Genomic DNA, 107,805 nt, shown 5'->3' on the forward strand with positions numbered 1-107,805 from the left:
TGACTTTAAGAAATTGTAGACTTAGCTCTTCCTGAAATAACACACTCAACCTTCTCACCTCAAAGCAGCACAATATCCTTGTTCAGGAACAGAACTCCTCTTGGAGACAATGAATGGACAGCGTGAAGCCGACCTAATCATGTGAGGACCATAAGACAGAAAAGTCCTGTGGATTCAGCCTATAACAGGGACTGCAGCCTCAAGGCTCACACATTATTTCCCGGGATAGTTCTAGAGTGTCCTTGTGAGCATGTCTCTACCTCAGTCACCAATTTATACAATACCAGGTTCAGCCTATGTCTTCTGATGCCTTAGCCAAGGCTGCTTCCCTGGGAACCTGAACTTGGATGGAGCCTGACTGTAGCACCCTCCACTGCAGGGTGTCTTCATTAACCTCACGGCCCACACGGACTCCTGACAACCACATGACAAAGAATGCAAGAGGACATTTTAGGACAGAATAAAAATCCCTGCAAAGGGGAAAAAACAAACCTGAATGAATGTAGAAATAGAAGTGTTGATGTAGAAGACTGATTAATATCAAAAAAGTCTGAAAATTTTCTTATTTGTCAATATTAAAAATTTATTTTAACAAAAACCAGTCAGAATTTTTGGGAAATATGATATTTTTTAACATTTAAATTGAAAATCTGATGTCTAGGAATACTGGTTGCAAATATGTTTTGCATATAAACAAAAAGGAAGTAAAAATATATAACATATTGAGATATATTTTAAAACAAAAACAAATTAAAGGTGTTGAGACTGTTGCAGAAACCAAATAGAACAAACAACTGAAAAATTCAGTGTACAGTGAATGACAATCACAGTATCAAGGAGTCAGACCATAGGTGTGTGAATAGAGACAGCAGAAAACAGCTGGGCTTCCAGAGCTTAGGACCTGGGGAAGTGTGTGCCCTGTGACCCCTAGGGGGCACTGTAGGAATAGCCTTCAGTTCCTACACAGGTGCTCAGTGAGGATTTTTCATTCAAAGGAACCTGGGCCTGGGGGCTGGACCAGGTGCCCACAAATGAGGGCTCAGTAAATGTGTCTTCTCTAGCCTAGCAGAGTGCCTTGTGCAGGTTCTTCCTCTCACAACTCTCCCAAGGGGGAAAGCTGACCTCCATCCTCCTCGGTCTGGGTGTGAGCTGAGCTCCAGCACCAGGGCTCAGGGAGGGGCTGGGCAGTCCCTAGAGGGACACACTTTTGCATGGACAGCCCCTCCTCTGGCAGAGGCATTGGGCAGCCCAACCCAACTGTTGGAGCTTAGGGGCTATGCACCCCATGGTCTGGGCTCTGCTCCACCTTATGCTTCTCTCTCACTGTATAGGTAGGAACAGGCCTCAGGGACAAGGTCTTAATTCTCAATTTCATTCCTTACATGCTTAGTTTCCTAAGAAACTTTACCCTGCTGCCTGCTCCATCTCTGACAAGTGTCTTTGTTGGCAGTTTCCTCTTTCAGTCTGTGCTGACTCAATCCCCCTTCCCCTCTATCTACGGGAGCAATAGCCAGACTCACATGCACCATGAACACAGGTGTCAGTGTTGGTGACTTTGCTGTAAGGTGGTTTAAGCAGAAGCCTGGGACCCCTTCCCAGTATCTTCTGTTATTTAAATCATACTCAGATAAGCACTCAGTCTCCAGGGTCCATAGCCAGTTCTCTGGATCCAAACACACCTCAACTAACTCAGGTGTTCTGCACATCACTGGGTTGCAGGCTGAGGATGAGGCTGACTATCATTTTGATATATGGATTGGCAACTCTAAGACTCAAACAGTGTTCTAGATCCACAGAAAAGTGAGACAAACCTCCTCTCTGCTCTCCATTTCTTGTGCAGTCACGCTTGCTTGTGGCTCTGACCAAGTCAAGCTCAGCAGTGACTTGTGTTGTCAAGACCTTCATTCAGGATCTGCTTTTCCTTGGACCAGCAGTCTGACAATGTGACACCCTTTACTTTAGTCCAACTTTTAGGTTGATTTATTACTCATGTATTGTCACTTTGTTCATGTTTGCAAAGGCAAAATTTTGTTGCTCAGAGAAAACAAATTTCCATGGAGACATTGTATTTGAAGATGTCAGAGCAACTTGTTTCTGGACGTGCCCACTCTGATTTTTATTACCTCTTTCCTTCTACTCACTTTGGGCTGTTTGTTCTTTTTCTAGATCCATTAGGTGTAAGGTTAGATTGTTTATTTGAGATTTTTCTTGTTTCTGAGGTAGGCCTGTATTGCTATGAATTTCCCTCTTAGGACTGCTTTTGCTGTGTCCCATTCATTTTGGGGTTGTGTTTTCATTTTCATTTGTCTCAAGATATTTTTTAAATTTGTTCCTTGATCTCATTGTTAACCTATTGTTTAGTAACACGTTATTTAGCCTCCATGTGTTTGTGTGTTTCTCAGTGTTCTTATGACTGATTTCTAGTTTCATGTCTTTGTGGTCAGAGAAGATGCTTTATATGATTTCAGTCTTCTTAAATTTATTGTGACTTGTTTTATGGCCTAACATGTGGTCTATCCTGGAAAATGTTCCATATGCACTTAAAAAAATGTATATTGTGCTTTTTGAGGAACTGCTCTAAAAACATCAATTAAATCTATGTGTCATTTAACACCACTGTTTCCTTATTGATTTTGTGTCTGGAAGATGTATCCATTGATATCAATGGTGTAGTAAAGTCACCTGCTATGACTGCATTGCTGTTGATTTCTCTATTTCAACTAATATTTGCTTTATATATTTAGGTGCTCCTATGTTGGGTACATACATATTTACAAGGGTTATATCCTATTGTTGGATTGATCCCTTTATCATTATGTAATGCCCTTGTTTGTCTCTTATTATAATAGTCTTTGTCTTAAAGGCTATATTGTCAAGTATTGCTACCTCAGGTTTTTTTCTTATTTGTTTTCACTTGCATGAAATATCTTTTTTATTGAATTTATTGGGGTAACATTCATACCACCACACAGGTTTCAAGTGTAGAACTCAACAAAACATCATCTGCAGACAGCATTGTGCACCCATCGCCCAAGGCAAAGTCTCTTTCTGTACCCCTCTATGCCCCCTTCGCCCACCTTCCCTTCCCCCCACCCTGTTTCCCTCTGGCTACCACCACCCTGTTGTCTGTGTTTGTGTAGTACATATATGTGGAGGTTTTGTGTGTAATCTCTTCACCTTCTTTCATCCAGCCCCTTAACCTCCTCCCTTCTAACAGCTGTCAGTCTGTCCCATGAATCCATGCCTCTGTTCCTATTTTGTCAGTTTATTTTGTTCATTAGATTCTACATAAAAGTGAGATTATATGGTATTTGTCTAATTGGCTTCCTTTTGAACCAGCAATCCTACTTCTGAGAATATATCTGAAGAAAATCAAAACACTAATTCAGAATAGATGCATGAAATATATTTATCTTTTTGCATCCCTTTATTTTGTCCGTGTGTCTGTCTGAAGTGTCTCTTGTAGTCAGCATATGTATGGATTGTTTACTGATCTATTCAGCTACCCTGTGTCTTTTGATTGGAGCATAATGCATTTATATTTAAAGTGACTATTGATAGGTACATACTTATTGCCATATTATTATTCATATTTCATTTTCCTCCCTTTTAAATAATTCCCTTTAACCTTTGTTATAATACTGCTTTGGTGGTGGTGAACTCCCTATTTTTTCTTGTCTGTGAAACTGTTTATCCTTTGATTCTAAATGATAGATTTGATGGGTTATTTTGGCTGTAGGTCCTTGCTTTTCACCATTTTGAATATTTTGGGTCAATCCCTTCGGGCCTGCAAAAGCTTCTGTTGAGAAATCAGCTGACAGTCTTATGGGGGCTCCCTTGTTGGTAACTGTCTTTGTCTTGATGCTCTTAAGATTCTTTCTCTTTAAATCTTGCCATTTTAATCATGGTGTCTTGGCAAGGGCCTCTTTGGGTTCATCTTGTTTGGGACTCTCTGTGCTTCCTGGACTTTTATTGTATGTCTGTTTCCTTTGCCAGGTTGGGAAGTTTTCTTCAAATAGGTTCTCATCCTTTTACTCTTTCTTCTTCTGGTAACCCTATGATGTGAATGTTGTTATACTTGATATTGTCCCAGAGTTCCCTAAACTAACCTTATTAGTGATGTTGAGCATCTTTTCATCTATTGGCCATCTGTATGTACTCTTTGGAGAAGTGTGTATTCAGGTACTCTGCCCATTTTTAAATAGTATTATTTGTTCTTTTAGTGTTGAGTTGTATGAATTTTTAAAAATAAATTTGGATATTAGCCCCTTATCGAATGTATCATTGGCAAATATCTTCTCCCAATCAGTAGGTTGTCTTTGCATTTTGTTGATGGTTCAGGGAAAAGTATTGTTCATGACTAGACAGCTGAGAAGTTGAGCTGTGAGCAAACTTTAGGAAAATGTTGTATTTATAGAAGTTAAAGGAAAGATTAATTATACAAAAATATTTTTCTATACTTTATCAAAGTTGATTTTAACATAAGCCATGTGTCAAAGAAAAAACATTAATTCAGAGAGCATGGAAGCCTGTAAACTATTATAGAAGAAGGTTCTACAGTCTTAATCAAACCACAGAATTCAGTGTGTTGATGACAATGTAAAAGCCACTTTCTTAGTAGGCATAAAAGTTCTCAGTCATGACTATCAGAATCATCTGTGATGCTTCCTAACCCTGAAAGCACCAGGGTCCGAGCCCAAGCCTAACAAGGCCTTGGCAACCGTTTTTAAAAGGGAGATAGCTGATTCTGGATTGGTGGCCCAGGTTAAGAATCACTGAAGCGCTTTGAATTAAAACAGGTGGAGAAAATAAAAACCAAGAATAACAAACAGTTCTTTGAAAATGCCAGTTAAAACCATTCCTACAAAACACACAGACTTCCAGCCAAGATGGAGGCACAGGTAGAAACACTGTGCCTCCTTGCACAACCAAAAGAAGGACAACAATTTAAAAACAAAAAACAACCAGCACTGACAGAAAATCAAACTGTATGGAAGTCTGACAATCAAGGAGTTAAAGAAGAAACATTCATCCAGACCAGCAGGAGGGGCGGAGATGGGCAGATGAGTGGAGACGACTCCTGGCAAGGTGGTGGCTGGCAGACCCAGCAACAGACCCCGGAATCCAGGGCTCCAGCAAGGGGAAATAAAGCCTCAAACTTCTGACTGAAAACACCTGTGGAGGTTGAGGTGGCAGCAGAAGAAACTCCCAGCCTCACAGGAGATTTCATTGGAGAGATGCACAGGGGCCTAGAGCGTACACAAATCGATCCACCTGGGAATAAGCACCAGAGGGCCCAATTTGATTGTGGGTAGTGGGGGTAGTGACTGAAATCCAGCAGAGAACGGAGCAAGTGCCATTGTTCCCTTCCACACCCTTCCCCCACATACGGCATCACAACAAAGCAACATGCCCTGGTGAACACCTAAGGCTCACCCCTTTATGTAACAGGCGTGCCAAGACAAAAAAAAAAATGGCCCAAATGAAAGAACAGATCAAAGCTCAAGAAATAATACAACTAAGCGATGAAGAGATAGCTAACCTATCAGGTGCACAGTTCAAAACACTGGTAATCAGGATGCTCACAGAATTGGTTGAATTTGGTCACAAATTAGATGAAAAAATGAAGGCTATGCTAAGTGAAATAAAGGAAAACGTACAGGGAACCAATAGTGATGCGAAGGAAACTGGAACTCAAATCAACAGTGTAGACCACAAGGAAGAAAGAAACATCCAACCAGAAAAGAATGAAGAAACAAGAATTCGGAAAAATGAGGAGAGGCTTAGGAACCTCCAGGACACCTTGAAACATTCCAACATCCAAATTATAGGGGTGCCAGAGAAGAGAAGAGCAAGAAATTGAAAACTTATTTGAACAAATAATGTCACAGAACTTCCCCAATCTGGCAAAGGAAATAGACTTCCAGGAAGTTCAGGAAGCTCGGAGAGTCCCAAAGAAGCTGGACCCAAGGAGGAACACACTGAGGCACATCATCATTACATTAGCCAAGATTACACAGAAGGAGAGAATCTTAGAAGCAGCAAGAGAAAAGGAGACAGTTACCTACAAAGGGGTTCCCCATAAGACTGTCAGCTGATTTCTCAAAAGAGACCTTGCAGGCAAGAAGGGGCTGGCAAGAAGTATTCCAAGTCATGAAAGGCAAGGACCTACATCCAAGATTGCTGTATCCAGGAAAGCTTTCATTTAGAATGGAAGGGCAGAAAAAGTGCTTCTCAGATAAGGTCAAGTTAAAGGAGTTCATCATCACCAAGCCCTTATTCTATGAAATGTTAAAGGGATTTATCTAAGAAAAAGAAGATAAAAAATATGAGCAGTAAAAATGACAGCAAACTCACAGTTATTAACAACCACACCTAAAATGAAAACAAAAGCAAATTAAGCAAACGAGTAGAACAGAAACAGAACCACAGAAATGGAGATCACATGGAGGGTTATCAATAGGGGAGTGGGAGGGGGAGAGAGGGGGCAAAGGTACAGAGAATAAGTAGCATAAATGGTAGGTAGAAAATAGACAGGGGGAGGGTAAGAATAGTATAGGAAATGTAGAAGCCAAAGAACTTACATGTATGACCCATGGACATGCAGTAAAGAGGGGGAATGTGTGTGGGAGGGGGTGGGCAGGATGGAGTGGAGTGAGGGGAGGGGGGGAAATGGGACAACTGTAATAGCATAATCAATAAAAATATTTAAAAAAAACAAACACAATTCTAGGCTCAGATGGCTTCAATGCTGATTTTTTCCAGACATTAAGGAACAAATAGCTCCATCTTATCTAAACTCTTTCAGAGAATAGAAAATGGGAGAGCAGTTCCCAAGTCAATAAGGCCAGAATAGTCTTGATGCCAACCTTGACAAGGACAATATAAGAAAAAAAAATTAAAGGCCAATCTTTCATGAATATGCATGCAAAAATTATAAACATATGAAAAATAAATCCCACATACATATAAATTATATCACAATCATACTGTTTACTCTGGCAACACATGGTTTAACATCTAAAATTAATAAATGTAATTCACACATGAACAGAAGGAAAAGGCCCAGGTAATCATTTCAAGATAGAAAAAACATCTGATAAATTTCAACATCCATTCATAATTTTAAAACCCTTTGAAAACTAGGAATAGAATTAGTCTTACCTAATAAATAGAATTTATAAAAAGCCTATAGTATACTTATTAGTAAAACATTGAAAACTTTTAGCCTGATATTAGGAGACAAGGAAGCCACTATCACCACTTCTATTCAGCATTTTATAGTAAGTGTGATTAGGCAAGAAACATGAATGTTTTAAGAACTTGAAAGAAAGAAATAAAAGTAATTCACAAATAACATAATTGGGTACATAAAGAATCTAAAAAAAATTGGTAAACTATTAAAATTAGTAAGTGAACTCATCAGTCTTTGGATACAGAGTTGATATGAAAACATCACTCTGTTTTTAGATACCAGCAACAAAAACTAAAATGGAATTTAAAAAATGACATTTACAATAGTTTAAAAACATCCAGAAATAAATTTTGTGGAAGGTGTAGATGACTTTTAGCAGAAGTTAAAGAAAACCTTAATAAATAGAATATACCATGTTCATGGATCAGAGTATGTTGATTCTCTCCAAATTATCTATAGTCACTGTAAGTCTAGTAAGAATCTCTGGAGATTTCTGTGTGCGTGTATGAAATTGACAAACTGATTCTAAAATATACATGGCAATATAGAAGACAAAGAAGAGCTAAGATGATCTCGAAGATGTTCAAAACTGGATTAATTTATTGTACTGGAAATCAAGACTTACAAAGCTGCTCTAGTTAAGACACTGTGATATTGGTACATACAGACAAATGGGCCAGTGGAACAGACATGACAGCCCAGGAACAGACCCCTCCATGGACACTTGATTTGTGACAAAGGTATAGCACTGGAAACTGGACAATGTTTTCAATAAATGGTGTAGGTCAACTAGCTAATTGTGAAATGTAAAATAGTAAAACTTCTGAAAGATAACACAGTTATCTTCATGACCTTGGTAATAATTTCCTCAACGGGGCATAGTAGGCACTATGAAGGAAAATACTTCATAGTGCCTACTGTGATAAATTGGACTACATTAACAATAAAAACTTGTTTTCGTTAAAAGATATCAAAAGTAAAAAACCAGAGCAGGAGAAGATATATGCAATGCATATAACCAAAAGTTTACACAACTGGAATATATTTTTTACTCTTGTAAGTCAGTAAAACAGTAAATCCAACAAAAAAGTGGGCAAAAGACTTAGACAACAGCCAAAGGCTACTTAGAATAAAAAGAGATGCTCAACATCATTAGCACCTGGGAAGTACAAATTAAAACAATACCATCACACATCTACCAGAAAGATAAATTTAAAAATATTGATGAAAAGACGTCTGGCCAAGATGGAGGCATAGGTAAGCATGCTTCTTGCCTCCTCATACAACTACAGCAAAAATTACAACTAGACTATAAAACATGTATCATCCAAAATTGTCAGAAAAGTGAGCTGTATGGAAGTCTGATGACCAAGGATTTAAAGAAGCCACAATCATCCAAATAGGTAGGAGGGATGGAGAGGCACAGAGAGGCACAGAGATGGGGATTGGGCAACCCCACATCCATGTGTAGTAGATAAAAATAGGGAGGGATACGTCGAGAGCGAGGGATCCCAGCGCCAGACCAGACCACCCAGCTCAGGATTCCAGCAACAGGAAGATAAGTCCCCATAACTTCTGGCTGTAAAAACCAGTGGGGGTTAGGACAGCAGAAGAAACTGCAGTATTCTGAAGAGATCCCTCTTCAAGGGCCCACAGTGGACTTAGGACTCATGCAAACCCATCCCCTCTGGGATTCAGCACTAGGGCAACAGCTGGAAGGGCACCAGTAGCATGTGGGGAGAAATGCCACTTTAAGTGACTGGCAACAGGGTGAGTGTGGAGAGATAGCTTCCTCCCAGGCAAACCTCCAGAGGCCAGACAGCGGCACTGTCCTCTTTCTGAGTCCTCCCCCATACAAAGCCATAGAGTAGTGACACAAGGTGCCCCACCCTGGAAATTACCTAAGACTCGACCCCATACAACTTACAGGTGCACTTTTCTACAATAGGCCACGTTACTAATACAGGGAGTAAAAGCAGCTCTACCTAAACACAGAAACAAACACAGGGAGGCTGCCAAAATGAGGAGACAAAGAAACATGGCCTAAATGAAAGAACAGAACAAAACTCCCAGAAAAAGAACTAAACGAAATGGAGATAAACCACCTATATCAGATACAGAGTACAAAACACTGGTTACCAAGATACTCCAGGAACTCATTGAGTACTTAACAGCATAAAAAGGACCCAGGCAGAAATGAATTTACACTAAATGAAAAATCTACATGGAACCAACAGTGGAAGGGATGAAGCCAAGAATCAAATCAACGATTTGGAACACAAGGAAGAAAAAGCATTCAATCAGAATAGTCAGAAGAAAAAAAGAGTCCAAAAAAAAAAAAAAAAAAAGGATAGGCCAAGGAGCCTCTGGGACATTTCTAAATGTACCAATATCTGAATCATCGGGGTACCAGAAGGAGAATAGGTAGAGCAAGAAATCGAAAACTTAATTGAAAAAATAATGAAAGAAAACTTCCCTAATTTGGTGAAGGAAATAGATAAGCAAGTCCAGGAAGCACAGAGAGTCCCAAATAAGATGGATGCAAAGAGGCCCACTCCAAGACACATCATAATTAAAATGCCAAAGGTTAAAGATAGATAGAATCTTAAAAGTAGCAAGAGAAAAGCAGAGTTACCTACAAGGAGTTCCCATAAAAATGTCAGCTGACTCCTCAAAAGAAACTTTGCAGGCTAGAAGGGATTGGCAAGAAGTATTCAACGTGATGAAAAGCAAGGACCTACAATCTACACTACTCTATCCAGCAAAGCAATCATTTAGAATTGAAGGGCAGATAAATTGCTTCCCAGATAAGGTAAACGAAAGGAGTTCCTCATCACCAAGCCATTATTATATGAAATGCTAAAGGGAATTATATAAGAAAAAAAAATCAAAACGATGGACACTAAAATGGCAATAAATTCACAACTATCAATAATTCAATCTAAATAACTAAGCAAACAAGCAGAACAGGAACAGAATAATAGAATACGGAGATTATTTGGAGAGTTATCAGTTGGGGGAGAAGGGAGAGAATGGGGAAAAAGGTACAGGAATTAAGAGGTATAATTGGGCTTCCGGCCAAGATGGAGGCGTAGGTAGACACACTGCGCCTCCTCGCACAACCAAAAGAAGGACAACAACAATTTTTAAAAAAACAGCCAGAACTGACAGAAATTCGAACCTCATGGAAGTCCGACAACCAAGGAGATAAAGAAGAAACATTCCTCCAGACCGGTAGGAGGGGCGGAGACGGGCATCTGGGGCAGAGAGGACTTGTGGCAACCCGGCGGCTGGCAGACCCAGAGAGGTGGCAGATTGTGGAATGAAAGGGCAGGCAGTGTGACAGCTAGCAGACCCTGCGGCCCCACATTTGCGCATAGATAAACCGGGAGGAACGTTGGGGGAGCGAAACAGACCACACAACCCAGGGCTCCAGCTTGGGGAAATAAAGCCTCAAAACTCTGATTGAAAACACCCATGGGGGTTGAGGCAGCAGCAGGAGAAACTCCCAGCCTCACAGGAGAGGTCGTTGGAGAGAGCGTACACAAGCCCACCCACTTGGGAATCAGCACCAGTGGGTCCCAATTTGATTGTGGGTAGCGAAGGGAGTTACTACAATCCGGGCAGACAGTGGAGCAGGCACCATTGCTCCCTCTCGGCCCTTCCCCCACCTACAGCATCAGTGCAGCAACCAGCGTTACCCCCCCCAGTAAACACCTAAAGCTCCACCCCCTTTATGTAACAGCCGAGCCAAGACCAAAAAAAAAAAAAAAAAAAAAAAGACCCGAATGAAAGAACAGATCAAAGCTCCAGAAATAATACAACTAAGCGATGAAGAGATAGCTAACCTATCAGGTGCACAGTTCAAAACACTGGTTATTAAGACGGTCACAGAATTGGTTGAATTTGATTCAACCAATTAGATGAAAAAATGAAGGCTATGCTAAGAGAAACAAAGGAAAATGTACAGGGAACCAATAGTGATGCGAAGGAAACTGGAACTCAAATCAACAGTGTAGACCACAAGGAAGAAAGAAACATCCAACCAGAAAAGAATGAAGAAACAAGAATTCGGAAAAATGAGGAGAGGCTTAGGAACCTTCAGGACACCTTGAAACATTCCAACATCCAAATTATAGGGGTGCCAGAGAAGAGAAGAGCAAGAAATTGAAAACTTATTTGAACAAATAATGTCACAGAACTTCCCCAATCTGGCAAAGGAAATAGACTTCCAGGAAGTTCAGGAAGCTCAGAGAGTCCCAAAGAAGCTGGACCCAAGGAGGAACACACTGAGGCACATCATCATTACATTAGCCAAGATTACACAGAAGGAGAGAATCTTAGAAGCAGCAAGAGAAAAGGAGACAGTTACCTACAAAGGGGTTCCCCATAAGACTGTCAGCTGATTTCTCAAAAGAGACCTTGCAGGCAAGAAGGGGCTGGCAAGAAGTATTCCAAGTCATGAAAGGCAAGGGCCTACATCCAAGATTACTGTATCCAGCAAAGCTATCATTTAGAATGGAAGGGCAGATAAAGTGCTTCTCAGATAAGGTCAAGTTAAAGGAGTTCATCATCACCAAGCCCTTATTCTATGAAATGTTAAAGGGACTTACCTAAGAAAAAGATCAAAAATAGGAACAGTAAAAATGACAGCAAATTCACAGTTATTAACGACCACACCTAAAACAAAAACAAGAGCAAACTAGGCAAACAACTAGAACAGGAACAGAACCATAGAGATGGAGATCACATGGAGGGTTGTCAATAGGGGGGTGGGAGGGGTAGAGGGCGGGAAAGGTACAGAGAATAAGTAGCATAGATGATAGGTGGAAAATAGACAGGGGGAGGGTAAAAATAGTGTAGGAAATGTAGAAGCCAAAGAACTTCTAAGTATGACCCGTGGACATGAACTATAGGGGGGAATGTGGAAGGGAGGGGGTGTGCAGGATGGAGTGGAGTGAAGGGGGGCAAATGGGACAACTGTAATAGCATAATCAATAAATATATTTTTTAATAAAAGAATTATAATTGGTAGGTACAAAATAGACAGGGGGAGGTTAATAATAATACAGGAAATGGAGAAGCCAAAGAACTTACATGCACATCCCATGGACATGAACTAAGGGTGGGGGTGGGGGGCTACCAGAGGGAGTGGGGGTAGTGGGTGGAGGGGACAAAAGGGGGAAAATTGTGACAACTATAATAGCATAATCAATAAAATATTTTTAAAAATAAAAATATTGACAAAAATCTTGACAATATGGGCAACTGGGACTCTTATAAACCAGTGGTGCGAGTTTACATTGGTGTAAGTGCTTTGGAAAACTGTTTGGCAGTAGCCAATAAAGATACATTTATCTATTCCCATGACCCGGTAATTTCATTCATAACTTCACACCTCTTTCTTGAAGTGGGTAGAGTAAAAATGAGCTTATATGCCTCGTAGTTCTTTAAGAGCTAATAAACCCAAACAAAAGAGGACTGCAATTCCAGTGAAGCACAGAAAGTCTAAACCCAGTCTCAAGAGAATTTATTCTAAGGTCAAACAAGCCTGCCCAGACTCTTTTTAATTACTTTAGGTAATCCTCACATGGGTTTCTTCCCCCTCCTCCTCCTCTTCCAGTCTGCATTCTTTTTATACCCTTTAAACAGGTAAAAACCATTCTTAGCCTGAGGCAGTTTTACTAACTCTAGGAAACCAGACTGTACCTAAGGCAGCCAGCTGATGTGAGGAAAAAGAAATTACTTCTCAGCACTCCCCCTGGTGGTTTCACTGAATCTCAACCTTATAAACTACTCAGCGCTGAACACTAGATGCCCATCTGTTCCCTTCTTCGCCAAGTGTACATTCCCAGGAGGTGACCAGGAAATAACTAATGTGGAAAGGCACAAAGCAAAAGACTCTACAAGACTACCAAGTACAGGTGAGCAGCTGTTAAAAGCACAAGTGAAACCATCAAGGGTTAGTGTCCTGGCTCCACTACGTAGGACATCTATGACCTTGGACAAACCACAGTCATCATCATCCCAGCGGTGTTGCAATAAGTAAAATAATGTAACTGTGCACAGTACTCAATAATGACAGGGATTTAAAAGAGACAAATGGTCTATAATTTTAAACAGTAAGAGGTAAAATGGGTAAGAAACTTGATCAATTTCCCTGAAAGCAATCTCTGCAGTGAACTTTAAAACACAAAAGATACCTCTGAATATGTGGAAAAGATGACCAAAGCATTAATTTAACCAAAACATAAAAAACAGTTAAAATTTCTTTTTTGCCTCCTAAATTTGACAAATTACAAAGTGGTTACATGCAATACAACTAGCAAATGAGATAAAAAGGAATCGGTCCCCTCTAGGTACCACTCAAGGACTGCCTGGTGCTGCTCTCATTCCATCCCTCCCCATTAAGCTTCTCACCCTTTAATCTAACCCTTGTTTCTTTTAAACAAGAAAAACTGAAACATGGCAAATGCTTACCGAGTTCATTCATTTCCAAAATAGAACAGGTGTATTTAAATAAAGGCCATAATGCACATCAAAGGTAAAACAAATACTTTTATTGCACATTTATAAAATCTGCATAGTTGTATCAAGTGTTCTTCCCTCCCACACTTCCCTCATTCATTGTAAAATTTCGTTTAAACACCCGAGCTGGAGCCTTTTAAAAATGGTAATGGGATATTCCTCTCTCTACATACACGTATATAGAGATTTTTTTCCCCTCTTTTTACAAACCCATATCCCTTACTCTTTCAAACAACAAAGGAAAGGGCAACAAAATGTTCTTCCAGGCTAGCAGCAGCCTTAGACATGTTTCTGACAATTTTCAGACCCTAAAAAAATTTTACCTAAATGGTTAATTACAAAATGCTGTATCATTAACATAACTTTGATCTCTGTCTCTATGACTCTGTTTCTGTTTTGTTTGGTTGGGTGGTAGTGGGAGGGATGGGTGAAGAAGGAAAAGGGAAATATATTCAATAATATTGGGTTAAGTTTGTATGGTGACAGATGGGCACTAGACTTTTAGTATGGTGATCATCTGTAAGGTACATAAACGCCAAATCACTATATTGTACACCTGAAACTAATATAATATTATACAGCAACTAAACTTAAATTAAAAAAATAAAATAAAGGCTCCTCCACCAAAAACAAAAACCAAAAAACAAAAAAACACACTACCTTTAGTTAAGTTTTGCAATGTTATTCCATCTAAAGTCCTTAATGCTTTTCTTTCTTTCACTTAGGACTGAGCATGAGGTTTTCTGGTTTTTATTAAAATATAAAATGAGAGAGAAGAAAGAAAGGACAGGCAGCTTTCACTTGACTTTTCAGCATCTTACTGCCACATGACTTTCTAGTCTACCCAATGTAAAGGGCAGTGGTGTATCAGCACCCTGGTCTGTCATCTCCTGTCAAGGGCCAGGCAAGGTTTACATTTCTTATCTCTTGCAGTTAAGAATTTTCAAATGTCATCTGTATTAACTAGTAGCTGTTCATCTGGTTCAGGTTCTGATGAATCACCCTTCTACTCTGCTGTCAAAAATATTTGTGTCTGAAGGATAATTTAAAAAGTGGTAAAAGGCTTAGAAAAGCCCATGCGTACTCGTAGGTATGAGAGGAAATTTTAGGTCTTCTGCATAACTCAGCACTTTCATACACTGGCTCCTGCCTTTTTCAGTAAAATTATTTGTGATTCTGTTCCTAAAAAGTGCAATTTTATTTTCAGTCCTTTGTTACACACACAGCATGGCTGGGGTCTAGATCTGAATCTTACTTTTTCACCTAATTCCTTTCCCAAGGTAAACACCATGATAACAGACTTCTGTCCAACAGGGAGGCAATCAAAGGACCAGGATGGGCCTTGAACATGTGACGGCTTATTTCACTGTCACGGTTGAAATCCCTTGAATTGACTCCATGACAGCGGCAAATCGGCTGCAAAGGTCATAGGGAGAATTGGGTCGAATAGTTGGAGGCTCCTTCAAGACAATGATTTCTGCAGAAGGATCTAGAAGCCTGGGTAGAAACTCCCCTAAGCACAGCTGCAGATTTTCTGTGGAGAGAAAATGGATAGTTACATATATAGCTCAATAGATCTCTGAGTAAAAACTAAGTCTGCAACTGTATGGGAAAGCCTTCCATATAGCTTGTTACCCAACCTCAAAGCATTATTCTGGCCAGCTAACAAGTGATGATTCCTTCAGACCAAACCGGGAGCAAAGACCTACTTGCCAAATATGCCAAAGCTTTATTTTAGGTCACTGCTTTAAACCATCTGACATATAGCAGACTAACACTATATATTGACTTCATTATGGACAGGTCTTCCAATCAATCATCCTTTTAAACTTTGAAAAAGTAGATGTAACATTCTGTGTCATAAATATAATGGTGCTATGTTCTTTCAAATGATTAAAATATACAGTGTGTACACAGAGCATTAAGTAAAGCTATACATCACACATAGTCTAAACAAAAACTGAAGACATTAAAGATTCATACCTACTAATTATAATAGAATTTTTAAATAACTATAACCTTGAGCACTTGAACAAGTCAATGGAATATCTTTACATCAATGAAACTCTAATGAAAAGGTCGTATTAGAATATACACCAACTTTCTAAGTCTACCAAACTCACTTAAAAGTAACTCATTTTAGGCTCCCTCCTTAAAATATGTTGGACAAGCAAGAATATTGCATTTACTAATTTATTCACCTCAAAGGCATCATACTTGATATGACTATGTCTTGCTACTTCAGAAGAAAATTTAGTGATGGCACCATAGTCAAGCTGCATAAACAGATTTTGATTATCTTTTTTTATCCTCACCTGAGAACAAGCTTATTGATTTTTAGAGAAAAAGGATGGGAACGAGAGAGAGAAGGGAACAAGAGACAGAGGAATGGAGAGAAAGATCAATCGGCTGCCTCCTGTACGCACTCCAACCAGGGATGAACCTACAACCCAGGCATGTACCCTGACTGGGCATCAAACTCACGACCTTTCAGTTTACAGGACAATGCCACAGTGGCTGGGGCTAGATTTTGATTTTTAAACTGTAAAATTAGATTTCAGATTTTGGTAAATGAAATTCCTAGAGAGCAGTGGTGCTTTCAAACTGGGTTTCCTGGTCTTCCATGAAGATGCTTCAGCAGCCACAAAAGAGGTAAGGGGTTATGGTGGGGGCGAAGAGGAACAGAGGCCCAGGCTCCCATCCCTTGTTTTAATAGAGCAGATACACTTTTTTTTAAATTATTATTTTTTATTTAAATATATTTATTAATTATGCTATTTACAGTTGTCCCATTTCCCCCCCATTCCACTCCATCCTGCCCACCCCCCTCCCTCCCACATTCCCCCCCCATAGTTCATGTCCATGGGTCATACTTATAAGTTCTTTGGCTTCTACATTTCCTACACTATTTTTACCCTCCCCCTGTCTATTTTCCACCTATCATCTATGCTACTTATTCTCTGTACCTTTACCCCCCTCTCCCCCTCCCACTCCCTTGACAACCCTCATGTTCTAGTTGTTTGCCTAGTTTGCTCTCGTTTTTGTTTTAGGTGTGGTCGTTAATAACTGTGAGTTTGCTGTCATTTTTACTGTTCCTATTTTTGATCTTCTTTTTCTTAGGTAAGTCCCTTTAACATTTCATATAATAAGGGCTTGGTGATGATGAGCTTCTTTAACTTGACCTTATCTGAGAAGCACTTTATCTTCCCTTCCATTCTAAATGATAGCTTTGCTGGATACAGTAATCTTGGATGTAGGTCCTTGCGTTTAATCTTGGGTAATGTAATTATGATGTGCCTTGGTGTGTTCCTCCTTGGGTCCAGCTTCTTTGGGACTCTCTGAGCTTCCTGGACTTCCCGGAAGTCTATTTCCTCTCCCAGATCGGGGAAGTTCTCCATTATTTGTTCAAATAAGTTTTCAATTTTTTGTTCTTCCTCTTCTCCTTCTGGCACCCCTATAATTCGGATGTTGGAACGTTTCAAGGTGTCCTGGAGGTTCCTAAGCCTCTCCTCATTTTTCCAAGTTCTTGTTTCTTCATTCTTTTCTGGTTGGATGTTTGTTTCTTCCCTCTGGTCCATACCATTGATTTGAATCCCAGTTTCCTTCTCATCACTATTGGTTCCCTGTACATTTTCCTTTGTTTCTCTTAGCATAGGCTTCATTTTTTCATGTTTTTCGAACAGATTCAACCAAGTCTGTGAGCATCTTGATAACCAGTGCTTTGAACTGTGCATCCGATAGGTTGGCTATCTCTTCCTCGCTTAGTTGTATTTTTTCTGGAGCTTTGAAGTGTTCTGTCATTTGGGCCATTTTTTTTGTTTGTCTTGGCGCTTCTGTTACTTTAAGGGGCGGAGTCTTAGGTGTTCAGCAGGGCGGGGTAATGCTGGTGGCTGCGCTGTGCCGCTGTACGTGGGGGAGGGGCCGAGTGGGAGCAATGGCGGCCGCCTCACTCTCCTCCGGATTTCAATCTTTCACTCCAATACCCACAATCAAACTGGGCCCCTCTGGTGCTGGTTCCCGAGTAAGTGGGCCTGTGCACACTCTAGGCCCCTGTGGGTCTCTCCAACAACCTCTCCTGTGAGGCTGGGAGTCTCTCCTGCTGCCGCCCCAACCCCCAGGGGCGCTTTCAATCAGAGGTTTGAGGCTTTATTTCCCGGAGCTGGAGCCCTGGGTTGCACGGTCTGCTTTGCTGCCCGCCATTCGTCAGGTTTATCTGTGGGCAAATGTGGTGCCACAGGGTGCTACCTGCCGCTCTGCCTGCCCCACTCTCTGCCACTCTGAGTCCGGCCCTCTGGGTTTATCTGTGCAAATGTGGGGCCGCAGGCTCTGCTAGTGCTCGGACTGCCTGCGCCATTTGTCCCACACTCCGCCAGTCTCAGTCCCGCCACAGCCACACGAGTCCTCTCCACGCCGGTGCCAGTCTTCGCCCCTCCTACCAGTCTGGATGTGTTTATTTTCTATTTCCTTGGTGTCAGTCCCCCCTGCTGTTCGATTCTCTGTCAGTTCTGGTTGTGCGAGGAGGCGCAGAGTGTCCACCTACGCTGCCATCTTGGTTCGCTCAGCAGATACACTTTTAACTCACTTATATCCCAGGGGTTTCCAATAATCCCTTTAAAGATCTTGGCAACCAGTACTATAAAGTGCTATAATTCTCAGGAGCCTTAAACAATATACCTGCAATATCCTGCCCAAGGTAAGAGCACCAATGCTTTCGCATGATCTCAATGGCATCCAGGTCATCCTTGGAGATGTCATTATTGATGATAAGGTGAATACAGGGAATGATCAACTCATTCATAACATTAATACCCTCTGTTACAGAGTGGTCATCATTTGTTTCAAAGAGAGAAGCCGCTTTGGCATTCAGCTCCTACAAATAAAAGGAAAAGCAAAAAATTTAAAAAAAAAAGTCTGAGAAAGATAAGTGTCTATTTTAGAAGATCCTAACAAGTGTTGCCAAACTTTACTGCACATTAGAGTTGCCTAGGGAATGTCTCTAAAAATCACTTTGTCCCTGGGTCCCACTCCGTAAGCTGATTGATTTAACTGGTATGCAGGGGACCTGGGCACTGGGATTTTTTTCAAAGCTCCCAAGGTGATTCTCATGCAGCGAAGCCTCTGACCCACTGGCCTAAACTTAGAAGATCGTGCCTAACACCTGCTTCCACTGAAAGGCCTACTCAATGGTTCTCCATCTCCACTGAGCATCAGAATCACCTGCAGAAGACACGCAGCTGCCCGGGCACCAGTTTACCTGCCTGGGGAGGGTCTGTGCGTCACCATCGTGTGGACGTTCCCCAGGGGATTCTGACGCACATTCAGGACAGAGAGCCAGCAATGGAAATAACCTAAATCACTACTGCTGCCTACCTGTGGAAACTGAGCAGGACACTCCACAAGTAATCTGCATTTCAGGATTTAAAAAATGAAAGCATGACTAATAAAATTCAGATCCATCAAATCTACAAGCCCCTTTTATTCAGCTTCAAAATGCCCTGCCACACCTGTAACTAATACAGAAATCAGAGTATAAATGAGAAAATGAACCTCTTGAGGTCACTATACGTCATGACTTCATCTCCTCCATTTGGTATTCACAGTAAGGCAGGGTGGAAACGCTGGCCTGACTGCCCCCATGAGGGCAGTGCTGCTGGTGTCAGGGAAGATGAACACAAGCACACTCCAAGGACAAGCCCCCTCTTCACAGTTTTCAGGACAAGCACCTCTTTACACCTGTGAGTTGGCAGAGGGGATGTGGGTCTGCCTTCCCATGTGGCTGTCAAATGCACAACAGGCCACGAGACCTTCAGTGGTGCATGACAACAATAATAACAGAATGGCCAGACCAATTCTTGTGGTTGATACTTTAAAAAAAAACTGGAATCTCTTTAGAAGTCTCTAAAACTCTCATCCACTAGCAAGAACACAGAAAAGAATACTGCATTCCTTCTACACACATTTATCACGTGCTTACTATCTACCAGAAACAGAGGAAACAGCTAAGAAAACTTGTGCTCAAGGAACTCACAATCTAGTAGGAAAGCAATGTGACAAAATACAGGCATACATAAAGGGCACAGAAAAAGGGACAACATTCACATCCTAACTTCTATCAGGGACTGAAGAAGAAGGATATTCACTTAAGTAATTTAAAATCATCTGTTTCAATGTTAAAATCCTCTTGAGAGTGTGGAAAAATCTAAAACCTGTTGGAAATTATGTTGTTTTTTCAAGTTACGTTATATTTCTTCACGGCTTCAAGGAGCAGAAGTACATACAAAACAATAAAGACAGCAAGGCTTTACAAACAGTACAAACCAGAAGGCATTTTCTCCGGTACAAAGCAATCACAGATTCCTTCACCCCCCGGCGGGGCCCCTTCGTCAGCAGAGTGGTATTGCTCTGGTAGGCATACACCAGGTAGGAAAGGGCCTCTTGGTACCTTAGAAAATGGCAGACAAATGACAGCTGAGTGCTCCTTCTCCAGAATCCAAGCCCAGTCTCCACTGTTCCCCCAGACATGTGGCTGCAGTTCTGGAAGTCTTAAAGGTAGAGGCAGCACTGGGTGCTGGGAAAAGCCTGGGGGCTTAAAAAACTGCAACCAGTCTCCGCTCTTCTACAAATTGGCCCAAAACCCAAGACAAATCATGAAGTCTCCCTGGGCTTAAGTTTTTCGTAACTCTAAAACAAAGAAATGGACTAGATGCTCACTAACTCTAAAATTCATTTTCTGAGTTCATTGTCATTTATCACAAAGAAAATCTGGCCATTATCTCTACTAATAAATCTATCCTTCTGTAAAGGATGAAAAATCAAGTGTGACATTCAGAGCAAAACTAAGTGCAACACTGGGAAAAGTACAGGCACACTACGGTTCTTAGTATACCTGGGTGGGTATCAGTAAACAACAGGGTCCCGACCCATAACCTTACTGACATAAAAGGCCAACATACTTTCCTTTCTGATAGAGTTCCAGGCCTGTTAGGAGATACACAGACACCTTTCGAAACAAACTATAATCTTCATGCCACTTCTGAAAAGGAATAACTACTATTAGTGATTATGACCACAATAAACTGTTTCTCTACTTTCCACCACAGTACGTTTTAAACACTATACAAATATTTACTGAGTACATATGGCCAGGCACAAAAGCAATAAACACAAAAACTTTCAGATAAAAGCATATTCAACATTTAAAGTAAGTCTACTGTTGACCTCAACTTTTAATGTCCGGTTCCTTCCACTGATCAACAGAAATACGAGGGGAGACCCAAAAACCCCAGAATTTATTGATAAAAAATTGTGTATTTATTCTTACACATTTCAACTTCAGTCACCTTCAAATTACTCTCCATTTGATGCAGTACACCATTTGAGATGTTTTTTCCACTGCTCAAAACAGTTTTTGAATTTGTTGACTTTGATGCCTTTTAGTGCTTTTGCTGTTTCTTGTTTTACCTCTTCCACGTGCGCTCATAAATCACCCATCATGAAAAGGGCAAAGAGTCTACAAAAACTTCACTGAAGCCTGATACAGCCTCTCACAACAATGCCAGCTGGTACACTAACACAGATGGGTACCTAGAACACTTACCTAGTCAGAGGAAAGCTGTACTACAAGGGGCCCGCCCTCCAGAAGATAATTCCAGTTTGGGGGGGCTTTCCCCCTCATATATATTTCATATGAACTTTAGAATTTATCATCGGAATTGCCAACACCCATGTCAAAGTCACTCAGCTCCGGTGCAAATGGATGACCTCTCAAGTTCTGATGAAACCATCCAGATGTGAGGAGGATAGAAGGACAAGGCCGTCCCAATCACACAGGAGCACACTCAAACTTAGTCAGTTTGGTGGGCTCCTCTTAGGTGGTATGTAACACTGTTTTATATACAATACATGCTTTTAAAAAAATTTTGTAGTCATATATGCATTTTTAATGCAGAGAAATTTAATCTCCAATAGACATATTAGAAAACTATATTACTTGACACAAACCCAAACCATGAATTTAGGAGTTTTGTTGCCTAGAATCAGGCTAAAGTACATATTTAAGAAAATGAAGTTTTGAATCACTCTAACGGAAGAATGGAATGAAGAAACCTGCTGTTCTGAAGGCAAGAAAAGATCATTTATCCATTCTTACCCAGTTTTTTTTGGGGGGGGAACGAGTCACAGAATTGTTAGTTTTGCCTCAGAAATTAATGTTTGTGGCTTTGTAGATTTAAAGGAAAGACTTCACCTTGTACTCCTCCATATTCATGTCATCGGGACCGATCTCCTTCAGTTTAGCTTGGGCCACCTTCATAATGCTGATTGATCTGTGGGACGAAGTCCAGAAAGCAATGAAAGGACACAGCACACAGCTTCCCCACCAGGGAGTGAGTCAAGCCAGACCCAGGAGTGGGGATTCCTCCAGGGTTTCCTTTCTCACCTTTCATCATAGCTGAGGTTTTTATCCGCAAACTGTTCCAAAAGGGTCCGCTCTACTACCCTTTTGGGAGCTTCATTCTGGAAAAAGTAGACCAGCACATGCTGCAGTCGAGGGTCACTGTGCGAGGTGGGGCTCTCTCTGGCAAGCTGGTAGAGCCTGGAGTACTCCTCATGGAATGCCTATCAGAGACAACGGGTGGTTAGAAAAGGGTGCAGTCTGGGCTTTTGTGCACAGAAATTGGTGCCTGAGGGCTAGAGAGGTTTTCATAACTCTAAAAAGACTTCTAAGAAATTACTGCTGAGAGATTACAGAGGCAACTATGGCATCTGTAAGGTGTTTGCACATTATGAGGGATGAAATTCCTCTAGCATTCCGGCACCAAAGACATACTATATTCTTAAGAAACGTTTTTCTATAAAGTTCTCAGAAAAAAACCAAACACTGTATTTTCATTATTTCAGGCAATCCTTGAGTCCCAAGGACCCAAATTTTTAAAATCCACATAAATGCAATTTATTCACATACCTTGAATTTTATTCAAGTATCTTCAAAAGCAAGGCCTACTTTCTTATATTACGGCCCCAAATTATAAAGGCAACACGTCAATAATGACTTTATTAGCAGACATTTCCAAAGAAGAAGAACAGACCCTCCAGTCCTGGAGCGACACAGGATGGCACCACTCCTCAGGCCACATCAGCGCCAGTAGGGGAGGTACGGTCATGTGATGGGGCAGCTTATTCATCGGTTGGACAGGAAAGGGAGTTTTACACTTTACTTCAGTGAAAGACATTTTTAATCCTATTGTTTAGCAACTAAGAGAATTATTGCCCCACTATTATGACGCCTGTGGTATAAGAATGAGAAATTAAAAAACAGGCCTGGCTGGTGTAGCTCAGTGGATTGAGTGCCAGCCTGAGAACCAAAGGGTCACCAGTTCAATTCCCAGTCAGGGCACATGCCTGGGTTGCAGGCCAGATCCCCAGTAGGGGGTGTGAGAGACGCAACCATTTGTTGATGCTTCTCTCCCTCCCTTCTCCCTTCTCTAAAAATAAATAAATAAAATCTTTAAGAAACAAACAAAAAAAACCCAGAAATACCTTAATAAGCCCTGCTTCAGACCCATCTCGGTCAAAGGTCTGACGGGCTTTAGCTATGGCCAGGATGACCCCCTGCATGGCAGGGCTCAGCATCACCTACCACAAGAGGGCACAAAACACAGAGAAAAGGAGAGCAGAGGTTCAAAAGAAGAGTGTAGGACAGATTAGTGAGCAGACTGTTAAAGGGCAGCATGACTACACTGCAAGTCAGGTTTCACACACTCACTCCTACACACAGCACTCCCACATGCACCCTCTCCTACACACACTTGCAACCCTACCCTTGACACAATGCCCCAGACAAGCTATTTCTATATAGGCTCCATAATTTAGCAGATGGGTAACTATGTACGTCTAAAAATATCTCTTATGGCACTGCTAAAGAATCAAGTAAATTAGAGCTCTCAGTGGGGAAGTGTCTGAGGTGAGAATTCCAATTTAGTTCTATAATTTGGGAGTAGAGCCTCAACACACAATTATTTTAGACTTTTACTAGGACAAACAGCACATTTAAAAGAGCCTGGAACTAGGGAATACACAAATACATCTTCACAAAATGAAAACCTTTCAATGATTTAAAACACACCTCACAGCAAAAGTCAGAAATCTGAGGGACCGGATCTGTAACTGGTTGTGTGTGGTGACAAGTGTAAAGAGGATACACAACAGCCTGGGATCTATGGCTTCTTCTTAAGCTTTAGAATTAAAAACAACTCCAATTTACATTTAATTTTCTCACTAGACATCTGAAAATTTTACACTTGTTGGAAAAGCATTAACTAATATTACCAAGACAAAGACTCCTAACTTAAAAGGCAATTTTTTGTTCCTAACACCAGAAAAGGAACTAACTTCTATCTTTCTGAGCCATCTAAACTCTGCAGTGGCCCCCATAAATATGAGCCTGGGTCGATGTATACTGGGAGCAGTATACAGTGGGAACAAGGTTATCTCTTTAAAAATAGTTAACTAAGGTCAAACCAGATAGGCCCTCTTGTCCATTATTTGTTTCAATAAGAAAATATTAACCATTGCCAAACACCTTGAAGTACATCCAGTGACATGGGAAGGGAATGTAAGACTGACAACAAACAGCTAACCCCTGCACTCATCTCTGTACCTCCTCGTCATATCCATCTGCATCAGATCTAACCAGAATCCTTCCCACACTGGGAATCTCGACTTCAGAGACCTCAGAATTAGGCTGGGCTGCAGACTCTGCATCATTAGCCTGTTGGGGCTGTTCTGACTGCTCTGCAAGGTTTGCTTCCGGGGGCATGGGCTTCTTGGGTTCAGGTTCCTTAAGCTGTGGCAGTAGAATGGAGAGAAAGAGTAAGAAAAAAACAGGAGAAATAAAAGGGGATTGGTTTAATGCAGCAGAGACACAGAATAATAGAAATGTGAGAAAACTGTGAAAATTACTGCTGAAAGCCTGCCCCTCTGGGATCTGGGCTCCTCCAGTCACTCTCACCTCACTCAAGGCTGCTTCCACACCGCTCTTCTCGTAGGCTCGTGCGGTGTTTGCAATGGCCTGGGCAGTCTGCTCCTTGACGATCACAGCATGCTCAGATGACAAGCAGCGAACCCCATGAGAAGAGGCTACTGAAGGCTCTGACAAAAGAATTGTACACAGGAGTTAGCACCTGATGGTAATTAACTCTGTAAAAGGCAAGCAGGATGGACACAAAGTTTAATATACAACCCTTCTAACAAACCTTTAAAAAAAAATCTAAGGAAGTTTCCCCTAAAAACTGTGAGTGGAATAAATGGCTACTTCAGCAAAACCCCACTGATGACCCTATAAAATTTAACGTACTCCCAACTTTCTCATATTCCTTTATGCCAAGAAGGCTTCCTACATACAACCATCTGTTAGGAAGATAACCTTTTCTGTTAAAAAAAAAATTGATACACACACACATATTTTAAAGTTCTTGAGTTTTGACACATTGACATATAGCATTATAATTAATGCTGTTATAAATTCTTTTTAAATTAAATTTATCAGGGTAACATTGGTTAATAACATTATAAAATTTTCAGGTGTACAAGATTATAATTTGACATCTGTGTACTCTACTGTGTGCTCCCCACTCAAAGTCTAGTTTCCTTTCATTACCATGTATTTGACCTGGTGGAAGGTCACTTTTGGAGAATCATTTTCATAAATTCTACCTATTAATCCTATCATAATTTCTCTTACAACCTGGGAAATAAGCAAAAACTAAACAGAGTAAAAGTACAGGTAGGTAGTCTTTCTGCCAGTACTTCTACTCATCAGAAATCACATTCTGAAACCACAAGCTACTCCATCAGGTTGTGCAACAGCAGCTGCATGTGAACGACCCTGCAGCTGCACACTGTGGCGGCACCCCCAGCTGAGGTGCGCTGTGCCGGCTGGCGGAGTGCAGCATGACTACCACTGGATCACTGGCCCTTCTCAAATACCTTGGGATGTAGAGAAATCCTGTGACGTTGAGTTGGTAGAGGATTCCATTTGAGGAATTTTACAAGACTGCTCTTCTTCCCACTCCTCTACTTCCTGTTCAAATCTCCAGTTATCTTCCTGAATATAATGCTTAAGTTCAACAGATAAGGCTTCTAATTCTCCTAACATCTGGTCTGATTCACTTGGGGCTGCCTCTGAGAAAGAACAAAGACAGAAATCAAAAGGTCCTTCCTAATGAAAAATACATAATCGGTCAGAAGGATTGATAATATAAAACCAACAGAGCACATCAACAATAGTGCCTAGCGTATGTAGTAGGCACACACTGAATATCTGTTAAATGAATATAAGAATGTAGAAATGTAGAAGAGATGCCAATCACTGGCAAAACAGTAACAGACCAAACATTTCTTGGAAATTCAGGAAAACTATTACATCCAATGGAAATTTCAAGTGAAATAGTTTTGTTGATATAACCACTGCTTCTATTATTGATAAGAATATCTACCTCAAGATGGTTAGAGTTGACACTTACACTGTGTCAAGTTTACGCAATTAAGTGCTCTCAGAAAGCAATATGATACAACATTTAAATGGTCAATAATACCTGGCTCATTAAAAGCTATGATGAAAAACAGCAGGATATGAAGCACATATTAACTTTCCTTCCTGACTTTTTTTTTGTTTTGACCAGCACAAAACAAAACAAAACAAAAAAACACCCTACAGCAAAACAACACGTCCACTAATTGGTTGCCCTTAACTAGTCTTTTCATTAAGCAAATGGCAGTTTGCATTTTTGTGTTTCTACAATACAAAAATGATTCAAAGAATTAAAACCTCTCCTTCTCAAACTAGTCCAAAAAAATTCAAGAGCAGGGAAGACTCCCAAGCTCATTTTATGAGCCAGCATTATCATAATTCAAAAACTAGATAAAGACACTATAAAGAAAGAAAATTATAGGCCAATATCCCTGCTGAACTTGGTAAAATCCCCAACAAAATATTAGGAGACCAGATCCAGCAACACATTAAAAAGATCATATACCATATTCAAGTGAGGTCTATTCTGACGATGAAAAGTTGGTACAATATCCACAAATCAATTAACATGACATACCACATAAAACAAAGGATAAAAACTACATGATCGTATCAGTAAAGGCAGAAAAAGCACTTGATAAAATCCAGCAAAATGGCAGAGGGAATATATCTCAACAGAATAAAGGCCATATGTGACTCTCACAGCCAACATTATACTCAATGGTCAAAACTACAAGGAACAAGACAGGGATGTCTGCTTTCACTTCTCTTATTCAACACAGTACTATACATCCTAGCCACAGCAATCAGATAAGAAAAAAAATAGAAGGCATCCAAATAGGAAAAGAAGTAAAACTGTCATTATTTGCAGATGGCATCATACTGTGTACAGAGAACCCTAAAGCTTCCACCTAAAAATTAACAGACTGATAAATGAATTCAGTAAAGTAGCAAAATAAAAAGTAAATATTCAAAAATAACCAATAATGAACTATCAGAAAGGGAAAATAAGAAAACAATCCCATTCACAACTGCTTTAAAAAAACCCTAGCAATAAATTTAAACTAGGATGTAAAAGAACTGTACTCAGAAAATTATGATACTGAATAAAGAAATTGAAAAAGGCACAAATAAGTTGAAGCTTATACTGTATACATGAATAGGAAAAATTAACATCATTAAAACATCCATACTACCCAAAGCAATCCACAGATTTGACACAATTTCTATCAAGATACCAATGCCATATTTCACAGAACTAGAACATTCCAAAAACTTACATGGAACCACAAAAGACCCCAAATAGCCAATGCAATCTTGAGAAAGAAAAACAAAGGTGGAAGAATCACACTACCTGATATCAAACTATACTACAAGGCTATGGTAATCAAAACAGCATGCTACTGGCATACAAGCAGACATATAGATCGATGAACACAATAGGAAGCCCAGAAAAAAACACATACCTTTACAATCACTTAATATTTAGCAAAGGATGTGAAAACATAAAATGGGGTAAAGACAGTCTAGTCAATAAATGGTGTTGGGGAAATTGGACAGATATGTGAAAAAAAGTGAAACTAGACCACCTTCTTATATCATAAACAATAAATTCCACATGGATTAAAGATTTAAATGTTTAGACTCAAAACCATAGAAGTCCTAGAAGAAAACATATGCAACAAAATCTCAGACATTGCTAGTAAAAGTATTTTTTCTGATATATCTCTTCCAGCAAGGGAAACAAAAGAAAAAATAAACAAATGGGACTATATCAAACTAACAAGTTTTGCATAGCAAAGGAAATCATCAACAAAATGGAAAGAAATTCACCAGAGTCCCAGCCAAGATGGAAGCGTAGGTAGAAATGCTTCACTTCCTTGCACAACCAAAAGAAGGACAACAACCAATTTAAAAGCAATAAACCAGAACTGCCAGAAAATGAAACTGCACGGAACTCCGACAATCAAGGAGTTTAAGAAATATTCACCCAGACTGGTAAGAGGGGCAGAGACGTGAGAAGGCAACCTAGCAGAGAGGACACCCGGCAAGGCAGCAGACCCAGTAGGCGAGGCAGGGCTAGGTGAACAGAAACTAAAGACTCGAAGCTAACTGTAAAATACTGCAGGGGTTGTGATGATGGGAGAAACTCCCATTCTCACAGGAGAGTTAGTTGGAAAGTACAGCTAGCGTGGAGCAAGTCAGTTGCACTGTTCCCTCTCTGACCCCTAACCAACAGACAGTGCCAAAATGCAGCAAAGAGGGTTGCCCCACCCTGGAAAATATATAAGGCTCTGCCTCTAACAACATAACAGGTGCACCGAGACAGAGAAATATGGGCCAAATGAAAGAACAGATCAAAACTCCAGAAAAAGAGCTAAGTGACTAGGAGATAGATAACCTGTCTGATGCAGAGTTCAAACCACTGGTAATCAGGATGCTCACAGAACTGATTGAGGTCAGTTGCAAAGTGAAGGAAGAAATGAAGGCTACCCAAAGTGAAATAAAGCAAAATATACAGGGAACCAACAGTGAAGGGAAGGAAACCGGGACTCAAATCAACAAGTTGTAACAAAAGGAAGAAATGAAACATCAAACCAGAACAGAATGAAGAAACAAGAATTCAAATAAATAAGGAGAGGCTTAGGAACCTCTGGGACAGCTTTAAGTGCTCAAACATCCAAATCATGGGGGTGCCAGAAGAAGAACAAGAGCAAGAAATTAAAAACTTATTTGAACAAATAATGAAGGAAAACTTCACCATTCTGGTGAAGGAAGTAAGACTTCCAAGAAATCCAGGAAGTCCAGGAAGCTCAGAGAGTCCCAAAGAAATTGGATCCAAGGAAGCACGCACCAAGGCATATCATCATTTAGTTACCCAAGATTAAAGATAAGGAAAGAATCTTAAAAGCAGCAAGAGCAAAAGAGACAGTTACCTACAAAGAAGTTCCCATAAGCCTATCAGCTGATTTCTCAAAAGAAACCTTACAGGTAATATGGGGCTGGAAAGAAGTATTTGAAGTCATAAAAGGCAAGGACCTAACCAAGAGTAATCCAAGATTACTCTATCCAGCAAAACTATCATTTAGAATGGAGAGCAGATAAAGTGCTTTCCAGATAAGATCAAGTTAAAGGAGTTCATCATCACCAAGCCCTTATTAAATGAAATGTTAAAGGCACTTATCTAAGAAATAGAAGATCAAAAACTATGAGCAGTAAGCCGACAACAAACTCATAACTATCAGCAACAGAACCCAGAAAACAAAAACAAAAGCTAAGCAAACAATGAGAACAGGAACAGAACCAGAGAAATGGAGATCACATGGAGGGTTTTCAGTGGGAAAGGGGAGGCGAAGAACTGAGGGGGGGAAAGGTATAGGAAATAAGAAGCATAATTGGTAGTCATAAACTAGATGGGGAGAGGTTAAGAATAGTATAGGAAATGGAGAAGCCAAAGAACTTATACGTACAACCTACAGATATGAACTAAGGTGGGAGAGGGTAATACTGGAGGGTGAGCATGATGGAGGGAGGATAAAGGGGAGAAAACAATTGGGAAAACTGTAATAGCATAATCAGTAAAATATACTTAAAAAAAAGAAACCTACTAAATGGGAGAACATATTTGCCAATGACATATCTAAAATTTATAAAGAACTTACAAAACTACAACAAAAAACCAAAATAATCCACTTAAAGAAACTTAATAGACACTTCTCCAAAGAAGACATGCAGATAGTTGGCCAACAGACATATGAAAAGATGCTGGAAGTCACTAATTATCAGAAAATGCAAATTAAAACTTCACACCTATTAGAATGGCTATCATCAATAAATCAACAAACAAGTGCTGGTGAGGATGTGGAGAAAAGGGAACCCTTGTGCACTGTTGGTGGGAATGCAGACTGGTATAGCCACTGCAGAAAACAGTATGGAGTTACCTCAGGAAATTAAAAATGGAACTGCCTTATGATCCAGCGATTCCACTTCTTGGAATATATCTGAAAACACCTGAAACGCTAATTCAAAAGAAGGTATACACCCTTATGTTCACTGCAGCCTTATCTACAATAGCTAAAATTTGGAAGCCGTCCAAGTGCCCATCAGTAGATGAATGGATAAAAAACGGTATGCATTTATACAATAGAATACTACTCAGCCATAAAAGAGGAAATTCTACCCTTGAAACAACATGGATGGAGCTGGACAGCACTATGCTAAGGGAAATAAGCAAGTCAAAGAAAGACAAGTACCATATAATTTCACTTCTATGTGGAATCTAATGAACAAAATAAACTAACAAAATAGAAACAGACTCATAGATAGAGAACAGAATGACAGCTGTCAGAGGGGAGCCAGGTTGCAGAACTGGGTAGAAAAGGTGAAGGAATTAAGCAAAAAATCTCCCCAAACCCTCCAAACAAATAAACAAAACCCCCCAATAAAACAAAACAAAAACAAACAAAAAATGAACTCATAGATATAGACAACCATGTGGTGATTAAAAAATAAAAAAGAGCCCTGGCTGGTGTGGCTCAGTGGATTGCGTGTTGGCCTACGAACAGAAAGGTCACTGGTTCGATTCCCAGTCAGGGCACAAGCCTGGGTTGCGGGCCAGGTACCCCTTTGGGGCACGCGAGAGGCATCCAGTCAATATTTCTCCCACACATCAATGTTTCTCTCCCTTTCTTTCTCCCTCCCACCCCTCTCTAAAAATAAATAAAATTTTTATAAAATAAATAAAAATGAGCCCTACATGTAATATCAAGACTCCCATGCACTATCAACAGCCAGTACCATTATTTGTACAATAACTACCACAAGCAACTGTTCCTGCTTTCACACCACAAATATGCAATTATGAAGATCGATTACTGTTAGGTGACCATTCCTTCACCTCCCGGCCCTTCCACCTCTGACACTCTCATTACCGAATCAGAAAGACAACATGCTTCCTGGGCAAAAGGCCTCACATGTTTTCTTACCTATCAAACACAGTGAAGTTTGAATACTGAAAGAAAAGGCTTCTATGATCTTAGATGTGAAATGCTGGTCATAAGACCTCTCAGAGAAGATGTGAAAGGAACAGACAATAATGTAAATGGAAAACAGTACAGAATTTGGAGTCAGAACTGGATCTGAATCATTTGCCTGCCATTTACTTACTGGACAGCTAGAGAATCTCATCTGGAAAAGGTAGATAATAAGAATTTCTAGAACCAAGATGGCGGCGTAGGTAGACACACTGTGCCTCCTCGCACAACCAGAACTGACAGAAAATCGAACGACAAGGGGGTCCAACACCAAGGAAATACAAAATAAACATTCATCCAGACCTGTAGGAGGGGCGGAGACGGGCACCGGGGTGGAGAGGACTCACGTGGCTGTGGCGGTACTGAGACGGGCCGAGTGTGGGACGAACGGGGCAGGCAGTCCGAGCACTAGCAGACCCTGCAACCCTACATTTGTGCAGATAAACCGAGAGGGCCGGACTCGGAGTGGCGGAGAGCAGGGCAGGAAGAGCAGTGGGTAGCACCCCAGGACCCCACATTCGCACACAGATAAACCGGGTAAACAGCGGGGAGCAAAGCAGACTGCGCAACCCAGGGCTTCAGCTCCGGGAAATAAAGCCTCAAACCTCTGATTGAAAGCGCCCGTGGGGGTTGGGGCAGCAGCAGGAGAGACTCCCAGCCTCATGGGAGAGGTCGTTGGAGAGACCCACAGGGGCCTAGAGTGTGCACAAGCCCACCCACTGGGGAACCAGCACCAGAGGGGCCCAGTTTGATTGTGGGTATCAGAGTGAAAGACTGAAACCCGGAGGAGAGTGAGGCGGGCGCCATTGCTCCCTCTCGGCCCCTCCCCCACGTACAGCATCACAGCACAGCGACCAGCGTTGCCCCGGTGAACACCTAAGGCTCCACCCCTTAAAGTAACAGAAGAGCCAAGACAAAAAAAAAAAAAAAATTGCCCAAATGACAGAACACTTCAAAGCTCCAGAAAAAATACAACTAAGCGACGAAGAGTTAGCCAACCTATCGGATGCACAGTTCAAAGCACTGGTTATCAAGATGCTCACAGAATTGGTTGAATCTGTTCGAAAAGTAGATGAAAAAATGAAGCCTATGCTAAGAGAAACAAAGGAAAATGTACAGGGAACCAATAGTGATGTGAAGGAACCTGGGACTCAAATCAACAGTGTGGACCAGACGGAAGAAACAAACATCCAACCAGAAAAGAATGAAGAAACAAGAATTCGGAAAAATGAGGAGAGGCATAGGAACCTCCAGGACATCTCGAAACGTTCCAACATCCGAATTACAGGGGCGCCAGAAGGAGAAGAGGAAGAACAAAAAATTGAAAACTTATTTGAACAAATAATGAAGGAGAACTTCCCTAATCTGGCAAAGGAAATAGACTTCCAGGAAGTCCAGGAAGCTCAGAGAGTCCCAAAGAAGCTGGACCCAAGGAGGAACACACCAAGGCACATCATAATTACATTACCCAAGATTAAACGCAAGGACCTACATCCAAGATTACTGTATCCAGCAAAGCTATCATTTAGAATGGAAGGGAAGATAAAGTGCTTCTCAGATAAGGTCAAGTTAAAGAAGTTCATCATCACCAAGCCCTTATTATATGAAATGTTAAAGGGAGTTACCTAAGAAAAAGAAGATCAAAAATAGGAACAGTAAAAATGACAGCAAACTCACAGTTATTAACGACCACACCTAAAACAAAAACAAGAGCAAACTAGGCAAACATCTAGAACAGGAACAGAACCATAGAGATGGAGATCATATGGAGGGGTGTCAATAGGGGAGAGGGAGAGGGGGGTAAAGGTACAGAGAATAAGTAGCATAGATGATAGGTGGAAAATAGACAGGGGGAGGGTAAGAATAGTGTAGGAAATGTAGAAGCCAAAGAACTTATAAGTATGACCCATGGATATGAACTATAGGGGGGAATGGGGGAGGGAGGGGGTGGGCAGGATGGAGTGGAGTGGGGGGGGAATGGGACAACTGTAATAGCATAATCAATAAATATATTAAAAAAAAGAATCTCTACCCTGCGTACCTCCCTTTTAGAGTTATAAATTATTAGAAAAATAAAAATTGAAAGCATGCAGTAAAGACTACAGTACCAATATAAATATGACTGCTCTTAACATTAGTAATAGTATTATGAGAAGTATGATATTATTCAGGCAAATCCACTTGTAAAATTTAGCTATTTTCCAAAGGGTACAAAACTATGTATACAAAAATGTCACTGAAAGAGAAAAAAAACTAGAAACAATTTAAAATTTTATTAATGGAAAGTTGGTTTAATAAATTATATACAGTTTCCATTCAATGGAATTATTAAGGAGTTGTTAAAAAGAATGAGTCAATTTTATTTATGAAAATATAGGTCACTAAGACAATTAATGAAAAGGATGCAGAACAAAATGGAAAAACATCCCATGTGGGGAAGAACATGGGAAGGGGGACAGAGGTCAATAAATACATGTAGTATCTGCAGAGAGCATATTTGACCACCACATAAGGAACCTAACAATGGATACTTGTTGGGCTCAAGGATGGAAGCTGGAGAGCAAACTTACTTTTCTTCTTTATTCTCTTTTGTACTGTTCGTATTTTTTAAAATGCATTATTATTTTATAATAAATTCTAGGTTAAAAAAATTTTTAAGCTGTTTCCCCTTCCCTGATTAGTACATATTTCCCCTATCTTTGGTGTCTGCTAACATATTTTTACCTGCATTGAAGTGGGGGAGCTTGTCGTTAATGTACATCAGACAGTAAGCACTAACATTTCTTAGGCCTCCATAGGAATCTCTTTCAAGTTCTTCCCAGGAAGATTCGGTAACAGATATGTCATTGTACTTGAGCCAGACTTGTCGTGGTTGATTATAGACATAGGCCCAGTAGTGCCCGGCATTTGCTTGTCCTTCATGAACAAGAACTGCGTGCAAGTGATAAGGCACCTGGAAATCAGAAAGCATATTTCTGAGTTAGATTAAGCAAAGTAATCTGACAAAGTTAGTTTACTAAAATTAAAATTTATTCCCAACTATCAGACATAAGAAAACTAACTACACATGTATTGGTTACAGGGCTCACATCGAAACACCTAGCTCATTCACAGCCTTGGAATCTACCAACTATGTCTCAGTTCCCGAATCTTTAAAACCAGACAGCTGAACTAGGTAACCTCCTCTGAGACCTCGTTCAACTCTAAACTCTTATGGTTACAGATCTAAAACCAAAGATAACCCAGACTTACTTATCCCACAATCCCAAACTCAGTTTATGTAAAAGTAGAATCACCCTCACCACTTATATTGAGAAATGCTTATCACATTGGGACCTACAGCAAGTTTAGTGACTATCTTGTCCTGTGCCTATTTTATGTGGTACCAAAATTTAAGTTAGCATATTTCATTATGAATCAGTCACATAGTCCCTACATTTCTTCTTGGAATTGTACACCTATCTGAAGTGAAGACCCTTTTAACTACATATTTGTTTGTTTCAACATTTGAAAAGCATTTCTTGTCACAGTAAGCAGAAAATAAAGCAATACTTAAGTGTCAAGTAACTACGGATGGAAAAAAGCAAAGTCAGCCACAGAATCAAGTTAAACTTATATTTCATCAGTACTTTGACGTATTTTTACTAGTGGAGAGAGGTTTGATATACTCAAAAGAGAAAATGAGGAAAAGCTAAGATTGACATGATGCACTCCTGCCGTGCAACCCTGGAAACAGAGGTCTTCTCCTCCCACCAGGTACAGAGAGCCACTAAGAGGTCACCCCAGACTGGAACCTCTCTTCCCTCCACGCCCAGACTGTTGTTATTCTAAAACTCTATGGGGATAATTAGAATTTCTGCCCTGCCTACCTCCCTTTTAGAGTCACCAGATAATGAAAGATTTGAAAGCATGCTGGCAAACAAAGGGTTGTGGGCCTTTGGAAATGACAGGTAACTAGTCCCTAGTTCACATTTCCCCATTGTACTACTTAAATTACCATTGTATGAGAAATTTTTATTAATATTTGAGAGCAAACCCATCTAATATATCAAAAAACAACACATGGCAGAATCAAAACAAATATATTTTGGTTTCTACTGATTGCAGAAGATATGCCACTTTTTTTTTTCCAGCCTAAAATAAAAAAACAGAACACTATCAATTTTTTTCCTAAGTTTGTATCTTATACCTCAGGGAGGTTCCCATCCACTTTCGAAGAAAACCATCCAATTTTCTTTTTGTATCTACCATTAGCATCACTAGAACATGCCTTGGCTACTTTCCCTCAATTTCATTCTACCTGACAAAGGAGAGGATCACAGTACATCTGCTCAATAGTCTGGGTAGTACTTGCAATACAATTCTTTAAATCTGTTAAAAAAAAAAAACAGAATACTTAGTTAAAATGATTTGATTCCACATCATGGCTTCAACTAAACAGAGAGTATTGCTTATCTACACCTGGGGTTCCGATGATTTTAACTCCACTCTATGAACCAGTTAGTGCTTTAGGTTATGAAGGCTTTTAATTTAATTACATTAAGATTTGAAAAAATTATCTCTTATCATTGGTACCAACATTTCTTAAAGAAAAAACAATCTACTTAGAAAAAAATCTTAATGGGTCACTTGGGTATAAAATAAGTGTCCCAGAGACAAGACCTGAAAGAAGGTGGCAGAGCAGGGCAGGGCTAAATTTCTGTGAGTAAGAAGTTGGCGCAAATCTGACTTTATTTTTAGCTCCCCAGATAAAAAGATAAAGTAAGGGGAGGAAGAGAAAAGTCTGAGCACCATGACTATGACTATAGAGAAAAACCGTAGCCCAAGGTGATCACAAGTGTCTAGGTCACCTCAGAACCCCCAGAAATGTGGAGGAGGGAATCCAGGAAAGATCTTTCCATGGTTGTATAATGGGTGTGTGATCCAACAGGGCACCTGTAGGGGACTAAAGAAGGAAGTTAATCCCCCGTGTCCAAATTCCACAGTATATATGGCAATGCAGCAAGTGTGCCCAAGGTACGTAACTTCCAAACAGTCAAACAAAGAGAGGAGGCCAAGAGCAGCTGTTTGACAAGTTTTAAAAGAGCCAACCTTGTATATCTTGTTCAATCTCACTCCTCCACCTCTGAAGACAGGTCTTAACAAAGTTTATCTCCTCATCTGTGACTGTTCGAGGAGCTGGGTGTGCAGGCATTTCCATAGGAGACCGGGAAGATGTAAGGGGCTTAATCACTGTTGTAGACTTGTGTAGACAATCTTCAGAAAAGGTACTTTCAACATCCTGAGAAGCGCTTTCTTTACTTGTACTGAAGGAAGACAAATCATGCTCATATGATAATTTCCAAAATATACTTGGCCTAAATTAATATGCTTTGTAAAGTAAGCTGCTATGTGGAAAAGTACAACTGTAAGTTGGTATCTACTCTGTACACATACTGAGCCAAATCTTTCCTTTACATGCAACATCTCATTTAATACAACTTGCTTATATGACTTATATGACCTACTATTACTAGAGATACTATCTCTATTAACCAATTACAAACCTAAGTTTTAGAAAAATTAAGAAACTTGGACCCAAGTTCATCCAGCTAGTAAACGATGGAGAGGTATTAAACCCAGTTCTGCCTGAGTCTATGGCTCATGCTCTCTCACCAATTGTTGTAAGGCCTTCTTGTTAAGAAGGGAGAAGAGAGAACCTGAAAAAGGGAAGAACTGAGATATCAACTGCAGAGTTTCCAAGATGCAACCTACCAAAGTGGGATGGACAGATGAATACAGGAACAAAATATACAGAGCAAGAAAAATGAAGTATCAGCTGAACATCTGATTCACAGGAATACAAACTAGGTAGAACTGTGGGAGAGTAACAGGGGGCCGGACTTAAAGGCAGATAATCCCGTATATACCGCGCAAGCTACATACCCGAGGAAAACTTAGCAGTCTCAGGTAAGTTTCTAATACTCAGCTCTAAGTCTAAATGTTAACTTCTGTATTGCACCACTGCCCTAAACTAACTGAGAACAAAGCATGTAAAGTAAAAATTTACTACTATTGTCAAACAAACTATACAACATAAACCAGCAGGAATAGAAACAAAGTTTCTAATTGTACTTAGGCTTCTGTTTCCCATTAAAACTGAGTAACATAAACTTCCTTTAGCTTTGACTTACAAGAAACCCAAGAGATATGTTGGGTGTGTTCTATCCAGATGTGCACTTCTATGCATACATAATTATTAATATGGGGAAATGGTAAGTTTTTAAACATAAAAACCTAACCTTTTTTAGTCAGAACCAGAAGCCGCAGAGTGGGGCTGGAGCTTCTGGGGATGCCATGGCCTGGATTATTGCCTACCCAAATTCCCCCCCCCACCCCCCACCCCTGCAGCTGCTGCCGGTTCCCTTGCTCCCATAGCAGGTGTCATGTGACTCTCCTTGGGAGCCGCTGTATTAGTGGAAATGCTCTCAGTGGTGGAGAGTGGAATGGATCCCCAGGCCACCACCCTGGTCAGTCATCAAGAAGCAGCTAGCAGGATCCATGGAGGTGCTGCAGGAGCAGTACATGTCCTTGGACACAGTGATCGCTACTGAAGATGAACTTGCCACACTGTGTGTGCAGCACCCTGGAGGCTGTTTATCCAGGGCCTGATGCCAAGCATGTTCAAATGGAGGCTGGGGGAAGGGGTTAAGAGAAGTGCCCACCAGAAACCTCTGCCTCAGCCTGTCTTTTGGCCCCTCTTGAAAGCTGTCACCCAACAAACTCAGGACTGGAGCGCCTGGTCTTTGCCAGCAGGAACAATGGCCCAATAAAGTGATACCTGAAGCTGTTCTTCCAGGAGCAGGCCCACCTGTGTGAGTACTACCAGCCCACCTTCCTTCTCCAGACGCTGAGGAGGGCGAGCTCTTCAGCTTCCTACAGGAACTAGCATCCGTATCCCATGACCTCTCCTCTAAGTCTGCCCTCTTCAACATGCAGATGCTCACCCCACTGGCCCTCTCAGGGCTGTGCCCAGTCTCTGAGCTCAGCCCTGTCACTACCTCTGGTACAGAACTACAGTGGACGGAGTATCTGGATTGTTTCCCGTTCCTCAGGCTCAGAGAACATCAAAGTTCAGCACTTGGGCCATAAGACCTGACGGAATAGGAAGCTCACTGCCTCCTCCCTCAGCCTGGACACGGCTAGTTCATCCCAACTGTCCTGCAGCCTAATCTCTGAGAGCTCCCTACTTCAGAGAATGGGTCCAAGAGTCCAGATCATTCTGAGGAGCCCACATTGTACAACTCAGACCTGGGGACAGCAAATGCTCATGACTCAGACCCATCTCTGCAGGTGGCATTGTCAGAGTTCAGCGATGCCCAGGTAAACTCTGTGCCAACCAACAGATTGAGCCGAGAACCAAGATTCCCACACTGCAGGCCTCACTCTCCCTCCACAGCCTCTGCCTCCACATCAGCACGCACCTGCAATTTGATGTGCCTGCAAAGCCCCTCCCTGCCCCACAGTCTCTGGGACTCGAGATGGGTGCCCACAAGCAGGAGCCACCTTCCAAGGCACCTGACACTGTGGGCTTGCCAGCATCGGGGCACTGCCAAAGCTGTCACTTTGGGGAGCACTTCAGACCAGCATTCTAATCCCATGAGAGCAGTCAGCCAAGGGAGTGGCCAGCAGAAGCCTTTGGTGGATGATGGAGCTGGACTGAGCCTCGTGGTTTCCTCACCCACTAGTTCAAAAATCAAGAACTGGATCTCAGAAGATGACCTCTACTGGCCTCTGCAGGAACAGCCAAGCCCCAGAGAGTCCTTCAGATCTCTGTAGCTTCTTCTAGAGGGACTCCAGAGTCCAGGCCTGGTCTATTAGGCATTTTTCTCAGGACCGTAAAAGCTCCTCCATGGAGGCCTTAGACAAAGTTGTGTGTCTTCTGCAGGAAGCAGGAAAAGCAAGGCAACTGCAGCGCACGAACGTCAGAACTTCAGAGTGGTGCACCGTAGGGAGATGGGCAGGTGCCTGCAGACTTGCAGGTGGCCTCACTGCTGGGGCGCTGCCTTTCAGAGAGCAGTTCTGAAGTCATCTTTTCTATTACCAATTGGGTGATGTCTTCTCACAAGAAAAACCCTCATACCAGAATGTAATAAGGAGTACCCTTGCTAAGTAATTCAAGAAAGCATTGCAGGAAAAGTACTATATATTTTCTCATATAATATTAATAAAAAGCAATGCCCCAAATTGCCTACAGAGTACAAAAACACTGATTCCCCAAAACTACCCTATATATCTTGTTGTACAGAACTCTTGGTTCTGTCTGTAGCCAGTGCAAGCCCTGCCTCTTGAAGGCCTGGGAGTTTCCAGTGCTCCTTCCCAAGGCCTCGGTCTCAAATGGGTTATTTACCAGCTGCTTGTTTAGTGTCCTCCGTATGCCGTTTCCAATGAAGCCCGCTTGACCCCTCCCCACCACCCTGAAATTCAAAAGGGGTTAAATAACCATAACTGAATTTTTCTGTAATTCTCATACATGAGTTTCCACTTTCAAACAAACAAAAAAGTGTGCCCTAGAGTCGGTCTCTTTCCCTCATTTTCTGTTTGCAGTGACCCAGCAGAGAATTCTGGCCAGGTTCCTGGGTCCTGGTTAGGTTTGGGTTTTTCTGTCAGCCTACGTGATGGTTGTAACCATGGTGGAGAAGGTGTCCTTTGTTGGGTCCAGGCTGGGAGAGAGAGAATTGTATGTCCTTTGGATCTCCTAGTTGGTGGCAGACCCCTGGGGAGCAGGGAGCGTTGGGCAGTATGTGGCACATCACGTACTCACTCATTGACTCACTCTGCAAATATTTACTGAGCGCCTGTGATGTCCCAGGCACTGCTCTCGGTTCTAGGGACACAGCAGAAAACAAAGCCAAATCCCTCTTCATGGGATTTATATTGTAGTGGAGAGATGGGAAGGAAGAATATTGACAAGTAAACACTCGGTTATAGGCAGGTGACCGTAATTGCTATGGATAACAATAACTTAGGGAGTGCTAAGGTAAGGGTATACTGTTTCATACAGGATGGCCAAGGGAGCCCCACAAATCAGGAGACATTTGAGGAAATGTAAAGGGAGGGAGGGAGGGAGGCATAAGGCAAGGTCTGTGGTTCAAGCAGGAACACCAAAGGCAAAGACCCTGCTATAGGAACATCCTTGAAGCATCCAAGAAATAGCAGAGACCAGAATAGCTGGAAGACAGGAGTGGAGAGGAGGCAGTAAGAGACGAGGTCACAGTGATGGAGAGCCTGTGGGCTACATAAGGGACACTGAATTTTGGTTTGAGGGAAATAGCAGCCATTGCAGGGTTTCAGGTAGAGGGACATGATCTGACATATCTTAAATGAGGGAGTCATTCTGGCTCTTACGCTGAAGGACTAGAGGGGGGCAACTGCCATAACCCAGGCCAGGGATGTCTGTGGGCTGAACCCATGAGGTGGTGAAGGTGGTGAGAGGTGGAAGATTCTGGATATGCCAACAGCATATGCTGACAGATTTGATGTGTAGTATGAAAGAAAATCCAGGATAGCTCCTTATCCCCATCCTACCCCCCCCCCAACAGTGGCATTAACGCTCCACCACGAACACAGCCCAAATTACCCCAGATCCCCGAGTAGGCAGGAGCCCAGCCTGGGGTGGGCAGTGCAGCCTGAGCCTGAGCCTGACCCTGCTTTCCTCAGGCCTGTGAGTATATTCTATATTCCAGAAGGTGCTCTAGGAGGCAGTAGGAGTGAGGCCCTGGAGGCACTTACTTCAGTCCACCCACCCTGGCCCTCTCAGAGATTAGTAGCATTAGAGCTGGCCCTCTTCCCACCACCAAAAGCTGCTGATGCTTTCAGATGAGCTAACTTTTACTCCTCATCTCCAAGGGAAAGCTGATGTGAACCTCAGTACTGGCCACAATGTTTTTTAAATGTCATATTATGCAAGAAACTATTTGCAATGTGGGGCCCTGGCTCTGAGAAGTGCTTTGCAATGTAATGAAGGAAGTGTTGCTGTTGATTTAATGATTTTGCAATTAAGACTTGATCTTTCTTTTTTTTTAATCCCTACCTGAGCATATGTTTGTTGATTTCAGAGAGAGATGAAGGGAGAGCGAGAAAAACATTAATGTGAAAGAGAAACATCACTCAACTGCCTCCTGTACGCACCCCAACTGGGGATCAAACTCGCACCTAGGTATATGCCCCGACCTGGAATCAAATCTGTGACCTTCTGGTGTATGGGATGACCCTCCAACCAAATGAGCCTCCTGGCCAGGGCAAGATGCTCTTCCTTAAAAAAATCTAACCTTTTAAATAGGTTCTAGTGTTTTTTATTTGTTTTATTTTTTTCATTTCCAGCAATAACTTTTTGATTTAGATATTTTGAGTATGTTGGCTATTCTACAGGGTATAACATTGATTGTTCTCAATTAATGTCTTATTTATTTATTTATTTTTTAATTATTTTATTGTTGTTCAGTTACATTTGTCTGCATTTTCTCCCCACCTCTCTACCCCACCCCAGCCAAACCCACCTCCCTCCCCTGCTTCCACCCTCCCCCTTGGTTTTGTCTATCTGTCCTTCATAGTAGTTCCTGAAAACCCTTCTCCCCACTGTCCCTTCCCCCGTCCCCTCTGGTATTGTTAGATTGTTCTTAACTTCAATGTCTCCGGTTATATTTTGTTTGCTTTTTTCTTCTGTTGATTATGTTCCAGTTAAAGGTGAGATCCAGAGACACACGAAAAGATGCTCAGCATCACTAGCCATCAGAGAGATACAAATTAAAGCCACAATGAGGTACTATCTCACACCACTCAGAGTGGCCAACATAAACAAATCAACAAACAAATGTTGGAGAGGATGCGGAGAAAAGGGAACCCTAGTGCACTGTTGGTGGGAATGCAGACTGGTACAGCCACTGTAGAAAACAGTATGGAATTTCCTCAGAAAACTTAAAATGGAACTGCCCTTTGACCCAGCAATTCCACTGCTGGGATTATACACTAAGAGCCCTGAAACACCAATCCAAAAGAACCTATACACCTCAATGTTCATAGCAGCACAATTTACAATAGCCAAGTACTGGAAGCAACCTAAGTGCCCATCAGCAAATGAGTGGATCAAAAAACTATGGTACATTCTCACAATGGCATTCTACGCAGCAGAGAGAAAGAAGGAGCTTATACCCTTTGCAACAGCATGGATGGAACTGGAGAGCATTATGCTAAGTGAAATAAGCCAGGCGGTGAGGGACAAATACCATATGATGTTTGTTTGATTTTTAAATAAGGACACACACATCAAATCTAGTAGTGGTTGCTCCAGGCTATGGGGGTTGCCGCCTGTGCCTCAGCCAGAGCAGAATCAGAGGGCTCACACAACTTGGCTTCCCTGCTTTTCCCCTGGATAAGCCCCTCTAGGCTGTCGTCTTCAATTGCTAGCCAGTTCTTTTCATGTTCTAATTTTCTATTTGTGAATAGGCATCCCTTTCCTTGAGGTTTATTTAGTCATGCAGACTTTCAGTAGGGTAAGACGTTTAGAAGAGCAAGAGCTGAGGTCTCCTCTCATTCCAGCAGGAACGCCATTCCAGACAGTTGAGGGAGCATCTGAACCCCAACCATCCTGTGGGCAAGGTGAGCGCCCTGGTGGGAATTTGAACATTCTCCCAAGTGACAGTTGGCAAAACCGTTCCTTTGAAGACAAAACTCTCACAGACCTTGAGCTCATACGGGGTGAGTGTTAATCAGCTGGAAAGATGGCGCACAGTTCAAATTAAACACAAAAAACGTGTATATATTATTAAGGAAATTCATTACCTTTCCTTGGATGCCAGGTCAGAGGCTGGGCAGTGCACGGGAGAAAGTGGTGATGTCATGCTTGTGTCACTTTGAGACGTAGAGCCCTTTGAGCACGGTTTTGTACCAGCAAATTCAATCACATATTTCAGCATGTCTGGGAGCGGGAACCGAGCTGGGCCTGAGCCATACTTTACGTACCTAAGAGGCAAAGACAATGGTCTCTACTGGACGTGTCTGTCTTATATTTTGAGGCTTGCTGAGAAAAGATCTGTTATGGTGTCAAGAGTCAATGGAAAGGCTATTGCTAAAGCCTACACAATATTTAGTATGTTACTCAAAAAATCTATAGGGCAAAAAAAGTTAACTACAAAAGTAAAAATTCTTAACCTAAATTTTTATACCTGGCAGAAAACATTTCAAAAGGGCTCCTAATCAAAGTCATGCCAGTTATTCTTTCTCTTGCTATCATATCACATTTAGGCTCTGATCCTAAAAGTAAATGCTGTTTCTTAAAGGAAAATAGAAATATTACCAGTACTCAAATCTGAAAGTAACCCTGGTGAACTAGTACCCAAGGGTTTTTCTTTGCTGTCGTTTACATCAACCACTTTGCAATTATTAGGAACAAAAAGGAAAGAAAGCTAGAAAGGGAGGTGGGCATTGATAAAGGTCAAAGTTTGAGAAAACTGGCAATTCTGTCTTTTGCAGAGCCCTCAGTTCCCTGTTATTCACACACTCGACAGCACAGACCAGGCATGAGCTATTCAAGATTTCTTTGGGATTAGTAAATCATAAATATCTGAAGTGTGTAACCAAAATAGCTAACAAATTTTAACAATACCCAATATCCTGCCATTATTAGCACATGTTAAACTCAGTAAAGAAATTTACTTTAATGAATTCTACAGTTCACTGGAGTAGACAGAGTTTAAATGATACAATAATTAAGTTGTACCACTTGTAACTGGTACAAGTAAACTCTGTAATTCTGAGATTCTACTTACATAGAGTCACTTCACATTTTTCTTCTCTGAATAAAGTGAAAAAAAGAAATACCTATAGAACTAGGAAGAAGGAAAATTGCCTGTTTCTGTATCAAAAAGGACACTACAAAATGAAAACACCAGTGGAAAATAAGTACAGTGCGACTCAAAGTAACCACATGTTAGAGGGTATGTAGCAAACACAAGTCTTCACTAATAAAGGAGAAACAGAATGATTACTGCTATGGATCTGGTACTGCAGAGTTACAAGTTTCATTAAAAAAGGATGTTGAAAATGTAAAGCTAAAGGAACCTTAAAGAACTGTTCTATTCCTTAGATATATTTCCTTGCCTTAATTTCTGCTATTATCAGCTTATCTAAATTCTTTCTTTCAAGATCTACTTTCTCCATGAAATCTTTCCCAATATGTCATCCTTCCAATGCTGGAAAGAATATCTTTTGTCTCTGAACTCCTACAGTATACAAACTAAACTTCTCATCTATCCAATAATGTGTTTGCTGAATCAATTAATACACTACTGGCCTGGACCAAAGGAAACATTTTCTTACTAGCAATGCAACATTAATAATCTGCCACAGGATTTTAAGCCATCATTTTATATCTGTAATTCTTTGCCAGTTTGCTGTATTTTAATATGATACTCATAAAATTTCAGGAAAAATTTTTCTCTAAGAAACTTCTCTTCAGCCCTGGTTGGTGTGGCTCAGTGGTTGAGTGCTGACCTGTGAACCAAAGGGTCATTGGTTTGATTCCTAGTCAGGGCACACACCTAGGTTGCAGGCTACATCCCCAGTAGGCAGCACACAAGAGGTAACCGCACATTGATGGTTTTTCTCCCTCTCTTTCTCCCTCCCTTCCCCGCTCTTAAAAAATAAATAAAATTTTTAAAAAACTTATCTTCAATTTTATGACATTATTTTCCTGTTCTTTTATTGAATTCCATCAGACCAACTACTTCATACAATGCAGCACCTGCATTAATTTAGTAAAATTGGAGCAAAAGTGGTTTTGAAAAAGATTATCTATACTGTATGTTAAAAAAATCTTATTTTTTATTTAATTTAATTTTTTAAAAAGACTTTATTTATTTATTTTTAGAGAGGGGAAGGGAGGGAGAAAAAGAAAGAGAAACATTAATATGTGGCTGCCTCTTGCACACCCCCCTACTGGGGACCTGGCCCACAATCCAGGCTTGTGCCCTGACTGGGAATCGAACCAGCAACCCTTTAGTTTGCAGACCAAAATTCGATTCACTGAACCACACCAGCCAGGGCTTATTTTTAATATTATATCAAGGTATCTTAAAGAAGAAATGGTGAACTTGTTTTTTAATGATAAAAGTAATACAACCACCTAGGAAGAAAATTCAAATACAAAATAGTGTAAAAGAAACCATAAAAGTCACCCACCTCCATCTCAGTCCCACTACCTAATGGTATTCATGAACAGTGTCTTGCATATTTTCCCAGGAGTATGTCACATGTAAACAAGCACTTTTTAAAAAAAATTACCCAAGTTAAATTATCTGAAATTTAAAAAGTCACTTTATTTATAAAAGAGCAGTATCATACTACAGAAAATGCTCTGACACACTTTTTAAAAATCTAAATAAACCTTAATGTCTTGTTGGTTACTGGTAAACTGAGTATTTTGAGCTATAATACATTAGGTTTATTTGGTTCTATAAAAACAATGAAAACTTTCCAGTCTTACAAAGTATCATTAAAACATTAAAAGTGAAATATTATTGCAAGGGGAGTCCTGTAAATCATATCCAGGACAGAATTTGAGGAATCAATCCTCAGCTTAAACACTAAGACAAATAGATGGTCCATCACAGTATGTTTTGGGTAACTTCTCCCTAAGTGAGAGAGCGAGCGAGCTAGGAGCAGAGGGGACTACAGGTGCTAGGTCTATCATGGACTGGTATGCAAAGCGCTGCCTTTCAGAGAAATTAATGACCGAGCAATGAAGTGGGTAGAAGTGGGGCGGTGGTGGTAGCAGCAAAATTGTTAAGCAGATAAAGGGGAAAAAAAACACTGACAGTGTATGGGATTCCTTCCTAAATGCTAAATCAGCAGGCTCTGTCTTGACGAGAAGATTACACTGACTTCTCCCTTAGGAAATCATAGGGGTGATTCCCATAAACAGTGTAAAATAAACAAACAAAGGGACTGACTGCTCTGTAAGACAAATGCTTGGTATGTATCAGAAATATTAGCCCTTTTAATCAGTTAGCACTGCTCTAGGTAGAACAGCACTGGGTTTTTTTGTTGTTGTTTTTTTACCTTTCCCAGACACTTCAGAAACTGCTTTCCCAAGACAAAGGGAGAGAAGTACTGTGACAATTACCTCCCTCATGCTTGTGAAAAAGATGGCAATGTGGGCAGCAAAGGTGAAGGGCTGTGAAATCAGAAGTTATTGGCAGTACACTGGCTCAGCGTCACCTAAGTCCCTGGGACTACTTGAAGACTGCTACACACTTAGAAAAAAACTTTCTTACTTTATAAAATACACTAGCTAAGACTTAAACTCTGAATTAATTTTATCAGCAAGCTATCGGAATTTCATGTTCCGCTCCTATACCTCTACGCACAGTTGTCCTTTTGACTCACCTCTCCAGTTTTTGCTGTAGGACTTTTACTTCCTCCTTCAACTTCCGAATACACTCTCTCTTACTTCGAACAAGCTCTTTGTTTCTGTACATGTACCTAAAAAAATAAGCCCCAAAACACAATTTATATTTAAAAACATTAATAACACTAAGTCTCAGCAAACTAGGATACAAGGAAACTCCCTCAATTAGACAAAGGGCATCTATGAAAACACAGTTAACATCATACTTAAAGGTGAAAACTGAAAGCTTTTCCCTGGAGGCACAGCCTGGAGCCAATGAGGTTAAAAAAAAATCGATTACAATAAAATTAAACATGAATTTAGGGATAAACAATTAGATATGTGCAATAACTGTACAATAAAAATTACGAAACAAGTGGTGAGAGAAATTCACAAAGAATTAAATAAATGGAGCTATCCTACTACACACATGGATTAAAGGACTAAAACTTATTAAATCAATTTCTCCAAACTAATCTACAGATTCAATGCAATCCAATCAAAATCCCAACTGCTATTAGGTAGAAATTGACAAGCTGATTCTAACTTTTATACAGAAATGCAAAGGACCAGGGTAACCGAAGCAATTTTGAAAAAAGGAAAACAAACTTGGCGAACTTACACTGAGGTCAAGATTTTTAATAAAACCACAGTAATCAAGACAATGTGGCACTAACATAAGATTAGATCACAGACAAAATAGAGACTCCAGAAACAGACCCACAAATATAAGTTGAATTAATTTTGACAAAAAGTCCTGAAGTAATTCAACAGGGGGACAGGACAGTCTTCTCCACAAATGGTGCAAGAATAACTGGACAGCCACGTGCCATCTTTCCCTCTCCTGGAAAAGAAAGAAAACCCTCCACCTCCCACTAGATATGAATATAAACTCTGAAAGGGTCACAGACACGAATCTAAGATTTAAAATTACTCAATATCTAGAAAAAAATAGAAGAAAATCTTTGTGACCTTGGTTTGGCAAAGATTTCTTAGTGAGAAGATAAAAAGCACAAACTATAAAAGAAAAGCTGGTATATTAGATGTCATCAAAATTCAAATTCCTGCTCTTCTAATAACACTGGAAAAAAATAGAAGAGACAAGCATACAGGGTACATTTGAATTTGTATCTAAAATATGTATTTTTTAAAACTCTTAAAACTCAATAGGAATACAAGAAATCCAGATAAAGAAGTGGACAAACTATTTGAACAGACACTTCCCCAAATAAAATATACAAATGACCATTAATTATATACATAAAAAGATGCTTAACATCATTAGTTATCAGGGAAATATAAATAAAAAATAAGACAGTCCTACAAACCCACTATAATGGCTAACACTAAAAAGACTGATAATTCCACATATTGGTGAGAATTTAGAACAAATGGAGCTCTCATACACTCCTGGCAGAAATGTAAAATTATATGGCCACTTTAGAAAACAGTTTGGGAGTTTCTTATAAACATATACTTTTCATACAACCCAGCAATCTCACTCCTGGGTATTGTACCCAGAAACACTAAAACCCATGCCAAGACTTCTATGTGAATATTTACAGCAACTTTACTCATTATAGCCTAAAAGTGGATACATCTGAAATGTACCAACTGGTGAATGGAAAAAAACCTGTGGAACCTCCATGGAATGGAACGCTACTCAGTAATGCTAAGGAACAAATTACTGATACAGGCAACAACATGGATGAATCTCAAAATCATAATCATAAATGAAAGAAGACAGCCACACCGAGGGATATATTAAATATTAATGTTCTTAATTATAACATCCCAGAAATGCATAACTAAAGGGCCAGAAAACGAGTGGTGGAGCAAAGTGATTGACTGCAAAGGGGCACACATCACCTTTGGGGTGATGGAAACGTTCTATATCTAGACAGCGATGGTAGTTACTTGGCTACATACATTTGTCAAAACTCATAGGCTGTATACCTAAAAATGGTAACTTTTTTCATATGGGAACTATACATCAATAAACCAGACTAGAAAGAAATACACTGTAGGTACTCCACATACTGTTTGTTCTTCACCCTCAAATTTGCAGGGCTTCACCTAAAACTTAGCTCCTCAAATTGTGGTACAGAGATCAGAAGCATCATTAGCACCATCCTGAGAGCTTCTCAGATACGCAAACACTTGTCCTAGCCTGGTGGCTCAGTTGGTTGGAACATCATTCCATACACCAAAAAGGTCTCAGGTTCGATTCCCAGTCAGGGCATACACCTAACTTGCAGGTTCCATCCCCTATCAGGACACATATGGGAAGTAACCAACCAATATTTCTCTCTCTCATCGATGTTTCTTTTTCTCTCTCCCTTCCTCTCTCTCTAAAATCAATTAAAAAAAACGTATCCTTGTTTAAGGATTTTAAAAAATGATTCATATGCACAATATACTTACTATGGGCTCACTTCTGCTGCAATATATCAAAAAGACAGACTTCTGGCCAATATGGAGGCACAGGTAAGACACACTATGCCTCCTCACACAAGCAAAAGAAGGACAACAAATTTCAAAACAAAAAACAACCAGAACTGACAGAATATCAAACTGTATGGAAGTCCAACAACCAAGGAGTTAAAGAAGAAACATTCATCCAGACTGGTAGGAGAGGTGGAGATGGGCAGCTGGGTAGAGAGGACTAGCAGCAAGGTGGTGGGTGGAGGACTGGGGCAAGCAAGGCTGCAGCTGACAGACCCAGGGAGGCAGTGGATTGCAGACTGGTCAGTCCTACATTCACGTGCAGATAAACCGGGAGGAACAATTGGGGAGCTAGACAGACCCGTAACCCAGGGTTCCAGCTCCAGGACACAAAGCCTCAAACCTCTGATTGAAAACACCTGTGGGGGTTGAGGCAGCAGCAGGAAAAACTCCCAGCCTCACAGGAGAGTTCCTTGGAGAGACCCACAGGGTCCTAGAACCTCCACGAACCCACCCACCCACGAATCAGCACCAGAAGGGCCCAATTTGAGTGTGGGTAGCAGAGGCAATGACTGAAAACTGGCAGAGAGTGGAGCAGGTGCCATTGCTCCCTATCAGACCTCTCCCCTACATACAGCCTCACAACACAGCAGCCAGAGTCACCCTGCCCTGGTGAATACTCAAGGCTCCTCCCCTTTATGTAATAGGCATACCAAGACAAAAAAAAAAAAAAAAAGGCCCAAATGAAAGAACTGATCAAAGCTTCAGAAAAAATACAACTAAGCGACAAGGAGATAGCCAACCTATCAGCTGCAGAGTCCAAAACACTGTTAATCAGGATGCTCATAGAATTGGTTGAATGTGGTTGCAAATTAGATGAAAAAATGAAGGCTATGCTAAGTGAAATAAAGGAAAATGTACAGGGAACCAATTGGGATGGGAAGGAAACTGGAACTCAAATCAACAGTGTAGACCACAAGGAAGAAAGAAACATCCAACCAGAACAGAATGAAGAAACAAGAATTCAAAAAAAATGAGGAGAGGCTTAGGAACCTCCAGGACATCTTTAAACGTTCCAACATCCAAATCATAGGGGTGCCAGAAGAGGAAGAACAAGAAATTGAAAACTTATTTGAACAAATAATGTCGCAGAACTTCTCCAATCTGGCAAAGGAAATAGACTTCCAGAAAGTCCAGGACGCTCAGAGTCCCAAAGAAGCTGGACCCAAGGAGGAACACACTGAGGCACATCATCATTACATTAGCCAAGATTACACAGAAGGAGAGAATCTTAGAAGCAGCAAGAGAAAAGGAGAGAGTTACCTACAAAGGAGTTCCCATAAGCCTATCAGCTGATTTCTCAAAAGAGACCTTACAGGCAAGAAGGGGCTGGCAAGAAGTATTCCAAGTCATGAAAGGCAAGGACATACATCCTAGATGACTCCATGCAGCAAAGCTATCATTTAGAATGGAAGGGCAGATAAAGGGCTTCCCAGACAAGGTCAAGTTAAAGGAGTTCATCATCACCAAGCCCTTATTCTATGAAATGTCAAAGGGATTTATCCAAGAAAAAGAACATAAAAAATATGAACAGTAAAAATGACAGCAAACTCACAGTTATTAACAACCACACCTCAAACAAAAACAAAAGCAAACTAAGCCAACAGCTAGAGCAGGAACAGAACCACAGAAATGGAGATCACATGGAGGGTTATCAACAGGGGAGTGGGAGAGGGAGAGAGGGGGAAAGGTATAGAGAATAAGTAGCATAAATGGTAGGTAGAAAATAGACAGGGGGAGGTTGAGAACACTATAGGAAATGCAGAAGCCAAAGAACATATATATGACCTATGGACATGAACTAAAGGGGGGAATGCAGGTGGGTGGGTATGTACAAGGCAGAGGGGCATAAAGGGGGGAAAATGGGACAACTATAATAGCATAATCAATAAAATATATTTTTTAAAAAACTAAATAAATAAATAAATAAAATCCTTTAAAAAATCACTTTGTCAATTTCTAAATAAAAGCCTGCTGAAATTTGGGGGAATAAAAAAAGACGACGACGACAATCTACCAGTAGCACTCACCTGTCCATGTAAATGATCCGAGGAAATTCCAGTTTATTGTGAATTTTCTCTGGCTGACCAAGGGACTGATTGAACTCAAATCTTGAGAGTTCAAAGGTCAACACTGGAGGTAGTTTTGTAAACCAACACTATGTCAGGAGTGGAAATGTGGGAGAAAGAAGTTATTTTTAGGAAATGGCAACAGCCAGATTTAAAATACCCCTAATCAAATTTGTTCTTTTGGTATAGAATTTATATTCAAAGCAAACTCATACTAGAGCTTTTGTTCAATCTCATATCCTAAAGGAAATGACCACTCAGAATCATACCCTCAGTGGGAATATGGTTGAACATTCCTCTACAGTCCATCTCCACTATCATCCTCAGAAATACCCACCCTTAAATATGTGAACTGCACCAAGCACCTATAACTCATTCATTAAGCCATCGGTACTCAAAAGAAATTGAAAACCTGAAGAAAATGGCTGGTCTAACCAAAGAATTAGAAATTATGATCTAAGTAGCATTTAAGTAAGGAGACAACTGTCTCTATGAATCGGCTAAAAAGACTAATATGTGTACATATATTATGAACTATTTATTTATAGTTATTTATTAGCCATAATTTGAATCCTCTTTATGTCTAAAAAGGAAACCTGAAATAGCCTCAGGATTATGAGTTCTCAAGTTTCTGAGAAAACTTCTCAATTCCAACAATTTGCAGCCTTCTTCTAAGGGACCCCAACCAATGAACCTACAATGTTACTCTAAATTTCAAGAAAAGAAAGCCCTGACTTATAAAAAGATCTCAACTGTCACTTTTCATGGAGGAGGAGCAGCTAAACCAGGAAAGGCATTTCTGTTCAATTCACCTGTATGCCAGAGGTCTTTATGAACAGCTTTAAAATGTCCCCTCAGCCAAAGGTACAGATAGCTACGTTCCCTTCACATACCCTTGTCGGCGAGAGGTGAACTCAGATGGCCTGTGTGACTACCTCAGGGGTAAACCTAAACAAGCATAATGATTTCATATATATTTATCTATTTAAAGAGTTCCCACCCTTGAATAAAGGTCTGCAGAGGGCTGAGTAGCTAGTAAACATTCCCTGTTTTGTAAGCACATTCATCAGCTCCACTCAGCTCTGCTGATCAGGAATTAGTACATGTTAGGCTCCCTACTTTAATTCAAGAAATCTTTTCTTTCTCCTAATAGTAATTATTGAGTTGGACTCATCATATAAGCTGCAATTTTGTCTCAAAATGTATGATGAACAGAGAATAATCCAAGCAGTGTGGTGTTGACAGTAATGCTGCAAGTGCAACTCACTCATTCTTGATCCAGCGGGAATTTTGAGATATTAATTACTCCTGTTCTCCCTTTAATGTCCCTCTTTTTTTCCAACCCACAAAAATAAATGAGTACAAAATTTAAAAAAGAAATTTTAAAGCAAAGGCAGAAGTTACAATTGAAAACAGTAAATACTATAATAGGGAAAATATTCTAAATGGCATACCATAGGAGTTAATCACTGTACTTTTACCCTCCGAAAATATGGAGGCAGTGGGTTCTCCCTACTCAGGTACAGGTAGGCTTCAACAGAAAGAGAGAAACTTGATCATACTTGAAACATCAGAAGCAGCATACAACCTTTATATGATTAACTCAAATTCCAAATTCATACTTTTGGTAAAGAATTTATTTGTCAAATAGTAAGACTCACTAACTCATATCAACTCATGACAGACTTCAGACTAGTTCAAGTTCTGTTAAGTGTAAAGTTATTTGACAAGTGATGGGAAAACGATTGGCCAAAACACTCACTCCTAGTTAACTGGCTTTGTCATTGGCAAACCAAACAAAAATAAGCAACTCACCTCTTGTCCATACTTCACTGAATGATCGGAAGGAAGCAGCTCAATGTCACCCTCCACCATGGCCCCTTCCAAACATTCGTCTAAGTTGCGATAACCATTTACCTGAAGGGGATACTGGCCGAAGGTCTCATTGTTACAGAAGGGCTTTCCTAGACAAAGAAACAGATTACTTTTTAAAAGACATCCCTACCATAACACTATCTAAAGCCTTTTTTCTGGTACCACAGGGACATTATCTTCTTAATTCAGCAACATCCTGAGAACTGATGTGAAGTGCAACCTGTATGAACCAGTGAATCCAGGCACTGATCATTAACAACAGCTAACGTTGCAAAAAGAAAGGCAACCAGATATTAAATGCCTCCAGATCAAGACTACCCCACCACCTGTAAATTTGGCTTGCCTAAAAAAGCCTTACCTGAATCCAGTCCCTAGATCCAACTACTAATTTATGAAAAGAGGAGTAGAGAACATGTTAAACTATATCACAGGTGTGCAAGCATCAGAATTTCAGAACGTGGGAGATACAAATACTAGAGAACAAACAACCTAATTTCTTTTAAAAAAAAATTCAAGGAAAAAAGACTGACAGAGGAGGGAGAGTCTACAGACTTTGAAAAGATACTTAAAAAACATATCAACCAATCATAAATGAACCACATTTGGATCCTAATTAAATAAAACTGTACCCTGGCCAGTGTGGCTCAGTTGGTTGGAGCGTCGTTCCATACACCAAAAGGTTGAGGGTTCGATACCTAGTCAAGGCACATACCTAGGTTGAGGGTTTGATCCCTGGTCTGAGCGCATATGGCAAGCAACTGATCAATGTTTCTCTCTTTCTCTCTCTCTAAAAGCAATGAAAAAATGTCCTCGGGTGAGGATTAAAAAAAAGAAAAAAGAAACTGTAAAAATAAACACTCATACTCTCCCTCCATATATAATTACACAACCAATTAACAATTTGAACAATGACTAGATATTTGATGTAAGAAGCGCTATTTTCTTTGGAATGACAGTGATTGTTTTAAAAAGAATATCAGAAGGGTAAGAGTAGAAAGGGGTTACATGGGGAATGACTGGCCATGGGCTGACAGCTGCTGAATTAATGGAGGCTTTTATACTAGTCTATCCATATGTGTGTGTTCAAAATTCTCTACAGTTGGAAAACAAAAAAACATCATGTGTCCAACATGTGGCTTCTTTAGTAGAGAAACATTTTGGCAGTCTAACACAATAAAACCTTTTCAGATTAGATATTACATTGGAAAAACCAACAGAGAAAATTGAGTTACATCACTGTGTGTCTAAAATTAATACTAGATGTGAGCAATGTAAATGTTACACAATGTAATATAACAACTCTGAGATAATGATCGGGCCCATCTTATAGGTGAAGAGATCAAGGATCCAGGAGCTCGCATACTCTGTCCACAATTAACACAGATACTAAGAGGCAGAGCCAACATTCAGACCTGCATTTGTCAGATTCTCAAGCCTTTTCATTACACTGCCTTCCCAAATGGACACAGTAATACAGATTTGGTCACAGGACTAGCATTAACGTTTAGAGCAGAGAATTTACCTTCACGAACCCCTTCAGTGAGGAAAGTACCGTAGAATAGCTGTACCATTGGATTTTCAGATTTGTTCCTGGGGTTGCTGCTTTTAAAAAAAGGAGACAACTTGGTATCATCTGAATTAGATAAGCACTACACTAAACCTAACCATCATTCAAAGGCAAAAACAGGACATGTTCATCAAACTCCAAAGAGCCATGTATGGTCTAAAATAAGTAATGAATTGTTTCAGTCCAAATATTCACTAAACAAGTATATGCTAAAATCTGAAAACACAAAGACAATAAGGCATGATCCCTGACCTTAAGGAGCTGAAAGTCTAATACATGTATTTGTATACATTCCATATATATCTCTCTCTCCAAGGTAGAGAAGGTATAGAAGTAGTACATAGATAAGAAGGAGCAGTCTTGTGTAGATAGGCAAATACACAGAAAAAGTTTTCCCAGTGGCATAATAGTAATGGAATGAAAATACAGCTGACCCTTGAACAATAAGGAAGTTAGGGGCAAAGGTGAAAATCCATGTATATTGCCCTGACTGGTGTGGCTCAGTGGACTGGGCATCATCCTACAAACCACAAGGCTGCTAGTTTGATGCCCAGTCAGGGCACATGCCTGGGTTGTGGTCCAGGTCCCCAGCTGGGGGCATGTGCGAGGCAAGTGATCAGTGCTTCTCTCGCACATTAATGTTTCTCTCCCTTCTTTCTCTCTCCCTCTTACTCTCTCTAAAAATAAACAAACAAAATCTTTTTAAAAATCCATGTATAACTCTGACGCCCCCCAAACTTAACTACTAATAACCTACTGCTGAGCTGAAGCCTTACCAATAACATACACAGCTGATTAGCACGTATTTTGGATGTTATGTATTATATACTTTATTCTTACACAAAAGGTAGAGAAAATATATTAAAAGTCATAAAATACATATATATTTTCCGCATTTATGACATACCTAAGTTTTTCTTAAATTTTAAAAATATATCTAGGCTATAGGTTTGTCTGTAAGTTTTGTAACTGTCACAAATCTCCAAAAACTTTTTCTAATATATTCACTGAAAAAAAATTAATGTGTATATGGACCTACATAGTTCAAACCCGTGTTGTTCTAGGGTCAACTGTAGTTTATATCTATCTACAAGCCCATCTTAAATTATTATTAACTATGTATGTTTCTATATGCACAGATGTTTTATGATACACATTTCTTCTACATAGAGTTATAACAATTCAGAAAACAAATTTCCCAGCACCTGTACTGAGTAAGGGATATTTGTATCTTTGTCCTGAATTTCACTTCTTTCAGTGACTGATATGACTAAACTCCATTCTCTAACAGTCTACATAGATTTCAAAAGTTGTCTTAGATTAATTTTTATTTATATATATTAGACCACCATGTTCATCCCCGCACATTTTATACACAGGCTATGACTGTAACAAAGTTAACAGTTAATGGCTATTTTAGCAAAAAAAAAAAAAAAAAAAAAAAGTGAGTTAACACGATTAGCTATATCCTCAAAGAGAAAAACCAAAGGCAACGGGATACACAATGACAGATATATGAGTGGCTACCCCATGAAGTTTTGTAAAAACCAGCAGTTTCTACTTAAGATGAGTAATCTTCCCCCTTATCATAATTCTCACTGGACCACTGTGAGTAGGTAGGAGGTACAAACAAATCCTTGACACTCACTTAGCATTAACAGCTAGCTGGAATGCATCCTCTAGCCAATCCAGGAGCTTGTGTGTGAATTCACTGACATCTTGCTATAAGAGAGGTAATAAATTGCATATGAGTTAGACTCAACACTACACTTAGAGAAACAAACATTTGCTCTTACCTCACCAATGACTAAGATTCTATTACCATGAAAGGATTTCTATTTTAGGGCCAGATATCATAACGATACAAGCAATACCGGAACCCAGCTACTACAGATAAAACAGAAGGCATGTTAGGCAGCCTATAAAAGTTGTGGCTAGAAGGAAACTGGAATTTTGCTACTTCCAGCCACATCTTGTAACAAACTAACAAAATCTTCCAGTTAGGCCTTTAAAAAACAAAAGGTCCAAAGAACACACCCCTACTCCTCTAGAACTTATGTGAGATCTGAATAGAGACAGGAAACTTGTGAAATATTTTGAGATCTTATAGAGCAGTAGGACCTTTAGAGAAAAAAACTAATTTTATAAGGAAGAAGCTGCTCTAATAGTGAGAGCTTTGTTTTTTAATAGGAGGCAGGGCAAAGAAAGTACTAACATTTAGAAGAGTGCTTTAGAAAAGCTGCTGAACTCAGGTTTAGATAGTTTGATAGATAAGATTTTTATTTGCACCATCCCCAGACAAAGGTGCAGACAAAGGACTACATTTCGCAGTGACCCTTTGCTAGGATTCACTGAGATGTTTTCCAGTCTCCTACTTCAAAAGCCTCTGTATAATTCTCTTCTGTCTACTACTACTTCTCCCCTTTAGATTCCTTTGCAGAACTACCAGCCTACCCCCCACACACACACACGCACGTGCACTCTCTCTCTCTCCCCTTACCACCACCTGTTCCTGAGACATTATAAAGGGCAAAGGCAGGCACCCATAGGCCTGTTCAGTCAAGTTCACAGTCTATTATACTGTTCAAATAAAGCAATATTATAGTATTATTAGTTATGATTTTGAATGCCACAAATTTTAAGGGAAAACATGCAAAAACAGCCTTCTGTACCTGCTGTTCCTCAGGTGATCGGAATGCTCCCTTTAAGAGATCCAGGGCTGCTGAAGGGTCTACAAATTTGCGATTTGATCCCATCATCAGAGCAAACAAATACTGAAGCTCTTGCATAAACATGATATTTCTCTTTTCCTATAAAAAATACAGCAACGTGCACTCTTACAACCTCTTACTTGGAAAATTAACACATATGAAGAGAAAAGTTGTCAGTGATCACTCCCTAATTTATATTTACCTAGATCGAGACCAGGGGCAGGTCTCAAACTATGTTGTAAGTGCACTGATACAGTCTCTGTTGGAGATTACCCTAAACTGAAAGAATATTGACGTAGAAGCAACAGAGAAAACAGTGTGAGAAAAGCAAACATGTTTGATTTCTGAAGCTGTTGTCCTCCCTCCTGTTAGGAAAATCTGTCACCCAAGTGAAATAATGGGAAGGGTTAGCTCGCTGGCAAGAGGCTTCATCCTTTGGCAAGAAACTATGAAAGCCTCTTCTAGGAAGGTCCTGACCTGCAGCATCTGGTCATCTCTTCCGCATCACTGGGTTTGAGTGGCTATGTGAACAGGAGGCAGTGCAAAGAAAGTACTAACATTTAGAAGAGTGCTAAGAAAAGCTGCTAAACTCAGGTGAAGGGGTGCCTCAGTGAAGGGGGCCACAGAAAGAACAGGGATTTCTGCATCTCCCAAATGCTGAGACCAGCAGGATGACACATTACTTTCTTGGAGCTGTTTTTCTAATTTTATTCCTACTTAACTTTACCTTTGTGCAAATCCTTATTTTCTTGTCAAAAAGAAGGAAAAAGAACCATTTGAAGTAAATACAACATTAGCACAAGCCAAAGAGCATCACAGTTATTAGCTTTAGCCAAAAAATTAAAAGCTTTTGGGACAAAAGGGACTAAACAACAGTGAAGATTCCTCAATAGCAACTTACTATGTGACTTGGACAATTTTCAAGTACATTCTGTGGCAGACTGTAGCTGAGAACAAGTCTTCGAAATTCAGGCAACTGAAAGAGAGACTGAAATGAAGAAAGAAATGAATTCAAAGCCTTTCTTCAAAATAACTTGCAGCAAAAAATACTTCTTTTACTTTAAAAGTATGTATAACTGTCAACATAGTAATTCCACTTCTATTATGTCAAAGGAAATAATAGTGGCTATGCATTAAAATTGAACTGAAGGAATGTTAATCCCTTTAGTAAAAACCTAAAAAGAACCTAATGACTAACAAGAAGAATAGATTAAATAAACTATAGCACATTTATACAATAGACTACTATACAGTCGTTAAAATAATTTTGTACAAAACATGTTTTCATAAAATGGACTACTACACAACAGTGAAGATGAATGATCGAGAGCTACAAGAATCAACATGGATAAATCTCAGACATATGAATTGTGTGAAAAAAGTTCCAGAAAAAGAGCATATTTTTATATTAATAGAGTATATTGTTTATATTAAGTATCATTATATATAAAACCATATTACATACTGTTTAGGATTCAAACATATGTGATTATATCTGAGGGAATGGAGGACAGGACTGGGGATGGGAACACAGGGATTCAACAGAACAGAGATCTGTGTAACATTCAGATTTGGTAGTGAGTAGAGAGAGAGAAGCATTCTTTTAATCGTTTTGTAAATCATACATTTTTCCACTATGAATATCTTTTGAAAGGTAAATATTCTTTAAATTCCTTATACGACTATAATTACTTATTGCAAAATACCCTTAAATGAAAGCCCCTGCAGCCTGCATACTGAAACTTTTTTTTTTTGTCAAATGTTTCATTTCTTAAATATAGACACAGATCATATATTGAGTTTTACCAAAAAAAAAAAAAAAAAAAAGTATGGCTTCCAAAGAGCATTCAGTGTAATGTGGTGTAAGAGCGACAATTAATATAATTCAACTGCTTTGACCTAAACACTTACTACTTAAGTACATCCTACAATAGAACTTGAGAAAAACTAAAAACTGTTTAACAGTTACAGTTTACTCAACTTAGTTACATCCTAGATGAATATTTGTGTTCAAAAATACTGAACCTTAAGTCTTTAAAACAATCCTGATTTCCTCTAAAGCATAAGTCACAAGCTTGTATTGCAAAACTGTTAAACTTGTTTGTTTGTTTTTTTTTAAATAATGTTGACCAAGAGTCAGTGATAAAGATCAATTACATTCCCCATCCACCACTCATACTGGACATGCTGGACATCCCTCCCATTCCGTTCACTCCCACAGATGCATGGCTTCCACTAATGTAGTAGCTGCTGTTCACTGCTCCTTGGCTGCCTAAGCAGAATCCTGGGTAGACAACAGGTCTCCAACTTCCCTCACTCGATCACAAGGCCTAGTGGGATTCAACCACTAGGGTGAGTGTATAACTGGACTGGGAATATCAGCTCACTGCCTTCTCCTTCCACCTCAACTGTCTACCTAACCCTTCTCCATTTCTCCCAGTTACACTCTGCTTACCACCGTATAATTTTCCAGGACTTCAGTTCTACCATGAGAAAAATGGCTTCACATTTTCAGTCATGTCACTCCACCTCCTCACATTCACCAAAGTCAAGCTCTCCCAAAAAATACCACTGTTCTTAAAAACCACCAAAGGGTACTCCCATTTCCCAATCCAATATCTATACGATCCTCCAACATCTGCTTCTCCTGTATTCTCTGTATCACTTAATTATATCCTCTTTTTCTCCAGTTATCAAAGTTTAGAAATTCAGAGTTATCTTTGAATCCTTTCCCTTTCTTAACCACCCACATCTAATAAGGAAGAAAGCCCTTGGACTCATCCTCTGGGGTGCTACATATAACCACCTCCTCCCTATCAATTGCTCTAATCAAACACTCATCACTGCTCACCTGGATCACTGCACATGGTCACGCTGCCTCCAGAAACTCCTCTGTGCCATTTACTTGCCACGCAGGTTCTTCTATCTTTCTAAAATGTCCAAGTAATGCTCCTGACTCACTGAAGACCATTACCTAGTAATAGTTCTTACAACCCCCAGTCCTGCCATCCTTCTAGGAGGCTTCAGTCAACATTCAATCCATGGGAAATTCTGTCAGCTCTACCTCCACAATAAATCAAGAATCCAGCCTCTTCTCTACTTCCATGACTACTCACCTGGTTCAGGCCATCATCACATCTCATGGGGATGACTGCAGTAGCCTCCTGAACAGGTCTCTCCACTTGCACCATTGCTCACAGTAGCCACAGTGAGCTTTTAAAACTTGAGTCACAGTTCATCACTCCTCTGTTCAAAGCCCTCAGTGGCTTCCCATCTCTCACAGAATAAAAGATGTTACCTTTCCAATTTCATCTCCAATGACTCTCCCTCTCCTCTTAGCATTGCTGCCACTTGGGACTCTCAGACGTCCTGGGCACATTCACGTGCACTGGGACTTCTGGACACACCACGCCCATGAGCGCACTCCCATTCTGAGGTATTGCTCCGTGGCTTCCCCTGCTTGGAATGTTCTTCCTTCACAGCCACCTGGCTCACTCCTTGTCCTCCTGCATTTGTTCCTGTCTCATCTCCTCAACCTAACATCATGGTTTACGTTGCAACCTGCTTCCATCTCTCCTGCAGCAAGTGCAATCTCCCTTATCCTGATCTTTTTCCTATCACACTGATCACAGTCTAACATATTATATAAATATATTTAAATTTTAATTCCATAAGGGTAAGGCTGTCATGGTTTTGTTCTCTCCTGGATCTCAAGGGCCTAGAACAGTTCTAGACATACAGTAGGTGTTGAACTAGTATTTGCACGTGTTCATCCCTTCAGCCTAGGGACCCTCTGTCTTCCTGAGCATCCTCTCTGTAGTGACATATTCCTCCATTCCTTCTCTAAACCCACACCCAAGGACACACCCAGGATATGTCTATGCCTGAAAAACTGCCAATTCTCAGATCACAAATTCAGAAAATTCCACTCTGGAACCATAACCTGTTTTCTGGCTCATTTGTTCAACTACCCACAGGACACTTGTCCTTTGATTTCATCAGGAACCCAAGCAAACTGAACTCTTTCCTTCTCCCCATTAGTTCCTTCCTGTCTTCATTTCTCCCTTTCCAGTTTTGATTCCATGGTCTGTAACCACCCCTCATTAAATTCTCTAACTGCCCTCTTGTTTTTCATCATACCCAGCAAGTCCTCCGACCTAAATGAATTTAATTTTCCACTCAAGAATCTCAGAGCACTGCTAAAAAGAAGTCCCAATAAAAACAGGACATACTGCTATCACCATATGTGCAAGGTTAACAACCTTAACTAGACTTTCAAATTTTTAGAAATCTGGTGCCAACCGGTTTCCCACTGTCTGCAATACCTCTTTTAAACTTTCACTCCACTTAAAATCTGACTCTATCACTTCTCTACCCTATCTCCAAAAAAAATGGCTGCTTATTTCAGAGGAACAAATGATTATTAGAACTGTATGGACTTTAATTTGCAGTCATCATTTCTTCCTTCTTCTTTCCCCTACCACTCTCTTTCCCTTTTCCTATTTCCTCCCTATGTGACCTCTCATGCTTTCACAGAAAGCTCACTCCCTCATCCCTCTTTCTGCTAGCTCTTTTCAGCATCTCTCACAGGAGTGAAGGCTGAAGGTGATGTCGATACAGGGAGAGTTCTCAATCCCTCTTTCTAAGAACTGACTACTGTCCTTAATTCTCCATTATCTTCCAAATTCTATTCTCAGCCAGATTCCAGTGATCCTCTTAAAATTGAAGTAGGACCATATTGCTTCTCTGCTCCAAAGTTGCCAATACTTTCCCATGTCATATATAATCCTAAGTCCTCATCATGAACCTAAGCTCCCCACCACACCTCCACCTTTCTGACTTCATTGCTATCTGTCCCCCTCTCCCCCGTCACTCAGTTCTAGCCTTTTTCCCTATTTCTCAACTCATTAAGCAAGCTACTGAACCTGGGTCTTTGACTAGCTTTTCCCTCTGTCTACAAAGTGTTTATGTAATTACATGAAATATTCTTCATGTAATTATATGGCTCATTCTCTTGCCTAATGCAGGCCTCTGCTCACATGTCCACCTCATCAAAAAGGTCATACCTAACCATCCTATATAAATAGCAGCCCTCCCTCTGTAGCTGAACCCTTTCTGGGCCCCTCTTCCCCTTACTCATTTGTCTTTACAGCACTTAGTACCACCTGATACGTATTTTGTTTACTGTGCTTCCCACTCTTTTCAAAGTAAACTCCATGAGAGTAAGGGTTGTTTAATTCACTGCTGTTTCCCCAGTGCTAAAACAGTGCCTGGCACACTAATGGATGGATTTTGTGTGGAAAGGGAGGGTTCCATTTCTGGCTGAGTCAAGCACAATGATGAAGAAGACTGAAGGGGTAGGATCAAGTGCTGCCTCGTGGCCACATTGCGTGTAAGATGTCTCAAGACAATTCTAGAGAGGCGACTCTCTCTCTAGGGGACTTCATCTCCAGGGGTGTCCAATCTGCCGCCTCTGGGCTGCATTTGGCTCAGAATGGCTGTGAATGCAGCCCAACACAACATCATAAATTTCCTTAAAACATTGAGATTTTTTTTGTGATTATGTGTCGCAATGTATTTAACGTGTGACCCTAGACAACTCCTCTACTTCCAGTGTGGCCCAGAGACACCAAAAGGTTGGACACCCCTAAGGGCCCCATGGCTTTACTACCACCCATGCTACTGATTCCCAGAACTGTATCTGCAGCCCAGATCTTTTTACTGAACTACAGATTTATATATATAAATATGTATATTTATATATACATATTTAACTCACTACAAGATACCTTCATGCGGCACCTCAAACTCAGCATGTATACAACTGAACTGATCCCTGAGGCCTGCCTCACAAGAATCAGTGTTTTGAGGTGCAGAATTGCCAGGACATCCCAATATCAGAGTGCCCTTGTCACAGCAGCACTTGGGCCATGTGACTGGGTTTGGGACTGGAGGCCATGAAAACCCTCCTGGCTCCACTCTGTCAGGAGGCAGGTGGTTCTAGGAGTATGATGGCAGCAGACACTAGGGTGACAGGCACATTTGAGCACAAATCGGCAGCCCTTTGAGGAATGTGTTGTTGGCTAGCTTTTCAAATGGAGCTGAAGGGCCAAGGGGGCTGCTCTGTGCCTTCTTGCTGGGCTTAGTTAAAGCTTAAAGCCCGCTGATAAATTAATCCTAAAAGTCACTTTGCAAAGTACTTCCAGATTGTCACACAGGAACATGAAGGTGGCAGAGGAGTCCGGGCCCTCTGTGTAGACTCCTAGGGGGAAAATCTGCATGTGTGTATCAGGGAAGATGGGAAACCCAGTCACATCATCAAGAGAAAAGCTCAGCTGTTCACCTGGGAAGCTCAGCGAAAACGGGGCGGGCAAGGCCATCCACCTGCAGGGACAGCAGCCCAGGTATGAGTGTTCATGTCAGTGCAGTAAGAGGAGGATGGGGCCAAGTCCACCCACTTCTCACATGAGGGACTCCAAGGCCATGATGGGGCCACAAATAAAACCAGCCCTGGAGGGTCATCTGGCTTCTCAAGTCTTCCTCAACAACCAGGCTTTGTTCTCTTAATCCCACTGTATCACACAGTATGTGACACATTTTCTTTCACCCACTCAAGTCACTCATTCATTCATCTGTTCAAGAACCCCTGAGAGGTGAATTACACACTGGTTCTGACATCAGGGAGCCCACTGTCTAGAATGTGATTTTTTTTTTTAAGTATTTACAAGTATTTCTAATGAAAAGAGCATTATACATGGATTCAGAAAATATAAAAAGTTAAAATGAGGACTCTGGACTAGAGTACCTTAAAGGTTCCTCTCTCATCCATAGTCCATGATTCTTTAAGTGACAACCTATCTTATTGTTATGTATCTTGGCTCTGCGCCTAATAAATATTAGAAAAAAACTGAACTGAAATCTCATTCCTAACACACACCCAAATTAGCCCTCCTGAAGTGTCAAATGGCATTATCATCCACCTGGTTATTCAAGCTAGAAAACTTGGGAGTCTCTCCCAGAAATCTCCTGCATAGATCCTGAATCTATCACTTCACGAATCCTGTAGATCTGATCTCCTAAAGGCCTCTGGAATGCTTTTACTTCTCCTCCTCCACGGCTTACACCACTTCTCTATTCCAGACTAGCTGCCCCACAATCAATTTCTCCTCATTAACTCTTGCTCTGCTATAACACAATTTTCACTACATGCTGATCCAAAACACCTATTCAACATATTTACAACCACAGAAGATTTTGGTTTTAGTACTATCCAATTTAGACACCAGAGCATATGAATCCCAAACACAAGAAAGAAACCAAACACAATAACAATGCCATGGAGAAAACTCCTCATTTTTTATACGTGTTTCCATGTTTTTAAAGCTAGGTTTCTCACATTTCAGTTTAATAAATTACAATTTGTTTGTAGAAGACACCATTGTCTCTTTAAAAAATCATACCTGAATAACAGCACTAAACCAACATGTATTGCCAACATTTTTCAGCCCAACTGGCCAACCATCAACTCGCCTCCAGTCATTGGGATTGGGATTTTCTCCCCAGACTTCACAGCGTTTTCTCTTTGAGCGTTTAGTTTCTGCAGAGGTTGCCTCGTGCATCCTATATTGTGCCAACATACCACACATCAAAAAAGGAAAAAGTTAAAGAACAGTATACTATATGAAGGATGTTGACAACCTTTCATAAGTAGTTCAAAATGCCAGATAAACTTTTATTGGGTAATCATTGGCAATAGAGTAATTGTGAGATTATAACCTTAGTGAAAAGTAAGGTTTAAACACAGAGATGTTAATCCTTCCATAACAGAGATTATTATTAATAAGGTCCCTGAGGGAACTGAGTTAAGACTCAAAACTATTTATGGCTATCATATGAAAACTTTTAGATTTCAACAACAGTGCCTTATCTCAGACCACTGTCATTGAAAGAGGCAAGAGAGACACCCTGCTAAAGAGAAGAGCCCCAAACTGTCTAGTACACAAACCATGATCCTGTGTTTCCCTAAAAGAAACAACTCAACACTATGAGGGAATAAACACATCTGGAAACTGACAGTCCACCCCACTGGAACTGGAGATTTGTGGACAATTCCAAGCAATCACCAAATTAGTACCAATTAGTACCAAAAAATATATTCCCTCTTCATTTCTGAGACAAGGTAATTGAGTCACAATTTCATTTTCAAATAGTCAACATAACCCTCAAAGTTTACAAAGGCTCGAAGTTTATAAAGGACATACATATTTATTGGATACTTGTACTAGGATGGGTTTTTGTCCCCCATCAATCAGCAATTATGAACTATAAAATTTGGAGGCTTCTACTCAGACCACAGGCTGCAATAAGACACTTTTCATATTTGACTTTCAAAAGCGAACCAGAGTATGTAAGCTAATGTGAAATTTAAATTTTCTCCTGAAAATTTTTAATTCAGGTGCAATTAAAGGAACATGGCAGAATTGTTCTTGAATGACACAGAGCCATTGCCTTTGACCTATACACTAACGTGGGGAGCAAAGATTATAAATTAAATCAATTACCTGTTAAGATCTCGTCCATCAGCTTTAACTTTGGGGGACTCCAGTAGACTCAAAGCAATGGCAGCCTGAAGATCATCTTTGTTCTCGTGAGTAAGGTCTATTACTTCTGTAAGATACATTGAAATTTAATTAGTCTACATGCAGAAAACACTCTTCTGTATTTGCAGAAAAAATGTAAAAGCATTCATAAAACTAGATATACTCAAACTCACGCATGATTACAAATGCAAAAAACCTAAACAAAAAATTAGCAAACAGAACCCTGCTAATGCATAAAAAAAGATTACATATTAAGACCAAGTTGAATTCACTGTAGGGAACATTGAGTTAACATTAGAAAATAGACCAGTAAAATTTACTCTCTTAACAGTTAAAGGAAAAAAGGATAAGCTCAATAGATGAAAGCAGTTGATAACATCCAATCTCTATTCAAGAATAAAAACTACAAGCTAACTAGAAAGAGAATATTCTTAGGCTGAGAAAGAGTATACATGAAAAGCCCACAGCAAACTTTATACTTAATGGGGAAATGTTAAACATGCTTTCTTTAAAACCAAGACTAAGACAAAGAAGTCTACTATCAAGGCTTTTATTCACTATGGTTCTGAAAGTTCTGATCAGGTAATAGGAAAATAAAATGAAAAATAAAATTTTTAAAAATGTAAGAATTGGAAAATAAGAAACAAAGCTGTCATAATTCACAAATAATGATCACCTATAAGGGAAATCCAAAATGATTTACAGAAAATAATTATAATTAATAAAATGTGGTTAGATAAAAGATCAATGTACAAAAGTTAAGTGAATTTCTATACACCAGCAATGAAGAACATTTAATTTAAAAAGAAAAAACCCACAAAACTGTAGTAGTCAAGACTGTGGTCTGTCTACTGGCATAAGGAAAAACATACAGATCAATGGAAGAGAAATAAACCTCATATTTATGGTCAGTTGGTTTTCATCACAGGTTCCAAGACAATTCAAAAGAGAAAATATCTTTTCAACAAATGGTGCTGAGACAACTGGATATGCACATGCAAAGGAATGACTTTTATACCCCTACCTCACACCATTTACAAAATGAACTTACAGAGGATTGTGCCCTCGTGATAACAGCTAAAATTATAGAACACTGTAAATCTTTGTGACCTCGGATTAAGCAAGGGCATCTTGGAGATAACATCCAAAGCACAAACCACCAAAGAAAAAAATAGATAAATTTGACACCAAATTAAAAACAACAACAACAAAAACCTTTGGGCTTCACCATCAAGAAAGTGAAAAGATAACCCACAGAATGCGAAAGAAATTTTGTAAATCATGTATCCAGTAAAGGGCCTATATACAGACTCTCTAAAGAATTCCTCCAACTAAATAATGAAAAAGACAAATGGCCCAATTTTTAAAATGGGCAAATATTTTGGACAGATATTTTTCCAAAGAAGATATGCAAGTGGCCAGTAAGTACATGAAAAGATGTTCAACATCATTAGCTATGCAAAGTAATATAAATCAAAATAGCTCACAGCAGCCTTGTTTATAATAGTAAAAAATGTGAAACAACCCCGAAGTCAATAAATACATAAACTATGGTAGATTCAGAGAAATACTACATACCAAAGAAAATAAATGAACTACAGTTATAACCTTCAACATGGATGAGTTTCCCAAAATATTGATGGAAAAAGTCACTGTGTGTGCCATAGACAGATAAAAGAATATTTACATTAGCATTACTCAGAATAGCTCAAAACTGCAAACAGACCAAATGTCCCTTAACACCATCTAACACAGCTGATGGCTCCTTTCTCCTGGAAGCCTCCTTGGCTTCCAAAGTACCCTTGTCTCAGTTCTCTTGGTCTTCCTCCAACCTCCCTGGACGTTCCTTATCTCCCAGGCCTCCCTACACTGGGAGTACCCAATGCTTAGTCACTAAGCCTTTTCTGTTTTCTACACATACTCCCTTGGAGAGTTCACCAATTTCATAACTTTACAAAACCACTTACAGGTTACAGGTTTATGATCCCAAGTTTTATACATCTCCGGCTCCTATCTCTCCCCTCCACCTGAATGGAGTGTTTTTAACACTCCACCTGAATGTCTGACATCCCAAATTTAATATTGCCAAAACCAATCACTTCATCTTCCATCCCAAATTTGCTACATCTGCAGTCATTCCCATGTCAGTTAAGTGCAACTCTATCCTTTCAGCTGCTTAGGGGGACAAAAAACCTCAGAGTCACCTTTAACTACTCCTTCACAACCCTTATCTTCTCTGTCAACAAATCCTATAAAGCAAGCACTTCTCACCCCTCCAACACTACATCCTGGCCCACCCAACGTCATCTGCAATAACCTCCTGACTGGTCCTTGGCTCCCTGCTCTGACCCAAGCTCGCTAGCCACTCCTCCACATTCTGTTTCCAACATAGCAGTCAGAATGATGTTAGAAAACGGAAACAGTTTAGATCATCCCCCTGCTCCAAATTCTCCACTGGCTAACCTTCTAACTCAGAATAAAAGTCAAGTACTTACGAAGCTCTGCATGACCTGACCTCTGTTCCCTCTATGGCCTCATCTCTCACTGCTCCCCTCACTCACTAAGTCTCAGCTCTGGCTTTCTTGCTGCTCCTTGAGCAAACCAATGTATATTCCCATCTTAAGGCATCACACGACTCACTCACTCACCCCTTCTCAAAAGGCCCATCCTGTTTCAAATCTAATCCTCAGAACTCCTTTTTTCATTCCATCCTTTACTTTTTCTCTATAGTACTTATCATGTTCTAATATGCTATATAAATTGTTCATCTCCCCTCAAAAAAATAAGTGATGTGAAGGCAGGGATTCCTGTTTATTTTGTTCATCTCCAGTGCCTAAGAGTGCCTGGCATATAGTAGGTACTCATGAAATAAGTGTTGAACGATGAATCTATGTAAGTGCTTAGAATTGTGTCTGGCACATAGTAATAGTTTAACAATTAGCTATCATTACCATCATTTTCAAAGGGTTGATGTGATTAATAGGAAACACACACACTCATCTCTTATTTTTGACTACTTCGGAGCAGGACTAAGACAGGGTATACTTACTTGCTAATACTTCTTTGTTAGCAGCACTCCCCTCTTCTTTAGGTGATTCTGTAGCAACAGTGTCTTGACTGGGCTCCTTAACTCTTTCATCAGTGAGAAGACTAACTGCCAGAGTGATGTCACCATTACTGGCCTAAAGAGAGGAAAAATAAAAATTAAAAAACTTAAAAGTAAAGCATCAGCCCTGACCTATGTAGCTCCGTTGGTTAGGCACTGTCCCACAAAGCAAAAGGTCACTGGTTCAATTCCCAGTCAGGGCACATGCCAGGGTTGCCTGCTGGCCAGTCCTTGGTCTGGGACATGCGAGAGGCAACCAATTGATGTTTTTCTCCCTCTCTTTCTCCCTCCCTCCCCCTCTCTCTAAGAATGAATAAATAAAATCTTTTAAAAAAAGAAACAGTAAAGCATCACAGAATTTAAAATAAGTAGTGAGTTAGTTTTTTGTTTATAACTTCTTACTACCCTGGGGACACCCTGAGTAAGTCTAGGCATTCATCTAGGGTAGAAAGTAGACAAAAAAGAGTATAGTGTGGAAAACAGTAAGATACTGTGCTTAAAACATGTATCAAATTCCTATTTATAGGAAAGGAGTTGCTATACTATTATTGATCACAACATGCAAAAAAGAAAGAAATATTGCTGCGTATTTGTTCTCCCCACTTTCAATATTACAATACTACTCCTGATTTCACAGATACAGCAGGATGTATCAAAAAGGGGGTTGGCAATTAACACAGAGATTCTAAATGAAGTCAGCCCCTACAATAAAAACGACAAGCAGTTACCATACTCTGTAGTGGTGACCATACTTGTATTTGTTTTTAAATTTTTATTAGGAAAACTTTCTAACATTTACAATAGTGGAGGGAATGTATAACTGAACTCCATGGGCCCATCACTCAGTGCCACCAATTATCAAGGTGGTCAGTCTTGTTTTACCTATTCTGCCCCCTCCCAGATATTTATCTACCCTCTCCCCAGATATTCTGAAACAAACCCTAAGCATCTTGTCAGTTCATGAGTCAACATTTCAGAACACATCTTTTTAAAAATATAACCCACAATACTATCATCACACCTTAAGAGTAAATGGCAAGTTTTTAAATAACAACCGTTTCAAACTTCCCTGGCGCAAATATGTTTTAGTGTGTTTGTTTGAGTCAGGATCCACACAGTCTATACCATGCAATTGGTTGATATGTTCCATAAATTTCTTTTACCCAGTAGGGTGCTCCCCGCGCCCGCAGGGCCAGTCTCCCCCTTCCAAAACTCCCCTATCCTTCTAATTTACATGTTGAAGATACTGGGTTATTTGACCTGCAGAGCTTCTGTCCCTACATACATTTTCATTCCAGCATTAAAATAGCTTCTGGCATTGCACTGACATAACTATGATACGGACAACTGTTTTAAAGCCCACGGACTAAGAGAAGCCTGGAAACTAACCTTCAGAGCTTCATGAAGGAAGGAAGGGTCCTGAATGCCCGTGATTTCTCTCAGCTGATTTAACAGCATTTGGCAGCTCTATATTTGAGAAACAAACAAGAACCACAGACATATGTCAGTCAGAACATAAATTTGAACACATTTAAAGAATACAAGCATCTTGAAGAAACAGGCCTCTGAGACTTGCATTTTTTTACTGTTGTGGGAGTAGGACCTCCTGGAATGTGCCACCTGCCATGCAGAATATTTTGAGCTGAAAAAGAAGTGTTAACAAAATAGGAAACGTTACCTCCCCCTTTTCCGCTGAAAGAGATTCAGACAGAAAAACATGCTTCAGGAAGGGGGCCTTAGCATAAGCACCTTAGCACATTCACTTCAGCACACGTGAATGAAGTGTGTCCCACTGTTTCTGAGTCACCTGGCAAGAATTTACTTGACTCTTTGTCCTCTACCTGTAAATTGCCTATTTCCCCTTGGGAATCCCAGACTCTTCTTTCTTGTCCAAACTGACATATCTGCCTCATACTGCCTCAGTCTTTGGAGTTTTTATGCTTATGTGAATTCTGTGTGACACAGATATTAAAATCTGATTTGCTCTTGTTAACATGCTGTTTGTCATTGAATTATTCAATCAGCCAAAAGAACTAAAGGAATGAGGGAAAAGTGTCCCCAGCCCCAACACTGTCCAGACACATCATGAAATGACAACCTATTACTTGCAAATGCTTTGGCACTTGTGGAAGAAATAGGAGTAAACAGTAAAACTATGAGTATGTAAAACACTTAAATGTAATGTTCTAGCCTTAAGGGATGCTTCAGGCGCCTCAGGTTTTTCCTTCTGTGAGTAGTACACAAGTAAGTGGGTTCTATACAAAGTCCAGGGACTTTGCATGGATGTGAAGATGTGCTATTTTAAGCTTCACTGCACATGCCATTTCTATGTGTCATTTTTCACTGACAGTAAGTTTCCGATCATGTAATTAACAACTGATTACCACCAACATTATATTTAAAACTTTAGGTTTAATTGCTTAAAATGAAGTATAGATAAAGCTAGAATTTTCTGAAGTATAAATAAAATTCCAGGGGGAATACACAATGGAATGCTTTCTCTTCATTGATCTGAATCATGGAAAAACCTATCTTGTGGTAACTTCTGGTTACCACAAGATCAGTTTATAACCCTTTCCAGCCATAACATCTTCACTGGAACATTTTACCCTATTTTGCATGAAGACAAAAGTTAACACAAAACAACTATTTACAAGTAAGCTCATTTTAAACAATTGGCTGTCCAAATGAAGACAATAACTATTTAGATGAACACTGAAAATGAAATAGTTCAAGTTTAATTCAGTGAGAAGAAATCTAATTTATACTATTCCTAATGCTATCCAAGAATTAAGCCTGGATTCAATATTTGATGGTTCACCATTAACTAACTATCTTTCCGTTAGTAGTACGTCCTCCAGAGGCAGTGCGCATTCACTGCCAGCTATGCGAGAAACAGTATCCTATGTTCTTCAACAGCTGACAGTCTGGTGCAACATTTAAGTATCACACAACTAGAAATAACTAAATGAAACATCCCTGTAGTCAGTCTTTCTGTTCTAATCACAGGCCACAGTCACAGGCTAGAAATGGAACCCGACCCTGCTGAGGCCAGCAGTCTTTGAGACTATGCGTCTTGTCAAAGGAAGTCATTGCCTGTGTCTTGAGAAAGTGACAGACAAGCAGGTGTCCCAATTTAGGCTTGGCAAATGCTGAAATTACAAAGCATGTGACTTTTAGAAAAATAAAATATTAAGAAGTTTTCTCCAAACTAATTTTAATTCCATTTGATTTTGTTTGGTATGTGAACCTATACATCTCAATCATACACAATTTTCTAAGAAATCGAAATCAATATACCCCCAAAAGAGGTAGAATAATTGGAAGACGAAATGAGTAGAATATGAAATCTAAACAGGAGCCAAAAAGGTAACAATAGGATAGATAATTACATCTTCACCTCAAATTACTCTGTATGTGAACTGATACCTAAGACCCACAGAAAATATTCCCAGTAAAAAAACAGTAAGTAGCACAAGCTGCTTACCTTTAGCCAGGTGTTCTTCTAAACACTTCACACGTATTAACTAATTTAACCCTCATCACAAACCTGAGATAGACATGATGACCACTTGATAAAAAAACCTCACACAGAGAGGTGAAATAACTTACACAAGGTTACTGTTAGTAAAGGGTGGGGCTGAGATTTGACCCCCAAGCTGCCTAACCAAGTCTGTATGCCATGCAGTATCTGAGCAAACAAAACAGGCAACAGATCCTCTATCAGGCAAAAACAACGCAAATATTTTACTCCTGTATTATGACTTTGACCTTTGCATCTTAACAAGTTTCCTATTTCTTTTGCCTACCTTTAAATAATCACAACTTTGATTACTTAAAAGTACAGTCTTCAAACAAGCTATCATCAGGAAAATACTGTATTTGAAGTAAATACTATCTTTGACTGAATCTAAGCTGCCATCAGTTATAAAAAGTATTTTATGCACCACTAAGGAGAAAAATTGTTGCCACTTAATCTATGACACGATGCCTTCACGACAGTCCTAGGAGACACATGGATTCGTCACACCAGCTTCTTGTAGCTCTAAATTTTTATTTATGTTGAAAAATACAGCAATTTCCCCTGCTTTCAGGTGCATAGCCTGGCCTGTGTTAGGCAATTCTTTTGCATGTTTTTCAGTAACAAAACTTAATATACCTATGGCATGGTCCTTCCTTAAATCCCATAAAGCACCTGATTGTAGCTTTGCAAGAAAATATGAAACTGCAGTCATTTTGTTTCACATAAAATCAAATTTATATCCTGTGGTTCTGTTTCTATGCCTTTCTTTTTTTATTGATTGATTTTCTTTTAGAGAAAGACAGAGAAACATGGATTGTTGTTCCACTTGTTTATGCATTCAGTGGCTGAGCCCGGCGTGTGCCCTGAGCAGGATGGAACCTGCGACCTTGGTGCATTGGATGACACTCTGACCGACAGAGCTACTGGACCAGGGCTCTACGCCATTCTTCACACACTTTTTTCCCCTCTTAACTGTAGAATCACAGTGTGATCTTTTTAAGGACACTTTAAATGGCAAGTCAATCAACTGTGTAGTACCCACAGTTCTGTAACTCAGCTTCTGTGACAGTGACAGCAGGAACAGCTGCGACCAAGCCCATGCACATGCAGACAATGGCGACTATATCCCATCTGGGTAACAGGAAATGTAAGGAGCACCTCAGCTTCAGAGATCTCAAAATGCCAAGTAAATGCGAATCAATGAAATATGGTATGCAAATATGAAATAATCTGGCCATGGATTAAAGCCCCATTCATTCCCCTTTCTCTACTTCATAATAGGTAGCAGTGAACATTAATCCTAGAATAATACACTCAGGAAAGGAAAATACTCTTAGTTTCCCTTTTTGAAAGTATTTGGCAGAGATGACTTTGTAAAATCATTTGTACATCTCTAAGAACAGTGTTCTGCATGTTCATTCAAATCCAAATTCCTCATCTTGCTATTATATAAAAACCATTACCTGATTCTACCCTTACCTTGCTCAACCTTTTTTCCAACATAATTCCTTACCTCACAAACTCACCTACCCCACCCTCTCATGCCTTGAAGTGTTACTTCTATTACTTCTAGTAGATTAACCATGGAATGGCAGCCTACAGTCAAGGGTTATATTCATCTTACTTCTCCCTTAAAGTCATTCCCAAGAACTCTGGTCCTTACTACTCTCTCCCCTTTCTAACTTCTCCTGTTGAGGGAACAGATGAGCCTATGAATGAATGAGACTGTGTTTACTGGGTATTTCTTATCATTTGGTTGTCTAATTGTTTTAAATATGAAATGGGAATTATAAAACCTACTACCCACAACAATGGTAACTAACATTACAGAACACCTCTGTGTCAGCAACCTTAGGTGTTTCACATACATAACCCTCATAATAACCCTTAAAGGTAAGAACCATTATCTTCATTGTGGGCGTTAGAAACTAAAGTTTACAAAACCTACTCTGTCATCAAATGTCTTGAATTAAAAGGTAAATCAAAGATAGCTATTAAGAGTCTGAGTAAGATCAAAAACTGTAAATGGTAAAATGACTACAAATTCACAACTATCAACAACTGAACCTAAAAAACAAAAACAAAAACAACTAGACAAAAAAGCAAACAACTAGAACAGGAACAGAGTCACAGAAATGGAGATCACATGGAGGGTTTTCACTGGGAAGGGAAAGAATAAGAATGGCGGGGGAAGGCACAGGGAATAAGAAGCATAATTGGTAGGCATAAAATAGATGGGGAGAGGTTAAGAAGAGTGTAGGAAACAGAGAAGCCAAAGAACTTATATGTATGACCCATGGACACGAACTAAGGGGTGGGGGTAATGCTGGAGGGTGGGGGGAAGGTGCAAGGTGGAGGGGAGATAAAGGGGAGAAAAAAATGGGGACAACTGTAATAGCATAGTCAATAAAATATACTTAAAAAAGAGTTTGAATAACAAAGGATTAAGCTATGCTGTTGACACAAACAACTGCTATTACATGATTCAATCTTAATAAATATTCAGCTAAACTAAGTTCTCAAATAGTACCCACAACTAAAATCCTAATAAGTACTATAGTAAATTATCATTATCATTTATCATTTATAGTAAATTATCATTTACTATAGTACTGAATGATAATTTTACAGTAACAGACAAACTAAGATAACTAGGATCCTACTGTATTACTAATTCATAGTTTCTTCTGGAACTTCAGAGGAAGCAATTTAAATATTACCTTCACCACTACCATGCTGCCATATGCATATTATACACCCAACACGAGACAAGACAAAACCTGTGCTCCAGTCATAATCACATCCAATAACTGGCAAGAGCCAACAGGCTTGCTTTCCCTTAGCTGAATTCACACTGTTTTCATTAAACAAAAAGTATTCTCTTTCCTTGCCTAGAGGCAGTGAAGAAAGACGGGCAGGCACTAGAAAGAAGGAACTCAAGCTTTCTGGCCTCAGTTACTAGCTGGTATTGGCGTAATCCAGTTCACTTCTCAGGACAGAGGTTCACTTATAGCAAAGACTCATAATAAGCAGTAAACAGGATTATTCAGACAATAAAAGCATTAAGCTGTCAAGTGTTTATAATAAACAGTAACTGGCCTAATCCTACTGCAATTAATTAAAACTCTCTTTGATCAGAGGAGGCAAATTTGTGAGATTACTAATTAAAAGCTTTACCTTTAAAATCCCCAGTTTAGTATTCGGACAAGGAGCTATCTAGGTTGTTTCATTCTTTCAAACAGGGATGCTATTCCCATCACTCTGATGCACATATTTCCTTATCTCAATGGTCTATTCTTACAAAGACATTCCTCTACTTAAAACTAAGTAAATATTGATAAATGTTCCTTTACTCCAAAGAACTTCCAAGGTGTAACTAACAAAATTCCCTCAAAAATTAAAGACCTGGTTTTCTAATTTTAAAATAAAACAAGTACCCAAGAAAGGCAAAATAATAACTTTAGAAGCCAAAGAAAATATATAGCAGCAACTCCAGAAAGCCAGTCTGGACAACAGGGTTTTAATGCCTTCTGAGACTGCCACTACCCTGTCCAACTTCCACAAGACAAGAACAGTCCACAACAGACCTGGTGCCTTTTCAGTTTTTCTTCCAGCAACAACTCTGTGTTGGGCCAATTTACTCATACAGCAAAAACCTAACATATTGACAAGAAAAAAAATTCTACGATAATCTAAATGAAAATCACAGCGGATGAAGAGTGAAAAAGACAGAACACTTAGTCTGATAAAATAGCTGTGGACCAGCTCTGACAAAAAACTGCTCACATTCCAGTATACCTGTTGGGATTTAGGATTAATTTCCAGGTGGCTGTTTCCAAAAGAGAGAATAGCCAGGTACCACAGAATCCCAGGAAACTTGGCTTCTTATTTATCCATGAAATTCCAACCTGCTGCCCACAGCTAATCCACAGGAGTGGACACTTCTTCCTTACAGACTCCGTTGCACCTATCCCAGAATTAGTCCCATTTCACCATCTCCCATCCCCTTTGTCTATAGCAACAAAAATCCTTTCAGAACAGCTTTCGTCTTTCTCTCCCCTCCCCCTGGATGTATAAACAGGCTTGCAAACATCCAGGATGACTCACATGTTGTCTTTCTTATCTAGCCATGCTGCTGTGGTTGGTTTAGACTTCATGCCCTAAGACCTGTCTTCCTTCCTTCTCTCTTCTTTTTTTTTTAATTTTTAAAAATTTTTATTGTTATTCAATTACAGTTGTATGCCTTTTCTCCCCATCCCTCCACCCCACCCCAGATGAACCCACCTCCCTCCCCCACCTCCACCCTCCCCCTTGATTTGTCTTCTTTTCTTTTCTTTCTTTTTGGTGCTAGCAATGGCCTGATAAACTCTTTCATTTACAAAGACTTTCAGCAGTGGAAGTTACAATTTTTTGTTTGGCAGTGCCGATATGTTGTTCCACTTACTTACGCATGCATTGCCCGCTTCTGGTATGTGCCCTGACTGGAGATCAAGCTCACAATCCTGACCCACCAGGAGGATACCCCAGCTAATTGAGCTACCATGCCAGGGCCAAGAAAATGCCATTTTTAGCAATATACATATTACTAAGGTTAATTGAGAAACTAGGAAAGTATGGGGAAAGATTTCAGAAATCAGGTTTACATGCTTACATAGTTTTAGAAATCTAGCAGTAAAATTTTAAGTTCTTATTAGGTGAGCCTCAGTGTGCAGCTTCTATTTTTGATGTGGGATTAGATTAGAAAGGGTTCTAAATGTCAGAATGAGTTTAGACGTGACCTGATGAACAATGGAAAACCAATTCGAGTTCCTCAGCAGGGAAGAAATATGAAGTGGGAAAAGCACTTTAAGGGAATTAATTGAGCACATGTGAACAACCAGTTCAAAGTGGGATGAGTCTAGGGAAAGAAAGCTTAACTAGTTACAGGGGAATATGCCAGGTGTGAGGCGGCTGGTAGGATGCAGGTTGGAGAAATGGAAAGGTAGGGTGTACTCTGAACATTTCAAATATTAATCAAATATTTAAAAATGGATGCCTAAGATAATGTGATTGCCAATGACATAAAATAAAAGCAGTAAGAAAACCAACCAATGAAGGGGAAGGGTCAAGTCAAGGAACATGTATAAAGGACCCATGGACAAGGACAAGGAGTGGGGGAGGATTGAATGGGGGGATGGGCAGGGCAGGGGAGAGTAATGGGGGAAAATGGGGACAACTGTAATTGAACAATAAAACAAACAATATTTTTTAAGAAGAAGTTTAAATTTCCAGTCCAATTCAACTGTATCCATTTTTTTGTTCAATCAGAAATGCACAAAGAAAAAAAATATCATTGCAACAGACAAATGTCAATAAAAATGGTGGCATTGAGGAAAAAAAAAGAAAATCAACCAATGGAATACCACACTAATAGAATGAAGGGGGGGGAAAACACATGATCATCTTTTTTTAAAAAATAATTATTTTATTGTTCAATTTGATCATCTTGATTGACATACAAAAAGCGTTTGATAAAACCAATCAGAAAAAACAATCAGAAAACTATTTCATCAATATGATAAAAGGCATTTAGTTAAAAAAAAAATCCTCACAGCTGACACATACTTACTGGTGAAAGACTAAAAGCTTTCCCACTAAACTCAGGACCAAGACAAGGATGCCCACTTTCACCCACCCTATTGAACACTGTACTGGAAGCACTAGCCTCAGAGCAATTAGGCAAGGGAAAAAAAGGCATAAAATTGGAAACCATAAAACTATCTCTATTCACAGATGATATCATATATAAAACCCCAAAGAATCCACAAAAAAAGTATTAGAGCTAATAAACAAATTCAGCAATTTTGCAGGAAGTAAAATCAACACATGACAATCAGTTGTGTTTCTATAAAGCAGTAATGAACAATCTAAAAAGAAAATTAAAAAAATAATTCCATTTACAATGGTATCCAAAAGAATAAAATATCTAGGAATAAATTTAATCAAGGAGGTAAAAGACTTGTATACTGAAAAGCACAAAACATTGAGAAAGAAGTTAAAGGAAACCTAAATAAATGAAAAGATATCCAGGTTCACAGACTTCAAGACTGGATTAGTCAAGTTTCTCCAGAGTCAGAACCAACAGGGGATGTAGTGTGTGTATAAAGGAACCCTGTATTGCCAGTTTCCTGTGGGGGGTGGGGGATAAATCAATTTATTATAGGGAATTGGCTTTTGCTATTATGGAGACTGAGAAGTTCCAAGATCTGCAGTTAGCAAGCTGGAGACCTAGGAGAGCCAGTGGTGTAGTTCCAGGCTGAGTTAAAAGCCTGAGAACCAGGAAAGCTGATGGGGTAAGTTCCAGTCTGAGGGCAGAAGAAAACTGATGTTCTAGCTCAGCAGTCAAGTGAGGTTTCCTCTTAATCGGCCTGTTTGTTATTTAGGTCCTCAGTTGATTGGGTGAGGCCCACAGACATTAGGGACGGACGACAACCTGCTTTATTCAGTCTCCAGACACCAATATTAATCTCATCCAGAAGGACCCTCACACACAGAATGTTTGACCAACTGCCTGGGCACCACATGGCCTGGTCAAGCTAACACATAAAATTAAACATCACAGAGACTTAACATTGTTAAGACAGCAATACTCCCCAAGTGATGTATAAATCCAATGCAATCCTTATCAAAATTCCAACAGCCTTTTTTTGCAGAAATTGGCAAAGCTGATCCTCAAATGCATATGGAATTTCCATGGACCCTGAATGGTCAAACAGTACAGAAAAAAGAACAATGTTGAAGAACTCACACTTCTTGATTTCAAATATTACTACAAAGCTACAATAATCACAACAGTGTGATACTGGCATAAGGAAACACATATAGACCACTGAATTAGGATTAAGAGTTCAGAGAAACCCATACATCTATGGTTAACTGATTTTTGATAAGGGTACCAAGACCACTTGATGGGGCAAAATAGTCCCTTCAAAAAATGATGCTAGGACAAGAAGATATCACATGCAAAAGAACGAAGTTGGATCCCCCACCTCACACAAAAACTAACTCAAAATGGATCAACAACCTAAATATAAGAGCTAATACTATAAAGCTCTTAGAAGAAAACATAGATGTAAATCTTCATGATCTTGGATCCGGCAATACATTCTTAGATATGATACCAAAAGTATTAGCTACAAAAGAAAAAAATAAATAAGGATTTCATCAAAATTAAAAAATTGTGCATCAAAGGGCATTACTCATAAGGCTGGGCGAAAATATTTTCAAATCACAAATCTGATAAGGGTCTCGTATCTAGATTATACTAAAACTCTTATAATTCAAACAACCAAAGACAAACAAAGCCAATTCAAAAATGGGCAAAGGACTGCCCTTCTACTTACTGCAGCAGCCACTGAGGAGCAGCAGCCAGGGCTCTGCACTATCCCGATGCTGTTGACCTCAACAAGCGCCACAAGGTGACCGAGAACATGAGCAAGCCAAGCCACAGCCACTATGCCAGGTGCCTCTCCAAGCACACCAAGTTCATATGGAACATGATCCGAGAGGTGTGTGGCTTTGCCCTCTAGAAACAATGTGCGGTGGAGGAACAAGTGGACACTGAAGTTCCATATGAAGTTCCATATTAGGGAAAGGGTGCAGCCCAGGTGGCTCAGTTGGTTGTAGCGTCATCATGTCCACCAAAAGGTTGCGGGCTCAAGTCCCTGCCAGGGCACATACCTAGGTTGTGGGTTCAAGCCCCGGTGGGGGAGCATATGGGAGGCAACCAATCGAGGTCACTCTCTCCTCCTTCCTCTCTCTCTAAAATCAATAAAAACATATCCTTGAGTGAGAATTTTTAAAAAGAAGAAAAGGGTGCAGTCACATATTCACATCAAGAGGAAGGGAGAGGATCTGAACAATGTCCTTACAGCTATGAGGAATGCAGCAGCCAAGAAGGTCTAAGTCCCAGCCCCTCTGTGTGTAATAAAACCTGTTCAGAAACTTGGACTTCCTGTGGTAGCACTGGCAGGTGAGGTCACATCAGGTCCATTACCTGCTTGAGAGCCCCTCCTGAAGCACAGTGATGTGGGGCAGTGGGGCATGGTGGTGGGCACAGAAAGAAGCAACAGACAGGTAGTACAGGAAATGGTTTTTAATCATAATTAATTAATTCATATGTGCCAGAAAAAGAAAAGGGCAAAGGACTTGAATAGACATTTTTCAAAAAAAGATATACAAATGGCCAATAAGCATATGAAAAGATATTTAACAACATTGTTAGCCATTAGTAAAATGCAAATCAAAACCACAATGAGATACCACTTGTCTGTTTGTCTGTCTCTCTCTCTCTTTCTCACACACACACACACACACACACACAAGGATGGTTATTATAAAACAAAACAAAACAAAAAAACAAAAATGAAAAATAACAAGTGTTGGGTAAGGATGTGCAGAAATTAGAACCCTTGTGCATGACTGGCAAGATTATAAAATGATGCAGCTCCTGTGGAAAGTAGCTTGGCAGTTCCTGGTACAAAAAGTTAAACAGAGTTACTATATGACCCAGCAATTCTACATCTAGGTATATACCCAAAAGAATCACAAATAGGTACTCAAACATTGTACATGAGCCCTGACAGGTGTGGCTCAGTTAGTTGGGAGCTGTCCAGCAAAGCAAAAGGTCCCCAGTTCGATTCCTGGTCGGGGCACATGCCTGGGTTGCTTGTTTGGTCTAAGGTCAGGGTGCATGAGAGAGGCAACCAACTGAGGTTTCTCCCCCTTCTTTCTCCCTCTCTTCCCCTCTCTCTAAAAATAAATTAATAAAATCTAGTTGTACATGAGTGTTCATAGCAGCACTATTCATAACAGTCAAAAGGTTAAAAATTCAAATGTCTGCCAATGGAAAACTGGGTAAACTATAGTAGATACATAGAGTGGAATATTAGTCATTAAAAGTAATAAAGTACTGATACATGCTACAACTTGGATGAATCTCAAAAACATTATACATTAAGTAAAAACAACCAGACACAAAAGGTTACATAGTGTATGACTGCATTTATATGAAATACCCAGAACAGGTAAATGTAGAAACAGAAAACAGACCAGCGTGGCCAAGGGCTGGGGGAACGGGGAATGACTGCTTAGTGATTATGGGTTCTTTTGGGGGTGATGAAAATATGCTGGAACTAAACAGAAGTGGTGGTTGTACAACATTGTAAATACAGTAAATGGCACTGAATCATACACTTCAGTTAATTTTATACGACTTTCTCCTCAAATAAATATCAAGAGAAATTTGTTTGCTAATGGGTGTGTGCGCACATGTGCACATACACGCACATACACCAAAAAAGAAAAAGAACACCAGGAAAGTACTAACTTGACCAGTAATACTGACAACAGGAAATATTTGTTTAGGACATCTCAAGTTTAAACTGACTACCAGACATCATATAGCATGCTGCTAGCACCTACTCAGGCGGATCTTTAATATGGCTTTGTGTGTCTAGTATTTTGACCTCCCCTTTTATTTAGAATGCCTAAATATCGGAAACAGCACACACTAACCTCTAAGCAACTCTCAATTTTTCTAAGCATCAATTTCCACATCTGTAAGATAAAGTATAGCATCAGCTTTGACCGCACTGGTATTATAAATGAAATAATGCATAAAAAATGTTAATAAAATAAAAATGCTATATAAATAGAAAATATTGTGACCTGCCCGTCCAAAGAAATTCATCTAGAGATTATAGGAAAACTACTGATGTCCTAGGAGATAATTAACTGTGCTATGGGTTTGGTTTTATCACTTACTAGTGTCCCACTTTGCAAATTCCATTCCCAGTCCCACTAAATTTTACTTTATGGGGTTGCCATATCAGTTCAATGACAGCATATGTTAAAGCGCTTCATAAATTTCAAGTCAAAAATCTTGCTTTTAGAAGGATGTATATGGCACAGGGGGGAAGCTGGATGGCTTTAAGTCCCAGCTCTGCTACTTAAAATTTAATCTTGAGTAAGAGTAAGCCACACTTCCCATCTGCAATACAGAGGCAAAGAGACTCTGGTTTAAAAATCTTGTATTAGGCCCTTATAAGCTATATTAAATCTGAGCCTGATTTTCCTCATCAGTAATAAAACACAATTATTCATACCTTGCAGAGGTTTTGTAAATATTAGATATGTACAGAAAAATGTGTATGGCAGTAACTGCATACGGCCAAGGCTATTACTACAAGTATATATCTCCATGCCTATTATAATAAGTGTGGAAAAAGTAGCTGTGCAGCAAATACTTACAGCCAAGGAGGTTGATATGCAAGTAGAAATGTTCAACAAGCACCTACAAATAGAGCGGTTAGCAATGCAGAGCCCAATGCAGACAGGGAAGTGATTAATAAAAGGACAGTAAGAGCCAAGAAAGCAAACAGTTTAACCCACAGCAGAGAAGACAGAAGAACCAGAATATAGGACCCAAAGTCCAAAGGAGGAGGGCTCAGGAGATAGGAAGCTGAAGCACTGAGGGTACTAATCAGACACTAAACAAACCTGAGGCCAGGGTTCTGCCTTAACCTGTATGACCAGAGTAAATCAACTGCCTAAACCCACTGCTGCATCATCGTGATGAAGGAGGCTAAAAATTCAAACATCCTTTGCAGGGCTAATTTTTATAAGAAAACAGTAAATTAGGTAGCCAATTCAGAAATGAGAGCTAACACGGTACTTCTGTCTGTGATGAAACTCTGGCAAATGATAAAAATATACACGGAAAATTTTAAGAAAAAAGCAGAACGGTTGATAATAAGTAGCAATAAAATCAAATGCCAAAATAAATATCAACAAAAAAAATGGTCAATAAGGAATTATAACAAATAAAAGCATGAGAATGGGACTTGCGGGGTACCTGAATTACTGAGGGAAAATAGTAAAAAGAATCACTACTACTCCCGGCCAAGATGGAGGTGTAGGTAGACACACTGTGCCTCCTCACACAACCAAAGGGACAACAACAAATTTAAAAACAAAAAACTACCAGAACTGACAGAAAGTCAAACTGCATAGAAGTCCAACAACCAAGGAATTAAAGAAGAAACATTCATCCAGACCCGTAGGAGGGGCGGAGATGGGCAGCCGGGTGGAGAGGGCTTGAGGCAAGGCAGCGGCTGGTAGACTGGGCGGTCCCACATTTGTGTGCAGATAAACCGGGAGGAACAACTGGGGAGTGAGACAGACCCATAACCCAGGGCTCCAGCTCCAGGAAACAAAGCCTCAAACCTCTGATTGAAAACACCTGTGGGGGTTGAGGCAGCAGCGGGAGAACCTACCCACCTCACAGGAGAGTTCATTGGAGAGACCCACAGGGTCCTAGAATGTACACAAGCCCACCCACCTGGGAATCAGCACTGGAATGGCCCAATCTGATTGTGGGTAGCAGGGGGAGGGCCTGAAACCAGCAGAGAGCACAGCAAGCAGCACTGTTCCCTCTCCAGATCCTCCCCCACATACAGCATCACAACATAGCCAGGTGGGTTGCCCCGCCCTGGTGAACACCTAAGGCTCCACCCCTTACAATGTAACAGTACATAGAGACAAAAAAAAAAAAAAAAAAAAAAAAGGCCCAAATGAAAGAACTGATCAAAGCTTCAGAAAAAATACAACTAAGCGACAAGGAGATAGCCAACCTATCAGCTGCAGAGTCCAAAACACTGGTAATCAGGACGCTCACAGAATTGGTTGAATGTGGTTGCAAATTAGATGAAAAAATGAAGGCTATGCTAAGTGAAATAAAGGAAAATGTACAGGGAACCAATAGGGATGGGAAGGAAACTGGAACTCAAATCAACAGTGTAGACACAAAGAAGAAAGAAATATCCAACCAGAACAGAATGAAGAAAAAAGAATTCAAAAAAAAATGAGGAGAGGCTTAGGAACCTCCAGGACATCTTTAAACATTCCAACATCCAAATCATAGGGGTGCCAGAAGAAGAAGAGCAAGAAATTGAAAACTTATTTGAACAAATAATGTCGCAGAACTTCCCCAATCTGGCAAAGGAAATAGACTTCCAGGAAGTCCAGGAAGCCCAGAGAGTCCCAAAGAAGTTGGACCCAAGGACGAACACACAGGAAGGCACATCATAATTACATTACCTAAGATTAAACAGAAGGAAAGAATCTTAAAAGCAGCAAGAGATAAGGAATCAGTTACCTACAAAGTAGTGCCCATAAGCCTATCAGCTGATTTCTCAAAAGAGACCTTACAGGCAAGAAGGGGCTGGCAAGAAGTATTCCAAGTCATGAAAGGCAACGGCCTACATCCAAGAATACTGTATTCAGCAAAGTTATCATTTAGAATGGAAGGGAAGATAAAGTGCTTCTCAGATAAGGTCAGGTTAAAGGAGTTCATCATCACCAAGCCATTATTATATGAAATGTTAAAGGGACTTATCTAAGAAAAAGTACATAAAAATATGAACAGTAAAATGACAACAAACTCACAGTTATTAACAAATGAATCTAAAACAAAAACAAAAGCAAACTAAGCAAACAACTAGAGCAGGAACAGAACCACAGAAATGGAGATCACATGGAGGGTTATCAGCAGGGGAGTGAGAGGGGGAGAGAGGGGGAGAGAGGGGAAAAATGTACAGAGAATAAGTAGCATAAATAATAAGTAGAAGATAGACAGGGGGATGTTAAGAATATTATAGGAAATGTAGAAGCCAAAGAACATATACATATACATGACCTATGGACATGAACTAAAGGGGGGAATGTGGGTTGGTGGGCATGTGCAGGGCAGAGCAGAATAAAGGGGGGAAAATGGGACAACTGTAATAGCATAATCAATAAAATATATTAAAAGATAGAAATAATTAATTACTTACCAGAGAAAGGCCACTGATTTGATCAGAGGTATTCGCTGGTCACTTCCAACAGACATGGTTTCTTTTGCTAGTGACAAATACTAGAAGCCCACTATTGGCAAGGCTCTCCCTGGGCAACCCCAGGGATGCTGATCACATAAAACTACTCACTGCCCTACAATCTAACCTTCTGCTACCTGGTCAGCCTCTCTGAGCAATCAGCTCTCTTCTTGCTGGAACATTTGCAGAACCTGTTGCTGCCACCTCAAACTGTGGTGGAATCTGGGAACCTCAGCCTGGGGGCTGTGCCTCCTGTCAGCCAAGATCTAATCTTGTTGCATCTTTGTTTTCCAGCTTTCTACAGTGAACTGGAATTACACTGTAATTGGAAAAACACTCTAAAAAAGAAACAAGGAGATTTAGAAGCTGTTCAAAAAGTAAACACAATAAAAGAAAGGAGGTGGACAAGGTCACAGCGGAACAGGGCAAAAGAGGATTTTGTGTTCATAGCTTAATGGAAAGTGGGAATTCTGTGGGGTAGGACAGAGCTTCTCCAAGTTTATCACCAGGGACCTTATCAAAAGGCAGATGGTGATTCTATAGGTCTAGGGCAGAAGCCCAAACAGCGGTATGATGATTTGTAGAGCTTGCTTATTTCCTATGGCAAGTTCAAACTACCAACATGAGTTCACTAAACAGAGTTGGGAAGACATGTATACTATCAGCTGAAGAGGCTGTAAAAACTGGCTCCAGCACATCTAAGTTTCTACATTTCTAACAAACTCCCAGGTGATGCTGATGCTACTGGTCCATGAACCATATTCTGAGTCTCAAGGGAGAAGACAACAGTAAATGTGTCTAGGTGTTAGGCTAGGACAAAGGAGATATGTGCTATTTTAGGAGAACAAGGAAAGACACCTAGGGCAGGGTTTCTCAGACTCAGCATTACTGATACATTGGCCAGAAAACTCTGTTTTAGGGGCTGTTCTGTACATTACAAGATGTTTATTGGCACCCCTGGCGTTTACCCATAGATGCCAGGAGTATCCCCCTGCAAGAGTCAGAGTCAAAAAGGTCTCCAAACACCAGTGATCTAGATTCATCTCTAAGAAATGAAAGAAGACATAATGGGTACCTCTTCCACTGAGAAAAGAGATGCTGAAGAGGGGATCAAACAAACAAACATGAGACAAAGATCTCTCTTTAGATGTCAACAAGCTGAGTTAGGTGGAGAAAAAGATTATCTACTTAGAAAGAGAGCAAGGAGGACTGCAAGTTTAAAATATCAGGAGAGTTCTAGAGAGTAATGGAAAGGTTCTAACCCATGACAGTGGGTGGGTCTACTGATTAAGAAATCGGATCAGGGACATCTTCGGCTCTTAGAGTCAGAATTGCCCGGATTCAATTCTGGCTGTACCACTTACTAGCTGGGTGACCTTAAGCAAATTATTTAACAAGTATAAGCCTTCTCATAAGAAAACTTTATAGAGTAGTTGTTAAGTGCTGAGATAATACTCATATATGTTAAGTTCTGAACACAGAGTCTGGTATACAGTACATGCTCAATGTTAGCTACTTCCATTATCAACATCAGTATTTTCCTTTAAGTATATCTGCTTCACTTGGCTATTGCTTTTAAATTTCTTTGATGAGACAAAACACATGGAAAGATCTTGCCTGATAAGGTATTATTTGTCAACATATCTTATAAATATTGTACTGTGTAGCTGAGGAGGAGGGAGAGTTGTGGAAGGCAACCAAGCACTCACTTGCTGATACTCCAAAAATCACAATTCATGAGACAAGGTAAATGAGAATGAAAAGCCAATAAATCGAGGGAAAACAAAAAGGACATTAAATTTTCATTGAAGCTGGCAGATTTTCATAGGGTTTCAGTGAGCAGAAAGAATGTGTGATGAACCCTGGTACCACTGCCAAGAACAACAGGTTTCTAAGAACCAACCTGACTTCAAGTTGTTTATCCCACAGTAACAGTAATGTTGCCACTGGTTTTTTATCAAAGTGAAGAATTGATTAAAATACAGGACCTCTCTGTAATTTCTTTAGATACTCAATTATCGTTCTGCAGTCTGGGGGATTTAGTATTACCACAATTATCCTCCTTTAATTTTGAATAGGTACTGGCACCTATTTCAAAAGCAGTACATTTCTCGCTCAGTAAAACCTTGGGAGGCTAGAGGGTTCTGTCTGTCCCATGTACAAATGACCAATAAGGGAAGGGAAGCATTCTAGGTTTTAAATAGCTTCTTGGTGTCTAGGGAGGAGAGCTCTCCTGAACTAGACCAATTGAAGATCCTCTAAGAGAAATGTAGAATGCTACAGAGAATTCAAAACATAGTCCATTCTAACATGAAAGTTATCAAATGAGGGAGAAGTTAATAAAGTCTTTCCTCTGAGATGTGAGTTACTTTCTGCATACAAGATTCCTTCACCCTGGCCTGCCAACTTCAAGCATTTTACATTAGCAGAAACTAAAGGGCAAACATTATCAAACATACCAAGCTTATCATCTGTCTGTGTGGAGTGAATCACTGGAAAGAACAGTTAATGTCATCACTCTGCAGGAAGCCAGGAATCGGCTACTCCAGCCAACCACTGCCACTGGACTTCCAAGCTTTCCAAAAATAGCTATGACTTATATACAGTGCTCATCAAACACCTCACATACAAAAGTCTCAAACAGATAGTGCTAAGATAAGGGTCACTACCCAAACTGTTGCTAAGGGAAATGAAGATGCAGCTGATTAACGGGCACATGGTCTCAACTGACAGTCCTGACAAATTTAAATGACTTGCTCTCCCTTAAAATAGTCTCTTCTCTAAATCAACGTAACTGTCTCAGAACTAAGATTTTTCCCACCTGTTTTTAGTTACTGTCCTAAAAACTAATAGAATTGATCTCTGAAACCAGAGAAAATCGTAAGATTCTAGTAGGCATTGGTGAACACCTAACAATGCAATTTCCCTTAGGAATTAGCACATACTTTCATTTCCAGGCCCCTGACCTGGAGGTTTATTTTACTACAGGAGTTTTAAAAGGAAGTGTGCTCACTTTATACACTATTGGTCTCCTGAGTGCATGAAAACAGTAAGAAAGTATAAAGGGTTTCTCACGTGAAGCTATGTGACAGCTTTGTATTGTAAATATTTTCTGACATTCCTCACTTCCCAACTCGAATTTGAATACCTGGCACAAGTTTCCCATTTTGTATTGAGAAAGTGCAGTGTTTAAGGGGTGATGAGGTAGTGTGAGGTTATAACATTCCAAAGTAACATTAGAAGACATGCTCCAATTGCCCACTTCCCAAGGTTCTCCATACAAACGTTAGCCTTTGGACTTCCTCCCAAACCAGTGTTCTTTTACACTCACCATCTTAGCTCTGAAATCCTCATACTGATTTCAACGAGTTAACATAATAGGAAAACATTATCCGCATACCTTCTATTCATCACGCTGTTCCTTCTCCCTTCTTAAAAAACCTAGAGTGATGAATGCTACTATTACAATCACTATTGGGGAGGCTGCTCCCTGTTTACAAATAAAAAAGCGGCGGTGGGAGGTAGGGGAAGATAGGAAGTCGTAGCTAGGGCCTCTGGTCTTTCATAAGGTGTTGATAAATCTTCACTTTAAGTTAGATAACTTCTCTCTGCGTGAGGCTCTTTAAAGCAACACTGCCATAAAACGGACTTAAAAACAAAAACCACCTAAGTTAACCCTTTGGAAGTTTCTCAATCCTAATCGCGGCCGAGAAGCGCTCTCTTTAGGGATCTCTGATGCAGACAACCCCACGACCAGCCCTCATATTTCTTTTTTCCAAAATAGCTAATCACCTCTAACTTCAGTGACCCGTAATCAATCCCCGCAACCCAAGACTTGCAAAGACTTCGACCTCCGGAACCCCCTTCCTCAACCTCGCTGACGCACCGCCCGGACTCCCTCTGCAGCCCCACCCCCCAAAGCCCAGCTTTTCAGGGCCCGCCCGCCCGCGACCCGCGCCGCTCCCGCGATAGCCCCGCACCCCTCCTCTCTCCGGAGACGGAGCCCGCCCACCCCCCGCCCCGTCGCCTCCACAGGACCCACCGAGCCGTGGCGATCTGCTGCTCCGGCCCCGTCGTCCTGCTGGAGCTCCGCAGTCATGGCAGAAACAACCCTCCACAGTTCACTAACCTCCCGCCACCAGCTCAGCCTAGCAGGAGGAGGAGGCCCCACCCTCGTCCCCCATCCCACTCCGGCCCCGCCCCCAAGCTCGCCGGAGGTTCAGCCCACACGCCCCGCCTCCGGCCTGCGCGCGCACACAATGCGCGCAGCCGACTGCTGAGCAGCTCTGCTCACTCTCCTGCAAGCCTGGTTCTGACCCGACGTCGGCCACGTGACCCCAGCCCCGCCCTCAGCTAGTCGTTTGCTTCACCCCCCGAGGCTGCTACGTTCTTGTTGCCCCGGAAATGGCTCGCCTGGACTGTGATCTCTGTGTCTCCGAGGCTCGTTCTCCGTGTTCTGCTTTCCAAATCTACTTATTTCTAGGACTCACACTGGCTCAGTCTTCCCCGTCGGACGAGTTAAAGCTGTCCCCCATTTTGGGACCCTGTCTAGGAACGGCGTAAATAGAGGGTTTCCCACGTGGTCATGTTGATATTTCGAAGTACAGTGACAAGTAAAATTATTAATCATCTTTTAATAAGGAGAGGTAGAAGTTGAATGGAGTGTGGTCTTTCTAAACTTAACAAACCTCTGTGCACTGATGCCAAACGTGGTGCCCTAACACCGACCTGGGCATAGGGAAGGTAGACTGATCCACTAGGTGTTTTGTCACCAAAAAGGGTTAGGGGGTGGGCGGAGAAAAAAAGGGTTGGAACTCAGTGCACACAGACTCGGGAAGCCACATGCACACACTGCACTGCTGCCAAGATGGAGGGGTATTTTAATGAAGGGGGAAAAGGAATTTAAGGAGAGGAACATTTACAACCATAGAGCTTTGTTGTAAGCATAGCGTTCTGCCAGTAGGGTTCTCTTGATGACAGAGTTCGAGAACTTCTCCCGTAAACGCTAGTTTCTCCCACTGACCCTCCCACTGTTCTTGTCAAAATCTTTATCAGGAGCAAGAAGGCATTTGGGGTCAAGTCCACAAAAACCCTACTGAGACCAAGATCCATAAGTTTACTGCCTGTGTGTGTGTGTGTGGCTGTCCCTGCATTGTTTCAGCTCTTATATTTAAGTCTTTAATGCATTTTGAATTAATTTTTGTATATGGTGTCAGCAGTCTAGTTGCATTCTTTTGCATGTGGCCTTCCAGTTTTCCCAAAACCATTTATTAATGGCACTTTCCTTTCTCCATTGTATGCTTTTGGCTCCTTTGTCAAAAATTAGTTGCCCACATATATACAGGTTTATTTCTGGGCTCTCAATTCTATCCTATTGGTCTGTGTGTCTCTTTCTGCCAATGCCATACAGTTTTGCTTATTGTAGTTTTGTAGTATAGTTTCAAGTCAGGGAGTGTAATACCTCCCGCTTTGTACTTCTTTCTCAGGGTTGCGTTGGCTACTTGGAGTCTTCTGTGGTTCCACATAAATTTTAGTATTATTTGTTCTAGTTAGGTGAAAAATTGAGATTTTGATGGGGATTGCATTAAATGTGTATATTGCTTTAAGTAATATGGCCATTTTAACAATGTTAATTCTTTCAATCCATGAACACAGAATACCTTGTGGGTATTATGTTAAGGGAAATAAACCAGACAAAAAAGTACAAGAACTATATGGTTACACTTATATGTGGGATATAAAAAAAGCCACAAATGAGCAAACATTTTTTAAAAAACCTAGATACAATAGAATGGTGGTTACCAGAAGAGAAGGGTCATAGGGGAAGGACAGAAGGGTAAACAGGGTCAAATATATGGTATCAGAAGGAAATTGGGCTTCGAGTGGTGTGTACATGAGAGTGTACAGATGTCGCATTATGAGATTGTATACCTGAAATTTATATGTCACTAACCAATGTTACCCCAATAAATTTAAAAATAATAAAATAAAAAATTGTTAAGTTGCCCCATCTTAGATTTTCTGAAGTTCAAACTAAATTTTGTAGTATTTTGTTAAGTCTGAGCCGGATGCGTATAGCATATTAAGGCTAAGATGCCCCCAATTGAGTTGTATTTTCAACAATTTGGTGAAAATTGTAACTATTCACGTTCATATGAATCACACAGGCAACCACTTGGCACACTTTTGGCTGTCCCAAATCTATCTGGACTCTAGGTATGGAAGGGCCTTTTTCAGGGTTACTACTTTTACCATTGCCCTGGCCTAGCCCTCAACAGCACCATTGTTGTGAATTTTATATGGATGGTGGCCTTCCCTGTGCTGCAGGCATTGTTGTCCATGCCATTGTGAGGTTTCACCTGCAGGTCTTTCTAGTCTGCACATGACCACAGCTTGTAGCAGCTCCCATGGGAGACCCGATTACTCTCAGGAGCATGAACGATGACTAGGGATAGATATTTCCTTCACCTGGAAATACAGAAGTCTCCTTTCCCTGGCGGGTAACTTTTGAAGAATCTTCCACATTCAACAAGCTGACTGTGTTTGTGTCTAATGGTTGTAGGACTACTTTTTGTGCCTTTGCCTTTTTTTTCATGAGTAACCATGTGTTCATGGCCTCAAACTGGAGTGTCATTGGAAAAGAAGTTGATTTCTTAGCTTAGTTTATTTGCAGCATTGCATACTTTTATGTTATTAGAAAGCTCTATTTCTTTGTGTCTTTACTGTGTCTCTGGAGCAACTCTTGTTCCATCTTTGCAAATTCACTTAAGGAAATTGGTTATTTAATGTGTGTTATTTGAGTGGGAGGAAGCCTATTACCCTCATTTATGAAAATTTCCTTAAAAGACCACCAGAGACTGTCCATAGCCATGTTCCTGAAAGAGGTATGTACAGTCCATTTGGTAAATACAGGTAGGTCCCTGAGTTTTGATTAAGTGGCTTTCTGCTACTTGGTTCTAAAGAGGGCTCCAGATTAATAAATTCAGCCTAATAAATTTGACAGCTATAGCCACGTTGGGCTTAACTGCCACCTGTTTTTGGACATGGTAATCAGCTAGAGATACCCTGTTCAACCTGCATTATCTAACGAACACTCTACATCAGTGCTTGGCCACCAGTTGGCAAGCCTCATGGTGATCAAATAATAAAAGTGGGTACCATGGAATATATTCTGTCATCACAGAAAATCACCTCTCATTCCTCCTTAAAACCCATACATGAAGGCTCCAGAATAGTTACATTATCAAATGATAATCATTTCAAGAGTATTAAAGAAAAATAATAATATGGAGCAGTAAGTAGTTAACATGCTAAAAAAGAGGAATCGTTTCCAGAGTATTTTCTCAAAGAAGAAATTGAATTATTTTCCTTTCCTAGAAAACTTTTTGTCCCAATGCTAGGGTATTTTTCTGAGTCAATGGATTTATATTTCTACTTCTGATTTACCTCAAACCTTGAATATGGTTTATCCCATTTCAATATTATTATATATATGTATAGAGCATGTGTGGGATAAGTGTGAAGGAATGGAAGGTGTTAGGAAAGACAACAGAAAATATATACTTGTATTTTATCTGGGCTTTACTCTATAAATAGTTTTTTCCACTGGCTTCAGAGCAACTGGATTTGAAAGCTGATGGCTGTGGCTGATTGACAGGTGTGGCTGTTTTTTGAGCCTAGGATCCTTTCCAGAAATGATCTAGTCAGAAATATCCTTAAGGGCCAGCTTCTCAACAGTTAGGAAAATGACCTGTCTTAATATAGAGTACAGAGTATGGGTATTTCTGTTTTAACGACTAAATTAGAGATTTGGATCATATATAAGGTTAAACTATAGGTGTTGATAAAATGTTTTAGAAAAGGCTTTCTCTTTTGCTAGTTGAAAATTAAATGGGGCCTTGGGCAGGCATGTCAGTTGGTAGAGTGTCATCCTGATATGTAAAGGTTATAGGTTTGATCTCTGGCCGGGTCACATACAAGAAACAACAAGTGAATGCATAAATAAGTGGAACAGCAAGTCAGTGTTTCTCTCTCTCTCTCTGTCTCTGTCTCTCTCCCCCTTTCCCTCTCTCTTGTTCTCTAAAATCAATAAACACAAAAAAATACAAATGGATTTCCAACCTTCCTGAAATTTGTACAGTATACAATGTGGTTTGTGGAAAACTGCAGCAACTTTCAGTAAATTTAATGAGTTCACTTTTATTTTAGAAGTATTTGGCCTTGGTATTCAAAATAACAAACTCATGTCCTCTTCCTTTTGTTTCTCTAGAAAATATAGAAACAGTAAAAGAAAAAACTCTTAAAATAATGAGTTCTGAAGAATTCATGAAAAACTTAAACATTGAGATTCAATTTTCCTTTTACAGAAAAGTGAAATAGCCTTATCCTCCAGATAAAAAGGTAATAATAACAATTGGCCTGGGGGGTTAATCCTTCCCATTGACATGCCAAAAGTAATCAAGGTTCAGCTACAACAGAAGGGTGCACTCAGCCTACATGTGTGTGTAGGGGGTACACCCAGAGTGCCCAGCTTGGGTGACCAGGGAGGTTGTACCACTGGGCCCTATAGGATGACAGCTACTCTACCAAGACTGGGAGAAATAGCATACCTACCTAATACATAGAAACAAACACAGGGAGGCAGTCAGAATGAGGAAACAAAGAAACATGTGCAAAATGAAAGAACAGGAGACATCTCCAGAACAAGAACTAAATAAATGGAGTCAAAGAAATTACCAAATACCGAGTTCAAAATAATGGTTATAAGATTGCTCAACGAACCTAGTGAGAACTTCCACAGCATGAAAAAGGACATAGAACAATTTATAAAGAACCACTCATAAATGAAGAATACCATAACTGAAATGAAGAATTCAGTGGAAGGAATCAACTGCAGATTAGAAGAAACAGAGGATCAAATCAGCAGTTTAGAAGGCAAGATAGCAGAAAACAACCATTTAGAGCAGCAAAAAGAAAAAAAGAATCCAAAACCATGAGGATAGTTTAAGGGACCTCTGGGACAACATGAAGTGTAACATCTGTAGAAGGAGAAAAGAGAGAGCAAAGAATTGAGAAACTATTTGAAGAAATAATGACTGAAAAAACATTGTAACGAAAACACTGTAAAGAACATCGTAAAGAAAAAAGACACACAAGTCCGAGATGTGTAGAGTCCCAAACAAGATAAACCCAAAGAGGTCCACACCAAGACACATAATTAAAATGCTATCAACTGATGGTCATTGGTGTCAAATCAATACCAACAGGAATTCCCAACGTCAGATGCAGTGAAGAAGCAAACTTTATTCAGTGTAAAATAGCTCTATTGTGATACAAAATAGCATTGTGATACAACAGCTCTATTGTGATCCTGGGGCTGGGCCACTCTGTTGCCAGACTGCTGTGCTCTACCTTGCCTGTCTGGTCTACCTTGCACTGTGCTGGTCTGCTCCCTTCTGCTCTGGTGAGACATCTTCAGTGTTTCAATTCAGCCAGGGAGATACAATCTTTAGTCTTCAGTGGAAAGTGCACTCTCTGAGCCAGAGAAGAGCTGGATTATATAGACAGAAGTCCCTACCCCTGGTCCCTGGTTGGTCTGTCCACATGCAAATGAAGTCTCCAAATCCTCACAGTTTGATTGGTCCAAACTGCACTGTTCTGATTGGTTAGAATAAACCACTCTGATTGGTCAGAGTTGTGCAGCTCTGATTGAATGTGGAAAGCCTCAGTCCTGTTGGTTGAAATAGATTTCAGGAACTCCTTATTAAGGACTGGCTCAGATGGCAGAAACACAGTACAGGCAGTCAGCTGACTGCAGAAGCAGTCAGTCCAGCGCCAGCTTTTCCGTGAAATGCAGTTTGTGTGGGAGGTCCCTGGGCAGAAATAGATGGTAGGCTCTGCTTTTTAAAAATTTGCACCTAGTTAGCCACTGGGGGCCCTTCTTAGTAGGTGTATTTTTTTTTCCTCAGGGTTCACAAAGGTTAAAGACAAAGAATCTTAAAAGTAGCAAGAGAAAGATAGTTAGCTACCTACAAGGGAGCTCCCATAAGAGTGTCAGCTGATTTCTCAACAGAAATTTTGCAGGCCAGAGAGGACTGGCATGAAATATTCAAAGTCATGAGAAACAAGGACTTACAATCAAGAATACACTACCCGCAAAGCCATCGTTTAGAATTAAAGGACAGATAAAGAGCCTCCCTGACAAGAAAAAGCTAAGGAAGTTTATCACCACCAAACCCGTATTACAAGGAATGTTGTGTCTCCTTTAAGAAGAAGAAAAAAAGATAAAAAGTATGAATAATAAAATGGCAATAAATACATATCTATCAACAATTACTTTAAATGCAAATGGACTAAATGCTCCAACCAAAAGACATAGGGTGGCTGAATGGATAAGATAATAAGGCCTTTACATGTGCCCACAAGAGACTGAATTCAAATGGAAAGACACATGCAGACTGAAAGTAAAGGGATAGAAAAATTAATTCATGAAAATGGAAAAAAAAAACCCTAGGGTAGCAATACTTATACCAGACAAAATAGACTTTAAAACAAAGGCTATAACAAGAGACAAAGAAAGACCCAGCAATTCCACTTCTTGATATTTATCCAAAGAAACCCAAAACACTAAATTGAAAAAACATATATAACCATGTTTATTGCAGCATTATTTATAATAGCCAAGATATGGAAGCAACCTAAGTGGCGATCAGTAGATGAATGGATAATGAAGTAGTGCATATATGCAAGGGAATATGATTCATCCATAAAAAAGAATGAAATCTTGCCATCTGCAACAACATAGATGGAACTAGAGGGTACTATACTGAATGAAATAAGCCAGACTGGAAAAGACAAATACCATTTGATTTCACCTATATGCAGAATCTTAAAAATGAGATAAATAAACAAGCAGAATAGAAACAGAGAACATTTTGATGATTTCCAAGTGGGAGGGGAATTGGGGGGATGGGTGAAAAAGGTGAAGGAATTAAGAAGTTTAAATTGGTAGTTATAGGAGTTCTGGCCAAGATGGAGGCATAGCTAGGAACCCTTCACTTCCTTGCACAACCAAAAGGAGGAAAACAACCAATCTAAAATCAATAAACAACCAGAAGTGCCAGGAAATCAAACTGCATGGAACTCTGACAACCACAGAATTAAAGAAACAGTCAAATCGAACAACCAGACTAGTAAGGCTGTGGACGGAAGAAACCACAGTGAGGCAGCAGACCGTGGGGTCAGGGTGGGCTGTGGTGGGGTGGCAGGCTGCGGGAGAAGGGTCTGACTTAAGGGAAAACTGAGACTCAGAGGTGGCTGTGGACTACAGTGGTTGTCATGGTGGGAGAAACTCCCAGTCTCACATGAGAGTTCTTTGGAAAGTGGGCTAGAGACCAGCAGGTGAGCTGCACTGTTCCTTTTCTGGCCCCTCCCCCACAGGCAGTGCCAAGGAGGATTGCCCTGCCTGGGTGAATATCTAAGGCTCCGCCCCCTTACAACTTAACAGGGGCCCTGAACAAAGAAATAGGACCAAAATGAAAGAACAGAGCAAAAACCTCAGAAGCGAGGAGGATATAGCCAACTTATCTGATGAAGAATTTAAAGCCCTGGTAATCAAAATGCTCACAGAATTGATTGAGCTTGGTCAAAAAATGAAAGAACAGATGAAAGATACCCAAAATGAAATAAAGCAAAATATTCAAGGAACCAACAGTGACAGGAAGGAAACCAGGACTCCAATCAAAGATTTGGAGCAAAAGGAAGAAATAAACACTCAACCAGAACAGGAAGAAGAAACAAGAATTCAAAAAAGTGAAGAGAGTCGTACAAACCTCTGGGACAACATGAAATGTTCCAATACCCAAATTATAGGGGTGCCAGAAGGAGAAAACAACAGCAAGAAGCTGAAAACTTATTTGAACAAATCATGAAGGAAAATTTCCCCAATCTGGTGAAGGAAATAGACCTTCAGAAGTCCAGGAAGCCCAGAGAGTCCCAAAGGAGTTGGACCCAAGGAAGAACTCACCAAGTCACATCATCATTAAGTCACCTAAGATTAAAGACAGAGAGAGAATCTTAAACTCAGCAAGAGGAAAGAAGAGAGTTACCTACAAAGGAGTTCCCATAAGACGATCAGCTGGTTTCTCAAAAGAAACCTTACAGGCAAGAAGGGGCCAGAAAGAAGTATTCAAAGTCATGAAAGGCAAGGACCTCCATCCAAGAATACTCCATCCAGCAAAGCTATCATTTAGAATGGAAGGGCAGATAAAGTGCTTCCCAGACAAGGTCAAGTTAAAGGAGTTCATCATCGCCAAGCCATTATTACATGGAATGTTAAAGGGAGTTATCTAAGAAAAGGAAGACCAAAACTATGAACAGTAAAATGACAACAAACTCACAACTATCAACAAATGAACCTTTAAAAAAGAAAGAAAAACAATGAAAACAAAAACTAAGCAAACAACTAGAACAGGAACAGAATCAGAGAAATGAATATCACATTTTCAAATGAATATCACAGGAGGGTTTTCAGTGGGGAGGGAGGGGGGAGGAATGGGGGGGAAGGTACAGGGAAGAAGAAGCATAAATAGGTAGGTAGGCAATAAATAGATGGGGAGAGGTAAAAAGTGGTATAGGAAACAGAGAACTCAAAGAACTTATGTGTACAACCTATGGACATGAACTAAGGTGGAGGGATTCTGGAGGGTTGGGGGGTTCAGGGAGGAGGGGGGATACAGAGGGAAAATTGGGAAAACTGTAACAGCATAATCAATAAAATATACTTTAAAAAATAAATAAATTGGTAGTTACAGAATAGTCCCAGGGATGTAAAGTACAGCATAAGGAATATGGCCAATAATGTTGCAATAATTATGTGTGGTGATCGATGGGTGCTGGATTTATTGAGGTGATCTCTTCATAGGTTATATAAATGTCTAATCACTAGGTTGCACACCTGAAACTAATATAATATCCTATGTCAACTTTAATTGAACAATAAAATGGCATTTTTAAAAAGGTAATAATAAAGTAGAGAACTAGAAATAAAATGATTTCTTCAATCTTGATTTTTAACACAGCAGTATTTAAGACCAGTGGCGGTGGGGATGGACTTCTAATAAATGGTGTTCAGAGTGGTAGTTATCCACATAAATATTAATTTTGGATTCTTACCTTACATCATAAACAGAAATCAATTTTATATATATTAAAGACTTAAATGTAAAGAAAGCAGTGTAAAAAACTTGTGAAACATCTTTGGAGAATCCTGTGCTTTGGGATAAGGGATCTTTCTTTTTTTTTTTTTTTAATATATTTATTGATTATGCTATTACAGTTGTCCCATTTCCCCCCCCCACTCCATCCTGCCCACTCCCCTCCCTCCCACATTCCCCCCCCATAGTTCATGTCCATGGGTCATACTTATAAGTTCTTTGGCTTCTATATTTCCTACACTATTTTTACCCTCCCCCTGTCTATTTTCCACCTATCATCTATGCTACTTATTCTCTGTACCTTTACCCCCCTCTCCCCCTCCCACTCCCTTAATGACAACCCTCATGTTCTAGTTGTTTGCCTAGTTTGCTCTCATTTTTGTTTTATGTGTGGCTGTTAATAACTGTGAGTTTGCTGTCATTTTTACTGTTCCTTTTTTTGATCTTCTTTTTCTTAGGTAACTCCCTTTAAGATTTCATATAATAAGGGCTTGGTGATGATGAACTTCTTTAACTTGACCTTATCTGAGAAGCACTTTATCTTCCCTTCCATTCTAAGTGATAGCTTTGCTGGATACAGTAATCTTGGATGTAGGTCCTTGCGTTTAATCTTGGGTAATGTAATGATGATGTGCCTTGGCGTGTTCCTCCTTGGGTCCAGCTTCTTTGGGACTCTCTGAGCTTCCTGGACTTCCCGGAAGTCTATTTCCTTTGCCAGATTAGGGAAGTTCTCCTTCATTATTTGTTCAAATAAGTTTTCAGTTTTTTGTTCTTCCTCTTCTCCTTCTGGCACCCCTATAATTCGGATGTTGGAATGTTTCAAGGCGTCCGGGAGGTTCCTAAGCCTCTCCTCATTTTTCCAAGTTCTTGTTTCTTCATTCTTTTCTGGTTGGATGTTTGTTTCTTCCTTCTGGTCCACACCATTGATTTGAGTCCCAGTTTCCTTCTCATCACTATTGGTTCCCTGTACATTTTCCTTTGTTTCTATTTGCATAGGCTTCATTTTTTCATCTGTTTTTCGAATAGATTCAACCAAGTCTGTGAGCATATTGATAACCAGTGCTTTGAACTGTGCATCCGATAGGTTGGCTATCTCTTCCTCGCTTAGTTGTATTTTTTCAGGAGCTTTGAAGTGTTCTGTCATTTGGGCCATTTTTTTTGTTGTTTGTCTTGGCGCGTCTGTTACTTTAAGGGGCGGAGCCTTAGGTGTTCACCAGGGCGGGGTAATGCTGGTGGCTGCGCTGTGATGCTGTACGTGGGGGAGGGGCCGAGTGGGAGCAATGGCGCCCGCCTCACTCTCCTCCGGCTTTCAATCTTTCACTCCGCTACCCACAATCAAACTGGGCCCCTCTGGTGCTGGTTCCAGAGTAAGTGGGCCTGTGCACACTCTAGGCCCCTGTGGGTCTCTCCAACAACCTCTCCTGTGAGGCTGGGAGTCTCTCCTGCTGCCACCCCAACCCCCAGGGGCGCTTTCAATCAGAGGTTTGAGGCTTTATTTCCCGGAGCTGGAGTCCTGGGTTGCGCAGGCTGCTGTTTGTCCGGTTTATCTGTGGGCGAATATGGTGCTGCAGGGTGCTACCCGCCACTCTGCCTGCCCCACTCTCCGCCACTGAGTCCAGCCCTCTGGGTTTATCTGTACAAATGTGGGGCCGCAGGGTCTGCTATTGCTCGGACTGCCTGCGCCATTTGTCCCACACTCCGCCAGTCTCAGTCCCGCCACAGCCACGCGAGTCCTCTACACCCCGGTGCCCGTCTCCGCCCCTCCTACCAGTCTGGATGAATGTTTATTTTCTATTTCCTTGGTGTCGGTCCCCCTTGCTGTTCGATTCTCTGTCAGTTCTGGTTGTGCGAGGAGGCGCAGTGTGTCTACCTACGCCGCCATCTTGGTTCTCCCAGGGATCTTTCTTAAACCAGACACAAAAAGCACACTCCATAAAAAAATAGATTGATAACTTCAATTATGTTAAAATTAGGAATTTCTCTTCATTAAAAGATACCATAATAAAAATAAAAATATCCAGACGCTGGGAAAAAGTTTTTTTTAACATATATAACTGATAACATTAGTATCTAGAACAGTTTCTCAACTTTGGTATTATTAACATATTGAACCAGATAATTTTTTGTTTGGGGCCTATCCTGTGTATTGGAGGATGTTTTAGCATCACATCTGGCCTTTACCTTTTAGATGCCAGAAGCTCTCCCCTACCCAGTTGTGACCATCAGAAATGTCTCCAGACATTGCCAAATATTTTGTAAGAGGCGAAGTACCCACCTGTTGAGAACCACTGATTTAAAGTAGGTGAAACACTCTTGAAAATTAAAAGAAAAAGACAATGCAATAAAAAAAAGTGGCCAAAGGCTTAAGCAGGCACTTCACAGAAAAGAATCCAAAGTGAATAAAAAGGTGCTAAACACACTGGTAATTAGGAACACATGAATCAAAACCATAATAATAGAATTTTATGCATACAATTTGCACACTTTTTTAAATACCACAATCACATGTTGGTGAGAATGTGGAGTAACAGGAGGACACATACACTGTTTGGTAGTATAAATTAGCACAACCACTTTAGAAAACAATTAACATCAACTACTAAAATTTGAAGTTGTACATGCTTCATGGCCAACAATTCCTTTCTGAAATAGTATCTTAGAATTTTTTTTACCAGGAGATACCATATATATAAATGTTCATACACTTTTAAGAGCAGACAAAATGGGAAAGAAACTAAATCTACCAGTAGTAAATTTGATCAATCTTTTGTATAGTCGTTTAATAAAACACTATACAGCAGTGGAAATGAATGAATTACAGCTGTGCGATACTATGGACAATTCTCAGGAACATAGTGTTGTGGGATAAAAAGCAAATCACAGAAGATAATACATAGCATGATTCTTCTATACAAATTACAAAAACAGTATTAAATAATATATTGTCTAGGGAGATAAGCGTGTGGTTAAACTACAAATAAAAGCAAGAACATTATAAACACAAAATTCTGCGGGAAGGGAAGGAATGGGGAAGGGCATATAGGAATTCACAGTTATTGGTAATATCCTATTTTCGTAAATCAGGTGGTAGATACATGAGGGTGCATATGTCCTTTTACATAGATTTTATAAATATGTAATAAAACAAAAGATCAAAATGACACTCTTCTAATAATACAGATTAAAAATATACCATCCTCACTCTCTAATATTTTTGTACCCACAAAAAATACTGAGAAGTATAGAGTTTCTTCAGTTTACAGAAGATAACTCTTTTATGCCAGCTGATACATGAGGTAAAGACAATATTCTCTCCTAATAAGTAGAAATTGTGATTTTACTGTCTTTAAGATAAAGCAAATTAAAAATATTACCATTCCATTTTATGCAATGTGACAAAAATCCAGATTTTAGATGATGTGCAAGGAGTTTTTGAAGTCTATTTTGCAAAATATTTCTCTTTTAACTCCCAGCATTTAGGGAAAGACTTTTATAGAAACCTCCTACAGAAACCAAAACCATGACTTTGGATGAAAACCAGAAAGCTAACCAAAAAAAAGCAAATAAAAACTTATATAATGTTGCAAGTACTGGAACATAAATTGGGAGACCAGGTGACTTAATTTTTTTCACCCAGGACAGCATTGAAGTAAAAAATCTTCCTCCTCAAAATTGGAAAGTCTAGATGAAGCAAAAAAATAAATAAAACAAAATAAAAATAAAAAGCTAATACAAATTTGCCTTTAGAAATGCAAATGTTTTTACTGTGGTTTTATAGATTCTGATACTTGAATCTAGGAAAAAACAGGGAATTTTTAGAGAGTGTAATAGCTAACGTTACTGAGCATTAGAGGCTAAGTAGTGTTCTGAGTGCGTCTCACGTATGAGCTAATTTTATCCCTTCCCACAATAAACTGGGAAGGGATAAAATCTATGGCTGAGACCTTACTCTGATCATAATCAACTGGAGAGACTGTAAAAGGAGCTCATATACCCTCTGTCTGGAAAAGTCCTGTAGGAAGAAGTCTGTGTTTACAACAGAACACTATCATCATGGCAGCCCCTCCCCTTAACGTCCTCTTCCCCTCTAGAAAGTACCTTCTCCTTCCTTATCCCACAGTGGCTCACCCTGGCTGTGGGCACTGGATTGCAATCTTTTCTAGTTCCTAAATGAATTCTTTTTGGCAATGCAATATCTAATCAATTCCATTTTATGGTCAACAAAAGTAAGTGCTGTTATTATAAACATCTGCTTTGCAAATGAGTAAATGACCACAGACAGGTTAAAAGTAACTTGCTTAAGGTCTTTCTACTAATAAAGGTAGAGCCAGGTTTCTAAGCCAAGCAGTCTGGCTCTATCTGTAGTGTAGTTTGAGGTACAAGATAAGAAGATTCTGGTTTAGAGAAACTCTTACTGGGAAAGATGAATAATCAGGGAAGGAGCCTGTAATGACTATTCTGAGATGCCACTTGTGCTGTGTGGAGAAAGACGAGGAAAGCTAAGAGGAAGACAATGGGAGTCTTGGCACTCAGTAAGACGACTAGTGTACTCAGCATAGTCACAGGTCCCAGTTTGCCTGGGGCAATTCTTGTTTATCCCTGTTCCAGCAGCATTATTAGTAGCTCCTCCTTTTTCAAACTTCCACGTTTGGATAGTAAATTATGTGGCCACCCCACTTACAGAGTAGTTCATCTGGAATTTAAGAAAGATTTCTAATTTCCCAGAGTCTTTCAGATACAGCTAAAATGCAGACCCCCAGCCAAATTTGATAAGCATTCATTATTAAGAAATTAGTTAATCTGTTTCTAAAAACACAGAGGTAATAGAAGGAACCCCACTGAAAGGGAGTGGTATTGCTGCCTTTAGTCTCATGCCTTTAAGAAGTGCAGCTTTTTCAATTTTGTAAGCCAACCTTTATTGTCATTTAAGACCCAGGTGCCTCAGGGCAATCCTTGAAGAGACGAATAGGACCCTGTGGAGTTAGAAGGAAGGAGAACAGTTTCAGAGGGGTAAAACCTAAAGCTGTAAGTGAATGGAGCTTTCTGTCCCCATTGCAGAAGAGAGTTTAGAATTTCAGATTTGGAATGGCAAAGGAACGAACTCTGAAGTTGTGAAACAATAATTTTTTGTAATATTTATTGTCTCTTATACATCTCCAAGTTATCCATAGCAAGCAACTTAAAATCAAAGGAATGGGTGCTAATAGACAGTCTGGACTCCTCAGCCGTTTTTGTGAAGAGCTAACGTGGTTGTCAGTTGCTTCAAGGAGAACAGGTGAAAAACTGCGTTCCTGGGGCCAGCAGATTAGAGGGTTGTCTATGCGAATCAAGGAGCTTTAATACCAAGGAGAAAAAGCTTCAGGAAAGTATTTCAGCTTAAAATTGTTAGTCGTGTTAATTCTGTTAACAAACGAAAAAGGGTTTGGCTGCCTGCTGCCAACCATTGGCAAACTCTGGAGGCGGAGGTTTGGTGAGAAAAGAAGAGGTCTTTTATTCAAAGGCTGCATAATCTGGGAGGGTGGCAGACTCCTGCCTCAAAGCCCATCCTTCCAGAAAACCCAGAGGAAAATCGGAAAACCCCACCACCCTCTTCCAGACCAGTCCAAGGCTTCGCTCCAAGTTCCTTCTCTCATTAAAAATACTGTCCTCCAGGAACTGCAGGTGGCCACTGAGTCGCCCTCCAAGCAGCTCAGGTTCCAACCCCACCACTGGTGGGCCTCAGGCCCCCTTCTTTTCAGAGGGGCCATTGGCCACGTGGCTTCCAGGTCCAGCCTCGGCCAGTCCCAGCCTGCACGTCTGTGAAGTGGGTCCAGAAGGAGTGCTGTGTTTCTCCCCTCCGTTTAAGTCTCCCAGCCCAAATACCCATGCACTCCAAAGGGGTCCGGCTCCCCCCGGCCCATCCCAGCATTTCTCCAGACTAAGCTGACACGTCAAGCACCTCCCCAGCTGCCATGTTGGCTTTTTATAGTCACACGTGGCTGTGTCCTCTGTACTCACCTTCACCCAAGAACCGGAAGGGAGTAGAGGGGCTTTTCCCTTAGCCAAATACCTCACTAGCTTTCTGCGTGCTCGGTGCAATGACTTCCTCCAGCACCGCATCTCTGCCTGGATGTGTGGGAGCGGTTTCCTTTCTCAGCCCTTTCTCTGCTCTGCTGGCACTCCCGGCACTGGTCAGATCCATCTATATCAATTTGCAGCAGAGGATTCTCAACTTTCATTTCCTCAACTTTATGAAAAGATGAGCAATGATCTGAAAAACTATTGTTTTATGCTAAATCTCATTGTTTCATTGGCGAGACAAAGAGAATGGGATGCAGACAGAACCAATGCCCTGACCTGATTATGGCGAGTAGGTCTTTCAGTGTCCCATCTGGTTATACGATTATCTGAAGAACGTGATGAAAATATTCTGAGCATTTTGCGGTGACAATTGAATAAGTTTTGATTTTTCCAAAAACTAAACATGCATTACTCAAATTGGATAAGATAGTTAAACTGCCCCTTTTCCATCACATTGTGGACATTATCAAATAAGTCTACACATTCAGAGCAGATTCTAGAGATTGCTTGAGGGAGTTTGCTTGAAAAAAGGTTGCAAAACAAAAGTGTTTATTTACTTTCATTTTCAGTATTTAACCATATGAGAAAAGCTAAGATAATATCGTTTGCCTTTTCCACTTGTTTCAAGTTAGATGGAAAAAAATGAAACGACTTCAATCTTATATCATATATAACAACTAATTCAAGAGGGGCCATATATATAAATGTAAAACTAGAATTTCAATGCTTCTACAGACAAGACAACATGAGATTATCTTCTTTACCTAGATATACAAGGCAAAGATTAGTTTGATAGGACATAAAGTACAGTAAACATAAATAAGGAATTGATACATTGGCTTAATCAAAATTAAAAAATTATGCCCTTCAAAAGAGTGTTAACAAAATTGAAAGGTAATCCATAGACTGGGAGAAAATATAATACATAACCTGAGAAAATTATTCATAACCAGGTGTATAAAGAGCTCCTATAAATCATTAAGAAAAAGATAGCTGAATTTAAAAAGGGTCAAAAGACTTTAACAGATACTTTACAGAGTAAGATATATAAATGACCAGTACATCATTAGCCATCAGGGAAATGCAAATTAAAACTATAATGTAATAATACTACACACCAATTAGAATAATTAAAATGTAAAAGATTTTATAAAGTGTTAGAAAGGATGTGTAGCAATCAAACCCACATACATTGCTAGGAAGAGTGTAAAATGATAAAATCACTTTGGAAAACTTTTAGTTTCTTAAATGTTAAGCACACACATATCCAGCAACCCAGCCCTAGGTTTTTACCCAGGAGAAATGAAAGTGTGCATCCATGGGAAGACTTGCTCCAGAATATTCATAGTATCTTTCTTTATAATAGCCCCAAATTCAAAATGACCCAAATGTCCATTAATAGGAGATTAGATAAGCAAATTGTATAACATCCATATTATTCAGCAATCAAAGTCAAAGGATTATTGGTACACATAACAACATATACAAATTTCCAAAGCCTTACATTGAGAGGAAGAAGCCTAACACAAAAGGTACATAGTTCATATGATTCTGATAATAGGATATTCTAAAACAGGCAAAGAACATGAAGGAGCTTTTTGAAAATGTACCATATCTTGATAGGGATCAATTTATACATGTTTCAAAACTCATCAGACTGCACATTTAAGATCTGTGCATTTTAAATTATTGCCTCCTTTGAACAGAAACACAAGAAAGCACAAAATAGAAGAAAAGAAGTTTAAAAAGTAAGCTGGCCAAACATAGGATGAAAGCTAGAGTAAAAGCCTTTTAAAAACTGTTTCCAAAAATCACATGTTCATATGAATAGTTGCCAAAAAAGCATTTGACAAAATCCAATATTCATTCATCATAAAAACTATCAGTAAACTAGGAATAGAGGGGAACTCCCTCAACTTGATAAGGAGTATCAGCAAAACTCTACAGTTAACAGTATACTTAATAGTGAGGAACTCTAAGCCTTCCCACTAAGATCAGGTAGAAGGCAAGGATGTTCCTTCTCACCATTCTTTTTCAACACATTAGCTAGAAGTTCTAGCTAATTCATTAGGACAAGAAAAGGAGACAAAAGGTATAGAGATGAGAAGGTAGAAATAAAACTCTTTGTTCACAGATGACATGACAACCTATGAAGAAAAGCCAGAAGAACTGACAAAAAAAAAAAAAGCCAAAAACTCCAACCTGGAGCTAATAAGTATTTATAGCAAAGGTGTAGGACACAAGGCTGATATATGAAAGTCAATTACTGTTCTATATACCAGAATGAAGAAGAGGAATTTAAAATCATAAACATAAAACCATTTATATCTTCCCCCCCATAAAATACTTAGGCATAAATCAAACAAAACATGTACAAAATCTATATGAGGAAAACTATAAAAGTGTAATGAGTGAAATCAAAGAAGTAAATAAATGGAGAGAAACTAAGACAAAAAATATTGATTCTAAGCTATAATTGAAAAATCAAAGTTTAAAAAAAAAATAAATAAATGGAGAGATATCCCATGTCTGTGGATAGGAAGCTCAATGTTGTCAAGATGTCAGTTATTCTCAACTTTACCTATAGGTTCAATGCAATTCCAACCAAAATCTCAGCAAGTTACTTTGTGGATATTGACAAACTGATACTAAAACATATATGAAGAGCCAAAAGACCCAGACCAGCCAACACAATGTTGAAGAACAAGTGTAAGGACTGACACTACTCAACCTTTAATTTTCTGTAAAGCTACAGGAATCAACACAGTGTGGCACTGGCAAAAGAACAGACAAACAGAAAAATGCAGAAGTAGACCCACATACATAATCAGCTGATCTTTGGCAAACAAGCAAAGGTAATACAATGGAGCAAACACATCCTTTCAATAAATGATGCTGGAACAATTGGATATCCACATGTAGAGAAAATTAATCCTAATACATACCTTACAC

At 40.0% G+C, this 107,805-nt stretch overlaps 1 protein-coding gene and 1 pseudogene across 8 annotated transcripts; one reads left to right on the forward strand and one right to left on the reverse strand.

Moving 5' to 3' along the window:
• Positions 1-13,733: 13,733 nt before the first annotated feature.
• Positions 13,734-89,753, reverse strand: USP28 (ubiquitin specific peptidase 28). Of its 8 annotated transcripts, none has more exons than XM_024570804.3 (26): positions 89,622-89,753; positions 70,532-70,609; positions 69,086-69,218; positions 65,998-66,103; positions 64,897-65,056; positions 58,338-58,424; positions 57,398-57,535; positions 56,374-56,447; positions 54,681-54,757; positions 53,099-53,247; positions 51,245-51,372; positions 46,709-46,804; positions 43,106-43,285; positions 36,377-36,591; positions 35,586-35,656; positions 34,010-34,238; positions 25,709-25,903; positions 24,732-24,871; positions 24,381-24,566; positions 23,261-23,356; positions 22,161-22,339; positions 21,969-22,047; positions 20,677-20,756; positions 20,042-20,165; positions 18,398-18,593; positions 13,734-15,257 (listed from the first exon to the last, which is right to left on the reverse strand). In XM_024570804.3, exons 1-26 carry the CDS (start codon positions 89,676-89,678, stop codon positions 15,082-15,084), a joined length of 3,429 nt encoding a protein of 1,142 aa, XP_024426572.2. In that variant the 5' UTR covers positions 89,679-89,753; the 3' UTR covers positions 13,734-15,081. The 8 variants fall into 8 exon arrangements, 7 of the variants coding, with proteins under 7 accessions (XP_024426572.2, XP_053780302.1, XP_053780301.1 ...); XM_053924327.1 differs by having other exon boundaries at positions 24,453-24,566; positions 54,681-54,760; XM_053924326.1 differs by having other exon boundaries at positions 54,681-54,760.
• Positions 37,689-39,421, forward strand: LOC112314284 (pleckstrin homology domain-containing family M member 1 pseudogene; annotated as a pseudogene).
• Positions 89,754-107,805: the final 18,052 nt, after the last annotated feature.

Source organism: Desmodus rotundus, chromosome 5 (assembly GCF_022682495.2).
Source record: "Desmodus rotundus isolate HL8 chromosome 5, HLdesRot8A.1, whole genome shotgun sequence".
Lineage (NCBI taxonomy): Eukaryota > Metazoa > Chordata > Mammalia > Chiroptera > Phyllostomidae > Desmodus > Desmodus rotundus.

Bases quoted from the DNA above. Each gene is read 5' to 3' on its own strand.
- USP28 (XM_053924326.1), bottom strand. From the start codon at position 89,678: ATGACTGCGGAGCTCCAGCAGGACGACGGGGCCGGAGCAGCAGATCGC. The intron at 36,592-43,105 runs GTAATGAATTTC...GTCTTCCTTCAG, and splicing joins GACCTGGCATCCAAGGAAAG to TACAAGTAAAGAAAGCGCTT. The intron at 25,904-34,009 runs GTAAAAATATGT...GTTCTTTCTCAG, and splicing joins GCTCCCCCACTTCAATGCAG to AGGCAGCCCCAAGTGAATCA.